This window comes from Melopsittacus undulatus, chromosome 8 (assembly GCF_012275295.1).
Source record: "Melopsittacus undulatus isolate bMelUnd1 chromosome 8, bMelUnd1.mat.Z, whole genome shotgun sequence".
Classification (NCBI taxonomy): domain Eukaryota; kingdom Metazoa; phylum Chordata; class Aves; order Psittaciformes; family Psittaculidae; genus Melopsittacus; species Melopsittacus undulatus.
In genome coordinates this window covers 25,418,686-25,562,864 of record NC_047534.1, presented here as the reverse complement: position 1 = coordinate 25,562,864, position 144,179 = coordinate 25,418,686, and the positions used below count along the sequence as shown (strand labels likewise).

The following is a 144,179-nucleotide window of genomic DNA, read 5'->3' as shown; positions in this document are numbered from 1 at the left end:
ACACTAATTCCAGCTTCACAGTCCAACAGCTGGGTTTGAACAAAGCATTTTCTTTCAGAAATAAACAGTCTTGATTTTTCTGTTTCCCAGTGATGAAAAAGTACAGAACTCGCTGTAAACTGCTCCCATTTTTAATTATCCTCACCATTTAGAATAACATTCTTAAAATTCTCTCTTGACTTTAAGCCTTTTGTCTTTCCTGGTGTTTTCTGCCTGACTAAAAAGGCTTTTCTTACCAACTTTGTGATTAACATTACTGTTCTTGAAGTCTTTAGAAATAGAGTCCTGTATCAATCTGATTCTTTTTCCAGAGATCATACTGTGAGATGACTGTCCTTTAACTTAAACCAAACTGTCCAGCTTGAGTCTACTCCTTGAAATGTCTGTGCTTTTCCAATATGTATAGAAAAATCAATATTAACAATCCAGAAAGCAATTTTGCCAGCTGTTCTAAATCTCATCTGAGAAATGTTGGCTTTTAAGTACTTTCATTTATATAGTTATTCTTGTAAGTGAAAGCACATCATTACTATTTATCAATATATGTATGACATTGTATATATATAAGATCTGTAACAGTATTCAGAATTTGTACTGTGGAGATCAATGAGACTTCTACAGCCAGCTAAGCTTAGTGTAGGTGACAGGTTTATTAACTAGAAACAAGGCTTTTGGGTGATTTTTTATTATTTTATTGTTTTTTGTAAAATACTTTATTCAGTAATTTTTAACACTTACCAGCACGTCCACAATACTGTGTGTTACCTGGAGCTGGACTCTGTCAGAGAAGTTTTAGATCACTTTAGTAGCTTTTAAGAGGCCCTGTCAATTACAGTTCTAGTCAAGTGATAAAACTAAATTTGAGATCAAAAGGACCATCAGATGTCTCCTGGTAATTATTTCCTCAAGCTCATGTTCAGCTTTCCTGAGTACCCTTTGGCAATCTGGAAAAGTTCTCTTTGCCTGCCTACTTGAAAACACAGCTCAATTAATTCAACTGAAGTGAAACTCTAATTTGATTCCATTGGGATTGTATAAACCGAGAATTTGAATCAGACTTATCCTCTAGATGTGTTCCACAAAGCAGCATACAGTTATGTTGATGTGTTGGCCTGAATACTGAGTTCTCAATGAGCTGCTGCATTGAAGAGAAATTGGCATTCAAAGCATACCTAAAATCCAGAACCCTGATTCTAAGCATTCTTGTGGACATTTTCAGATTATCTCCTTGTTAGAGGAGTGTAGAGACTGTACCATGCATTTTCAATTTCTCTATTTATGAAACATTACAGGGAAACTTGGTTTTCCTCCACATCTTGGACTGATATTTGAACAAAGTGGTCATTAATGAGATGACCAAACCACATGAAAGCAGGTAAAAGAGCCAGCAAAATAAGCAAAGAATTTGCCTTTAAAGAACCAAAAGTTAAGTCCCAGAGTTCATCCTTTCATATTCTGGGAGAGGATTTTTCTTCAAGGTACACATATGGAAAAAACCTGCTGAATCTAATCCTGATGAATTCAGTTGGATGATACACATTTTTAATAGTGTTCTATAGTCATTCCTCTAAAAAAAAAAACCAACAAAACAAACCAACCAAACAATCCATTTATATTTTACACATAACAATAAGTTTTTACACAAGCTTTATTCTTGCTATTTTAGGGTTTCCCATTGATAGTTCACTTCTGTTGGATGCTTAGATAGCAATGGGAAGCTGAGAGACCATTATCTAGCAAAAAAATTGAGAAAAAAAAGCAATAAAAAAATCTATTTTCTTTGCCACAACAGGATTAAAGACATTGTGTTAATTCTGCATAATATATGGAAGAGTTTTCAGCAGGTATTTTCTTCTTCAGGCACAGCAAAACGTGGTCCCTGAATTTTACTTCCCACACAGGCATTTTTTCTATCAAATAAACATTTTATTTTTCCTCAGTTCTAAAAGTAGTTTCTAAAAGTTTCTGACAGTCCTTAAAGCAGTTTCATCCTCTTCTTCCATGGACATATGCTATAATCTAGCTTCACCCCCTAGTACCTCAAATGCTGGAACCTCTTGCCTTTGCCACTTATTTTCCTTATTTTGTTAAAATTCAGCTCTTCCATCCCCATTGAATCATCCCTTCACCTTGACTTGTCTGAGTGTCTTCAATTTTTTCTGACACCTCCAGTATCAAACTCCTCATATGTATCTGAAAAGCTATATGTAGACCTAATGTCTTAAACATCTCCGCTATCATGTCTTACTGCCATCCTTCACCATATCTCCATAGTCCTTTTCCCCCCATCTGCCATTCTTGTTATGTGCTTCCCCACACTTGAACTATCAATCATTTTCCTAGAAAAGTACTTCCATCTTTGTTCTTCCAAGATCCTCATCAGGTACACCTTTTAAATTTCCTACCACAGAAATTCCCTCAATAGGTAGCAAGAAGTACTTATTTATTCCTGTGCCTCACCTCAAAAGGCATAAATCAAACTTCGTGATCTCTTTACTCTGGAAAGATTATCTTCTTTTGAGACTAGTGTTGTCCTCTCTACAATCTGTTCCCATGTTCTCTTCCCATTCTCGATGTAGTAAGTTTATAAACATGGGCCTAATATTCTTAAATATATGGTGTGGAAAACACTTTTTTATCTCAGTATATATACTGAGAAATATGTTTTTTATGAACAAAAGACTAGTTGTGTGTCAGGATTATTTGGCTCTTTAAAATTTCATGTTCCTATTATAATTCATTGCAGTATTAGAGTCCTTCAAAATAAGAAAAAAATTTTATAATAGGAAGTATGGAGAAACTATAGGTAATGTTTTCTCCCATTTCTTACCATAAAGTTTCTTCAGCTTCACTATTACCTATTTCAAAGAGGAAGACAACATGAAACACAAGCTGTTTTACAGAATTTCATACAATTGTAACACCACCAAGATAGATGCTTTGCTTACGTGGCACAAATGAAGCTTTCACTCTTTTAATTCCAAGGGAAGTTACAATTCTGTAGAAATCTGAAAAGAATTTATTTTGACAGTGCAAGAAGAAGAATGCTGACCACACATTTGAACTGCTTGATATAGCTGTTCGTTTATAATAAATATTACATAAAAATCACCTTGCGTCCAACCCATAGATACCTTGGCTGACTGTTGAGTTGTTATGAAAGCACTAAAGAAAAGAAGAAAAGCCCCCATAATCTTGAATTGCTTTCATTAGGAAAGCTTCCACTTCACATTCCTGGCGCATGAGTGTGCCAAAGTACCTTGCAGGTGCGGAGGGGTGGGCTGTAAATGCACAGATTATATATGGCTTCACCTGCCACAACAGATTTCTCTGACAACTCCAGTGACTGCAGTAGAGAGTCCCTGTGTCCAACAGTCTCCCATGTGACCAGTGGAATTTATTGAAAATACTACATTTTTTAGAAAGCTTATTCCTTCAGTGATTCAGCTGAACTGACCACAGCACCATGGTCTGCCACACTGAGCATTACAATTTGTAACAAATTACTTGGAGAAGTCAACACCTTTCAATTAGGTTACTAAAATGGACGAACTGAAACAAGACAATTTTCCTTACATGCAGATAGCTTTTTTCCTAGTCTAGAGTGCCTTAATCAATGTGCTCCTTCCAGTCTTTCACAATCACACTTATTAAAAATCAGTGTCACTCTGAAGGGCCAGTAAAACAGAAGGTATTTTTGTAAACCTGGCTCTGTAGCTGGTTGTTTTTCACCCTCTGCCATGTGCAGAAACACATTGCAAATCACTGTCTCTCTTTGCCACCTAGCGGGAAGCTTGATTTTACAATTGTCTCTGAGCTACTTCCTCTGAAGAAGATGAACATTGCATCCTACATCAGAAGAAAACTTGTTAAGGGTCTCTGGTGGGTGCTCTAGAAGTGTGGTCAAAGTATGAAATACACCTAGGGTCTAAATTACAGGGGAAGTTACACAAAGTAGGCTTTGAGGTATTGCATTGCTGCTCCAAGGGTAAACGCAGCTTTTGAAATAAATCAGTGTTTCTCAAAGTCTTACTTAGTGTGTAGTATCAAAGTGCAGTTCAGTTGTGAAAGAGCCAGCAAATCTGGCATGCTTATTTGTATTGTTAGTATAGGTTTGCTTGCACATTCCCCTGTTCTAACCTTCTTTATAAGTATTGTCAGGTCTGTCCTTCCTGAAATTCTATTGGCTTCAAAAATCGATATGGATAAAGATGAGCAAAATTGTTAAAACTTGTTTAGAATTTCTCAGAGTTGCTATGGAAATTATAATGCTTTCTGATCTATGGATTTAGGAAAATCAAAACCTAACTCAAGCCTTCCCATGTACCTGTTAATTAAAGTCTTCTGCTTTCCAACTGGGCCTACATTAGACATCAAATCCTGGTAAACAGTAAGACCTCTAGTGTTGAGCAGTTACATTGCCTGCTTGTGCTTTGCTGAGGTTCAAGTTAGCCAAGCCAATGATCAGGAATTAAACTGCTTACAAATGGCCCAACATCAAACCCACTTAAACCTATGCCATCAGTGTCCAAGACTTTTTTTCTCTTTTTTTTTCTTTTTCTTTTTTTTTTTTCCTTATCTTTTAACTTAATTCACACAGAATTTATCTTTAAGACACATCATTAAGTCATTGCCATCTAGAGGGACCTTGACACACTTGTGAGGTGGGCTGATGCCAACCTCATGAAGTTTAACCATGCCAAGTAAAAGGTCCTACACCTGGGTTGGAGCAATCCCAGGCACAGCTACAGGTTGGGCAAAAAGGAAATTCAGAGCAGCCCTGCGGAGAAGGACTTGGAGGTGTTGGTCCATGACAAACTTAACATGAGCCGGCTGCAGTGTGCGCTCGCAGCCCAGAAAGCCAACTGTATCCTGGGCTGCATCAAAAGGAGTGTGACCAGCAGGGCAAAGGAGGTGATCCTGCCCCTCTACTCTGCTCTTGTGAGACCTCACTTGGAGTATTGTGTGCAGTTCTGGTGTCTTCAGCATAAAAAGGACATGGAACTGTTGGAACAAGTTCAGAGGAGGGCCATGAGGATGATCAGGGGACTGGAGCACCTCCAATATGAAGACAGTCTGAGAAAGTTGGGGCTGTTCAGCCTGGAGAAGAGAAGGCTGCGTGGAGACCTCTTAGCAGTCTTCCAGTATCTGAAGGGGGACTACAGGGATGCTGGGGAGGGACTCTTCATTAGGGACTGTAGTGATAGGACAAGGGGTAATAGGTTCAAACTTAAGCAGCAGAGGTTTAGACTTGATATAAGGAAGAAATTCTTTACTGTGAGGGTGGTGAGACACTGGAATGGGTTGCCCAGGGAGGTTGTGAATGTTCCATCCCTGGCAGTGTTCAAGACCAGGTTGGATGAAGCCTTGGGTGATATGGTTTAGTGTGAGGTGTCCCTGCCCATGGCAGGGGGGTTAGAACTAGATGATCTTGAGGTCCTTTCCAACCCTAACTATTCTATGATTCTATGATTCTATGGTCATACTGAAAAGACTTCACTGAAGGGCACAAGGATGACAAAGAATCTGGAGCATGTCACATGAACAAAAGCTGAGAGATCTGGGACTGTTCAGACTGGAAAGGTGAAGGCTCAGGGCACTCTTACCAATGCATATAAATATGTGCAGGGAGGGTGCAAAGAGAACAGAGCCAGGGTCTTTTCAATGGAGCCCAGTGACAGGACCAGAGGCGAAGAGCACAGACTGAAACACAGAAGGGTTTCAGACTGAGCATCAGGAAGCACCTTTGTTGCAAGAGTGACCAAGTGCACAGCTTGCCCAGAGAAGTGGTGGAATCCCCATCCTTGGAGATATTCAAAGACCAAATGCTCCATCCCTGGCCATGTTCAAGGCCAGGTTGGATGCAGCCTTGGGTGATATGGTTTAGTGTGAGGTGTCCCTGTCCATGGCAGGGGGGTTGGGTCTAGATGATCTTAAGGTCCTTTCCAACCGTAACTATTCTATGATTCTATGATTGCAGAGCTGAAAACACAGACTGTTAACATCTGAGCATTCTCTGCTTCTGGATGGACTAAATGCACAGCATCAAGTAAGGTAAGGACACAGACTTGTGAAGCTTGACTGCAGAGGTTCACCTGGCAGCTCAGCTCCAGAGTTTGGCTTCAATATTACTTCAAGACATATCTGTGTGGACTTGCCCAGTACAGAAATGTGAATACGGTGAACATGAGAATGTTCTTCCTTGTAAGCTGTACATTCAGAATTATGAAGGATCAAAGGAGTCATAAGATCCTTTAGGGGTCAGAGTATATGACTACTAGAAGAGTCTGATTTGAGGGATAAAAAGATGCGTTATCAGGAATTTGTATTATTAGTTGCAACTAGTACCTCAATCTCCAGCAACCTTAAAGACTGACAGAAAATCTCAAGCATATGTAAGGATTAAAACTCTGGTTTGGGAAAAGTTCACAGACACAAGCCAAATAAAAGCAAGCACCTACTGCCAAGTGGTCAGTATTCACGAGAGTCTGAGTTAAATGCTTTATGTATCTTTACTCTCTACCAGTCAGAATGGATGTCAGAACCTCAGCTATCTGTTACCAGTCTTCTTAAATCAAGTCAATAGAGTCTGGCATGTTCTATAAGATATTCTCAAATCTGCTGTGTGCTACTATCACAGGCAAGCAAGACAACACAGCATGCTCATCTGCAGCTAACATGAAGCATAATGACATTTTTCAGGCTATTACACAGAAAGAAAATCATCCATGTCCTCATGTCCCCCTCCTACAGAACACATTTATTTCAATAGAAATATCTTCTCCAAAATTCCATCTTGACTTTATATCCTTCTGATGCTGTATTTCCTCTAAAAGAGAGAATCAAGCAACCAATTCTTCAGAATCTATTTAAGAGATGGAAATGGTGATTCATCACTTCGGTGATTTCATCACTTTGTCAGCTCTTTATCAGCTCTTTGGTTTGGTACTTTTCCAGTATTCCAGTGAAGTTAAAGACACAGGAAACCAAAGAAAGTCCCTAATCCTATTTCAGAATATCATAGTTATTCTCAGCTTGGCATTCAGTGAAATATTACTGGCATGAATTCATTGCCTGAAGATGCAACTTGCAAGTGGAAGTCAGTCAAGGAAGACCCACTCTTGATTTGCTGAAGGACTGCTTAGATAAAAAGGCAGAAAATGCATTCGATTCATCTTTCACTTCCCCCATGTCAATTCAAGTCCATTATACAAGGGGAAGTGATTAGGAAAAAAAGGCCTAACAGCTTTCAGTGTTTCTGCTGAGCTTAAGAAACATCTATGTTCTGCTGAACAGTACCAGCATTTAGAGATTTGCCATCCACTGAAGACTGTTTCGAAAGCACTTTGACATCTCTAATAATTCCTCCTTCCCAGGCTTGTTTCCATTCCTTAGGCAAATATCCATATTTAGATTACACAAATCATACAATATAATAATCCATGTGATTTTTAAAAATGCTAAGTAAATAGCTTCCTTGATCTCGGCAATATTGGCCCGTACCACTACTAAGAGTTGTGGCATCTTCCAGTTACACAGAATATGTTCTAAACAAAATAAGGTCATAAAGGAAGGACACAGTTACTGTGATTTATGGTGCACTCACCCAAATCACATCAACCCAAGTATGAGAGTTAAACACGACACATACTGTGAAAAGTGCTGGACTGGCATAACATCAGTAGGTAAGGCCAAACAGGCTAAGCCTATACGTGCACAATAAGGGCTTCTGTTGTTACCAGCAATTTAAATATGATTTGGTGGTATTATGAAACTCCAAGTCATCATCTTTTCCTTCTTCCACATTTTCCCAGACAAGCAAACTTAGTTTTTATGTGCATACCTCACTAAACAATTTCTCCTTATCAATCACAATTTCTATATAACTCTCTTAAACTTTTTTAAGGCAATTCTGACACCACACATGGCAACTTGACATGCAGCCCTCAGTGAAAAGGCTCCAAGATTCACTGGATGAAATGGCAGCTGCAGGCAGTTAGACTAAGACCTAACAAAATAACAGTAAATTGGTGAAGGAAGTCCTGAGGTGATCACATATTCCACAGTTCCTTATCAGTGGTGTTCAGCGGGTTGATCCTCAAAGCCTTCCTTGCTTAAACACAGTGTGTTACAAGTTCCCATAAGAAAACAAAATGTTATTCTCATAGCTGCATTTCTAATCTCTCTCAGCTTACTTTATATACTGGACGTCCCGGAGTTTACTACCAGCTGAATAATGCAGTTGGAGGAAATACCACAATTCCACAAGTTTACCATCTTTTACCTCACCATAAGAGATCCTAGTTTAAAGAACAGTTTTCAACTTAGTTTCCAAACTATTCAAAGGACTGGCACAAAACTCGTTGCAACCCACTGAAGCTAAAGCAATAAAAGAATGCTTCTTCCAAAATTGAAGCTTTACACATTTGAGTGTCCTACAGCCATCCAGAATATAACATGGAACTGACAAACTGCTAAACTCATCTTGAAATGCACAAATGTAAAAATATCGAGAAATATTAAGAATGTAAATAAAATAGATTGGATGAATAAATGTAGTTAATAAGATGAGCATTTCATCAGATGAAGATGTGCAATTCAATGGCACATACCTGACCTAGCCATAAAATTCAAACAGATTTTCAAGTATTGATAAATTGAATTCAATTGATAATCGCTGATAGACTTGTACACAGAACATTATTAAAAAATCAGCACCAGTGCAGAGCATACAACCAGAACACTGGAGAATTTTAGGATTAATGCTAATATTGTCAGAAAAGAACTGTTCTTACTGATGTCAGTACTGAGAAGATATGTAAGCATGGACAGCTAACCTAGAGCCTTAGAAAAGCTTTAACACTACAACTTCTTGAACGATTTCTTTTTTTTTTCCCCCAAATATTATTCTTATGGCTATTCCTGTATTTTGGAATTAAATTGCTCCTTTTCCCACATATTTCAACATCTCTCTCAGTTCAGTGCCCTGAAATTGTTACTAGCTATACAGCTAGCACCATATAGAAACAGAGCTCCTATAGTAAAACCATAAAGCACCATTTTCTCATGTTGGAGATTCTGGGGACCCCAAGAGCATAATACTGCAAGTACAATTTAGGACAGGTCAGACAAAAGCTTTAACTATGGTCATCGTGAGAGAAGGTTTGGACAGCATCTCCCCTGCTGCTCCCCTGTTCTCTCCCAAGTGACTGGAGTAACTCAAGGAGTATATACTGTTTCAGACAAAAAAAAGGAAGAGGTGAGGAAAAACAATCTGGTCAATGTTAATGAAGCCAGGTGTCCATCCCTGGGAGGGATGGACTCCTCAAGTAGCTTGCTAACTGCTAACAATATTGTTAACAATAAATAACACAACAAAATGGAGAGATGGCTCTTGATGGGTCTACACCAGTGGCACACCCAGAACTATCTTAGCTCAGAGCGGAGAGTTGGAAACAATCAGACTGTCAGCTTTTAGTCAGAAAGGAATGTTCTTTGAGTAAAGACAGCTTCTTAGCCAGAGCTCTGTCTGTAACATTAATCTTTTCATCAGTGTATTTATAGAGCCTGCACTTACATTTCCCTTTCTACCCATACAACCATTGGATAACCAAGAGATGATGTTGCAGACTTTGAAGCCTTATGTCCACAGTAAACACTAACCAGGGAAGCTGTAAACATGCATTCAAAATCACTGTAAGCATTAGCATACTAAACAGATAAGCAGACAGGAACTACAAAGAGGTTATATTTCATGCTAGTATGGTATAATTGAGAAATAATTATAATTATGGAAATATACTTACAAAGTATTAATGACAAATAACCACAGATGGCTAAATGGGAAGTTAGTCAGCACATTATTGATGAAGAACATAGGCAAATTGGCCAAGGAAGATACAAATAAAGGGTTGCAATCAACTGGCCACTACATTTGTACATAACATTATTAACTGAAACTGTTTACCTTTAGAAGGAAGGAGCAGACATGGAGGGCAACTGCATTTGATAATGAGACTCCTAAAGAAAGGAACAGTCAATATAAAGTAGAAGGACAATAAAATTTGGAATGGCTTACACTGACTTGAAGAATGGGCACACTGAGCATTTCAGCATTAGAACTGGAAGGTAATGAGCTTTTGGGGAAAAAATTGGATGGAAAATTTGTTCTTAAAGACCATCTGTTTAGCTAAAGTCTGATCAGGAGCAGAACATAGCATGGTGGTGGATAGAGCTACATACTCTTGGCACTGTGCTTTGAGACTGCTGAGAGGAAAATCAAAAGAGTGCAAGATCAAATTCAGAAGGTATTGAAACAAATTCAGTTGTGGTGCAAGAAGGTGAGAATCCCACAGAGTGGCTCTCTGGTAAAACATGACATGCTCTGGCTAAATACAGACCAGGAAGACTTAGGCAAAATTTCAGAACATGTGAGAGTCTGTAATGTTACAGAAATTTCTGGCATGTGTCTACATGAGGACTGCTGTTTTCTGCATTTAACTCACAATTCATCAACTTTTCATGAGAAGTCTTGGCTGGCCTAGGCTGTGTCATTTGTTACTTCACAGATCACATCACTTATTCAGGGACTCCCATTCTCTGAGCAGAACATCATGTTGGGAATCATTACCTTTTTTTTCACAAGAATGCTCTGAGCAAGCTTTTAATATGCTCCATGTAATTCCAAAACTGTTTCCATGATTGTTGATACCACTGGGCTTACTCACTAGAATATTTAATGAAAACAACTAAAAAAAGGATACTATCTCTATTAACTATCAGAGAGCCATCATAAAGAAAGGTAACATCAGAATTTCCCACAAGGATCACAGCATTCTATCAACTTCAGAATTTTATACCTTATCTTTGTGTTCATATTTCCTATCAGCAATATGAGCACATTGCCAACAGTAATTAGATTTTTATCTACCACTGGCTCCATAGAATGCTCCTATTTAATTTAACAGAGCCTGTGGTCATTAAAACCCCACAGAAGTCTCCTGGCCTTGTTCTGCATTTTCCTCAGTGTAATATGTTGTTAATATCTGAACAGAAAGACATTAAACTGAGAATGCAATTATAAAAAAAAAAATAAAAATCAGAGTTCTCGCAGATGATGGTTTCCAGGTCTTCTTGTTACTTAGGTTAATTTCTATCCTGCTTTAGGTAAAAAGATCTTGCACTTTACTATTTGTGAATATCCATATAAAGTAACATCAAAGAAACAGTTGAGATTTCCTTTTGATATAAGATTTCCTTCACTTTACGTAATAAAAATACTACACTTGGCACAATGCATCATACTTTGGAGCACTCCGAGTGTCTCACAGCAATAAAAGGTATTATATATTCTCTCATGAGGAATGGCATGCATGAAGTTGATAATGTAATAGCAGTTCCTGAACTCAGAAATAAATCCTAATATATAAGCTCTCAAGACAAAGTGGTATCTTTTTCATGTGTTCCTATACTGAATAATATAAAACGTGATACTATCATTTAAATAATAATTACTGTAGGCAAAAGGCAAACCCTTTTTTGAGACATCTTTTCTATTATTCAAATAGAGATTACAGATATCCAAAATTAAAAAATATGAGGCTGATCAATTCAGGATAAATGTCTATGCCCCTTTTGCTTCTCTGTATTAAGAATTTCACCATAAGGCAAACAATACATTTATTAAAAGTTTTTCACAGCAAACACAATATAACATTTTCTATTAAGAACTATAGACACTGGGAGCGTTCCACAGAAATACTGTGGATTGTAGACTTAGTTATTTTGATTTTTTCAGCAATTACTGAAATAGAAATAGATTCAAGTCCAAAACTTTCTGCTTAAGACAACCTGAAGGAAGCTCAGAGTACAGCAATTGTAACTTGGACTAGACCAACCTAGCTGAAAGATATTTAAAACCTTCTACTGGTATAGATAATGTTTAGCTGTTGATTAAAACCAACCAGCCATTCAAAGAGAACTAATGTTTAGAGGAAGCTTTTACCCTTGGGGAAATTAGCACTATAGGTTTTCAACTACAAAATTTTTCCCTATCCCATCTATATTTTTGTCACACAGTTAATTCAGACTGCTTTTTGCCCATGCGTAGTATTCACCTCAAGAAACCACAAAGCAGATGTAAAGAATTTCCTATTCAGCTTCTTTCAGCTTAACCCTGTAGGTATAAAATGAGCACAACAGACATTTAACACTAACACAAGAATATTCTCTAATTAACCCACCTATTTTACCAGATTGTTTTATTAATGAGAAGAGGAGGCTTTCCCCTGCTACCTCTCATTCTTACCCTAATTTAAAAGTACTGGAAGTGAGCAAGTCAGATTTCTCAGTAGCCTTCTGTTTCATTATTAAGACTATACATATATATATATATGTACACATATATATAATTTTTTAACTCATTATCAGACATGGATTCCTAAATTCTCTTTTATATCCACATGCAACTTCCTCCCCTCCTCCACTCCTCCATTTTCATTCCTTATGTAGTTTCTACTTAATATGCCCTTTTTTTCCCTCTACACCTATGGCAATTCAGAGACACAACTCAGTTTTACACATTTGCCATGACTGTGCTAATTGCAAATGTACAAGAAAACTGAGAAATTGAGACTTATGATCTCTTCGTATGATCTTAAATGGGATTACTTGCAAATACTAGTCTTGTGCTCTCTGCTTTTTCTTTTTTTCATTTTTTTTATACATATATACAGCATCATTGGTTGGTACAGTGTGCTTACATACCATAAATATCTATTAAAAATGACCTTGGAGTAAACATGATTATTTGCCAATTAAAAAGGTTGCAGGTTTACTTTGAGGTGAAGGATACATTACATGAGATTCATTGTTCATTTAAGTTATGGTGATTTGGTAAATGTGTGATGCAATCATTTGCTAGTAACAATAAAAGAATCAGAGAAAATTTGGAGCGACTCACAAGCTTTCTGCAGACAGAAAGGTGCTGCTCAGAACTACAGTGTTTTGCTCAACAAAAGTTGTTTTTGTAGGAAGCACTTCTGTCTCAAGATGTTTAGACCCATGTCTTCAAAATACTTCCGTCACATCTTGGATGCAATCTGAAGTGCTTCTGCACTACATTTTACACAATAACTGTCACCAACAGATCCACTTTAAGACAATGAAAGATACCAGTATATGGTACCTACCAAAACCTGGGTCCCTAGCACTGAATACTTAGAGCTCAAAATCTGACATGATCAAGGTCAAAAAATATGTTGGCTTTTCTGACTCTCCCGGTTAGTCTGATGAATATGGTTTTATACATTTTGTCATTCTCAATCACCTTATATTGCCTAAGGTAATGATCTTATAAGATGCCTTGAGCACCAAAATGAAAGCCTCTACCACTAAATCTGAAGAGGCAGTTGCTTTTTCTGTGCTAGCACTACACTGTACTGCACTAATACCTTTTTCATTGTCAAGAAACACGTAACAGGGTACCTCTGCATTGGCATTTTAATGTACATCAGGAGATGAGGTTTGATTTTAATCTGTTAAACATCCCATTTACTGCAGCATGGGCTTGGGCTGCATGTATCAGTCCTTCTGCAGGTGGAAATCAACCCAGAGATCCACTCCAGGAGGACACTGTTGTGGTTTAAATCCAGTCAACCATAAATCATGCAGCCTCCCTCTCACATCCCCCACCCCACACACACACACCTTCTTGTCCTCCCCATGCTCCCGGAGGGATGGCAGGAGAATCAAAAAAATGCAACTAACATGGTTTGAGATAAGAACAGTCCAGTAACTAAGGTGTAACACAAATCACTACTTCTACCACCAATAGTAATAACAATAAAGGAAAAAACAAGGGAAGAGAATACAACACCTCACCACCCGCTGACCCACCCCACCCGACCAAGCACCGACTGTTACCTAGTCCCACCCCGCAGTGAACTTCCCCTTCCAGGTAACTCTCGGTTACATTCTGGACATGACGTGCTGTGGTATGGAATACTTCTTTGGCTAATTTGGGTCAGATGTCCTGGCTCTGCTTCCTCCCAGCTCCCCCTCCTCCCTAGCAGAGCATGAGACTCACAAAGTCCTTGGCCAGACTAAGCATGTAAGCAGTAACTAAAAATATTGGTGTTATCAGCGTTGTTCCCAGGCCGAAAGTCAAAACCACAGCACTGCACCAGCTACTAAGGAGACAAAATGACTGTTACTGCTAAACCCAGGACAGACACCCAGCAACATCAAGCCACCTACATGCATTCCTTGCACAGGACCTGGAATTAGACTGTAGTGAAGTAACACTTCCTGGAATTTATACACATGGATATCAGCTCCTCCGTCCCACAGACCTACTGCCTGCAGCACTTGCTGACACAGCCATCGCAAATAATCAGCTATTCTTAATATCCCAAAAATCTGTTAATCCTGGAAGTCTTATCAGGTACTCAGCAACAGAAGACAATTTACAAATTTGCTTTAAATAGCTTGATGTAAATATCTTCAGAGAAGTTGAACTAGATCTGTACAAGCATCATTCCCAGAACAGAACTCTATTGGGCAACATCTCACTTTTCACTTGAAGATAGTTGTCCTGGGTTCAGCAGTAGCAGTCATTTTTTCTCCTTCTTGGTAGCTGGTGTAGTGCTGTGTTTTGACTTTCAGCCTGGGAACGGTGCTGATAACACTGATGTTTTGAGTTACTGCCCAAATGTTTGGTTGTCCAAGGACTCTGTGAGTCTTATGCTCTGCCAGGGAAGGAGGGGAGGCCGGGAGGAAGCAGAGACAGGACACCCGATCCAAGCTGGCCAAGGAGGTATTCCATACCACAGCACGTCATGCCCAGAAGGTAACTGGGAGTTGGCAGGAAGGGCAGGAGCTAGCTCTCTTCCGGGTCGGGCTCATTTCAGCGGGTGGTATCATATTCTCTCTCCTTGTTTATTTCCTTTATTATTGTTTTTATTAGTAGTAGCAGTAGTGATTTGTGTTATACCTTAGTTATTAAACTGTTCTTATCTCAACCCCTAGTAGCTACATTCCATGGATTCTCCTCCCCAACTCTGGAGTTGGGGGAGCGGGGGGGGGAGTGAATGAACGAGCTGTGCTGCTTAAACCACAACAATAGTAAAAATTAATTGCCAATGCCAGTTTTGAGAACAATGCCTCTATTCTTTGACAGCTTTATCAATCAACTGAAAAATATCACTGCTATAAATGAAGGAGCAGTCAAAACAAGTTCTGTTTCTCAAAATAAGGCAACAAGGGTAGGTCAATAATGAGAGAGGCTACAAAGTCCATGTCTCAGCCTTTACTCCAAGAACTGCTTGTGAATTACTGTTATAGAATATACTCCAGGTAAAAACCACAATTCAAGATAACTAAAACCTGCTCAGTTTCTTCCCTTAAATTAATTCTAATCAAGTTAAAACATCAGTCGGGAGAAGAATTGCATAAATATAAATAATCATTAAATTTGTAAACACTTTATTAAGCAGGAAGCATTCAATCCATTGATTAGTGTATTGGCAAGGGCAATTGGAAAGCACGGGTCTTGATCTAAATAGAGTAATCGTCAAATAGAAAAACACTGGACTGACATTTGCGCAGACATTTTGATTCTGACTTACGGCATCGTTTCCTAAATACAATAATGTATGGGAAGGAATTAGTATTTGAAATGAAAATTACCATATTTCATGGTGATGTGCTACAGATAGCCTATTTGACAGAGACATGATTGGTAATAGCCTCAAGCCAATATCTGGCTAATATCTTATTTTATAAGGCTGCACTTTAAGACCAGGAACAATAGCTGGGAATGTATTATATCATTCAGTTCAGTTATTTTGGTTCTTTTTCCAGTGTTGGATTTGTGCAATGGATGCTCAGTGTTTACTGAAACATTCACAGGGCACATGCAACAATTTAAATACTATTAAAGCTTTGCATTGGGACTTCAGTGGGCCATCAGACATGGGTGACTTTCACCATAATAATGACCCTTTTGGAGCAAGGTTTTCAACTCTACTTAGAAAAAACACTTTTACTCTCCAAGTGGAAAGCTTCCTGGTGTCTCAGGAAAGAGGCACAAAGGAAATGCTAGTCCTTTCCCACAACTGCAGTGGTGCTGAAACACATATGCCTGCCCTCAGCCACAAGGTATAGATGGATTGGGCTGTGATCCATAGCAAAACTTAAGGTACTCACCCAAAGAAAAGCATGTAGTTTATGATTTGCAGAGGCAATACTCTTTTAATTTATTTATTTTTCTTTTTACCAGGCAGGATTCATGGTAAACTATGGACATTTTTATGAGGCTGGCTGGTTTCTCAGCATCTGTTTGCTGTGATTCATCCATTATCTCCATATTTACTTTTCCAACTGATCTCTATATTATGCTCATTCCTTCCCACTTTATATTACTGGCAAGAGTAAGGGGATATTTTAAGAAATGTTAAGCTTTACACAACTCCCTGAGTCAAATCAGACTTTCACTTACACAGTCTAAATGAGTACTGGATAAGCCTCTCCTACAAAAGCTACAATATCTCTTTCCAGCCACCCTATCCTCTCTCTGTACCAGCAACTTGCCAAGTGCTGTAAATGTAGAGAAGCAGCTCATTATACTGGAAATTATAACTAACAATGCATTCAGAAATTCAGTCCAAGAAAGGATAGAAGTATATAACCCATATACAGCAGCTGAATTAGGAAGATATTACAAGTCCTGTCAAAAGGGACACAGCCATTTCCTGCCTTTATGACTCAAATTCAGACTGCAGAACAGTAAATTAACAAAAGTAGGAACAATTTTAACAGGAATAATTAGGAGCTCGGTTGAGGAATAGGCAGTTGTGTAAAAATACAAAGAACAATAATGGCATTATCTAGTACACCTATAATTGAAAGGAAGGATAAATTCTTACTAGAAATCTTCCACTTTGAATTATTACTCAATTTCTTTAGCATTGGGAAAGTCAGATATATACTCTGACAAAAGTTAATTGTGGGGACATTTTTAGAGAGCTGGAATAGCAATTAAACCACTGCTTATTTTCCATGGGGAATTTTATTCCCACAGACCTTTGAAATTACTGGTATTATTGCCAGATAGTAAGCTCATACCAGCTTGTTTGGAGCTGGAATTTGGGCTCTTGCTACAAGTAAAAACCCCTTATTTCTAGATAAACTATTAAATAAGCAGAATATTTTATATGACAGGAACACCACACACTATAAAGTTGTTCTCTTTGTACTTGACCCTTGACTTCCATCAACCTCAGGGTAAGATTAGCCTTTCTCTCTCCTCTGTTTTTGTTCTGTATAGTTTAATATATTAATTATCTTAAGGGAAAATACAAAAAAGCAAGATCCATGTATATGAGGCCAAAGAAATTCAATGCTTTTGTTTCTGAACACCTTTCATTTAAGTCTATCTTTTAAATAGGCTTTAAAAACTGTCCAGGTTTACGTGATGGACATGAAAAAAACTGAGATGTTCACTGAGAAAGAGGGTAGGGAGTGGGGTGAGCAGAATCAGCCTCAAGAATCTGCTGTTCTTAGTGAAAGGGAAAAAAAAGAGACACAAAATTACTCTATTACAATGAAAAACTACAAGATTTCACTCTATAAAATAAGGACAGATTGTTGCCATGGTACCAGCAAAATTTCTCCTTCACTTGTACCCACATACATGAAACCTTTCTTGACAGAATAAAATTATAAGTGTGCAAGGTAAAATACTTGCTATTAGACTTCTTCATTGTATCTTAAATAGATATTTGTATTATATTTAGATAAAATCATACAGGTCACTATCTCTTGCAGTTCTCTTCCAAAGAAAAGCAACTAACATTGTATTGACACTGAAACACAGGTCTTCAGAAGGCACTATGTAACTCAAGGCAAGTAGAAGGGTGTACATCGACTTCTAAGCTGTTCTCCAGCAAAGATGCAGTACAACATCATATTCAATAAACACATATCTATCTGGCTTGAAGTTTTAATCTGGGATGATTGAATGACTTGGAGTCATGTTCCTGGGGCTCTGTTCCTCGTGTTCCTACTGTTATTACTACTCTGTCAAAGAGATCACCAATTCACCGAAGAGTACAAATCAGTAGAAAAATCACCAATCTTTCAGTAAGGCCTCACAATAGATTTAATGAGCTTACAATAGCTCAAGAAACAGTGAGTTTATTAATGAGTATATAAACTCTTTTACAAACATAACCATAATTTCTACATGAGTTTTGCCTGACAACAGCTTCCAGCCATTAGATTATGCTGCACTTGCCACCAGCTGAAGTCTTTCCCCACTTAAAACACAGATGTGATAAAGCCACCTTTTCAAGTTCTCTGTGATAGTCTGCACTGGTTTAGGTTTCACTGAAGCAAAATTTGCATCCTCCTGAACAACAGAACTGGACTTAACAGCCCAAATGTCGTTTCACTAATGCCATACACACAGGTAATAAAATTTCCCAATTCCCAAAGGAAAGTTCCTTCCTCATAAACCCTCTCAACACACGTGTTCACATAGCCAGGGCCATACACACAGGTAATATAATTTCCCAATTTCCCAATTCCGAAAGGAAAGTTCCTTCCTCATAAACCCTCTCACAAGCTGTTCATGGCTGGATGATTACTCAGCATGACCTTAAAGTCTTTTCCAGAGCACAGCAATCACGAACACAAAGCTTCAGAGGGAAAAACAGATAAATAATCCTGAAACTTTCTAATGCCATTTCTTTATCAAAGGGTTAGACAGAACTGGAAGCTCACCAGTTACAGTATCAGCACAGAGAAGCCCACGTCACGGTGACAGAACAGCAGCCTAAAACTCCAATGAACAAGGTCAAGGCAAGGATTTTTGACACAATAAAATTTAAAACTTTTGTTCCATTTCATCATTCTTCTAGAAACTGCTTGTGTTTTCCTGCAGAAATTGTCTTTATGTTTTCCTGGTCTCATGTAAGAGAAATAAGGTAAAGTAGATCTGGAAGACTATGTTGTCACAGCTTTGTGAATCGTTGAGATTAGCAACTGTTCTGACATATCTTGGTTTTCACCCAAGAAAAGTGTTCCTTGTGCAAATCTTTATCTGAGAACATATAAGGAGCCTGAAAAGTCACAAAATACATATTCTTTTGTATGCCTTTTTGGGGGGAGCCTAGTTTATGATTTTATCTGAAAGAAGTGGAATACACAGCACTGCTGCCAGGATACTGTTTCACTGAGGAAAGGTTTGTACAACAGCTTCGCAGTCTTGGTAAACGCCCAAATCTGTTTCAAAAGTAAACAGAGCCTCACAGACTGTCACTGAAACCAGCAATTAATAGATGTCAGTGCCATCAATAGGGTCATCTGAGTATTTCACCTTGCGTGTTCCTTATCATTGGTAAGCTTTAGAAAGGGAGCTAGAATGTCTCTTTTTCCTTTCAGTCCTCTCTTCCTGTGCCTGATTTTCAGGCTTGCACTCTTCTGCTGAAAAACTAACTGGTTTAAGGTGAAGGCAAGTATATTTCTCCTTGTTGTACACAAGGAAAACTGGAGGAGAAACTAGACCTTTCCAGACTCTTATCCACTGCTTGCTGTGCAAGGAGACAATGAGACTCAGTAGCATAGTTGTCCCTTTAGGCCTGTGCTCTTATGCCTCTCAACAGTTAACCGTTGAGTGTTACGTGCTAGTAAAGTTTTCCAGCAATACAACAGCTCTGTGCACTGAACATTTGATATGATTTTTGCCATAGTACATTTTGTTCTCTTCCCTTCTTTTTCCTGTTAAGTTTGTGAGTCTTGTTCTCTAAAACACACAGAAGGATACAGAGTTCACACATGCCTATTTTATCTAACCTCATGGGCTAAATTCTGGTTGAGTTTTTATGGGAACATAAGCCTGAACGTTTATCATAATATTTACCCAGCCCTTTGTTCTCTGAACAGTAAAAAAGTCTGTATTGTGCATTGACATTTGGATGAGATTTCCCCCTGCTGACTTATCTAAATAAGAAAACAAACAACATGAACAAAACCCTCCTGATCTGAGCCCCCATTAAGCATCAGGTTTTCAAAAGCTCTCCCTTTAGTCAAGGAGTGCTTGACTAAAGAAGTCAAAAATGTCACAGCCTTTTCTATTAGGTTGAAATTATGGAATGAAAATATCTCCTCTAAGCTCCAGGAGGGCCCTCAACCAGCTCTTCATTCCAAAGATGGCTAATAATTCCTGCATGTACCATGTGGACGCATGACAGTGCTTCAGGATGAAAATTGCTAAATAGATGTAAGTTTCTATTAATTATGGCACTTGAAGGAACATTCAGATAACTTAGTTTTTCAAACTGAACCTACATTAATTTTGCTCTATGATCTAAATTTGACTTTCTCCACACCTTTTAGTTTACCACTGTGTTGAGAAAGAAATAGAAATTCATTATTCCAACACACCTCAAAACCTGGATATACTCTCCCTGCTGATTCACCTGCAACAACTGACTAATATACATTATTCCTACAGCTCAGCCAAGGCTGATGTGAGGCAATGAGTCAGAAAGGAAGATTATAAAAATTAGTTTGTTTTACATGTACATATAAGCACATATATTTTACAACATGGAAGCAAGAATACTGAGCAGGGAGGTCAAGAGTGAACCTGCTGCACACAGTTTCTCCTTAGATTTCCAAGAGATTGTGTTAAAATGAAACAATTAAAAGGGAAGCAGAAAATTATAAAGGTTATAATCGAATTTGTTCTTCTGGAACATCTTCATTAAAGAATAAAATCTTCTACAGCATAACATAAATTTACTAAGGGATTAAAAGATATTTTCACCATCACCAGGATTACTACCTCTTGTTTAACAAGCAGTTAAACATAGTAAATAAACACTATTGACAACTGCACAGTAAGGAAAATGGAGAATTCAATATTCAGAAAAGATAAAGGCAAGAATTCATTAATAGGAATGAGTTGGCCAAGACACCCCTGTGCTGCAGTAAGTGCCCTGGTACTTTTATCCAAAAGTAGGATTAGGCTTTTTGAATGCAGGAGGCTACACAGCTGTCTGGTCTCTGTGATTTTCTGTTAGTTTCTAGTGAATTTGACTTCCAGATATTTTTTGATAACCATAACATAGCAGTTAACTCATCATTTGATGGTCTTCATCTCTCTACAGCATTACAAGTTCTCTGCATTCAACCCTTATCACTCTTATCAAGATTAGCTTGCTGGAATCCATTCAGTATGGGACATGTCCTTTAAACACTTGATAGGTAAATCTGAAGAACTCCGTTTGTTAACCTGAGCATCTGGCTAGAATCATGCTATAAACTTTTATGTGACCTAGAGTCAGATTGAGATGTATGTCTTCCGTGCCAAATTTCATTTGCTAGGAAACCTACTCAGTCTGGACTTTTCATACCACAAACTGCGGGCTGCTGGCAGAATGCTTTCTACAAGGTCTTGTTCCATTTTCAGTCTGGCCCAAGTGGAAATTTTATCAGGTTATGTGGCTTTCAAACTGAATAGATATTTTTTCCCATGCTGAGACAAGAGGCAATATATGGTTGAATGATTGATTACACTAATGCTTTAAAGATTTAAACTGCATTTTCACCATGCATCACAGCAGGCTGAGGTGGCTGGCTTTTACCTATAGACAGGATCCACTTGCCCCTAAGAAACTGTTTCTCCCAATGTTTATCTCAGAGAGGTAAGAAAGAAGGAGAGCATCACCTATTGAATTAACTGTTGGTATTCAGCCCCTGGTAGTTCCTGCTGGCATCGCTCTGAATAAGGCAGCAATTTGATTTGCTCATGTAGAAAGATATGAAAGGCTCCCAGAAGAAGGCACTATGGTTGAAGTCTCCATAGGAAGTAGCAGTAACTCTTCCACATCAAATTTTGGTGAAGATGCCCTCAGTATTCAAAACCCCCTCAATTTGTATGTCTTTGTTACAGAGCAGATAGACACCCCTAAGAGTGTAGCAGAATGAGTGAATGAGCAACCACAGGCTACCTGTAAAATGATCTATGGAGACTGGAAGTGTCAAAACACAGCACCCTGCATGATCTCTGCTTGCAGGTGGGATTCTCCACCTCTGATCCTAATATAGCAGTCTGGGGCTGTCCTTTCATGAAGTGGGTATGACAGGGAGTGTATAATGCTCTGACAACAGAAAAGCTTACAGAGATACTCTGAAGAAATGCTGAAGAGCACTGGGGACTGCAGAGGGTAGGGAGTGGCTACACTGATTCCCTCTTGCCTATACTGCCTTCAGGAAGGAAGATCCTAAAATGAACCACACTGAAAACATCCCACTTCCATCCCAGAGGGTTTGTTTTCAGGGAACAAGAGGCAGTTTGGACTAGGAGTGAACCAGGACCCACACTACTGAAACCAGAAATACTCCAATTCTGTAAGTGGGCAGGATCAGCAAGGACTCTGGGCCCCCAGCACAGAGGAAAGGACTAGACATGGATAGGACAGACCTCCATGGAGCACCTCCAGACTTCTCTTTGAAGAGTAGCTGCTTCTTTAAAATGGAAGGAATCACCTTTCCTCTTTTATACTTCTCTTTGGGAAGGCAGCTCATGTGACTGCAAAGTTTCCTTCAAAGTTATCTTATTTTGAATTATTATAAGATGCAGAGACAAGATTATTGACTCATAATTATTTCTTAATGAGATGAAAAACCTGTATTTCTCAAAGTATAAGCCAAGATTCAGAAAATGCCTTCCCTGAACACTTCTGTTCAGAATAAATTATTTCTCTTCAGGCTTGTATGTGCCAAAGTCAGAATTTATTACTATTGTAAATTGTCACTCATCCAGAACTACTTACAAGGACAATTCATTTTGCAGCCTGAACCAGCAGAACTTTTAATTCACTGGGTAGCAGTCTACACTTTCACAGCTAGAGGACATATTGAATTGTTTTCTTTTTTGGCCAGTATTGTTAGAGTGCAAAAATCACCTTGTTACCTGTGTTAACCTGCTCTCATAAAAAAATACAATGTAGACATCTGCAATATCCTCTAAATAAAATGCTTCTGTAATTCAGGATGTTGTCTGTCCCACTGAAAAGTCAGAGAACCTGGTGATCTCATCCAGTCTAAATACCACAGATGATTCAGACTCAGCTCAGATGAGAGCTGTGGATTGGAAGCTGCAGATGAAGACTGAGATGGTGTTTTGCTATGGCAATAGTTTGGTGGGCACAGATGTATTAAGCTTGGCAACAGTATAACTGAGTGAAGAGCACCTGCAGTTCATAACAACTCCCATTAAAAATGCTTTTTTACTACAATTGTTAAGCAGGTTTCACCTAAAATGGAACTACTCCACCCAAACACCCAAAGCAGTGAGTTTTTGTTGTTGTTCCAGGAACTACTGCATTAAGGATATAAATATCAGCATCCTAGCATTCCCTGTTTGAATTTGTACTGGATTAGCTGTTTCTTCTGTAACTCTCTAAGATTTTATGGGGCTTTAATTAGTAACTAAAAGGGATGCAGACTTGTTAAGCCTCTAACAGATGTTCTTGAATAATATCATTATTCTTGGTCTTTTCAGGCAGTAGACAATTGGGATTATATTTTGGGGTCTGGTATGCAATTTTTATTAGAATTCAACTGTTTCATTAGCTTGTTCTGTGAAGATGCTGTGCTAATGGCTTCTAGTTCAACTTCATTGCTGCTGCTTATATTTTTATTTTTTACAAGTATAACCAATTGATACTTCAACTATCTTCACCTCTTCTTCCTTTACACTGTTACATACTGCTATCTGCTCACAAACAGGAATAATTTCCTTTTCTGATAGCATGAGCATCACATTCGTATCTCACAAAAAATAGCTCTGTAAGTTTGAGAAGGAAGCATGACAGACACATGGAATCAGAGAAACACCATAAAGCCAAGTTTACAAAAGTGGCAAAGATGAAAAGACATAGCTCAATATCCTACTCTAATATTTTTAACAGAATCCTAAATTTCTTTGTCCAAGAAACAAAATCCCAGTGTGTTTGAGACTGCTTTAACAAAACAAAGCCAGTGTAAATATATGTGGTTCCTCCTTCCTGGCAGAGCAACCAAATAGCCAGGGCTCACTTACAGTATCTCGTGTAAATCACACAGGCCTCCAAATGGGACAGAAAACTGATCCTTGAGCTTGAGCAAAAAGGCACGCTTCAGTTATTAGCACCAGCTCTCTATGTGTTGACTTTATCAGGGCCTACAACTAAGAGCATCATAGAATATCTCCACACAACCTATCTATAGCCTGTAGAGTAAGTACACCTACTAGAAACATGTTCTATAATGCCATTCCCTTAAGCATTCCAAGTCACTTACCTGTCTCCCAGATTGTGCAGCAGTTGCCCAGTACAGCTGCTTTTCCAGAAGTGTTCTTGCACTCATAGCACAAACCTCCCACACATTTCCTGCTCCATAGCCCCACTGCTTTTATTCATTCCTTCTGAACTGGAAAAAAAATAAAATCTCTGATGACATTTAAAAGGGGTATTTTTTAAACATTATTCTGCCTCTATTTATTTCCTTTAATAATGTCAGAAAAGCCATAAATCCATAATCACTTATAAACATGGCTCATGCATCACACTTTTGTCCTACTAGTACAGCAGAGTGCATATTTGGGTATGCTGGTGTCACTTTAGTTATTGACTTACATAAGCTAAGGGCTAATTCCCTATCCCCCATTTGCAACAACTGCAGCTGACTCCAGCTACGCCTTATGAGGCTCACCAGGAGGATACTTCCTATCTCAGAATCCAAGCAGGATTTCTCATAAATCAGAGTCCTTGAGAGTGGAATGTTTTCCCTAATCACAGCTGTGAACTGCATTAGCAAACCTGTTTGACCAGCTTTAACCATCTCTCCTTTTGAAGTGGAATGAAAACATTCTATTTAACCATATATTTCTTATAGGATTTATAACCCATTTAATGCAAAAAGGGAATAGCTTCCCTATTTCTCTTTCCTTTTCTCTCCTCCTTATTGTGTGAGGTAGTCACAGAGCCATGTCTTTACCTCTCTTGCTCAGCAGCATTTTTTGTTCCACTTAAGTGCTAACAAGTTCTTATTTCCATATTTTGCTGCTATGTTTCATTTTCTTTCCTTCCTCCTCCCCAGGTCTTTTCAGTAGAGAGAGGAGGCCAAAGCTCAATATAAGGCTATGTCTGCATTTACAAGTTGTACAACACAACAGGAATAGAGCTGTGGATCAGAACAATTCTTGCTGGAGATCTGACATCAAACTATACAAGTTTCAAGGGTTTCATTTCAGAGGAGCTCTAACCTGAACACCCACGAATGACTAGAGCACATTAGGTGCAATTCTTGAACACGCCTACCACTTCAATTTCATTGGAATCAGTCTGTGTGTTCAGAGATTACCCCATGATATTAAACACAGCATGGTAAAAAGAGAGATTATTGACATATTTGCTTTAAAAACAAACTCCTGAGTTGTTCATGTAGACAGACCCTCAGTCACAGAATCCAAAGTATTTCAAATCATAATATTACAATTTTCATACAGTCAGCTTCACCAAAAAAAAACACACTTAAAGGATGCTGGACCTCAGTTTATGAATAATAACATAAACCACTTATCCAGGAGACAAGAAACCTAAGTACACTTAGCACTTCAACAGAAGGGACTTCAATTAATATCATACTGCCACATGGAGTACAAAATCACTAAGAAGGAAAAAAGTATACTTGATCCCTTCTGTAGAAGACAAAGTACTGTGAGGCCATAAATTACAGCTCCAGAGGACCGAAAGAGCTGTAGACTGCAAGACAGGTCAGTCAGCAAGGAAGAAAATCCTTGCAAGGCTTGCTTTTTGTTCCCCCAGCTGTTTGTGTATTTTAAACTGCCCAGTCACCAGCGACAGTTAAAGAAAACAGAAACCACACTGCGAGCAAGCATCAAACTCTGGTAAAGCACAGCTCCCTGTCTGATGCAAAGCAGTAAATTGTGTATCCGTCTTGGAGCAAGCCTGTATCTGAAGAACACTTCAGCCCGCCTTGTACCTGAAGGACACTTCTGCTTGACACTCAAGAGGTGTAGGCAAAGCTGAGGAACCTCTGCACCTTGCTTTTGGGCTACAGCAGTGCAAGGCAGCATTCCAGGCATCCACCTCACTCTTTGGCTTCTGCAAATGTGTTAATGCTGATGTTTAAAAACCTTGAGAATGATACACTGCAGAAAGCAGGTATTTCTAGCATCCTGGAGAGTGCTTCCTAGCTCTGAGCGTCTAAATTCCACCTGTGTCCTACAGAGAGAACAAGAGTTATTGTTGGCTTCTCCCCTGTGCCATTCTGGGGTGATCTGCACTTGCTTAATTCAAGAACTTGCTCAGCTCAGAGGGAAGTAGGGACCAAGTGATGAGAATCGCCACTGCTGAAACACCATCCTTTGCATTCCCCCCCCTCCTCTCTGTTTCTCTTGCTGACACAGAGAAGCTATCAGTTTCTCACATTCTATGCTTTCAGCTTTCCTTAGAGCTAAAAGGCTCTGTGACTCAAGAGAAGGCTCATTATGTCTGTCTCATTCAGAGTCCTAATGGAAAAAATAAATTCCAGAGAAGCCAGAAAACAAGAGAGGTCTTGATATTATCTTTAATTTTAAAAGAACTAACTCTTCTACTAATGGATCTTATTCATTAGCAAGGGAGCCTTAAAAACATGAGGAAGTAAAAGTTTTATGAATACTCTTTTTAATGGCAAATATTTTTCTCCAGGGTAAAATGCTGGACTGCAGCATTTCATTACTGTATTAAATCAGAATTTCACACAATAGAACAAACACAAATATAAACTTAGGAGGAATTCATTGCTGGGTGTATTTGAAAAGGATTGCAGGCACCCTGGGAATGTTTCTGTTTGTTGGTTTAAGAGGCCTTTTAATTTATATCCAGTTTCCTCCTAAATCTTACAGCATTTCAGCACAGTCTTTACACAAAGTGGAGTGTGAGATACCTTGCCCATAATCCCACCCTGGCTCAGGCTCTGAATTGGCTGAGAGTGGTAATGGAATAAGGAGCTGTCATGTTCTGCTATTTCAAAATCAAACAAGGAGATGAGAGACTGAAATCAGTCACTCTTTTGACTCTGTTCTGTGTCACTGGAGTCTGAGTTTCTCCTTTACTATTGGAGAAACACCCGTGAAGTATCAGTATCTTCCCTGTCTGCTACTCTCCCCTGGACACCCACTGCTGGCTACTGTCAGAGATAAGATGCACTGGATGGATCTCACAAGGGCTGCTGTTACGGTTTTTATGTTCTTCTGAAATTTTAGTAGATCATAACAACCTCATATTGCCACATTCAGCATCAAGTTACACCTGTGGTTTCACAGTAGAAAGGCCAAAGCCTGGTATTCTCACCTTGAGCAATGCAATTGGTCTTGTTGCCTTCAACGAAAGTTACATTGGGTTTTAACCTAAAAAAAAAAAGAAGTAGATTGCAGAACCTGCAGTGTTTTCTCCTTCTGCAAGGTTATATTTTGGATCAGATTCAGGTTTTTCAGAGTACAATAATCTCCTTCTGTTTTCAACTACCCAGGTCATATGACATGTAAGTGCTAGTCCTATGAGCAATAACTCTCATGTACCAACATCATTCCCGAAAGGCTGGCAAAGAAGTCAGCACATGGCTTCTGTGTCAGCTGTATTATTATGGGCAGCCAAAAAACCCTGCAGGAATATGTATCTTCTGTAAGAAAACATCATTAACCAAATCTTATCCCTCAGTGTACATATAGAAATCATACTGCTGTCAGTGAGACTTACATGTATTGATCCAGGGGCAGAATAAAGCTGCTGGATTACATTTTACTGTAAAGCTGTAATTATTCACATTGCTTTTCTCATGCAATTTTAGATTAAAGTATTATAAAACTGTGCAGGGAGTAGGGTAAATTCTACTTTGCAGCTGAAACAATCCAGACTAAGATGCTTACTGATGAATACATAACCTGTTTCTACAGTCAATGAAACTATGACATGACACTGAAATATCAATCCAGAGCCTTTTGGAGAGCATGAAGAAGAAACACGATGGGTTATTTACTTGGTGTTCAATATTCTTTTGTTATGGAGCTTATTCTGTATTTCTTTGCAGTTAGAGGGAAAGGTGCACACAAAGGCCAATCTGTGTTTAAATGACCTTATCTACATGTTCACAGGCTTTTTTTTGCCACTGATGATGTTAGCTGCAGGTGTCAAAGATTCAAGGCTCTGGCTCTCATCATGACTTAGCACAAAGAGACTAGTTTCTGAACTCAGCCCTACAGTACAAATCCACAGACACACTATTACCTGTCTCAAACCCAAAACTTTCCCATCATAAGGCATCAACAGCCTTTTGTTCACCAGACTTTGCCAAAATCTCTTAATCTGGCACTCAAAATGCTCAGCTGGTGGAAAATAGAACTCCAGAGGCTTACACAAACTATCAGCTGCAGCTTAGAGCAAATCTTCACTCTAATGAAGGTAATAGCAGGATTCCCACTGATCGCAATGAGACCTGACAGAGAATGTGACAGCTGCATATGAACCAGAGCAGACTGGCAACAGCCTTTCAGCTCATTGTACTTCCTTGGAAACACACAGAGGCTTTCACAAGTCCTTTTGTCCACTCCAGCAACCCAGAGGAGATTTAAAATTACCTCCAGGCTAATGCTGAGCAATACAGACACAACTTAGCTTTAGTTCTCTGCAGTATAAGAAAACACAGATGAAAAGCTGTTTCAAGACTCTCTCAGAGGAACATTTCATGAACTTTCTAGACAACTAAAATCCAAAAGTCACTAGCCAGGCCCAAATCTGCTCAGGTTAATATGCTTCACAATGTAGTTTAAAAATAATGAGAAACATTCTGACCATTCAGTTAAACAGATTTTAAATCTACACAAATATTTTTTATAACAGCTTCTCATTTTTGACATGAGCTAACTGCAACAATGCTTATAAAAGTTGTTGAAACTCCATTTCCCCCAGAGTAGTTTTGGTCAAGGGAATCCTAGCTCCTTTTGTGTAGGTTCAGCCTTTGGATAGCATGAGGCTGGAAGAACGGGTCAAAAGCTCCTTCTGAACTCCTTCCCAAAACAAGTGCTTGTGGCAATCTAACATCTCAGGATAAAAGAGAAATGGGTTTAGCTTAACCCCAAGTGGCAGAATTGCTCCTCCTGTCATGCAGCTCCTGTACCCTAAACGGAGAAGTTCAGTCCCACCATGCTGTAGGGTTATCTAATTATGCCTATGAAAAATTAATTTTACCTTCATTTCCTACTGTATCTTTGCCATTGCAGCACATAGCACTGGTGTTTATTCAGTGGGGAGAATAAGGTTGGGGTCTTCTCTTTTTCTTTGAAGAGGGCAACACAAAGTTATCCTGTTTTGTCTTGCTTAGGTACCAGTTCTATGAGGAAAGCTCTCACACAGGTTCTGTTGCTGTTATTTTGCTTCAGTTGCTACTTGGGGCCATTGTACTGTCTGTTTTGGATTTTCCTCCAGGCAGTTTTGACCTGCTGAGATCTTTTTTTGACACCCTGAGAACTGATGAGTTTTGATAACCCTGCAGCAGCACAACCTGTCTCCTTGGCAGCTACAACTGCTACTGCACTGGTTGGGCTTCTCTCCACTGTGGTTCATGTGCTCTTTTCCTGGCACAAAATTTTCAGCAGGTGGAACCATGCTATAAGAGGCCCATGGTAGCAGCCTGTAATACAGTAATTGCTTAAAGGAGCTGCTCTTTTAGAAGAAATGGCGCTTGCATTGTCATGCAGACTGCTGATCATTGCCTGGCACTTCTGTCCACAAGGCAGGAGTCCAACCAACTTGTGAGAAGGCACTTTGCCATCTCAGCAGATGGACATGAGTGTAAGCAGCTTAGGGACTATGTCTGCACATCAAACACAGGCACTGAGGGCATGAATCCTAGCCAGGAATGCTTCAACTGCTGTTTATCTTGTGCTTACCAACCAAGAGTTGTTGGTCTTCTGCTTAACAACCGAGAGTTCAGGGAATATGTCACTGCTAATTCAGACCTGGGCCAGACCCAGTTTCAAAAGCATAAAATATGACTGTTGCAAAACAAGTGTCTGGCTTGAATCGAGCAGCAAGTCCTAAGAGGGACCAAGGGAGTTATCGGCATGAAATCTGCACTGGGGCTGACCAAACTGTAGGAAACAATACCTCAAAATGTCTCCATTTCATCAGATTCAGAAAAAGAGTATGGGAAGGGTGACCAGTGAAATCACTGTTGGTATATAAGTGAATTTACATGTACTCAGAAGAAAACTTGGCAGAATAAAGGTACAGAGTTGAAATGGGAAAAAGTTTAGGCCAAATATGAGAAAATATCCCAATTGTAAATTGCATGAATTTTCAGAATAATCACAGAAAAGAAGGCTGCTCACAGTCTAGCTTCATTGCTACTTTCCCTCACCAGGCAAGCAGAGATCTGCCAGTGGTGCTGGTGCTGCCAGTGGACAGCCGGAAGAGGAGCAGGAGAGACTGACCATCCTCGTCCAGCTGCTGCCACTAAGATAGGGCACCCTGGAACCTTGGGTCCTCCTAATGCCGTCTTCCTTCAGAATGGTCAGTCCACAGTGCTGATCTAGTGTGCACCTTTCACATGGGTACAAGGAGAAAGAGAGGACAAAGGGAAAGGCAGAGACCATGATCTCTCCTTGGGCTTCCTCACACTCCTGAGAAATGTGTTTCAAGGATTTATTCTGTGCCATGGGGGAAGGCAGGGGAAGAGGGGCTTTGTGAAAGCAGCTGCTTTAGGAAACATTAAGCACAAGGATGCATTTGAAATGTGACCCTGACCTACTCTTTCCTTCACATTTTGCAGGAAAGTGCTTTTATCTACTGCAGACCCCCAGCTTTTAGTCCTTCCCTGAAAGAAGAGGTCTGTAACCTGTCTTTGAAATAGCTAAGCAGGGACTAATCTTTTCCGTTCAAAACACAGTTGAAAGAAATTACGAAATAGCATTGAATAAAATATGAATCCTTGGAGCAGAACTTGAGCTGTCTATCATGTAGTGCCCTACCCATGAAACTGTGTTTGTACTCCTATTATCTTACTGGCCCAGCAAATCATAGAATCATAGAATAGTTAGGGTTGGAAAGGACCTTAAGATCACCTAGTTCCAACTCCCCTGCCGTGAGCAAGGACACCTCACACTAAACCATGCCACCCAAGGCTCTGTCCAACCCAGCCTCAAACAGCTCCAGGGATGGAGCATTCACAACTTCCTGGGGCAACCCATTCCACTGCTTCACCCTTACAGTAAAGAATTTCTTCCTTATATCCAGTCTAAATTTCCCCTCTTTAAGTTTTAACCATTACCCCTTGTCCTGTCACTACAGTCCCTAATCAAGAGTCCCTCCCCAACATCCTTATAGGCCCCTTTCAGATACTGGAAGGCTGCTATGAGGTCTCCACACAGTCTTCTCTTCTCCAGGCTGAACAGCCACAACTTTCTCAGCCTGTCTCCATATGGGAGGTGCTCCAGTCCCCTGATCATCCTCATGGCCCTCCTCTGGACTTGTTGCATGTCCTTGCATGTCCTTTTTATGTTGAGGACACCAGAACTGCACACAATACTCCAAGTGAGGTCTCACAAGAGCAGAGTAGAGGGACAGGATCACCTCCTTTGACCTGCTGGTCACGCTTCTTTTGATGCAGCCCAGGATACAGTTGGCTTTCTGGGCTGTGAGCACACACTGCTGGCTTGTATTAAGTTTCTCATTGACCAACACCCTCAAGTCCTTCTCCACAGGGCTGCTCTGAATCTCTTCTCTGCCTAACCTGTAGCTGTGCCTGGGATTGCTCCAACAGGATGGCTGAAGGGCAGTGCCTACGTATATGCCTCATTTACCACACACACCTAAACTAAGCAAGAAAATGGGCACGTGGGTCTCAACTCCCCAAAAGAATGGAAAGAAAGATGAACAGAATTCTTTTGCCATTACAGGCTACTACATATAAAGGAAACATCAGGACGAGACTATCTTCTATTCCTTCTAAAGGAAAATGACATCTTCTACTGCATTTTGTCCAGTCTTTACAGTTCATAAGGCACCTAATTAGGTGGAATCCTTTTCGAGACTTAATCACAGGATTATTTAATTACTGCATCTTGAATGTGAAGCCCGTCAAACCCAAGTTATGAAGTCATTGTTTCTTTAGCTTGGTATCTGGACAAGGCTGTGTAAATCTGAACTTTGGCAGAAGTGAGAAAAGAAGCCTACTGAAGTAGAATCAGTTGCAGCCCACTCTCTGAAAACCAACTGCAGTCAAAGAGGCGGTGTCCAGATCCTGACACACAGAAGGAAAAGAATGAGTTCATGCCATATTTAAGCTCACGAAGGAAAGAGAATTGAAAAGGGGGGATAAAATGTCATGAGCAGTACAATGTTTTAGGTTTCTTATTAAGGGTGGTCCATCAAAGCAAGGACTATCTGAAGTGCAGGTTCACTGGTTAATATGTTAAGTAAACTCTTGATTCAAAATTCCACTGAGAACAATAGTCATTAGGAACTGTCACCTGCAGTTGATGGTTATGAAGGATCATAATAGAGGAAGAAGCTGTTAAACATTTCATCTTAATAACACCTACCTACTCTCTCATGGTCTCCAAAAAGAGAAATGAAGATTTTCCATGATAAATTTATCTCATAGGAAAGGAAGAACTGCTCCTTGCTACAGAGTTTTGGCTGATTTTTTTTCCACTTGTTTTTTTTTTTGCCATTTCACTCAACACTCTTTGGACACATTTGCTGTTGGAGAGGGAAAATCTATTATTTCCTGACACAAACCAACAGTTCAGGTAGTTTTATGTCCTGTCCTTGGTGGTGGTCAGTATAGGAGTTACCTGACACAGAATGGGATGGAAGAGAAATTCTAACTAAAAATTCTGAACTCAAATAGGAAAGTTTTTGCTTAAGCTGAGGATGAATATGCCCTGAAACACAGTAATTTAAATATTGTATCCCATTAATATTTGTCAGTTCTTTACGGTTTTAGTTCTAGCAACTTAGTAATATTGAGACAGTTTCAACTCATGTATTCCTAAACAGTATCTGACTCCTGTACTACACTCTCATTTCAGCAGCACATGAGTTAAACCAACTGAGAAACAGGCTGCTTTCCATCTGTTACCACCAAATCTGAAGCAATACATTAATTATATTAAAAACTACCTCTGAAGAATTTCCTAATAAAGCACTAGAAAATTATTACCACCATTTTTTCCAGTTTAACTTATTTTGTCTCACTGTCTGGTCTGATATTCCAAGCCAGCCTAACTACAGTCTGCATTTGAAGAGCAAGCCATTAGCTTTCTGTTTGACAGCTGCCTGCCTGCTTCAACTTAGATTCCTAAAGTCAGGTGTAAATCCCTCATGTTGCTTCTTGACTGCTCTGCTCAGACGAATTTCCCCCTGACCTCCACCTCCGTTACATTTTCTAAAACAGAAATGCAGCATGGATTTGTAACATAAGCTGTGACTCTTCATCCTGGTTAGCCCAATACAGGCAGTTACACAGATGTTTTTGCAGCCTGTTCAACATTAGTGTGTGGGAAAACTGACTTTTCCCCACACTTGCTTCCATTCTTCTGGAATTCTGAAAAATCAGAGGCCTTGATTAGGTATTTTGTCAGAGGTTTTGATGAGAGGCATAGCTGGAAGGATATTTGACTAGCTCTGCATCTGCACTCTCCATCAGAAACAACTCACCAGCTGAGCTCATCTATGTCAGCAGAAAGAGCAGGATGAAATGCCATGAGGCTGTACTGGATTTTATGTGAGGCTTCCTGACCTAATTCACTGTTATTTTTTCTTCTTTTTTCCCTGCCTAGTGCAGTGCTTCAGTAAACTTAATATCCAACTTTCATAACTATTCTGAAAATTATAAATACCTCTTCTATGAAGCTCTATGAAAAGCCATTTCACCACAAGCCTTACAAAGAGATTCCAAAAATATATTTCATTAAAAGTGCATTAGGTGCTAAATGAATCCACAAAACCATATTGAGATGACCCATATATAGCCCATACAGGGAATAAGATATATAAAGTTTATGACTGGCAATGTGTTATTTAAATAGAACATTAATGTAATAGAAAGTATCTGCTTGTATCAGCAAGACCGTCACCATAAACTTTGCAGAATAATCTCTTGTTGTTAATAGCATTCCACAGGAATCACCACAGACAGCACAGAACACATATCCACCATAGCAATCTACAGCACTACCTAATGGATGGTCATTTCCCTTCAGTTCATACAATGCAGAATTGGAGAGGGCATTGTTTAAAGAGGTCAGTGCTTGAATTTGACTCCTGGATCCCCAAAATGCAAGGGTCAGGTGCCAATCTGATCCATAGTTCCAGTTTAGCTGCAAAAAAATGACAAATCACTGACACTAAAAAATGGAACTAAGTATATAAGGAAAGAAGAAATGTTCTCAGATGTGGAATGTGGTTTCCATCCCTTATGTTAATGAGATGGAATTTAAGTTATACTTACTAGATTAAGATCATAGAATTATAAAATCATAGAATAATTAGTGTTGGAAAGGACCTTAAGATCTTCTAGTTCCAACCCCCCTGTCATGGGCAGGGACAACTCACACTAGACCATGTCACCCAAGGCTTCATCCAACCTGGCCTTGAACACTGCCAGGAATGGAGCATTTATCACTTCTTTGGACAACCTGATGAGTAAATTCAATTGAAGCTTCTGAGCCAGATCCTTAACAGGTATAGCTCAGATACAGTTCAGACTTAAATAACACCAAACTAACAGTATGAACTTCCAGAGAGTAAAACCAATCAAAGAAAGAAGGAGCAAATTACTTTACTATGTCATTTCACTGACTAAGCAGAATGCCAGGTTTCAGTAATTTTAACAGGAGCAAACTTCAAGCAGCAGTTAGCAAGATGCTTCTGAAAAAATACCCCAAACATTTTCTATTTTCATGGTGTCTGAAGCAATTGAGGATTTTTGTCCTGATGTTTTGTTTCATCTTCTATCACTGCAGTTCCCAACCAGAAAAATATGCCTATTGGGCTGCATTTAGACTTCATCAGTGAATGATCACCCTGAGGTTGGGATTCCCTTATGTTTTTCCATCTCCATATTCCAGCACAAGCCTGTGGACACTTCACACTTAAACCCCCCTATGATTCATAATACAGACATTCCCCGTCCTTTCTCACCAACAGGACCTGATCAATATGTTCTGACATGTTCAACCCAATGCAAGAGCGGAGAGGAAGTCTCCATAAAGTCATTAGAATATTTATTCAAGTACCAGACAATCCAGATCAAAAAGCTTCAACACATTATAAAACTTGGACCTATCAACCCTACCAACAGGACAGTATGCCACTGGAAACCATAAGACAAGTGATTCTCAGTCTTTCCTTATGAAGCTCTTCTTCTTTGCATAGAGAAATTAAAAATATTTGTCATTAATTTGAGACATTTTTGGAATTCGTATGGGATAAAAGCAAAATTACTTAAAGTCCCTGAGGAAATTAGTATTTGTTTCTTAAAAGCAGAGAGAAGCTGGGGAGGGCCCTGAGGGGCAGGGCACTCTGAAAGGCACTGACATCTGGGCATCTCCTCTGCCGGCCTTTCCCCATCACCTAGCTCTCTTGCCATTTCTACTTGCTGAGTTATATAAATTCATTCCCAGGTAAATATGAGATCCAAGGACTGGATGACTGACAGACTTTATAAACTTATCTCTGGATTGTGAACTTGTCTGGCTGTGAAAAGTTAGAAATTATATCAGTTAATACCGCAGTATAGAAATCCCCTTGAGAATCTATGCTTAGTGTCTCAGTTCTGTGTTGTCCAAAGAAAGGCATAGGTCACGTTATTCTACAGAAAAAAAACATAATAAAGACAATGATGTTTTTGCCATGTAAATCACCAGCTCCTGAGTCAAGAAGCAAATTTTAATCTCTAATTGTGGGTTGTCAGAACCAAGTTTTCCCCAATCTAATATAATGCAAACAGCAGCGACAAAGTGATCCCACATCTAAAGCTGTGACCTCCTGTCTCCTTTTTCTGACTTTGAAATGCCTGGAAAGACTTTGTCTTACACTTTTTTAAAAGCACAAAGCACATATTTGTTCAGAATATTTCTAGATTAGATTTCAGGACAGCCATAAATCTGCATTAGAAAACACATGCATTAGAAAAAACCTGCAGCTGAGGTTTGACTGTACACAATGCTCCAACGTTATACTTAGCAGATTATGCTGCAATACTTTTAAAAGGCAAAAATCAAACATAATCTAATCAAAACCAATTCAGCTGAACTTTCTGGAGGAAAGGATAGGCAGGGGATTCACTAGGATGAAACTTCCCTTTATTGTAGGATTTTCAGAACTATAGATGCAACATGGAGATGCTGTCAATCCAAAGCCACTGGGTGCTTGGAAAAGCCGTTTTTAGTACCATTTAATAAGTACATTGATAATTTAGGAACCTAAATTCCCTTTTTGAAAGTGAAGTAGGCACTGACAAGCTTAACTCTTCTAAAAATATAAATGACTCAACACCATAATTCCCCAGTTCTCATGCACATAACTAATGTGAATTAAGCATTTTATATTTTAAAGAGCAAAATTATTGCTATAGGCAAATACTTTTCTCCTGATATTCAAGCAAATAAAGAGACCACAAATCCTTCCTACAGACTCTGTTTTTACATCCAAATCTGAAGTTATTTCATCATGGAGCTGGATGAGGGTAGGTTTTTTTCCCATCTTGCAATGTGAGCAAGATCACTCCCATAGCTGTGGGCAGTTTGTAGCAGGCTTCTCAAACATCATCAAAACTAAACCAGAAAATGAAAATTCTTTTTATGAAAATGTTTCTATTTAGAACAGGGCAAGTATTTTGAATACTTACTTCCACAGGAAGGGAATGCCAGAAAAGGAGGAAGGTGGCAATACCTGCCACCTCTTTTGCACCTCTTGCTAGCGAAGAAAATGCAAGGCAGTTTTTTAGCTGTCCCACTCGCTGCTTCCTCAGCCTCAACATGGAGTTGCTGCTGGGGACTTGCCTTTCAATTTTGCTTTTTCCTTGCAGCCAGAAATATCTTAAGTGCCTAAATTTCTCATAAGGATTTTCTATCAGATAAATATTAAAAAAAAAAAACAAAATCCCCAGACATTTTCTAACATTCAGCAACCTGCTAAGTTTTGGAGCAGATGATTATGCATTTGAGCACAGACTTTCATTTTTGTACAGCGCTTTGCACCTCTAAATTCTGTAATTTGAAAGGATAATTTCAGAGACTTTGGAATTTCCATTGGTGCCAAGCCTCTAACAACCTGTTATTCTGGAAAAGAAAAAAAAACCAAAGGACGACAACCTTTAAGGATCCAACAGATCACTAAGGATCTACTTGAAACAATAACATAAATATCTTGACTCTCAGAAACCAATCTGATTCTATGAATTCACATTTTGTTTTCAGACAGTGCTAGGTACCTTGTCTAACAACAACTCATCTAACTTGTTGATGGTCCCACATACATTGTGGTAAACTAATATCAGCATTCAGACCTGAGTGTGGAAGTTAGAAACTTAGGACTCAGTGTTTGTAAACTCAACACTCGAAGCACTAAGGTACTCCGGCATAAAAATACACAGCCATGGATAGCAAAAAAAAAAAAAAAAATGTTACTAGCAAAAAATCCTGGAAGCAAGTGTGGAAAAAAAAAAAAAGAAAATAAAAAAGGTTGTCAGTGGTATATTTAATCAATGAGCTGCTGTTGCATTGAAATTTAGTGATACTTGGGCTCTTTCTGACATTAAGTGCTTGCCATGCTTGCTCTGTGTGATCAGAGCCCGTAATCTTTGCTGTTGCCATATTTCCAGCTGCTGCTGAAACAGCCTGAGGAACATCAGAAATATTTCTGAAATGCACAGCAGGATTTCTCAAAAGTGAACCAACAAAGCTTTGAAAGAATTATACTGCAGAACCAAAAGCAAGAGGAAACGGGTGTAAAGATAGTTTGACAACTGGGAAATACTCAGATAGGATTAAAATGGAGGGCAGATAATTGTCTAAAAAAACAATCAAGTATGGACATGATTCCATACACTGATGTAGGAAATGCAAATAGAATAAATAAAATCAATAAAAGCAAATATTTGTCCTTTATTGCCTGATCCTTTGCCATGGTCTATATTAGGAGATAGAGGGGTCACTTACAGTTATTTCAGTTGCAGAAAATCACTTGTTGAAAGTACACAGCAAATTCTTTCTGTCTAGGAAGAAAGGCTGGAAGTTGAGGGAACAGAAATTGATAATGATTTCAAACTGACCGTTTCATGGTAAGGAGACAAATAGGAAGTCTTCTGTAGCAGCATGCTACCAGAAAATTGGGACATTCTTTCTCACAGGGTTTTGCTGATATTTTATCATTGGTGACATTTCTGTGAACACTCTGCGTGCAAAAGATGGAGCACTGCACTACAAAGCCTCTCATGAAAAGCAATCCCAACCAATGCTGATTTAATTTAAAGGTAACAACGACACATGGAGAAACTGAGCAGAAACCCAGCAGCTCCTTTGCTACACTTGGAACTTTCTTGCCAAGAACAGTGCTCTAGAATTCTTTTTTCCCTCTTTCTGCTTTTGCTGCCCCTGCAGAAGAAGATGACTGCCAGCATGCAGCAATAAGTACTATTTTCTAAAAACCAAAGAAGATAAAACAAACCTGCTTGCAACAGCAGATATCTGGAAGCAATGATGTAGGGAGTTTCCTCCAGTGCCGCATTCCTATAGACGGTCATAAAGTATTTGAAAAGGAAGCCTTAATGTGTTTTGCTTATTTTTATATTTACTCCAACAGAACAAGTTGAAAACTTCAAGCCTTGTGACTCCTTCTCATGAAAACCTCAATAGAACAGGGGAAGAACTTGTCCATCCTGAAAGATAAGATCATTGGTAGGTAAATGACAAGGAAGCACCTCAGAGGGATACTGTGCAAAGGCAGAACACTGCCAGTGCCACCTAAACACAAAATGGATGACAAAGCACCCAGGCCACACCTGCAGCACCTTCTTTGGAGCAGCTGGTCCTCACCCAGAGTTATGCAGGTGGGCTTCTGCAGCAGAAACCATCTTGCTCTTGTGTGTGTTGTTATCATGCGGTGCTGAGCAGCAGCAGCCTCACTTCATACCCAGGCTCTGGGGTTCTGTGTTACAAACACAAATGAACAGCCACCAAACAGCACCAAATGGTTCTGCCATTTGTCATGGCTGTTTCTGGAAACAGAACACTCTCTGTCCATGTTGCTCAGTGTTCACCCTCCAGTACCATTTCTCAGCCTGAGGAATGTGTGAGGTGAGAGGATTTCTGTTGGGATCAGAATCATTGACTACCCCAGCCCTGCAAAGCATCCTAAAGGCAGTGTTTAGTTTTACACTGCAAAGTGAGAGCTCTGCAGTGACAATTAATCCTAAAATCCTAAAAAGTGACTCTCAGCCTGACACCTGCCCCGTTATGAGCAATGTCACGCATCAGCCCCAACCTCAACTTGCCTGAAGGACATAGTGCCTCTATGTGTGGAAGACAACTTCCTTCTGCAAGTAATAGAGGAGCTGACAAGGAGAGGTGCCCTGGTTGACCTCGTGCTCACCAACAGGGAGGGGCTGGTTGGAAACATGACACTCCAGGGCAGCCTTGGTTGCAGCGATCATGAGATGGTTGAATTAGAGATCCTCAGGACAGTGAGAAGAGTGTGCAGTAAGCTCACTGCCCTGGACTTCAAGAGAGCAGACTTTGGCCTCTTCAGGAACCTGCTTAGTAAGGTTCCATGGGATATAGCCCTAGAGGGCAGGGGCGCCCAAGACTCTTGGTTAATATTCAAGGATCACCTACTACAAGCTCAGGCAAATGGTTGTGGTCAATGGCTCAATGACCGGCTGGAGACCAGTAACGAGTGGTGTCCTTCAGAGATCAGTGTTGGGACCAGTCCTGTTTAATATCTTTGTCACTGACATGGACAATGGGATTGAGTGTACCCTCAGCAAGTTTGCCGATGACACCAAGCTGTGTGGTTGGGTTGATACACTGGAGGGAAGGAATGCCATTCAGAGGGACCTTGACGCACTTGTGAGGTGGGCTGATGCCAACCTCATGAAGTTTAACCATGACAAGTGCAAGGTCCTACACCTGGGTTGGAGCAATCCCAGGCACAGCTACAGGTTGGGCAAAAAGGAAATTCATGGTAGTCCTGCGGAGAAGGACTTGGGGATGTTGGTCAAGGAGAAACTGAACATGAGCCAGCTTCAGTGTGCGCTTAAAGCCCAGAAAGCCAACTGTATCCTGGGCTGCATCGAAAGGAGTGTGAGCAGCAGGTCAAAGGAGGTGATCCTGCCCCTCTACTCTGCTCTCGTGAGACCTCACTTGGAGTATTGTGTGCAGTTCTGGTGTCCTCAACATAAAAAAGTCATGGAACTGTTGGAACAAGTCCAGAGGAGGCCACGAGGATGATCAGGGGACTGGAGCACCTCCCACATGAAGACAGTCTGAGAAAGTTGGAGCTGTTCAGCCTGGAGAAGAGAAGGCTGCATGGAGACCTCATAGCAGCCTTCCAGTATTTGAAGGGGGCCTACAGGGATGCTGGGGAGGGACTCTTCATTAAGGACTGTAGTGATAGGACAAGGGGTAACGGGTTGAAACTTAAACAGCAGAGGTTTAGACTGGATATAAGGAAGAAATTCTTTACTGTGAGGGTGGTGAGGCACTGGAACGGATTGCCCAAGGAAGCTGTGAGTGTTCCATCCCTGGCAGTGTTCAAGGTCAGGTTGTACGAAGCCTTGGGTGACATGGTTTAGTGTGAGGTGTCCCTGCCCATGGGAGGGGGGTTGGAACTAAGGTCCTTTCCAACCCTAACTATTCTATGATTCTATGACATGGTGCATGTTCTGCAGGCCACAGGCTGCACCTCAGCGGCGTGGCCCCACACCACCCCTGCCAGCCTGTATATGAAATGCACCTATTTTCACTGATACCTGCATGGCTCTGTCTTTCTTTGGGTGCTCTAGCATTCCCAAAGGGCCACTCACCCATATGCCTGGCGTGGCACCAGTGCGTGCCCTGTTGACCACGCCAGCCAATGAGAAAGAGTGGCACTCACCTCACCAGGGAGGGACATGTCAGATCCCAGCTCTGCCTGTGCACATGGATGCTGCTTTCTGCCTCCTGTTTCTTGCCCAGGAGGAGAGGATTTAAACAATGCCTGCTTTACCCGCACAGCCACAAATGGGGTGCATTGCAGGCACCTGCTAAGTTTTTCTGGTAACTTCTACGTCCTCCTGATTCAACTTTCTTCACAACTGTCAGGTCTCCCTTCTTTTCTGCATACAGTCATAGAATCCCAGACTAGTTTGGGCTGGAAGAGACCTTAAAGCTCATCCAGTTCCAACCCCCTGCCACAGGCAGGGACACCTTCCACTAGACCAGGTTGCTCCAAGCCCTATCCAACCTGGCCTTGAACACTGCCAGGGATGGGGCAGCCACAGCTTCTCTGGGCAACCTGTGCCAGTGTCTCAGCACCCTCACAGGGAAGAGCTTCTGCCTAAGATCTCATCTCAATCTCCCCTCTGTCAGTTTAAAGCCATTAGTAAAGGAGAAAAGCCATTTCTAAAGGGAAGGGAAAAAGAGTGCATTGACCTGGGCATGGCAGGGGCATTGGGCTCCCATTCAACACTGAGGGCAGGTCTGTCTCATGGCAAGTGCAGGGCTGGCTCTTGATTAAAGCCGATGGATAAAGACTATCTGGACTCCCTGTCTGCCTCGCATGCCAATTGCATATTTTCCTATAACGACCACGAAGAGCTTAAGCAAACCCTGAAGTGGATCAAGCAGATAAGAAAAGGAAACTTCTTAAATTTCACAGGATGGAACAAATTAAATAGCTTTTAAAAATATAGATAAGAATCTTAAAGTGACCACATAGGTCCCTAACTGTACCATCTCCAGGTTACTCTTGTGCCTGACCTGAGTCCATTAACATCTAGTAATCAGAAACTTTTAGCACTTTTTCTCTCATGTCATAAATTTTAGTAAAGCTGACATTTTGTTTCCAATGCAGATATATATATATTTAAATATGGAAAAATAGAAATATGATTATATGGAGTAAGTATCTAATTGGGACTTCAGAACTAGCCTGTTCATTAGTTTCCTTAGGATGATATCAATAACCTAAGAAATAACACAATAAAATAGAAAAACAAGTCACTGGAAGATTTGAGTTCTGGCATGCCTGTTTCCACTTATGAAAAAAAACAGAACAAATTTCCCCGAATGTTTAATGTCAGTACTTACAGTTCTCCTTTCACAACAGCAGGAGAAAAGAATTGTCTGATGACCAAAAATGACATCTGTGAAACAAATCTGTACTAAAAAGGATGAAAAGAACATCTACTATAATTTATTCACAGAAATGCCCTTAATAGGCTGAATTTACACCATAAAAGCCCTTTTTTACCCAGTTTGTATAATAAAGAAAAATATGTTATTGATACTGGTATTAAACCGGCTTTGTGTGGTATGTAAATCAGACTCATGCTATGTGTAGCAGATGGACACATTTCTGCTATGTGCTAGGGATTGTACCAGCCATCTGACAAAGTCTTATCAGCACATTCATCCCTGCCATCTAACTTTCATTTCAGGGCATCACTAAGATCAGTAGCTGAGATTTAAAAGGTTGAGAAAGCACCAGAACACTGTTTTGTTACACAGCCTATCTCAGATGACCTTGGTGCTGCAGGCAGAGAGCGACAGAGTGGATTCAGCAGTAGTAGCCATCTTCCCAGCACAGCATTAGGAATTTCACTGGAGGAGGCATGCAGTAGACTCACCCAAATTAACATTTTCACCATTATTGACACTACAAGATTTATTACTCCCTGTTCAATTTATAACGATTCCCTGGGGAAATTGTTAAGGGTGCTTGTTTTATTAGTTGTTATTGAGTTGGAACATTTGACAGCTTGTGGCGAATGTCTGAATAACAAAATCCTTGCTAGAAAGAGATCAAGAGACCCCTGGTGACTGATACGAATGACACTGATTTGATTTTACCATGATGCATTTAGTTTCCATTGTTAGAAGAATACAGCAGATTAATTTATAGAATGAATAGCAACTATATGAGCTGGATACACAAAAGAGTCTGACTAAGACTGTGACAGAACCTGGAGCCCCACAGTGCACACAGCTCTTGCTCCCCCAGTAAGCAAAGGTTACTATACAGAGCTGGACTGCTGTGGGGAAGAAGCACCAGGGCTGACCCCTGTGACTTCTATGTCTGATATTCACAGAACCACTTCATTAATCTGTTAGAGGGGCTGTGAGGTGGGCAACGAAGGAAAGATGGGGGAAGAACATTTCTACAATTTAAAGCTCTTGAACAGCTGTCTTCCAGCATAAAGAATCTGTGAAACATTCTTGTATAAGCAGGATGTTGAAACAATAGAAGCGTTCCAGCAAACACAAATGAGGGTGAATTAGTCACGCAGTCATGCAGGCAAAGAGGTATTCTTGGTTTTAAAATACAAACCAAAAGGGTGGCTAACAAATAACAAAACAAGGTTAAGCACTATTTAGACTGGAACTATTTCTTCTGAGGGATGAGGGGAAAAACAGGGTTAAGGAAAGTGGAGACAGGAAATACTGTTTAATGAATTCACCCAGACAATGGAACATTTATAGAACTATGCACAAAGACACTGGCTTCCTCTACTATGCCAATAAGCAGAACTTTCAGAAAAGCAGGAGTATATCAAGTTTACATTATTACATCACCAGCAGCATTTGCCAATTGCTATAACCTCCAAGTACCTCATTTTAGATTCAGGCCACAGTCAAGTCATTTTGCTGTTGTCAAAATAGCTTTCACTTTCCAAAGAAAGGGTTGGTGAATATTCCTATTACACCAAGAAACAGGATGTCCTAGAGGGACATAATGTACTCAGAGATGGTTGAAGTCAACTTACCTGAAGCTTAAACTAAAAGCTGAACATTTTTTAAAAGGTCTTAAAATATGTCCTTAAAAAAAGGCTTCCAAAAGCCTGGGGTGTTTCAGATGAAGCCTCTGCTGGATGGGCAGAAGCTAAACATATTCTTAGACTGAGAACTTCACTAAGACACCTTTCTGCTGTGGCTCCAGAAATTCCCTAGCCTCGTGTAGTTATTTTCCACCTCCTATCCCCCAGCAAAGTATAGTTGCAGCAAACCTACAATTCCAACTTGCAACCACTAAGAACCTGAAAAATTACCACATGAAGGAAGCAAAGTGGTTTTGTTCAGTCTGCAAGCATTTAGGGGCATATCAGATCTGAACTGCTGAATTCTAGAGTTCATTCCAGGCTTAATATGAATTGATCATTAACCCCACATCTGTGCTACATCCTGGGTTTTGGCAAAAGACTCTGCCAGGCAAATATTCAGATTATACAGACTAAGGGAAGTCTGGAATCTGTTTCTCCCAGCACACCAAGGTTACTCAGCAGGAAGAGCACTTGTCCCACTGATTTTCTACCCATTTACACTTTGCTGCTGCTGTAATTATACTTAACCCTCTTTGTGTTACATATGCTATCTCTTCATTACATATGCTACTGTAATTTTCTGTACTGAGTTTAAGTCATTCATAATTCACTTCTGCCTAACAGAAAGCTTTATGTCTGTGGGGCTGGAACACACAGTTGGTTTTCCAATACGCCAGATGAATGCCCAAACAGGAAGATTACAGTCAGTTTCCTTAAGCTTGACTATGTTGACAACAAGTCTATAAAACAAAACAGTTTTCATGGCAAGAGATTTCATGGGGCAGGAGATATTCACAAGCAATAGCTCTAACCAACTATTTCTGGTTATCTTAGGTGATCTTAAATATTAGGAAGAAATTCTTCCCTGTGAGGGTGCTGAGGCGCTGGCACAGGTTGCTGAGAAAAGCTGTGGCTGCCCCATCCCTGGCAGTGTTCAAGACTAGGTTGGACAGGGTTTGGAGCAACCTGGTCTACTGGAAGGTGTCCCTGCCTGTGGCAGGGGGTTAGAACTGAATGAGCTTTAAGGTTCCTTACAACCCAAACCAGTCTGGAATTCTACAGGGGGGGTTGGAACTAGATGACCTTAAGGTCCTTTCCAACCCTAACTATTCTATGATTCTATGATGTGCCATTTCTCCATTGCCAGGTTATCATTCTCATTGACCTATATAAATAGCTTGTGCTAATTTTCTCTTGCTTTGGCTAGAATGAGAAAAATCATTTTTATACAACAAAAAAGAGTCTCAAGAACTGAAAGCTTCCTACTAAAACTGTTACCTTCAAATTATTAACATTTGCTTTTCAAAATCAACACTGGACTCTCAGTTTGAAATGAATGTCTGTTGTTCCAGGCGTGAGACCAGAAGAGTTAGCAAATGTGAATTTCTAAAGAGTGGCTTAAATAGGCAGAAAAATTGTTGCCTGGTGTTCCCCATATCAAGCTTTGCTCATTTTTCTAACTAGTCTGCTTATAGAAGGAGCAATTCAAGGGAGCTCCGTGAGGGTGTGCAGTGTGATTTCACTCCTTACACAATGCAGTATGCTGTGAAAGCCAGAGACAAGGCAGGAATACTTCCTGAAAAGCATTTAAAAATGAAGGAAGAGAAGAGCACACTTCTTCACATTAAACCAAATCAAAATACTATGTTCAAGAAACCAGCTACAGATGACTAAACCTAGCAAACTAGATGATCATACTGTGGTAAACTACAGCCATGAGTATCATAGCACAACAAGAATCCTGCAATCGAGGAGCAGCACGTAGGATCAGCCTCACTGAAAGAATGATTGATTGCAAGCAAAGAAGAAACAAATTACACAGGATAGCTTTTTCTGGGGACAATATTCTTTTTTTCTGCTCTTTAAACCCCAGACAAAGCCTCTGGGAATGTAAGATGCCAATTTAAAAGAAGTGAAAATTATTTCTAACTTGTCATATCAAACCCTTATATAAAAACATTTCTCTTCACTGTGTAATGCCCAAAGATCTTCTCAGTTATATTTGTTTTCCAGTTGATTCTCCTAATCTTAGAAACACACAATGCTTTGGAAAAATGAATGCTTCTGAAAAGCTTTTTCTCTTTTTCAATGACATTATAACAATAACAAAAAATCTTGAGCCATTCACTTTAGTGCAAATTTTGTCTGAAAATGGGCAAACTGAACATTTCAGGATTAGGTCCATAGAATGACACCATAATTAGATTCAGAGAGATAAATATTTATTCACCATGAATGATATCATAACACTTCCAAAGGGACCACGCTGGGAACAAAGGATTACACAGGATCAGCAACAGCCCATGGTAGTCTGGTGATGAAACACTTTATATATGCAAATATTAAATGTCAAATACTTGCAGACAAAGAGGCAGAGACACATTCACAGGTGACAAAAAATACCTGCAGTGCCCCAAGGGTAACTGCTGGACACCAGGAGACGGCTGTGACAGCACCTATCCCCTGAACCAGCAGCCTCTGTTGCAGACAGCAGGAATCTAGTTTTCCTAGGGAAAAAAAGGGAGGAGAAGTGGCTGTGCAGGAAAATGAGGCAGCCAGCCATGGAAGCAGGAAATCTCCTGTACTATTTCCATAGCCACATTTCCTTCTTTAGGGAAAAGCATTGAAACTCTGAGAAGAGGAAAAGATATTCTGAGCCAGCTGGAAAAAGAATGATAAGTGAACCTGAGGGTAGGAGGGAATGGAAGAAAGGGGGATATCAGAATTTATATCAGGTGGAAAGGAAAGGCTCTGAGGTGGATCAGAATAGCCAGGTAGCACCAGCAGGACAAGAAGTGAGAACAGAAGTGGAGAAAGCAAAGGCCCTGGGAAGCTCAGTTACACACCAGAAGAATCCTTGGTAACAGAAAAGTTTGTGAATCACTGATACAAAACACTGTCCATGACATGGCAGTAAAGCTACATGAATTATTATTCAGATTGCACATAATTTTCACTCTGTGTAGAAGCGTGAGACTGTAACAGAGAAAGAACTAAATAAGAGCTGTGAAGTGTGAAAGAAAGCAGAGAGGGGACAATGTGGATTTTTTGGGTTATGTGTTTTTCCTTCATAGTGAGAAAAACAATTAAAAAATAGAAAGTCTCCATTGAAAAAGAGTACCTTCTGAATTAATATCTTGTTTTTCTTACCTATTCCTTCTCCCAACTATATTTTCAACACCTAAATCTGTATTTTAGATTGTGTATGCCAAATGATCCCTAGCTATTGAGTACACCTTTCATGTACAAGAATCAACACCCTGCCAACTCTGATGTCTAAAACTCACTCAATCTCTGTACTTGGAGATCTCTACATGTGCCTCTTGCCATTAAAAGAAAGGCCTTACTTCTAGCCATGAAATCCATTTGCGGGTCCTGAAGGAGCTGGCGAATGAAGTTGCTAAGCCACTGGCCATCATATTTGAAAAATCATGACAGACAGGTGCAGTTCCTGATGACTGGAAAAAAAAGGGAAATATAACCCCCATTTTCAAAAAGGAGAAAATTGATGACCCAGGGAATTACAGAGCAGTCAGTGTCACCTCTGTGCCTGGCAAAATCTGGGAGCAGATTCTCTTGGAAGGCATGCTAGGGCACATGAAAAACAGCAAGGTGCTTGGTGACAGCCAGCATGACTTCACTAAGGGGAAATCCTGCCTGACCAATTTGGTGGCCTTCTATGATGGGGCTACAAAAGTGATGGACAGGGGTGGAGCAGTTGACGTCATCTACCTGGACTTGTGCAAAGCGTTCGACACTGTCCCACATGACATCCTTGTCTCTAAATTGGAGAGACATCAATTTGATAGGTGGACCACTCGGTGGATAAAGAACTGGCTGGATGGTCGCACTCAAAGAGTTGTGGTCAACGGTTCAATGTCTGGCTGGAGATCAGTAACGAGTGGTGTCCCCCAGGGATCGGTGTTGGGACCGGTCTTGTTTAATATCTTTGTCACTGACATGGACAATGGGATTGAGTGTGCCCTCAGCAAGTTTGCCGATGACACCAAGCTGTGTGGTTCGGTTGATACGCTAGAGGGAAGGAATGCCATTCAGAGGGACCTTGACACGCTTGTGAGGTGGGCTGATACCAACCTCATGAAGTTTAACCATGACAAGTGCAAGGTCCTACACCTGGGTTGGAGCAATCCCAGGCACAGCTACAGGTTGGGCAAAAAGGAAATTCATGGTAGTCCTGCGGAGAAGGACTTGGGGATGTTGGTCAAGGAGAAACTGAACATGAGCCAGCAGTGTGCGCTTAAAGCCCAGAAAGCCAACTGTATCCTGGGCTGCATCGAAAGGAGTGTGAGCAGCAGGTCAAAGGAGGTGATCCTGCCCCTCTACTCTGCTCTCGTGAGACCTCACTTGGAGTATTGTGTGCAGTTCTGGTGTCCTCAGCATAAAAAGGACATGGAACTGTTGGAACAAGTCCAGAGGAGGGCCATGAGGATGATCAGGGGACTGGAACACCTCCCGTAGGAAGACAGTCTGAGAAAGTTGGAGCTGTTCAGCCTGGAGAAGAGAAGGCTGTGTGGAGACCTCATAGCAGCCTTCCAGTATTTGAAGGGGGCCTACAGGGATGCTGGGAAGGGACTCTTCATTAAGGACTGTAGTGATAGGACAAGGGGTAACGGGTTGAAACTTAAACAGCAGAGGTTTAGACTGGATATAAGGAAGAAATTCTTTACTGTGAGGGTGGTGAGGCACTGGAATGGGTTGCCCAGGGAGGCTGTGAATGCTCCATCCCTGGCAGTGTTCAAGGCCAGGTTGGATGAAGCCTTGGGTGATATGGTTTAGAGTGAGGTGTCCCTGCCCATGGCAGGGGTGTTGGAACTAGATGATCTTAAGGTCCTTTCCAACCCTAACTATTCTATGATTCTATGTCCAGAACATAGCATGCCAACTGGAAGGTGGTCTGCAAGTGAAGCTCCTAAAGGTCAAGACTGACTAAACCACATCAAGACAGTGCCTTTTGAATTAGCAAGAGTGAACAATTAAAAAAGAATTAGCAGGAGAATAGGTTAGGTGTTTGTACCTGGGAGCCATGAAATTGTACATGAGGTAGATCAGGTTTTAGAATAATCTAGATTGGTACGAGGTGGGAGAGATCAAAGTACAAACTTAGGTAGAAGAGAAAAACTAAGCTAAGGGCAGGCTACTTTGGCAGGAGTTAAATAGAACACTATTACGGACAGTGACACTTTAGGGGATTGTGAATTCCGTACCTCATTGTGATTCCTGCTGGTTACTTGGTATTTTGAAACAGCAGAACAGGTCTCCAGTCAAGCCATTTGTTTGGATTTGGCTCAGATATGTCTACACCCTGCTGAACCAACCAATTTCAATGGAAAACTGATAGTAGCTTGAAACTTACCACTGGAAATTAGTTGTTGCACAAAGCTAAGCTCACTTGCCCAAGTTCACCACAGGTGTAACAAAGCCAAGGGAAGTATCTGGCATAGTTTTCATACAGCTCACCCAGGACTCTGTTTCCTGACACAGCCCTTCTCTGCCAGCTAAGCAACTTCTGAGATGTACAGTGTGAAACATGGAGCAACATTCCTGTGGTTAGTAATTTTAGCATTGAAAACTGAGATGATATATTATCATTGGAGTGTTTTGATCAAAAATAATGATGAATAGTGACAAGGGAACTGTTCTGGAAGAGCAACTGATGGTAATGTTTATCCCATCACTGTCTGGGCCTGTGTTTTATCTGAATTAAAATCAGTGGTGAAAGGGTCAGTGTTAGGAATCCACAGAGGGAAAGTTTCCTATCTAGTTTTCACACAGCATGAAGTCACAGCGGTTGCACTCTCTTCACCACAGAATCAAGATGGGGAACATAACTGTGTTTCAGATTTTCTTGTGAGAGAAAAGCTATAAAAAGGATCACATCGTACCATGTCCCAGCTCTAAAAACAATGACTTACAGCAACCAGAGGGAGACATGAGAAATAGGTTTCTTGAAATGTAAAAGAAGGGCTCATGAGGCAGCATGGGACACTGTTTCAGGAAAGGATTGTATGAAAGCTGCTGGTCTTTGGAGGAGGAAGCTCTCTTGGATGATTTAGCTAGATCTACCATAGTAGAAGAATACTAATAATCAATTCACCACTGTCTGATAATACTGCTAAAAAGATTAGGATTTAGTTGATTAAAAAAAGTGCTGCAACTGCTCTTGACTCTGACAACATATGTAATTGTGCAGAATCAGAGACTATGATCCCTCATCTAGCAGAATAGCATGATCTTCAGAACAAAGTTTATCAGATGTGTGGTTGAGAAGTATTGTAACAAAAGAAGAGATTAAAGATGAGGTTTGGGCATGCAGATAGAAAAACAGTGATAGACATCAGCACTTCTTAAGGGCCATAGTATGGAGATACTAAATGATAGGGGGACAGTCAGAAATGCCATTTAGCAATAGCGTGGATGCTCACAAGTGCAAGGTAAAGAGAAATGCTCTGCCTGTTTCAGCTTTCAATTCATCGTGAGTGGAAATGTGTGGGGAGGACATCAATTTCACAAACAGAGACGGAGGGATGAAGCTTAATAACTTCCTTACTTTGTGAAAGTACAAAGGAAATGAAAAAAACACTGCTGGAAGGCATGGCAAAGTCACCTGGTCCAGATGCAGCCTCGCTGGCTAATGATTGATAAGAACAACAATTACTGACAGCTTTAAAAATTTTCATTCTATTTTAATTCTCTGTATGTCAGACCCAGGAAAATTAAATCACATCAGAAGCCACAGACCTATTACTGAAAGGCCAATTTTTATGCAACTTTTCCTCAAAGATTTTAATGGATATATTAACTAAAGCCTACTCCATTAAATTGAGTCAGACAAGTTTTAGGAGAATATCAGGAAGAAACAGACTGAGAACTGTTGTACTCACAGATACTGCACAAGGCTTCGCTTCTGTTTCCAAAGATTGCTTGTAAATCAATGATCCTGATATTCATAGCAGTGATTTCATTCAAGACTTCTATCAAAATGTGCAGATGTGCTTTGAACTGAAAAAAATTAAGCACCATCACTTGTGTTAATTAATATAGGGACAGATCAAAACAGCCAGTGTCACCCCTCCTGTGGACAGTAACTGTCACTCCTCTGCTGTACCCATTAGAACTAATGTTGCAGGGCACCACTCTGCCTGCACATCCTGATGCTGCAACTTCTCAACCACCTACAGAAGGGCACAAAGGCAAGTATTATGTTTATGTACCAGACCACATAGATACCTCTTTCTCTCCTTTACGTACAAAGGGCTACCAATGAATGTCTGTGTGTTCATCTTTAATGTTGGCTGATAGGCACAAGACCAGCAATTTCAAGCATTTGAAAGGCATACTCCCTGGCATACTACCAGGTATCTTAGCAAACTGACTTACCTGGAGATTAAACTGAAAGGGAAGCATCCAGTGCTATACATTGTATGTTCATTAACAGGAAAAGCAATAAATGCAACAACCTGGAAAAATCTTCACAATTAATACAATAAGACTTGAGGATTTCAGAAATTATCCAGCCAGTAACTGCTGGATAAGTAACTCCCATGGTATCTTTTTGCTTTCCATTTGAAATGAAATGTGAAACAGCACAACTTTTACAATGAGGGCAAAAAGAAATGACAAATGAAACTCTTCCTCATACATAATGTACTTGAATGGATGTCCAAGAGGGCATAGTTAGAAGGCACAAAGAGTTTATCTTCTGATAAGCAAGACAATTTACATTTTGTAAAAAGAACTAGATGACAGGCAAAAGCAACGACCTCAAGAAAAGAGATTTGACTTTGATTAGAGATGGCAGAGCTCCTTTTACGAGTTCAGTGGTTTGACAGGAAGGAGAATTAACATTCTGAGAGGGAGCTACTAAAAAGTGTTCAAACAGTAGATTTGCTTTACAAAAAATACACAGTTATGCACTGGACTATTTGTGTTACAGTTAGCTTTCCCACCTGAAGACAGAGGTGAACACAAAAAAAGGAATTCTGTTGTTGGTACTGGTGGGTCTCTGTGAAACCAGATGAAATGAAGTGGCACCTTGCATTCTGAGGGCTTTTATCTGTTTCCCTGCAGTTGTAAATATATTTTCCAGCCTATGAAGGTTTTCATTTGATTTTTTTTTCTTATTTATTGCTTCTATTCATTTTCACTCTGTTCCTCATAGGCTCTGCTTTTTCCCGTTTAGAATGTGTACATAAATTATTAGGTTATATAGAATTCACTCTCCTATTCATACACCTCATCTTACTTTTAAAGCACTGATTTTCAGATACATCTTTTCTGCTTAAATTTTTCCCTTTGCTTTTTGCCTGATCCTTCTGATTGTGTTGGCTGAGGCTGAGGGTCCCCATGCATTTCCCAGCTCATGCTGCTCCAGGGTGCTCTTCATGCCCACAAAACTCACACAACTGATCTTTTGTCCAGATCAGCTTTTCTTGGGATGGACAGGCAGCGGGGCAGCTCTGACAACTCTGCACAAGGGTTCCCTGCAGAGGGAGAAAAGCACAGCATTATTCAGACAGGATCTGGAATAGGATAAACCAGGACTAGAGACTGGAGAAAGGCTGGAAACCACACAGTCACTGCATGTCACGCAGCTGCATGGAAAAGCTGTGAAAATGAGAAGGAACTGATGTGCTGCAACAGCCAAGAGCTACCAGTGCACTTATGAGTCTTATTAGAACTAAACCCAAGACTCTGCAAAGCAGAACTGGGTCAAGACTGATGCCATCCACCATTTAATTTACCTTTAAGAAAAAAGGCTCCCTTCCAGAATATTTTTGAAAGGGAATTTTTACAATGGCTTGTAGAGACAGGACAAGGAGAATGGCTTTAAACTGGTAGAGGGGAGACTGAGATGAGATTTTAGGAAGAAGTTCTTCCCTGTGAGAGTGATGAAACCCTGGCACAGGTTGCCCAGAGAAGCTGTGGCTGCCCCATCCCTGGCAGTGTTCAAGGCCAGGTTGAAGCAACCTGGTCTAGTGGAAGTTGTCCCTGCCCATGGCAGGGGGTTGGAACTGGATGAGCTTTAAGGTCCCTTTCAGCTCAAACCAGTCTGGGATTCTAGGATTAATACTCATATTGGAGGCCTTAGATTTTTCTAGAATTTTTGAGAAAGCTACTAATGTCTTGATAATAACACTAGTACTGCTGCTACTAATAATAATCACTTTGTAATAAAATATCTAACCAAGGACATTAAAAATGTGCACATATGAGAGATGCACAAGTAATTAAAAGTTGTGTACAAAAACTGTGGTTAACACAAATTCATTTGGGATGACACAAAGTACTATTTGTGAGTACCTGATATGTAACTGCAGATTTTTGTTCTCTTGTACATTTGTGGTCTCTGTCACTCAGTTCCGCTTTATGTCTAAGCTGACCAATGCACACTGAACCGAACTGATTCTGTTAAATGCTTTTGCTAGAGCTCCTGAGCAACCCACATCACTCCAGTGCTGTGGCTTTCACACACCCTCCTCATTTACTTCCTTGTGACAATCTTCTCTGCTTAAAGAAAACAGCATCATTGGATTTTCTTTATATTTATTTATCGCTCCGGGATAACCAGCAGATAGAAATGAAAAGCCTAAATGAGTGTCAGAGCCAGGTATCGCAGCAAAAACCACTATTGCCACCAGAGGGCAATAAACCCCGAGAAACTAAATTGTCTATAAAAGGACAAGATGAAGAGAAGAGAAAACGGATGATTTCACGAAGAAGCACACGGAAATTCACCAAGATGATGCAACTTCTTATCTTAACGTTGTCATTTAAGTGTCAGAACTGATGAACTGGCCTAACTCCAACCCTACCACATTCAATACTCTTATGTAAGTGTACCTGACTGCACAACCAATCAGAATTAAAAACAGATCTTCACTCAGGCTGTTTAGGAGTGGTTTGGTAATATTAGTGGAACTATATCCACAGAGACACAAGGAGAGTGAATAAACAGGCCCCAAACATTTTAGTGAATAGATTTTGCACATACTCAAGTATCCTTAAGAATGTCTCTACTATCCGGAAAGAGATTGATTCCTTCTACTTCCCAAACAGCATCAAAGTAGTTTTCCCTTGTCATCTTTTTCTGTGGTTTGAAAGGCTTTGATGGCAGCTGTAAACCAGGCAATCCAGTTATGGGAGGGTAACTGCAAGATTACAGAATTAAAATGACTGTTTCTGCTTAAAATGGGACACAGGCTTCTGTTAAGATCACCTTAACTCTAGCAGCTATCTCCAAACTGCTGTTGCTCACACAGGGGGCACAAAGACAGTGTGCCTGATTCGGGTTTTCCTCCTTCAGCGGCACCGCTGGGACCGCACCCAGGCAGCTTCTTTGCCCTGGGGAGAGAGAAAATCGGGTAGTTGGGTTTAGTTCTGTGCTGCAAACATGTAGTAACTCTGGCCAAGAAAACGGTCTATTATAGTCTGTAAAGTTATTTGTTTGTTTAGACAACATAGGCGTTTTCCTTACATGCACCACTGTCTGCAAGCAGCTGACTAACTGAAAAGTAGGAAACATACAGTGAGTAACAATGAACTCTTGCACACTACGAAACTTCTGACTTCCTTTGAGAATTGTTTGCATTCCGCCGCCCTACACTGCAGCTCTTTACAACCCCCTCTTTTCATTTCATGGCAGCTTTAGGGTTGTGCAGCAGCACACAGGAAGAACCAGCCGTCTGGATATACAAATCCACATGCCCATCCCATCAGTGAGTGTTACTGTATTAGTGGCTGCCGGGTATTCGGGCAGCTTGGGTTTAGCCTTAGGCACTGTGTGCAGCAGGAAGGCAAAGTCAGATGGCAAACAACCTCTGAGTAAAATGCAGAAAGAACTTAGAGAGCCCAGACTGAACCTCCAGACAGTTGTGATCTCCCTCCGGCTTTCCCTTTAGTTAGTGGCTACCACATTTCTTTCCTCACAGTGGCAGACTTCCCAGGAGTGCACACAGTACCCAGTACATCCCACCATTCCTGTCTCCTGCCAGTCTCTCGCTTCTTCCTAACAGCCAGCCCAGCCTGCAGGCTGCTAGGGCAGCCTTATAGCAGGAGAGGATGCACCCCCTTCACTCATGGGAATTTGCCTGTGATATCCCAGACCCTAGACATCTGCTTAAACTTTAACTGATGTTATTACCTGGGGTACAGAAACTGTGCTCCCTTTCTGGTGCACTTCAAAAACCTAAAAAACCTGTGATAACCAAATGGCAATTTGGGGTATAATGCTGGATTTGGGCACCTATACTTCCATCCAAGTCCCTCTTTACCTTTCTAAGCTTTTTCAGGACCTGGTACTCTAAAATATTTCTTTCCAAATGACACTGTTACTGATACTTTCAAGGTGTAATTCAAAGACAGGGAAAGAAATACAGTGACAAGGCAAGGGTGAATGGCTTTAAACTGACAGAGGGGAGATTTAGAATAGAAAGTAGGAAGAAATTCTTCCCTGTGAGGGTGGTGAGGCACTTGCACAGTTTGCCCAGAGAAGCTGTGGCTGCCCCATGCCTGGCAGTGTTCAAGGCCAGGTTGGGGGGGGGATAGGGCTTGAAGAAACCTGGTCTAGTGGAAGGTGTCCCTGCCCATGGCAGGGGGTTGTAACTGGTTGAGCTTTCAGAGCCCTGCCAACCCATTCTAGGATTCTATTCTAGATAGGTTAGCTCTCAATAGCCTTTAATCAGTTGACAAACGCACACTCCTGGAGATGTAGGAAGCAGCAATATGTGTTTCTGGGACTCAGCCCACGTGTGCTGAAGTCTCACAGCAAAGTGACCATCCATGGGGTTGTGCAGACATCAGAAGAGAAAGAGCAGGCTGAAGAGGCTGGGCAGGGGATACACCACTTCTCTTTTGCTCCTGCAACTGTTTCAGACCTGTGTTTTGCTACTTCTTTGTACTCACAGTCTGACTCCAAAACTTACTGAAATTCTGTACATATATATATATATATATATATAACTTTTATAGCATAACAGCATAGGGAATCCAGAAAGCATACTTATAGGTAGGTCCCCAAGTAGTAAATGCAAAAGCTGTATATATTAGATTCCTTCCCAGGAAGGGAATTTTTCAGAGCACCTAACTGATAGACACAAAAGCTCCATTTTCCACATGATTTAGGACTCAGGGTCATATTTTCAAAGATGCTTCAGTGCCAAAAGGTTTAGGCAGTGCTCTCTACCAGGACTTTCAAAATCTGGGAGATCAGGTTGTAAGTTGTGAGCTATTTTGAACAGTTCTTGGAGTCCGTGCCTGAGGCAGTGATGGACACAGAGTTATCTTTGAAATCTGACCCTCCAATCCCACCAATTTTCTGCATTTAAATCATTATTTTCTGAAGGCTTGTAAAGTAGTTCCATGCTTTTGAAAAAGCCCATCAATGGAAAACAAGACTTTATAAGGGCTACAAACTACCTGCTCTCCTTTAGCACAAAAGATTACACTTCGCTACTGAACATTCTAAGTGCAGTTAATCACTGCTAGTCATTTTTGGTGATGCTTGCAACCTATATCCACAGCCCTTTGGGTATTTTTAGTTTTCAGTTTATGTATACACTGTATTAGAAACAGTGTGTGAACTCCAGACCACTAAAAGCAGAACTACTATGGCATACCTGGTTATGGTCTTGTATTTCAGGAATAAAATGGTCCTGTCATGGTGTGTTTCCCCATTTCCTCCTTTGTTTTGGCAGGACCTGTTTCTTGCAGTGATCCATGGATCTGAAAGCACAGAAGAAAGAAAAGATCAGTCAGCTTAACAGACTGATCTGAGTCATTGTAACACCTTATGATCCATCAGCAGTGAAAATGCACGGTGGGAGGGAGAAATAACTGTGCCTTTCAAAGGAAGCGTGGTCCTGGAGGGCTTAGACATACTGTGAAACCACCGAGTGACACAATAGCTGCTTAAACTCTTGGATGCACAAGAAACTTCAATGCTGGGTACTGTGTGGCTCTGCTGTGCCCCTGCCACAGGCACCAGGCCTTCCATAGATAGCTCCCTCTGGGAGAGCGAACTTCTGTCCCCTCCCTAACACAGGCCACCATGTCATTTACACAACTGCAGTGCCTCAGCAAACCATGAGCCTGTCCAATTACAGATACACCAAATCATCCCTGGCATGCTGGACGTGGTGCTTACACAGCTTTAGGTATGCTTGGCTTTACCATTGCACATTCTGGGTGGAGCTGGGCAGAGTGAGCATGTAATTAGCAGGCAAAACCCATGTATGGCGACTGCAATTCTTGCTGTTTCTAACTCCGGTTGAATACTGGCTTTAATTGCATCTTCTATGGGCATAAAAGCATTTATCCGAGATATATAATGCTGTGAGGAAATTAAAGGCTAAGAAAATACAACTTTTAAAGTGAACCTTGTGACCTGGTGTGTTGTATGCAATCACAAGCTGTTTAAATGCGTTCTTTGGAGTGCTGAGCCTGTCCTCTTTGTTCTCACCATCCTGCACTGTAAGACGAAAAACCCAACTAAACATTTCAGACTTTGGAAAGCAACCAGACACATTTTTAGGTTTTGCTTCTGACTAAAAATACACTTCTCAAAGCAGTAATGCCACATAGTACAAATAAAGGCCTAATACTGTACGTAGACTTGAACATGAGCCCAGCACTGTAACTGACTCACTTTGCTTGATTAACTTTGTGATTAAGAAATCCTGTCATGAAACCAACTTACATTACAGTTGCCTACATAATAACTCCCCCCCCCCCATCAGTCTGGTGCATAAAACACTCAGGCTGTAAAAGCTGAATTATGAAAAAAGTTAGGCCGAAAGAAGGCCTGAGATAATATTAATGAAAAAGAAAAAATGTGTGAAATACACATACTGAACAGTCCATAGGAAACTACTGCAAATTGCTGAAGGAAGTGATGAGGAGATGAGGCTGTCTGGGACAGTGAAACGGCACCAGCTCTGGGAAAAGGGACAGGGCCAGGGACAGGAGCCTCGCACCCTGTCAGCACTGTCAGGCTCTGGTCCTGAGAGATGCTCCCTGCTTCAGAGCTCCTGAGCAAGCCTAGATTAGATAAAGCCAGTCTGAGGGAGCAAGACATTGTTTCTTTCCTCTCTCAATTCAATATCTGGAATGAAAGAGTTATGTTTCTTCTGCCACCTTTCCATTCATCATTTTTGCCTTTGTCAGGCTTATTTCTCATTTCTGTTTCTCTCCTCACTACTACTTAAAAAGAGCCCAGTATCATTAGCCAAAACTGGTTTTGCTCACTCTGAATCTATAATCAAGACAGCATTATCCTTTATTGTCTGACACCAGCTTCAATTTGGCCTGAAGGCAGAACTGTTAGCTGTCCTTACCATCCCTGCAGGATCTAAAGTAAGAAAGCTGATTGAATATCTTAATTCCGTACCTGCAGTGTTCATACTGCAGTAATTCAGCAAAGCTTCTGAATGTATTTCTGTGTTCAGAATACATCCACATGTAAATCTGGATCACTTGTTTCACCCCACATCAAGGCAGAACTTGCGCACTCTCTTGCACACTGCAGACCTGCATTCAGCCTCTCTCTTTAGGCCCTGTTCTTGTCACTGGTTTCTGCTTGAGATGTAAGTGGTGCTTAAGAAATGAAGAGAAATTGTCTTTGGTCGTGTTAGCACAGTTGTAATCTGTAATCTGTTCAATAGACCTTACAGATCAAAGGTTGTGGGATTTACTACTAATCTTTAAATTTTCACTGGTAAGGTAGTCTGTAACAGGTTGGGCCATCCAGAATAAATTAAGAATAGACCAAGATTTCCTGTTGCTGTTGCTTGTGTTAAAAGGATTAATTCTAGGCTGCTGTTTCAAATCTGACTTTTTTTCCCATTGCACATGGATCACTCACTGCCGCTTAACAGTATAACATAAGCGCCCCAACCTGACATAGAAGGTGTCCCTGCCCATGGCACAGGGTTGGCACTGGCTGAGCTTCAGGGTCCCTTCCAACACAAACTGTTCTATGCCTCTGTGATTCTCCCCTCTGTCCCATTACGCTGGAAGTGATCTCCATGACTTAGTTACTGATCAGTCTTAACCAACAATTCTACCCCCTCCCCACCTTTCCCAGAGGGAATAGTCATTCATGCCATATCCCCTTGTCTCTCAGGTAAGATCAACTATGAGAATCCCTTTGCAGCAGGGCACTGGAACTGAGTATATTAGAACACAGGCAGCTTGGGCAGGGAAAATCTCCCGCCCTAGGGAAACGAGCGGGGATCCCTCGGGTGCGGTTCCTCCCTCGGGGGACCGACAGGCGGAAACCGCACCCGACAGCGTCAACGCCCCAGTCTCTCCTCTCGGCCCCGGTGCCCCGCTCCGCCCCTGCGGGAGCTGCGCATGTGCGGGGCGGCCGCGGGCCCTGACTCACACTGGGCTGTGTCCCACCCGTTCCAGTTTGCTCCGTGCGGAGTGTGAAGTGCGGTATTATGGAGCGGCTGGGGAAGAACCGGTCTGAGACCCTCATCGAGATGGCTCTGACTGCCGACGGTAGGAGCTGATGGGTCTCGGTGTAAGGAGGCCGCTGCTTTGTTTCGCCTCCCCCCTTGAGGTGTCTGCTTCGGTGGGGACCAGATGCCGTGGGAGCGGCGCGGGTGGGAGGCGGCGGGTGCCATCGTGGTGCTGGCGATAGGACTGGATTTGGGGGTACCGTTTCATGCTGGGGCTCTGCAGGCAGCTGAGGTGGGGTTGTTTCCGGCTGGATCTTCCCGACTGTGTCTAATCCTCCGGTTTTCCCTGAAAAGAGAAATAACAAAGCTGCGTTTGCATGAGCCTGAGCACAGCTAGGTTAGGCCTTTATAAACCAGATTTGTATTATATTAATAATTAAACCATAAAAAACCCGCGGTGCTTGCACCAGCACCTGTTAAGAAATAAAAACCAGAGGTAGCCTTTGATTGTGATTCTAAACCTGCTTCAGATGCAGAGGGCCCTTTACCTTCCGGCAAACTTGTAGCCTTTCACAAAGGCCCGGCTGGGTTTAGGCTGAGAGGAGCTGTAGGGTCTCTGAAGCTGAAGTTCCCATTGCCAGGAGTTTTGGAGCACTCTGCTTTGGAAGGTGGAAGCAGCCTCGTTCACACTTTGCTCCATCTGGGATGCTCCATGGGTATCCATGAGGTCTCTGTACCAGTTGCAGTGCAGCCGGTGGGTTTGTGTTGGGGCCTTGCTCTTCTGCAGCAGCCAGGTTACAGTTTCCAGTTTGTGTCAGAGTATAACGGCATTACTTGTAGTAATTGTGATAACATTAAGGTTTCAGAAAATGACATGCTGCAGGTGCCCTTGTGTGTTTATCAACATCTCTCTGGGCAGCCCTGAATCAACAGACACATGTAAGCTACTATGTTGATACTGTCATAAAATCCCCAACTGGTTTGGGTTGGAAGGGACATTAAAGCTCATCCAGTCCCAACCGTCTGGCACGGGCAGGGACATCTTCCACTGGACCAAGTTGCTCCAAGCGCTGTCCATCCTGGCCTTGACCACTGCCAGGGATGGGGCAACCACAGCTTCTCTGGGCAGCCTGTGCTAGTGCCTCAGCACCCTCACAGGTAAGAGCTTCTGCCTAAGATCTCATTTCAATCTCCCCTCTGTCAGGAAAGCCATTCCCCCTTGTCCTGTCCCTACAGCCCCTCTCCAGGTTTCCTGTAGTCCTTCAGGCACTGGAAGCTGCTCTGAGGTGTCCCCAGAGCCTTCTCTTCTCCAGGCTTTTTTGAGAAGCATTCTATAGATTTTTTAAAACAAAAGAAAATGCTGATCTAGGAAAAAGTTCTTTTTGAAATTCATTCTTTGCCACCAGTCGTGAAAATGCAGACCTTGAAGCAGGAAAGAGCCACTAAGCTCTTGGGTTGGTTGCTCAGGTTGTATGTTTTTCCCTCAAAGCTTGACTACACGGTCTCTTTCAAAAAAACAAATAATGACATTTTAAACACCTTGAGCACTAGTGCAAAACCATGATCTTCGAAATATCTGTCAGTCTTGTTTCAGAGATGTGTGAGAACAGATAACAACTATGGAATGCCCCAAAAGGAGTTGACAATGCTAGAGAGGAGAGGGGTCTGACTGTGGTGAGACACCAAGTGCCAGGCGGGCACTTAGCTTCTCTGGGAAAGCCTTCTGGAGCTAGAGTGTGCTCCAGAGTGGAGAACAGATGGGTGTTACAGCCTCTTGACAGCAGCATTTTTCCAGCCTTGTGGGAATTCCTGAGTCATTGCCCGTCCCACTGCCTGCGAGCAGGGAAGAGTTCTTAGGAGCTGCTCTGGCTGTGGTTGTGCTTCTGAAGCAGCTTGAGGCTAAAAGATATTTACAAAATACTCAAAAAGCATTTAGAGAATGAGGTTAGAAGTCAGGTTTGTAAACGTAATTCCACAGTTGTCAGTTTTCCCGTCAGTGTCTGGTGGGGGTTTTATATTCATCAGCATTGAATATGAGGAGATTTGTGGGGTTTCTGTGCACAAGGGTGATTCACAGGGTTTGCCATTCAGGAGCACAGAACTGTCCGCACAAAATCTTCACCAGTTCAGTTTTTAATTTAATTAGACACTTTTCTAAAACAGAAACAACCTGAATATGGGGTGATGTAAGTAGGCTTTTTAAAGTTTATGCTAATTTGTCATCCGAAAATCTCTCAGTGTTAAGCACCATAAAATCTTCCTTAACTATGGTTTGAAAACAGTTAACACAATGCATATATTGCCACTGGGACATCTCTTCAATCCAAAATCTGCTCTGTGCTTTTAAGGAAAAGCTATTTTGTAAGGAGCCTCTTAAGGAGGTTTCAACCTATAGATGCATGATGTGCATGAGCAGGGTCTGTATGAGCCAATAGGAACAAGAAGAAAAAACATCTGCTTGTTTTCCTTAAGGATATGTTTGTATTTGGATACTATGTGTGTATTTCATGCTAGTTTCCTGCCGTGTTTCAGTGAACTTGAACGCTGAGGAGCAGGTTGTGAGGATACTTAACCGGCAGCACTAAGTGTAACTCTCAGGGACTGTGTGCCAGAACTCCTACCTGGAAGGAAGCTTTCTGGCATTCTGGAGGATTACATTCATGTGAGGTAGTAACTTCCATTTTCATGCACATGATTTTGCTTTCTGTTGGGATGTGTATACCATTTACCTTAAATTGTAAACCCAGAGAAAATTGAACTTGCAAAACTGAGTTGTAACTGTCAAGAGGAAGACCACCACACTATGGTCTTAGGAGTGTTTCTTTGTCTACGCTGTGTTTTGCCAGCATGAAACATTAATGCTGCAGTAACTGTGTTGTGGAATATATCCCAAGACTATGGATCTTCTGGAAACTCTTCATTGGCTTTCTGATATAATTTGAAATATGCTGCCATTACACATGTGGTTCCTCTTCCAAAACTTCCAGGAGTCTGGTTTGGACTCAAAATGCTTGTAAGACTGATCTGAATTTAAATGCTTCCTCAGGTTGGCTGTCATCTTGCTTGTGTTCCTCTAAGAAAGGTAGCAAAGCATAGAGAAAAACTGCTGGTGTGACTGGAAAATGGCATTAGTGACACTGTTTTGGCTTCTCATAATGCCTCAGCATCCAGGACCAAATACTGCTGTTGTTTTATAGAATGATACTTCACTTATTTAATCAGAATTATTAGGATTCATACTGGCAACACAAAATATAGGCCTCTGTGCAAAACTACATCTGTCTCTAATTACTGGAGTGCTGTATGTAGTAATTTCTGGTCTATTTGTGGAAACGCTGAATGGGATATCGTGTTTCCACCAGACTAAACCAGAGTGTTTGTTAACGTGCAAGTTGTTAGAGAGATTATTCCCAGGTAATGAAATAAAAGCTTCGAGAAATTTAGACATAGTTCAGAATGTAAAAGGCAGTGGAGAAAATACTCCCTTACACTAACCAATGTGTAGTTCCTGTGTGGAATTTGTTTGCTGGCTGCAATGTGTCACTGCGGGGGCACAGTGTAAATACAGGTTGGTTATTGGAAGGTAAACCTCTTTTTAGTGGAAAACTTCAACTTGTAGGGAAACCTGCTTTCGGGAACTCGTTCCAAAAGTGTCACATTATAGCTGTGGTGCTTTTAATGGGAAAATGGAAATATTAAGCCCACTCCACTGCAGCTGTTAAATACGTATTTTTACACAGAGATCGTGTCAGTTTAAGAAAAAAATGAAAAGAAACCACCCTTGGACTGGTGACTGCACCTGGATCTGAGTAAAATTAAAACCCCTGGAAGCATAACTATGGCTGGAAATTTTCCAGTATTTGCTGCTGGTGAATGAATTGTAGAATCCCAGACTGGTTTGGATTGGAAGGGTCCTTAAAGCTCATCCAGTTCCAGCCCCCTGCCATGGACAGGGACACCTTCCACTAGAGCAGGTTGTTCCAAGCCCTGTCCAACCTGGCCTTGAACACTGCCAGGGATGGGGCAGCCACACTGAAGTTGTGCCAAGAGTCTGGTGTTGCTCCTTGGAAGATTTTTGTATCTAATTCTTTTCAACTTGCAAACAAAATTTAAAGTTGTTTAGCTTTTCAGTCTTTTATTAACTGGTGCGTTAGGAACACATGTTGAGAACCGCAGGCTGTGTTGAAACACACTGGGAAAGTCTCCACAGAAAAGATAACTGTATCATAAAATGGAAGAGCATTTAACATCTATGTACAAACGAGAAATAATTACTTTCAGGCAAGGAAAAAGTAGGGTCAGATATAAGTGCACTACTGAAAATGTGCTTTTTAAAATTATGCTGAGAACTGTTGGCAGATATTTTGTAAAAATACCCAAAGAAACCTACAAAAAAAACCAAACAAAACTAGAAAATCAAACACAATTGTCTTAATATTTAGTATTTGTAAACTAATGAGATGTGTATATATATATATAAATATATATATATACACAAAAGTACAATCACCTAATACAAATGTGATTGGACAAGGGGTAATGGGTTCAAACTTAAACAGGGGAGATTTAAGTTAGACATTAGGAGGAAGCTTTCCTCTGTGAGGGTGGTGAGGTGCTGGCACAGGTTGCCCAGAGAAGCTGTGGCTGCCCCATCCATCCCTGGCAGCGTTCAAGGCCAGGGCTTGGAGCAACCTGGTGTAGTGGAAGGTGTCCCTGGCCGTGGCAGGGAACTGGAACTTGATGAGCTTTAACATCCCTTCCAACCCAAAACAGTCTGGGATTCTGTGGCGATTCTGATTCAGAAAGTGTAGGTAGTGCAAAAAAAGGATTAGAGTTGCTGTGTCAGATGTAAGTGGCAAGGTAATAATGCAGTGAACTGTTCCACTAGTTATTGTTATCTGGGAGTTGAACTGAGGAGCAGCGTGTTTGCCAAGTTGTGCCTTCTGATCCCACAATAATTTTACTTGGTCCTGGCTTTTCACATGCCCATGTGTACAAATGCATGAAGGGAAAGGAAGATCCTTGTGTCGTATTGCTAGGGGTAGTTCTTACAGTTACAATTATGGAAGGATTTTGAGATGTTGGCTTGCTGCAGAAAGTTGAATAATATGTCAGGACTTACTTACAGATTACATCTTACGTGTGGGAGTTGATTCTGGTTTGGGACATGATTGCTTGGATTATACTATAGAGATGCATGTTTCTCTTTGGAGGGCCTACTGTGAGAACCTACAGCTCTATAAAGCTCTGGTGCTCATTATTCTAGTTTGCAGCATGCCAAGAAAAGGTATGTTAGCAGAAGAGTTGGTGCTGCTGATAAAATGTGCAGAATAAGATGGGACACCTGAACCAGTGCTGGAAACTTGTCTTGTGCAACGGTGCTGACATGCGTTGTAAGCACCAATTGCCTCTCTTAATGCAACATAATGAAATTCTGAACTTGCCTATCTGGGTAGGCTTTAAAGGGATGCAGCCAAGAAAACCAACTGAGTACTGGGCTGCTCCAAAAATAGTGTGTCCAGCAGGTCCCCCTCCACTCTGCTCTTGAGAAGCCCCTGCAGTCAGTCCTGCATCGAGCTGTGGGGCAACAGCACAAGAGGGATGTTGAGCTGTTGGAACAAGTCCAGAGGGGCTATGGAGATGCTGCAAGGGATGGAGCAGCTCTGCTCTGGAGCCAGGCTGAGAGAGCTGGGCTTGTTCAACCTGGAGAAGGCTCCGGGGAGACCTTAGGTCAGCTTCCAGTGCTTAAAGGGAGGCTACAAGAAACCTGGAGAGGGGCTTTGGCCAAGGGCCTCTAGGGACAGAATGAGGGGGAATGTCTTTAACCTGACAGAGGGGAGATTGAGATGAGCTCTTAACCTAGAAGTTGTTCCCTGTGAGGGTGCTGAGGCACTGGCACAGGTTGCCCAGAGAAGCTGTGGCTGCCCCATCCCTGACAGTGTTCAAGGCCAGGATGGACTTGCAGCAACCTGGTGTAGTGGAAGGTGTCCCTGCCTGTGGCAGGGGGTTGGAACTGGATGATGCTAACGTCCCTTCCAATCTGAACAACTCTCTGGGTCTTAAGTGTAACCTTATTTCTCCAGAGCAGCTGATTGAATACCTTAATTCCATACCTGCAGTGTTCATATTACAGTAATTCAGCAAAGGCTTCTGAATGTATTTCTGTGTTCAGAATACATCCACATGTAAATCTGGATCACTTGTTTCACCCCACATCAAGGCAGAACTTGTGCACTCTCTTGCACACTGCAGACCTGCATTCAGCCTCTCTCTTTAGGCCCTGTTCTTGTCACTGGTTTCTGCTTGAGATGAAAGTGGTGCTTAAGAAATGAAGAGAAATTGTCTTTGGTCGTGTTAGCACAGTTGTAATCTGTAATCTGTTCAATAGACCCTACAGATCAAAGGTTGTGGGATTTACTACTAATCTTTAAATTTTCACTGGTAAGGTAGTCTGTAACAGGTTGGGCCATCCAGAATAAATTAAGAATAGACCAAGATTTCCTGTTGCTGTTGCTTGTGTTAAAAGACTTAATTCTAGGCTGCTGTTCAAATCTGACTTTTTTCCCAGTGTGCTCATTGCCATATAACAGTACAAGCACCTCGTTATTTCATCTTGTTGGTTTGTCTGGATTTTTTGGTACAGTTGGAACCCTATTCCTCTGGCTCTCAGTGAGGACCAGTAGAGGTAGTAAAGTTGCACATGGTGTTTTTTTGGGAAATTAGTATATCTTTGGGTGAAGTGCAGCCTTATAACTGGAAATCCCAAATGTTCCCCTTCCTTAGCAGGCTCCCAATGGTAAATGTGAAATCTGAGGCCTTTGGCAAGAGAGCAGTGTCCCAGCAAGCCATGTGGGTACATCGTAATGCAGATGGCTGGTTTTTAATTTTCTGCACGAGCCCTAAATTAGAAAGGGCTCCATGGTTTGTCATTCAGAAGGGTTTTCTGTAACTATCAGGTAGGAGATCAGAGAGCTATGTCTGCACAATTTATAGTGGGCTAGAAATAGACTATGCTGAAGAGTAAGGACAAGCAGATGTGGCTTTGAGACCGTTGCAAGTTGGGTGCCCTTGTGTACTTCAGTCCTGTTGATGGACTGGTGCTTACAGAAAAAATTATGGGTGATGGAAGTTGTGGTCTGTGGCCTTGCTTGTTTTCTTGGTTGATAAAAGCTGTTTCTCTCTGAGGTCAGTATATGAATCCCAGTGTTCTTCTATCATCTTAAAGCACTTTGGACAGAAAATGTTAATTCTTGCCAAGTCCAATTCAGAAGAAAAAATATTTTAAATGGGATTAATTTGTAAAAAGCCTTTTTATACTCATATTTTTGTTGTTTAATAAGAGAAAATAAAATAATTGATGAATACACTAGCAAAATTCCAAGTGATATATTTCATTGGAAGCTTGACCCAAATAGAGTTGAACTAGGCAGAATATGAGGACCAGAAGGAAGAAAAAATTGCATCTGACATTGTCTGTCAGAAATTAAATGTCCAAGTAGCATGAAGCAGAGGAACACTGCCACAGGACAGTACGTTTAAGGTGTGGGGGGTTTTTTGTATGTCGCTTTTCACTTTCTTCATAAAAGTGCAATTATATGTGTTCCTAATTTATACTAAACCTCTTCCCACAGGCTTTTCACTATCTCCTGATCATTAGCTCCTGTTCATGTTTTTGTTTTCTCCTACAGTGGCTATAGCAGATCTCTCATAGGAGAATGGACATGTAATGTGTCCACAGAATGGGCCCTCCACTGCTTTGAGAAAACTTTTATATTGCAAATACTGAAAGAAATCAGAGATTGTGTTCCTTTGGGGTTGCACCAGTGATGTCAGTGAAAGTTAGGAAAATGCATTATGAATGATGCCTTAAGATTTCAAGTGTATCTCTGGCAACACTGGGAAACCAAATCTGTACCTAATGCTTCTTGAAGTGCTCGGAATTCCTTTGGGTTATGATCGGAAGCAATACCATGGTTCCCCTGTGTCCAGCTTTTCTTGAAGGAGATGTGAGAGCACCTGTCAAGGCAATTGCCTGAACTGGGCATCTGCCTCTGCAGTCAGATGGTGCTAATGAATCCTGTCCCTGCACATATAAATAGTTCGAGTGCAAACAAGCCTAGCTGTTTGCTTCATGACTTCGGCAGTCTGGTATTCAACCACCCTGTGCTGACGAAGTTTATTTGCCATCCTGTTCCCCCCTATTTATGTGCATCTGAATGCTACACAGTTTAAAAATACCTGACTTTATCCTGCTCTCACTGGTCTGGGCTTTCTTTTTGATTGCATCTGAACCTATTTATCAGTTTACATATGTCATTCTGCAAAATTGTGATAGCTGGAAGGTGTATTAACTTGAGTGCTCACAGCATGCTTGGTTTTGTCTGTACTGATGCATACAATATGGTAGTGGTTACTGTCTTAACCACATTATAACGCCATTGAGGTTATTTTTTACAACACTGTGCTTGTGGATTTCTGCTAAAACCATTTACATGACTTCTTTTTCTTTTGTTTTTCTTTTTTTTATCCCAGAGCCTTTTAATCAGGAGGGGAGGTTTTTCAGTTCTTTAGAAGGGAAGGCAGCTAAGTGTGAACCTCAAGTTCTGATTTAATTACTAGAGATGAGAACTGAGAACGTCATGTCTTTTCCAAATGCTAAGTGACATTTTCTTATGGTTAGGAACAGGTTTCTCCTCCATTGATTTATGCCTATATTAAGCAATATTTTTTTTCATTTGACTTCTTATGTGTTGATAACTGTTAATTGGAATCACTTGTTTAACAGTGAAGCACATGCTGAAAATTAGTATGTCCATGAAGCAGCCTATAGTTGAATGCAATCTGTTTTCTTTAAAGGGAATCATAAAGTTCTTTTAAAATGTTCCCAATGAGTTTTGTTTGATTTACTCAGAATTTAATGTTTTCATTGTTAAGAAATAGTTTTAAATTTTTAGGAACAGTTCTGACCATGCATAAATCACCACTTCAGATGCAATCCTGAGATTGAATCTTTGTCTCAGCAGTGCAGTTATTACCCTTTAGAGTAATAGGTGAAGTAATAACACTGATTTCACTTGCTCAGGAGCCAGCATACTAGGTGGGTCCTTAGTTCCCTATGACGACTCCATCATCCAGCTCTGGGAGGGCATGGTCAATATACACGTAAGTTTAGTTAATAAGTCATTTTAAAGCTCTGTTTTTCCTAGATATGGAAGCACTTAACAATAGTCATTCTGAAGCTGACTTGGAATGAGTGACCTTCCTCCAGAAAGGTCTTTGTTCAGTGGGCATTTTTGTTAGTGACTCAGTGCTGAATCAGACCTGTTAGCAAAGATGGAAATGAGGCAGAGTAGATCCTGCTGCAGCAATAATCCCATGGTGGTATCTTGGGGACCAAAGGTTTTACACAGCAGATTTAGTGATGCATAGACATGTTTTATGTTGATTTCTCTTTTCTGTCAGCCAGCCAGTGTATTGAATAATGGCTTCAAGGCATCTAGGACTAAAGTTTTCTTGCTTTTTCTGGTAAGAATGATTAGGAATTTTCTTTGTAGCACCAAGTAGCTACCTCCCAACAACCACAGTGCAAGTTTCAATGGGATGGTTTTGGTTTGGTTTGGGTTTTGTTTGTTTGTTTTTTCTTTGTTGGTTTTGGCTTTGTTTCTTTTTCTGTTCATTGTGATTTTTACCTGGGCCATCAACATTTTGCTCTGTGTATGTGTATAAACTGATATGCCGGAGTTATCAGGCATATGAGAACAGTACAACAAGCAGGAAAGCTCTTTTTACCTGCTTGGTTTTGTTGAGTTTTGGTGTTACTGTGTCTAAGAAAATTGTGGAAACAAATAGAAGTAGTATTGTGGCAACAATTCTGAAAGCAGTAGCAGGACCAGTGGTAATATTGCCTTACTTCTGCTAAACAATAAACAGTTTATCAACACCCACCTGAGAATCCTGGCTCTGACTTTGCCTTTGGAATAGCGCTGCCATAGGTTTTAAGTGTGCAAGTGCAGATGGTTTTCTAGTTTTAGTAGCAAAATGAAAAATTTGAGCCCTAAAAATACTGTCCAGTTGCCACTTGGCTTTGTAAGCACCTAATATGGTAACATTTTTACTGGTAGAAACACATCTACCAAGGTGCACTCGGTGCAGACAAAGCAGGGTGATAGAAGTTGAAAGGAAGGAAAACTGAAATGCCTTCTCATGCGCTAGACGAGCCCTTCTTCCCACCTAGCTGGAGACCCCAACTTACTGATGATGCTGAAGTGGCAAAGATCAGTCTCTGCCAGGAAAGTTACTGGTTAGCTGCAATTAAAGATGCACCTCATGTATCGACCTCACTGAGTGTCAGCCCCAGTATTAGAGTCCCCATCTCTCCCTGCTGGAGATGGCAGGGATGTGGTGACTTTCTGTGGTGCTGAGGGCATCTGCTCTGTAAAGGCAGGACCAGGATCCTCGCCTGGCTTCAGTATGTTGTTGATTACATCTCACGTCTTCAAGGCCAGGCTGGACAGGGCTTGGAAGGGAAGTGGAAGGGACATAGTAGAAGATGTCTGTGTTTACGGCAGGGTGTCTCTTCCAACACTAAGCGCTCCATGATTCTATGCCTGAGCATTCCTGGCTGTGCCTGTGCTGGTAGTTAAAAAGCTGAGTAGTTTTTTTATGGGTCTTCAAGGGCAAGTAGCACAGTTCATATGGTTGGAATCCTTTCTGCCCAAGCAGGACAGACCTCTCTGTGCTGTTTAGAAGACCAGAACCTGGCCTATGGTGTCCTCCAGAGTGCACTTTCCTTCCACAAAGTGTACTCAAAATTAAGTCAAGTGAGCAGTCCTGTGGCTGGCCCCGTGTCCTGGCCCTTCTGTTGGCCTAGTTGAGGCACAACTATTGTGACCAGGACATGGCCTATGATGGGTTGGTCTTCCCAGAGAACGTTCAGCTCAGTTTTAGTGCAGAGGGGTACATCACTAGTCCTGGGTACATCACTTGTTCTGTGGCATCATCAACCCGTGCCACTTACCTTGCCTCAGCAATCAGTTAAATAGGGAGGCCTTGATTTACGAGGTCATCGTTCCTTTTTTTGCGACACCACTGTGTCTATCACTGGTATTTGTTGAGATTTTAGAAATTAAATTGTCAAAATGATCAGGATTTATTTTGTGCTGCGTGTCTTCTTGCAGGTGTCTTGAGTTGGAAAGTCTGGGTAGCCATTGTAGTCATTGAAGAGAAGTGTTAAGAAAGTCTCACATGTGCTCTCAAATCAATTTCTCTGTATTTGTTCTGTAAGTTGCAGATACAGCAGTTGAAAAATGGAGTATGTCAGCATCTAGACCACTAAAGATTTTGTCTTTTATCATGGAATGAATAAGAAAGTTTTGAAGGACAACTTTTTGATTCCTGAAATATTAATCATAGTAAAGCACTTCTTTTAACTGGTGGCTCCAGATGGGGAATTCAATTCCTTTTATCTTTTCCCAAATTGTCAGTTTGGCCATGTAGAAATGAAGTGATTCAGGCATGGTGAAGTTAAACTAACGTAGAATGGCTAATCATTTCCTTACACAAGAGGCCATTTTTCATGCTCTTATACAAATCATAAGATTGCGCTAACAAAAGGACCTTTTTTGTGGGGTAAAGTATTTATATTTGAAGAGGCAAAATTGGTCCTGATTATATTCTCCAGTCTTCAGTTCTGGATGTTGGTTTCTGTGAGCTGTTTTGGATTACTGGTGATGTGATCATTTGGGTCTGTAATCGAAATGCTCTGTAATTCTTAGGGGTGGCATGCTGAAAGTTTATGAGTAGGCTGCCCTGCGGTAGGGTGTAGTCTGGGACACTGTATGTTAATACTGCAAATTATAGGCTGTGTGAAGCTTCCGTATTTCCAATAAAGTGCAAATTCCCAAGACACATGTTTAAGGATTTACAAATAGCTGTGTGCACAGCTGTAAGGCTGTTGAGTTGACAGTTACATTGGGAAAGAGGCATTTCTGTCAGCTAGAATAACTATTTAAAGGAACAATTTTAATGAGTTTTGATAGTCATAATGTTGCTCTGTAGTTAATTTTGAACAAAAAAGTTGCCAGGACTGACTGCAATTTGTACAGATTCTGTATTGAAGGGCCTCTTATGTTTAGTACATGTCCTTATTTGTTCTTGGTGTGCAGATGTTTCTGTCTCTTCACATACAGTAAAGTGTGTAGTGTTGAAGAACAACATATGGTGGATTTGTCAGAATATTATTGATTTATTCCCATCTTCAGATGCAAAGTTGTCATTTCTTGAAAAATTTGAAAGGGGCTTTGCTTGCTAGCAGAAACTGTTATGGTCCTCCCTGCTGCTGATGTGCCCAAGTGGCATCCGTGTTTGTGTTGCCAAAAAAGGTGCCTGGACAAAAAAAGGTGAATTTTGGTGTTTAAAGAGGAACCTGCTCCATGCTGTCTGTGTAGGTCACAGTCTGTGGTTTCCAGAGCTTACTCTTTTGTTGGATGTAGTGACTGTATTGTGAAGGAGAGAATTACTAAATAGGTTCATGTTAAAAGTGGATTTTACTTCTGGTTCTTACAGAAGTGTTTTTTCCTTTTAAAGATGAGCTTGTGATTCTCACCAAGTTCAAGCCATCACCGTCAGAAGGTATTGTACTAACCAACATTAAGCCTTTCCCTTTTGTGTGTGTCCACTGCCCTTTTTTTTTTTTTTTTTTCTGCTGAGAGACTCTTGGTAGTCAGACTTAAGTTTATATGGGTCATTGATGTCACATACAAGCCAGGCTTTTTGCAGTGTGATTTGCAAGGTAATTCTTGGCTATCTGTGGACAGAACCAGTTGGGTATCTCTGTTCTGGGTGCTTGTTGCAGTTTTGGGTTGCAGCTCTTTCACACTCTCCTACATGACTTGGACATGCGTTTCTTTAACTTCTCCTATTCAGGAACTTGTGAATGTACTAAGTATGTTGTACTTAGTTAATATGCTTTGCATTCTCTTTCTGCCTTCTTGTGTACTGCTCTAGGGTTATTCAGTTTTATTTCCTGGATTAGAGATCTGGAAAGGATTTCAATCAGCTGTGTTACTGGGAGAGCATTTAAAAACCATTGAGTCACAGATCTGTTTGGGTTGGAAGGGACCTTAAAGCTCATCCAGTTCCACCCCTCTGCCACAGGCAGGGATACCTTCCACAAGACCAGGTTGCTCCAAGCCACATCCAACCTGGCCTTGAGCACTTCCAGGGATGGCGCAGCCACAAGAAAATGTAGAATTCTGGGTTGTGCTTGTTTCTGAGGTTAAACTTTGACAACTAAAGAAAGGACAATCCAGGTTTGTTGTCGCAGGCCATGGAATCAGTTCAAGTGCTCTCAGCAGCACAGGCAAACTGAAAGTTGCTTCTCCAGGGCCAAGGCACCAGCCTGTGTCTGCTGCAGAGAGTCAAGCCGCAAAACATTTGGGCTTTCTGCTCCTGGGCCCTGCGCTCACTCCGTGTGGTGAAAGCATCAGCAGTCACCTGGTTCCCAGTGCTGTAGGTGAGCAGGCAGCAGAATGGGATGGAGATGATCCCTGGCTTTGGTCCAGCAGGGGTCTGCTGTCCGGATTGGCTGAAGGGCTTGCATAAGCTTAGAGCCATCTCTGTAGGAAGGTGTGGAGCCTCTCCTTGGGAACATTATTGCAGAAACAGTTTCTCACAAAAGTTAATCTGAATATTTTGATAGTTGTTTTTTGGGTCAAGACTTCTGTGTCCTTACTGCAATGTTCTGTTATGTGCCATTTGTGCCTCTTGCCTGCTGAATGTTTGTGCTGTGTTGGGAAGTGAACTGAATTCAATTCTGTCCCTGTAAACCTTTATTGTGCTTGGTGTTCTGTTTTACAGCATAGTCCCTGTAGCATTTATGATATATTTAGGTAGGAAGAATCATCCCAAGTTACTTATCTTCACACTAACTTTTTAGAGGTGACTTAATCTGGTCCTCACACATGTATCAGCATGTGGGAACACCTTTCTGCAAGTGCATAAGTAAACCTGAAGTGTTCAAATTTTATCTACTAATACAGATTCTGGAGGCATAGTTTGCTTTAGCAGATGTGTGACAACCTCAAATGTCTTTAACATTCAGAAACTTATTCATTATATGTTATATACTATTATATACTATTAACCTGTTTCTGATCACATTATATGGACCGTTATAAATTACCGAGACCATTTTCTGTAAGTGAACTTGAGCAAAAATTATAGGAAATAAAATGTTCTCAAACTGTACTTAAGTAACTTGCTATGGATTTTCAAAGAACCAGTTTATATTCTGCCTGGATGCAGTTTTGATAGCAAATATTTACAGGTTATAAAAGTAAAAGAAGTAGGTTTGGTTTATTGATAGGACTAATATAACCATAGTTGACAATGGTCGAGTCTAAGATGTGCCAGTCAGTGTGTTCAATCTAATCTGTACCCAGCAATACTTCCTTGATGGAGAAAAGATTGTGATGAATCCTGTTTTTGGAAGGAAGAGGCACCATCCTTAGGTGTTCTAGAATGTGCTGTTTTCCAAACTGCTTATCCTTTTCCATTGGGGTTGGAGTTGTTTAGATGCCTGATTTAGGAGGCTGGTCTGTCTAATCAGCACAGAGATTGTTCTTTACAAAAACTTCTTGCAGCAGGAGCCTAGCTTATGGGCTCTGAATTGCTATCCAAAGGAAATTGGTGATAGAGTAGGTCCAGAGCCCCAAACCCAGCCAACGTCTCAGTATTATTTTAGGGATCTGAAGGTACTCAATGTAGTTTTTCCCTACAGTGTTAATATTTAAATAGCAGTGTCCTTGCCCAACTGACTATACTTGTTATTTTAAAGTTCAATGCTGTTCTTAAAATTAAGGTAGGAGGGTTTGGGAGTTTTTTTTGTTGGGGATTTTTTTAAACTACAAGAAGCCAAGTAATAAAAGTTGTTATTACTTTTCTTGATCCTGTTGTTGTATCTCTTTTATGTGGGCATCTGTAATCCTAGCTTATGCATCGTTAATCCCTTAGCAACAATAAAGCTGTTCAGTTTCTAGCAAGCAACTCCAGAGATAACTGAACCTTCATAACTGAGGCAGTAAAGCTCCGGGGGCAAGACCATCATAGGCAGCAACCCAACAGACACTGGAGACAAGGAAGACAGGGTTTTTTTTGTCACAGTTAAAAATATGTTTATATGACTGCAAGGTTATAACCAGGTAGTAAAGACGGAGTACACTGAAGGGGAAAAATGCTGTGAGACACAAAGAACCATTCTTTCTGTATTTTCTATCTTCTGGTTTTATGTAGCTGAGTATTATTTTCCAGCTTTTGCTTGTTTGTAGTTCCATGTCCGCAAGGTTTCTGTCATTTTCAGATACAAAAATACCTTAATATAAGTAATGTATTTATGTGAATCTTACATTTTGTTCAATGTTCCATAGGGGAAGAATGCAACGGACCTTTATGTGAAACTATTTCAACTGCAGGATCAGAAGTCCCTAGCAGCTCTGAGGTAAAGTAGAATACTGATGTTGTTAACATACTACTGATAGGGAGAGGAACAGTTGCTGTGAAAGAGAGAATTAGTTCTAAAAATTACATTTCTTATAGATTGTCTTACACTTCCCCTTTATCCATGTAAACTTTTTTCTTTCTCTAAGTTTTTTTTTTAAGGAGAAAAACCACAAATGTCACAATGATGCTCACTGAATGTTTTAAGAGACTTCTCAGTGCTAATGCTACAACACAGCAGTGGTAGAAAACAGTATGAGCTTAACAGTGTTTCCAGTATAAGTCTTGAACCAAGAATCATTTGATGTTCTGGCAGGTGGAAAAACATAATGCTTCTTCACAAACCTACCACTTTGTTTTATGCTGTGTGTTACGTAGCTGGATTGACAGGGAAATAGAGGCACCCTTGTGTTCTTCTGCTCTAGGAACTGCTTGACAGTGCAGCAAGACTTAATAAAATTAAGATTTGAGTTACAAGAATACCTCTTCCCTGGAACTTGTGCAATACGAAAAACATCACCAGCTATTTGTTGTTTCACAATACCTCACTGCTTAATATCTACAGTCTACAATATCTTAAATAGGTAGCAGTGTGTAGTTACTATTTAGGGAAGAAACAGATTTAGAAACAATATTGAAAATGTGTTCTTGAAATGTGTATTTTATTTTAATTTCTATTGTCAGATTTCTTTATTATGGTTATTGTGCTTAGAGGAAGACAAGGAAGAGTTTTAGGTAGGAAAAGGAATAGTTGCTCTGTTGGATTAGAGCCTGATACAGGCCAAGAGCACTCGACAGAAATTGTCTGTTGAATTGAATGTTGGAAAACACTAGCTCTTCTGCTGAACTTGTCCTCACCTATCTGCAAGAGGCAAACTTGGAGATGGTCACATGAACACAGAAGTGCTTCCTAGATTACAGATTTTTACTTTGCTAGCACATGCAATTATATCATTTAGATGTTTTCGTAAATCTGCCAGTTCCATCTTGAAAATTGCTAGTAAGTTCATCCTGCTGCTTTCTCAGTCTATTGTAGGAGTTGTAGTAATCTTGCTCTCCAGGAAAATGTTCAGTGAACATCCATATCAAATACTTCACTGAACCCTGGGCATATGTAATCCCCAATTATAGCATATGAATCATCAGAGTCTGAAACTGATTCTGAGTTCTTTTTGAGTGTCTCAGTAGATGGAGATGACCTATTTTCCCAAAGCTTGAAGGAATTTGCTTCATGACTTAGAATGTAAGAAAAGGAAGAAAACGTGGGAGAAAGGGTGAAACATGTTATTTATGTAGAAGCATGGGATTTTAACCTTGTTTTGTTTGAAGGATGAAGGACTCGTGATGAGGAGGGGAAGGAGGCTTTGATCTTGAGCACTTTCTTGTTTGGGAAGTGGTCTCCTCATGAGAAATGTATGGTTACCTTCTCAAAAATTTCTCTTTGATAACTTCATGCTGCCTAATCTCTTGTTTTCTGCTTATGCGTGTTCCTTACATAATTGTTCCTCTTCATAATTTGTTCTTAAATATCACAAGGTATTGTCTTTTGGCAATATTAGTCTGCAGTTGATGTGGTGACTTGGTGGGGGGTTGTTAATTCCCTCTCTAAGAAGAGACAGCTTATTTAGCTTTAGGTAGTTTGTTTCTCCAGATCAGCTGGTTATCTGACTTTTGTTTATGTTTCAGTTAGTACTTTTCTGTGCTTGGTGTTATCCTACACTATGTCCCCTAATACAGTCTCATTTATCTCATTTTTGCTTTCTATGCAGTAGCCAGACATAAAGTTACAGTTACTTGCTCAGTTTTGCCCTCTGTCACAAGAGGCTTGATAATTAGTGTCCTAGATAGGGTAAATCTGTTGTTAAAGTTTTTCTGTTAATTTATGCCAACAGTAAGACAGCCCTGAGACATATATAATTTTTTTCATTTAATGCTAATTTTTTATCGTAATATGTTGTCACAAAAGGAAGAATGTCTTTTCTCTCAGTTCTAGGCTGTCTTTTATCATCCTTGATGCATTCCCATAGGAATTGAACAGGGTCATCTCTCCCAGCATGACAGTCAAGGCATGTCCTCTTTTCAGCAAGATCCTTCCAAGCTCAGGTCAACATGTTTTGTACTTGTTTTGTCAGATAGCACATTTCTCTGTTCCGTGATTTCAGTCTGGGGACAGGTTGATCATGTCCTTAATTTTGCTCATGCAGTTGGAAAATAGGAACACTTGTAAGTCTTGGAACAAGTTAAATGAAGTATTCTTAAAACAGAAATGGAATTAATAAAAAGACCATTGAGAAAGAGTTAAATGAATTTACATTCAGGTCACGACTTCATTATGCTCTAGTTATATTTTGTTTTAGAATAGAAGAAATGTGACATAGAATCACTGTATACTTCTGCTCATCACCGAGGAGGAAAAGCCAAGGCCTTATTGTTGATTTAGCAACAGAGGAAGGCAAAAGAAGTCTAGATAAAAATATAGTGAGCAAAGCAGGTTACCTATCCATAATTCAGTGGTATTTTTCTTTATTTGTCATCTGTAAAGGAATATGTCCTTTGGACATAAGAACAATGCAAGTAGAACAAAAAAGAAGGTGAAAAACATTCTGTAGCAAGGCATGTCAGCATTTATATGGAAGCCCAGGGCTCAGAAAGCAGCTGAATCTCCAGTCAAAGCTGCATTTCATCCATCTTCATGATTTTGCCTTTGTGCTCTAATTCACTGCTTCTTGCCTATTTTACCTGGAGTTTTCCTGTGGTTTTTTTTTTTTTTTGTTTGGTCTGTTGTTTTTTGTGGGGGTTTTTTTGTTTGTTTTTGCTTGTTTTGTTTTGATCTGCTTTTTGTAGAGTCTTTTTATTTTTCGTCTCTTTTTTTAATCTCCCACAAGGACAAAATAACCAAGATCACTTGGAGTACAACAGCTTTTCATATTACAAGCTTTATAGTGTGTATCATTTCTAGATGCTTTGTCATGCAGGGAGGCAAGATTTTTAGCAAACAGCAGACCAGAGAGGAAAACTAAGGATGTGATAGGGGTATTATGAAATAGGTGCTGCAGTGGAAACCGCTTCAAATAATGGCATCGTTAAAGCAGTAATTCACAGACAGACAGCGGTAGGCAGCTGTCCTAATTGAGTCTCTGTGTAGAATCTGCTTCAATCAGTCTTTATGGAGTACCTGTTTCAAGAAATACGTAAATGCCTCTCAGAGTCCTTTCAAGCAAATTGGAAAATGAATGAAATGAAATAAAACTTGAGATTCTGGTTTTCCTTTGTGCTTTCTATTTATGCAAAGAGCGCACTAGATTATATAATGGTACAATTCTGTGTTGCATCTCTGTGCAGTGGTTTTAATTAGTTGTTCAAGTTACAGAGTAAATGAGGATGAGGCCCACTGACAAAACAGAGTTCCTATTCTTGAGAGAAGCCTACTTAGAGAATTCAAGATTGGCAGAAAGGTTAAAAAATTGAATTTGTATTAAATTCCGTAAGAGTTAAATTTTAGGCCATTCAGTTGTAAAATTAGTACAGATTTTGTGGAAGACTGTATCACTCATTTGTAGTTTATCTATGAGATGTATGCAGAGGACTATTTGTTATTCCAAATAAGAAGTACAAAATAGCTTAAAATGTTTGCTTTTTGTGTATGTGGACTCTTTTTCTCACCCTCCAAAAAGGCAGATGGCTGCACTACTCTCTGAGTAAAGCTGCAGCTTTACTCTCCTTACCCTCTTTACCCTCTTCCAGCTGTGAGAAGGTAGGAATGAAGTTTGTACAGTTATATAAGTCATTTTCATCTTTGGTAATTTCACACTAGCTCTTTAAAAACTCCTGTTGATCAGGATTTTTCCATACTGTAACTTGATAATGAGTATTTAAATCATGTTAACAGAAGTAAGTTGTAAGAGCTCCAGCAGGTGTATTAAAGCAATGCATTTTGCCAAAATGAGGGGTATGACTCATAGGGTTTTTGGGTGTCCTTTTTGAAAGCAGAGCAAGAAACACCATCATAATGTGCATTACTTTTCATTCTTGTTCATTTTTCCCATTCAGACCCGTGAGCGTCAAATAGAAACATAAAATGTCATTGTTAATATTGGCAAGGCAGTCCAAATCAGTTTTAAAATCTAGAAGGACACACTAAAAGAATTCTTCCAAGTGTAATTACAAAGCACAATCTGCATTGAAGACTTCTGAGTGGATTCCAGAGCACAAAGGACCAGCCCAGCGCTGCTGCCAACACTGCCAACCTCTGTATTGTTGGTTTTCATTGCAACAAATGAGTGTTTTTAAAAACACTGTTGGTTCTTGTTTTGGGACTCATGTGTAAGCAAGATTGGAGAACCTTAAGAAGTGGTGTCTCTTTACAGGAGTTCTTACACTTTAAATGTGCAGGAGAAGGTTTGATCACCGATTTTACATAGTTAACCCCCATGACTTGAGCTAATTAATTGCAGATAGTTGCAGGTTAAGTTCCCTAGGAAGGCATTTCACAAACTGTAGAGAGGACTGTGCCAGCTGTGTGTCTTGATCTCACAATTTAGTGCTCCACTAAAATTTCATCTTGGAGTGAAGCAGCGTGAGCTGCTAAAACCATCTTTAAATCTAATTGTGGTGGAGGTGAGGAGCTGTGTGTTGGATGAGAACAGGGTGGAGAGATGTAAGAGCAGCAGCTTGGATGAAGGAGCAGGTGACTGATGGAGAAGTTAGGAGCTGCAGGGCAGCAATGAAAAGCAAGGCTGCACCTCCCCTGATGTCAGGTTGGTACAGCACTTGACATGACAGATATTTTCAGTGTATAGCTGGAGAAAAACTTTCCACTTCAGTGTCTCCACCCTTAGTTCCCTACAAATAGTGCAGGTTTGTCCAGCAGCATCAGTGACGTGAGGATTAGACTTATAAACCCAGTTCAGACTATCTTAGGGTAAGGAGCACAATGCAGTTCTTTTATATTTGCACTGCGTCTCAGGTTGATACCCTGCCAAAAAATGGATCAATCTCTGTGGCTGAATTCTGAAAAGAACATTTTTTTCTTATTTAGGTAAGCAAATACTCAGAGATGGCATCACTAAGAAGGAATATCAAGATGTGTGTGTATTACTTGCAGTGTAAACAGGAACAAAGATAGCATGGTTTGGGTTTTTATTCTACAAAATAATGGAAATGGACTTCCGTGCTTTCTCTCCAGGAAAAGTACAGTGAAAGTGTAAAATACTCATTTCTAATTTAAAAGATCATAGAACTTGATGAAAATTGTCTTTTGAGAAATACTTTCTGAAATGTTACAACTGTAAATGGGTGACAGATGATACAGGAGTGGAATGCAGTTAGCATTCTGCTGAAAGTTGATTTAATCCCATAGAGAACTGTCATATTTCCATAATGTGCTCACACTATTTGGTTGCTGTGTTAAAACCTGTCAGTCATTTCTTTCCAGAAGCAAAACAAGAGTGTGAGATGTTACTGAGTAGCAAAATGAGATATTGCAGAACAGTTTAGGTATTGCAAGACATTATTCATTCCAGTGAATCTCAAAATCCCTTGCTCATGCCATTGTACAGTCATGTCCAGGACTCCAGACAGCTTATGGATGTGTGCCTGTAGGGTAGCTGTGCTCTGCAGAGTCCTCTGCTGCTGGTTTTCCTGCTAACAGGATGATACTGGCCAGAGGACACTGTAGCACCCTGCAGGCCCACGCACAGGAAAATAATGAGCGCCCAGATCTTGCAGAATTAAAATCAGGGCAGGGCCTCAGCAGGAACTGATCAGAACTGGAAGCTGGGAAGCGTTTGCTAGTCTCCTTAGGCATAACAGCCTCAATTACTGATACTGATTTGCCTTGTCTGTGCTGTAAGATGAATGATTTGTCTCCTTGCATTTGTTTTTGTTCAGTGCACATGGTATAATTTTATTCTATATTGAAGAAATACCTAAGGGGTGTTGCATTTAATCTGAATGCAGGTGCAGCCAACTGTGCTATGTACGTCTCCACTCTTTGATATTTAAATAAGTACTGTTAAAAAGTTCATCTTCATCAGCTTCTAGATGGTATTCTGTGTTTAGACTTTATTTTTTATAATGGAAATGCTGAGAAATACTGGGTAGCTCTTACTAAAAGTTGTTGCTGTTAATACTTTAACATGGGCCATGTAGAAGTCAGTTGCATAGGCTGGAGACCCAGCTCATCTTAGGAAGCAGAGCTTTGTGTCAAGTTTTACAATCTAGACTGAAAATCCAACTGTCCCTCCCAATAGCTTTTACAACAATTTAAAGCAGCAGCCTCACTGTTTCTTTTCAAATAGCCTTTTATTTTAAAGCCTCCTTTGCATCATTGCTAACAACATTATGTTTTTCCCATGATGCCACTGGCAGGGCCTAAACAGCACTGAGACTACTTTACTCATCCCCGAACATCAAGTGGTAAGCAGTAAGCAATATTCATGCTTTCTTGCATGAATCTGTGTGGTGTCTTCTATTAAAGTCCCTCACCAAAAAATTTTCCAGTTTCAAGGATGCCATCCTTACAAAAAAGAAATGTTTTTTTCCTAGTTTATAAATATTAATGTCGTTTTGGCATTTATTCCTAGTGATGGCTTAAATGATCAATTCCAGCAAATCAAAAGGATAATAGACAAAATTGGAAAGTTAAGATTGGTGGAGAAAACTGGAAAGTTTGCTTTGTTTATCGTTGCTTTGGTTTGATGGGATGTAGGATATATTCTGACTCTGGTGTTATTAACAAATGTGGGATTCCTTTTTATTGGGATAACCTCGAGGGCTCTGTGAGTCAGCATGGTACTTTCAAGTGTTTGAAAGAGCAAGAAGCGAATACTGCCAGCAGTTGAAACGTGTGGCCTCTTTTTTTCTTATTGCAGGCTCTAATATGGAAAGGCTCAAAATTGCCACTTCCTAAAATTTGCAGACAAGAGAATTGTGTTAATTGTCAAATATATCAGAAAACTTGAAATAATCCTTTCTTTTTTTTTTTCCCATGGAGAAAAAAGTCACAAATTCATTTAAGCTAACTGAAGAAGTACATGCTGAGGTGTATTAAAACTGTCTGCTTGCTTACATTGGGCTCTGGTGTCTTTCCATTAACTCATGTGCTCTCTTAGCATCCTTTTTATTTCCCTTTGTTGTATTCTTGTTTAATGTGTCCTTTTATCCAGAGAGGCTTTTTTCCTGCACGTTTAAATTTGAGTGCAAATAGTGCAATAGTGTCTTAAACTGCTTTGAAATGCATGTTTTCAAGCTTTCAGATTTTCATGTGGTTCAAAACTGTGGTAAAGGTGTAAAAAGAAGCTTCCAAGTTTTAGCTACCAGAAATACGTGGGCTTTTGTGTTTCTTGGAGTGGGAAAGGTTTGTGTGCAGCTTTGTAGCCTGCATGAAGCATACATAACTGAAAATGGGGATGTGTGGTGTTGAGTGTTGTTAATACACTTCTTTCAAAGTGGATAAGCACTTGTGGATTCCTCTAAGGAAGAATATTGAAGAGAACTTGATACAGAGGGGATCTCTGGTGTAATGGGATCTGAGTTTATTGTGCACAAACCAGGAATGTGCCTTTTTCGGTTTCAGTGGAGTGCCTGTATATCTGTATATCTTGTGTAAACGCATTTCCAGGAGCTTGCTGCTTTGGGAAATAAATTGTATCAAAGCAGTTATATATTAAGCATAGTGGCACTTAAATCAGCATGTGTTTCCTATAGCTCTGAGCACTTTTAGTTCAGGGAAAAGGGGGATTACATACATATTCTGTGCAAACTTGACACACTTGTGAGGTGGGCTGATGCCAACCTCATGAAGTTTAACCATGACAAGTGCAAGGTCCTACAGCTGGGTCAGAGCAATCCCAGGCACAGCTACAGGTTGGGCAAAAAGGAAATTCATGGTAGTCCTGCGGAGAAGGACTTGGGGGTGTTAGTCAATGAGAAAATGAACATGAGCCAGCAGTGTGCACTCACAGCCCAGAAAGCCAACTGTATCCTGGGCTGCATCAAGAGGAGCGTGACCAGCAGGTCGAAGGAGGTGATCCTGCCCCTCTACTCTACTCTCGTGAGACCTCACTTGGAGTATTGTGTGCAGTTCTGGTGTCCTCAACATAAAAAGGACATGGACTTGTTGGAACAAGTCCAGAGGAGGGCCACGAGGATGATCAGGGGACTGGAGCACCTCCCATATGAAGACAGGCTGAGAAAGTTGGGGCTGTTCAGCCTGGAGAAGAGAAGGCTGCGTGGAGACCTCATAGCAGCCTTCCAGTATCTGAAGGGGGCCTACAGGGATGCTGGGGAGGGACTCTTCATTAGGGACTGTAGTTATAGGATAAGGGCTAATGGGTTGAAACTTAAACAGCAGGGGTTTATATTGGATCTAAGGAAGAAATTCTTTCCTGTGAGGGTGGTGAGGTACTGGAATGGGTTGCCCAGGGAGGTAGTGAATGCTCCATCCCTGGCGGTGTTCAAGACCAGGTTGTACGATGCCTTGGGTGAGATGGTTTAGTGTGAGGTGTCCCTGCCCATGGCAGGGGTGTTGGAACTAGGTGATCTTGAGGTCTTTTCCAACCCTAACTATTTTATGGTTCTATGACTCTATGAAACTGAGGATCTACTTGAAGGTGATAATGTTTTTTTAAGACACTGAATGTTTCCCACCCTTTCAATTAGGTGTAATAGCTTATATTTTGATTCAGCTTTCAAGTCTTTATATTTTCATCTATTTCTGTAATCTAAAAATTTTCCTGCAGTGGATTGTTAATTCATAAATCAGCTAACGGCATTGCTAATGTACTTATTTTGGTTTATGACATGCGCTGTGATTAAAAACTAGTTTGCCTGTATGATTATCGAAGGTATGCAGTAAATAAATATTTGGTTTGTGGACTGTATCTTGTAAGCAAGCAGAAGGTTGCAGATCAATTTTTTAATTTCAGGCAACTCTCTTGCCTAGTAATGTAGGACTATGATAATGTAACTCCTAGATGTGCTGATGGGTATAATGTTAGTAACATCTCAGCATACCCATTGGTCATAGATAGAGGTTTTACCCTGCTGTAATGCCAGTGAAGCTAATGGATTGGGTTTCTCCATCTCAGATTAGTGTTGGGTATTACTTTGCTACCGAGATTGCTGCTCCAAACCACCCTCCCACTCTGAGATACAAAAAGCAGAAGGGGAAGGCTGCTGAGGTCTGAACCTGCAGACCCAGCTCTGTGAGGGTGGATGCTTGAGAAACCTTTAAGTCTGCAGAATTAGGTTTGGGAGTGGTGTTTCTGCATGCATGCCCCTGAGAAATTTGCATTTTTCTGACTATTAATATTAAAAATGCTGGTTTAAGCCAAGTTCTCTGTCTTTAAGTATAGACATGGAGAGGGGTAGGATGTTTAGTAGTAAGGTGTACTTGGAGGACAATCAGTTGTCTACAGGGAGAAAGCTGTGCTAAGCAGCCTGAAGGGGCATACATTTCCTGTTAGGTGGACTACAAAAAAGAGAAATCCTGAGTCCTGTGAAAATATTCAGGATTCAATCATTCAGGTATAATCTGCAAAATGTATTTGCTTTCAGGTGCTGTGGTACCTTTAAAGGTCAGCTGGCCGTGTGCCTTGGTGGCTGAGCAAGGCTGTGGACATGTCTGCTGCAGTCTCTGTCCCTCAGCTTCAATATAAAGTTGTTTCTCTGAAGCACTTTCTGTTAGTGTTTAGTGGTTGATGCCACATCCAGCAGCTCTCTTTGCCCTCTCCAGTTCGTGGTGACTAGCTTGTTTGCTTTGGCCCTGCAGATGCATATCAGAGCCATCTGTGGGAGCAAAGTGACCAGGGTCTGGGCATTGGGTAAAAACTCTAGCAGGGCAGGAGAGCTCTGATGTGTTTGGAAGTAGTGTGTGACCACCAGCCAGAATTAGTGCACTTCACCCAAACCAGTTTGGTTAGGACTGAACATGGGGTTTTACAACCTTGCTTTGTCTTGAGCTGTGCAGTTTATTTCCATAAGGACAACTCGGTCTTTCCTGTAACCTGTTTAAGTTGGGATTACCTACTGCATGGCCTCAGTTTTTGTCTAACGTGAGGATTGGAAGTCTAGGTACTTGGGAGGTTGTTTGTTGAACATGGTTCATTCAACATTTGGACCTCCAGTGGATGTCTAGACAGAAGCTGATGAGGGTGTAACTAGAAATATTAATATGCTCTATATGTTATAATAAGTGTTCAAGGCCAGGCTGGACAGGGCTTGGAGCAACCTGGTTTAGTGGAAGGTGTCCCTGCCTGTGGCAGGGGGGTGGAACTGGATGAGCTTTAAGGTCCTTTCTAACCCAGACCATTCTGTGATTCTATGAATTCAATTCTATAAGTACACAGTAAGTTCACACTTCTGTAGCCATGTGAAAACTAAATTTAGCTCTTCATGGTGGACCATTACAGTGTTTAGTTAGCACATCTGTCCACATATGAAGCCACTTAGTGCTTTTAGAGATAATGAGAGTATTAAAACCGGGAGGTTAGTACAGGAGGAGGGCAGTATTTGTTTTTGAACAAGTAGGTTTTGTGAACTTGCTTTGAAGATGATGGACTTATTCAACTTTCTGGAAGTGCTCGTAAATGCTGAACCCTTGCAGTAACACCATTTTACAGATCATACAGTGACCTGGATTGGAAGGAACCTCTGGAGGTCTCCTTGGCCGATCTCATACTCAGGGCAAGGCTGACTTCAAACTTAGATCAGGTTGTTCAGTCAGGGCGTTGCTTGATCAAGCTGTGAGATCTCTGGGATAGAGATTACATGGTCTTTCTGGGCAACCTGTTGTACGTGTTCCCATTCAACCACACCCTCCCATCCAGTAGGAATTTCCCTTGTTGCAACTTGTGGCTCTTGCCTCTTGTGTTTTCACCATATGCCTTGGGGCTCCATCTCTTCTCTAATCCTCATTGGGTATTACTCAGTTTTTCAGAATCTTCCAATTGCTGTCTTTGCTGCGCTGGGATGTTTTAATTTGGGTACTTGTGTTCCAGAAGCTACAGACCGCAGAATATCTGTTCTGATGTTTGTTTCATAACTTCAGGCTGTCTAAGATCAATTAATTTAAATACAGTTCTGGAAAGAGCTGTTAAGAAACAAGATCACAGAATCAACCAGTTTGGAAAAGACCTTTGAGATCATCAAGTCCAACCATTCCCCAGCACTGCCAAGGCCACCACTAAGCCGTGTCACTGATGGCCTCATCTACACAGTTTGTGAACACTTCTAGGGACACCGACTCCACCAGTGCCCTGGGCAGCCTGTTCCAATGCCTGAACATCCTCTCTGTGAAGAAATTGTTCCCAATATCCAGTCTAAACCTCCCCTGAGATGTACTAATCTATAATCCTTTATGGTTCACTCATGCAACCAATGCAGATTGCTAAAATTTGATATATTTTAAATCTCCAAGTGCACATGTATGCACAGGAGTGCCTGAGTATGCAAGACTGATCTTGTTCTGTTTGTGAAATCCAAATGCAGCAAAATGGAAAGGACTAATTTATGGATTTAGTAAGTAGGCTTGTCTCTATCCATGATGAATATCTGATGTACAGGAGAGAAGTGATGAGTATTCCCCTTCTGAAAGCAGATCCAGCGATGACTACAGCATTTTCTTAAACTGATAGTCAGACTTTTAATGACTGAGTGGGATTCTGATACATCTTAGAAAATGAGCAAACTTTGATGGCACTAAAGGTAAATTATTACTGCAGTTGGATGGGGTAATCTTAATTACAGCTGTGCTACCCAAAGAAATTGGGACACTCCTTTGACAGGAGCTTTTCTGAAGTAGATATTATTTACTGATTTATTTTTTTCTTTGTGTATATGACTTTTATTACTTCACTGGGACAGTGTCTGTGATCACACAATCTCTGTCTTTTTAAGTTAGTGGTTGGGCTGCTCTGGTTTTAGGCCAATTCCCAACATTGTAAATTGCTAGAAGGCACTTCAGGGATGACCTGCTGTAAGGCTGGATAATTACAGTACTGTCAAAGCTATGTTAATTTGATTAGATTAACACCTAAATAGTTGCAGTTTGCTTGTAGGCACAACTATGTTTGAAAACCCCACAAACTGTAAGGACAAAATAGAATAGAAAAATGCTGTTCCTTTTCTTTGACTGATTTTGTGATTTTATGAGCCTTTTAGTCTTGCATGATTCTCTACTGCTTATAGAAGCAAAAGCATTTTCTGAGCTAGCTGTCTGGTGTCAGTCTTAAAAAACAGTTTGATCTGCTGTAAATATATCTCAAGAAGGAAAATGACCAAAAAAACCCCAACAGAATTGCCAAGGAGAGAAGGCAAAGAGAGGATTTTGGCATATTCAGGAAATAATCTTTTAGCATTTTTATGTTACTTTGATTTGCAACACAGTGTTTTGAGCTGCCCAAAGGCTAGAATAGCTTCAGAAATAGAAGTATTTTCCATAGTGCATGGATGGACCGAGTAGGCTACAACTGGTTTCAGCAGTTACCAGGGTGTCTCATGAAGATGCTTAAAGTTGTACAAGAATATGGAACAATAGAGATGATTATTATTATTATTGATGTTATTGTTATTGTCTATTATTATTGCTGTTGTTATTAAATTTTATCATATTTGAAAATAAATGCATGTCCCGCTGCATGTAGATATCATTGCTTGTAATTTTGGCAGTTCTGGAATTAAATAACTGCCATTCATCTGTTTCTGTCATAGTGCTTCAAACCTAATACAAGCGTTACAGAAACATGCATGCAGTATGCATTAGTTAGTTCTTGTTTTGCTACCTTTGCATTACATTCAGAGAAACTTTGTTGGGTTTGGTTTGTTGTTGGGTTTTCTTTAATTTATTTAAGTATCCCAATGATGGCAGCATTACAGGAGTCACTATTTTAAAACAGCCAAGTTTATTCCCAAAAAGGATGCCAGCACAGCTTAGCCCTTACTAAAAAAGATATTAATAGTCATAATATTTGTGAGTGCTTGTGTTTTTCTACTGGTTGGAGGCTTCTCCTGGCTTTTATAAGGACTTGGATTTCTTGCTAACTTTATGGGAGTGTATGTTTTACAAGCAGCTGGGTTGGTTCTTGGAGAGGAACAGTAGCCTTGCTAACTACTTGTTGGTTATTCTGACAGAGTGGAAGAAGATATAATCTGTTCCTGAAGCGACGTCTCAGGGTAAACCAGTGAGGAATGATACTGAAAGTGGCTTGGGTGGCTGCAGTAATGACATGCTTCACTGTGTGATGCCTTTTGTTAACTCTGAGCAAAGTTCACCATTATAAATACTCTGTGCTTTCTCACAGGGCTTTTTCACATGCATCCTTTCATGTTTTAAGAGAGAAAAGACAGAGATACAACCCTTTGAATTATTCTTGTCTTTGACAAATGCACTTTTGCTTATGGGTGTGGTTAAAAAACCCAACACCAGTCTTCCTTAGCATGGAGTTAAATTTAGACCACAGCATTAGCTTCTATGGAGAGCACTTCGTATGAACTTTTAGTCTTGTAAACAATTTGCTAGAGCTGAATACTGATCTGATAATAAATAATACTACCTAATATGTTAACTAGGAGAGAGAGATACTAGTCTTTTACTAGCTTAACATTAATTGCTGTAGTCTAATCGGCAAAAAAGATGAATGTCATTATGACATTCTGGCATGGTGATAAATGCAAACATGGTCTTCAATAGATCAATTAAAATACTAATTGCGCTGTTACATCGACAGCTTTTATTAGGTTCATTTCTTTTTTTCCCCAATAAAGTAAATACTCAGCTTTGAAATGTTACTCCTTTATTTTGTGTGCTGTTTTCATATGTGGTCATTGCTGGGACATATTTCTCTGTGGTGGTGGTTTGGTGGATCTCGTGATGCAGAAGAACATGCATGGAACCGACTTCTTGCTACCTGCTTTGATAAACTCTACCTTAGCTGGCTTTTGTGTAGAATGGTGTTCTGACTAACTGCAGGAAAAAACAATCATGCTGTAAAATAACACTTGTCTTGATTATTTATGGAAAGAAAATAAATGTTCACAAGTATGGCTACACTAATGTATGTTCATTCTTCATATACTAGTAACTTACATGTAGTGTTTTTGATATAAGCAGTCCGTGGTGAAATAATTACAACCAGATAAGCCCTTGTTAAAACTTGCCCAAGTGTGCATCTTCGGCTGTGAAGGAACTGAAGACTTAAGGCAATTTTGGGAAATTTCTTTGTCTTCTGTTATATTTTAGAACAACAGAAATGCTTGTTTTTTGGTAATCAGATGCCTGTATCTTCTACAGATTGATAAAAGACATCAAAGCAAAGATTCTATTTTCTTCAGGGACGGTGTAAGGAGAATTGATTTTGTTCTCTCCTATGTGGATGATCTTAATAAGGAATGGGAAAAAAAGTTGGTAAGTATCTTTTTTTGACGTCCTTTTAATTCTTATCTGTTATAACCTGAATATCCATTGCTAAGCCTTTCAAATGACTAGACTCAGCTGGAATAGGATTTAGCTAAAAATTTTATAGTTGTGTGAAAAGCTATTTCACGTACTGAAATTCCTGTGTAATTTACTGTTGTGTGTCAGGACCCAATTTTATCCATTTCTGGGGCTTCATTTACAGGACTGATCACTCTCCATTATTAGGCTGAGCAATATATTATACAATCAGTGCAAAGTAATACGAACTGTTTTGCTTTCTCCATTTAACAGTCTTAAGAGTTAGCTATGGCTTTGGTGAAATACCTGTGGACACTGTTAAACCTGGTTTCTTCTAAATAAGCAAAACATTATCCAAACGAGATTCAACAATAACTTTTTTCCACCCATCCTTTGACTTCACTTAGAGCAGAAACAGATTCCTAGATCCAAGAATTAAAGCAGTTTTCCTTTTAAGATTTGTTTTTATTTCTTAATATATATTCTGAATAGAACAAACACAGTGCTTCATCTTGGAGCTTTTCTCTGTGCTCGACTTGCTCTCTACCTATGTGTATTCATTCACCTAGAGGAGTCTATAAAGTGGCTTTGATAAGAGACCTCCTATGTAACAGAGCACAAAGTACGAGCCTTCTCTAACCTGCCAGTTAGTGATTATCCCTGGGCTTTTCAACAAGACCCAGTAGGTCCAGCAGACTCAGTAAATGACATAGATTTGTTCCTTGTTCACGCCAACTTTAGAGGTCTAACTTGACTAATATGTAAATACAGCCTATTTAAAACATCCAGTGCTTTTTGATGCAGTCAGGACAAGGTTACATTTACAAACTGGTCTCTCCAAGAGATTTCTCTAAAGTTTTATCATAAAAAAAAGAAAAAAATAAAGGTGGGGGGGGTGGGACAAAAAAACCCTTAGGTCTCATGTAATCTTACTATTCTGAAAGATAAAGATATCTGAATATAACTATTAATACCAAGGCATATGACAAAATCATTATCAAAACTACAGGTCTGTGAAGTAAGAAATATTTCTTATCTATATCTTGTCATAGTAAAATGTTTCATATTAAAAAAACCTGTCATTTCCTTTGAACAAAAAATGTAAGATTAGGCTTTCATTTATTTATTATTCAAAGCAGTTTATTGCTTTCATTCCTTTATGAAGGAAATAAGGCTTTCATTAAGGACTGATGCTGTCTGTATTTGCATCCAAATATGATAGAATCATAGAATCCCAGAATAGTTTGGGTTGGAAGGGACTTTAAAGCTTATCCAGTTCCAACCCCCTGCCATGGGCAGGGACACTTTCCACTAGACCAGGTCACTCCAAGCCCTGTCCAGCTTGGCCTTGAACACTGCCAGGGGTGGGGCAGTCAGTGAACCAGTGCAGAACACCCCTGCATCTTACTTTTTTACCTTAAAAAAGCCAGCAGTCTGTCATCCTCTGTGGTGCTTTTCCCAGTTTAAGCATCCCACCGTTTTGCTTAGCCATCAATGTGCAGGGGACTTGTCTGGGAGAGCAGGGAGAACATTCTAGCTATGGCACAATAGGTTTATATAAAGACATATTTTTCCAAACACACACTAACTCTGTTCAGGTGTAATCCTAGGTAAATTGTTTTTTCTCCCATAAAGCAAAATGCATTTAAAAAAGAAGGGGGATGAGACGATTCAAGTGTAGAGAGAAGAAAGATATCCACAGAAAATATGTGAAAGCAACTCTTAAAATAAACTTTTCCATTAGTCATTCTCAAATAGCAGGAGGGGAGAAATTGAGACTATTTAGGTAATGTTTGAAGTGGGAAGGAAAAAGAGCCAGATGCTCAGTCCAGTCACTTGCTCATATAGTGTGCAGCAATTTCCTCTCATTGCTTCAAGGGTCATTAGGGGGTAGCAGAAATTTTTGCCAGACCAGAGGCCATGTAAATGGGTGTCATTATTGACTGAAGGATTCACACAGGAAAAAACCCAAGAGTTAGTAGCCAGTATTGGAGTTCCTTTTAGAGGTAAAAATGCACTTAGGTAGGAAGAAATATCTGTCTTGTAAAAGGCTAGAATATCTGCATTGAGTGTTGCGAGATTTAATTCTGTATGTCTGTTGCTCACTGAAGAGTTTGTGGCCCCGTGGGAAGAAGGTGTTTGGTGTGTGGCCCTGTAAGCTAGCTCTGTGGGCACAGAAACAACAGACATGAAGATAGCAGTGTTACAGCACACCACTTACACAGTTCCTGGGGAATCTGCTAAGAAAATGAAATCCATATTTCGGTCCAGCACAGACCTTTGCACAATGAATATGCTCATAACTTAGCTCAGACTTAGCATGGAGTACAGTGCTGTTGTCTTTGTGGGAATATAATTTAAATATTAATGCTCTGCAACCTTTGGAATTTGTCTGACAATACTCTACTTGCTATTGCACAGTCATTGCAGGGAAGAAAGTGGCTTCTTTTACTGTAGTACAATGATACAGCAAAATGGAACAGCTAAGAATAGAAATGTTATTTCTCTTTCTGTGAACATTTGTGACAAGGGGTTTTGTTTCCTTGTCTCAAGGAAACAGCTTTATTTTGCCTTTCTAAGGAAAAGATGAATAAATTCTTTGTGTGTTTCAACATAGCCCTGATGCAGATGTAAGAGGCAGCATGTTCATCTTCTCCCTTAGCTTCATGCACAACAGATGTGTTAACTTAATTGATATTCCCCAGAAACTTTCCAGTTTAAACATTTTTGAGCCTGCCTTCTGTAAGCTATATGACTGAATCCTAACCACAGAATTTCTGTAAGAAAAAATTAGGATAACGTTGTGAGGCAATACTTGATATATTTCCTCAGAGCCTCCAGCAGGTAAGTGGGAATATTTTACCCGCATATGATGAAAAAATAAATACAACTTTAAAAAATATCTAACCAATTATATGTGTATTACTAGGACATAATCTTTTCTTGTCCATAAATGTATTTCTTCACAAGAAAATCCGTAGCATTAGGTGGAAGGTATTTCTATCCATGTCAGGGAGTTTGGAACTATTCTATGATTCTCTCATTAGGACTCCGGGAAATCTGTGCAAAGTGACTTATTCTTACGTTAACTGGAAGCTAAGTCTCCCTATCCCAGTGGGGCTTGGAGATACAGAAAGACATTTTATCTATTCTACTCCGAGTTGTCATCACCTTAGATAGAAACTTCTGCTTTCTTAAAGCCACCAGATAGCCCAAATTTAGGGAGCCAGGGGCAGTAAAAAGGCTGTGTCCCCAGGTCTGCAGGAGCAGCTGAAAACTGGGCGTGGTCCAAAGCAGGTACCCGTCCGTGCTGCTTTAATGATCATGTTTGACATCTCTCAAGCTTTAGAGGGCATGCAGAGCACCCTTGCAAGCCATGAGACAAGGGGATTTTCCTAACAGGCTCCATCCCTCTCAAAATGTTCTTGCCTGGTGGCTGGTGGGCAGCCTGAACTAAACCTGAGCCCCGCTGTGCTAGTCTTGTGAAGTGGGTTTTCTCAGGGCATAGCCAGGGGCAGAGTTCTCATGCACTTTACAGCAGCCTGGGATTGTTCCTGAAAGCTGTGTTTGTTTCCCAGTATCATACATATGACTGTGGTTAGAATCAGCCCCAGCATCCTGAGACTTATGTAAGCTTGGTGCTCCCTGCCTAGGGAGGAAAAGGACTTTGATTGACGAATAGTATGTTGTAATCTTTAAAATTATTTTATTCTTCTGTTTATTGATTGTTGTTACTAGCAGTAACAGTGTTGTTATCAAGAAGCAGGTTTATAACGGTTGTCTATCTTCCTTAGGTACCTAATCATGCAGAGTTGCATCTGCATGGGTCATAAGAGTGCTGCTGGACTTTGGATCTGGCTTTCTTAATCTTGTCAGGATGGCTCATTACAGCAAAGCATGCATTAGATGGTAAAGTTACTCAGTATGAGTATGTGGGATATCCACAGTGGTGTTGGGAGAGGTGAATGATCTACCAGCCTCTCTTCAGTATAGGTCATGGAAGACTCAGGAGATGTGGTTTCAGTTTTTTACAGATGCTTTGGAGAGGTTTAAGAAATGTACTTAAACAAGGCGTGAGTTATTAACCCACTGTTACTGGGCTAATAACGGGGTTTACTTATGTTGTTTCCCTGTTTCCTCTGTGGCTGCACAGTGGTGTCTATAGTGGTGTGACAAATAGGTGCACCGGATCTGCCTTTTTGTGTTTGGGACAGTAAGCTTAAAATTCTCCTACATGCATATTAAACCAGCACAGGTCCAAGTGGATGTTTTGTCCATTTTGAGCGTCTGATGGTGATAGGAGGAAATAAAGTATTTGGCAGGAAAAAGGGGAGCAACAGGGTTTTTTGCAGCAGACTGATTTCCTTTTAAAGATGGCTCTGGGAAGAACTGGATAGTTCTGGATGGAACTGGAAAGACCAGTACATTTGTAGGGGTTTCAGAGAAGGTGGCTTATTGTAAGAGAGCCAGGTGGTAAACGAGCATCATTTATATTGAGAGCTGTGATTTATCACATTAAGTGTCCAATAAGGCAAGGTAAGATGGGGCCTGGCCCTTGGGTTCTGCCTGTGGTTCAGCTGCATTGCTGAAGGAGGAGCTGGCTAGGGTCTCCAGGGGCAGAGAACCCCCTGAGATGGCTCTCTTGGCTCTCCTCCAGTATTTGCTATGGAAAGAACCCATGACAGCATGTTTTGGTTGGAGAAAATGTAATCCAGAATAGCATAGAGTTTTGAGTACCAGGCTTGAATGTCAGCCCTTGTATATTTCCTTTCAAATGGAATCATAAATCACATGATTTTGGCTATATTGTTCTCTATTAGATCAGCATGTCAGCAAATGTGTTCTCTGGTGTGGTTATACATAGGTGCAGGCAGGCTTTTGGGGGTATATTAATTAAAAAATAGTGAATGGAATTGCATTTGCTCCCAGCATGTGCTAGAACTCAGGTATTATATTTGCAAGTTTATCTAGGCCAGTGTTTAATAATATTTGGCAAAATTACCTGTGACAGGTAAAAATGCGAGACCGCTGACACAGGAAAACACATCAATGCATCTTAAGATAGATTTGAGGTCCCTTAAAGCTGTTCTTCGGTCCATATTAATTTATCTGAGTAGTTCATGCAAACTGTAATGGAAATAGGGCAGCTTGCTCCTCACGGACACATGGGAAATTGGCTGAAATGCATGGTAGTTTGTGGGTTTTGAAGTGTGTTTGGAAAATGTCATTGCAAGTTTTAGCTAGAAATAAATTGGGAGTTAGCTAGTGCATTCTAGAGGGGCTGGGGCTCAATATTTAGCATAACTTGTCGTTATTCTGGGAGCTCTTCAGCAAATTTTATAGAATTAAAAGGAAATTAATTCAGTCTCCCAGGAAGAGCAACAGTTCTATAGGGAAGGGGGAGAAGCAAATGTTCTTAGGTAAAAAGAACACCTTGGAATTACTGGGCAATATACAGAGTTTAAGAAGAGTCTCAAAATGGCAGAGGCCCCACAGCTATCGTGCTCTGCCATGGGCAGGTTTATTTATCTCTCCCTGAACTCCATGATGCCTTTATGCAAGCTAAGCATATGTAAGCTTACACGTGATACTTTGTTAGTCTTATCTAGTTCTGCAGTTATGTTGTTTGTGGAGCACTCTGAATTGTCTGTAATCAGTATCTGAACATCTTTTATCAGCCATGACTGGTTATTAAACTGGTAAACAGATGGCCCTGTAAAGGATCAGACTTCCATGTGCTTCTAGAGTTTTTTTCATCTAGTTTTAACATTGTCTTAGAAGTAGAGCTAAAGCAATAACACAACACTCATCACCCTCCCAAAGAGTTAGAAATGCTCAAGACCATGACTTCATTTACTTCTCTGGTTAATAAGATTGCAGAGTTTATGAGCCTATTCCTAACAAACTCGTTTCTGTTACTAGTCAGTGCAATTCCTGATACGGTGCAATCGCTAGTCTGGCCTTGGCTCGGAAGTGGCCCTGTATGCATCAGATGGATTTTGTCTGTTGGTGGGCTTTCCTTTACAAAGGTCACATAGTATCAAGGGGTTGTCAGTTAGGAGTGAAACTGGGTGGGGTTACCAGTAAGTGATCAGTTAGTTGGTAACTTCATCACTTAATAATGTGTGTTTATTCCTCTTCAGGAAAGAAGAAAAGAATTTGAGAGCAATCTGCAAAAGGCTGGTCTGGAATTAGAAACAGAAGACAAGAAGGTAAAGAAAAAAGATAGTGTACATGTGGAGGTGTGAAATTAGGACCAAAGAAATAGACCTGCAAAGACGTAATGAACATAAACCACTTTCTTTCTTTGAGAAAAATGATCAAGAATCCTTAATGCTAATGCTGCCTATATTTGCATCCAAATATCATAGAATCCCATACTGGTTTGGGTTGAAAGGGACCTTAAAGCTCATCAAGTTCCAGCCCCCTGCCACAGGCAGGGACACCTTCCACTAGACCAGGTTGCTCCAAGCCATGTTCAATCTGGCCTTGAACACTGCCAGGGATGGGGCAGCCGCAGCTTCTCTGTGCAGCCTGTGCCAGGGCTTAACCACCCTCACAGGGAAGAACGTCTGCCTAAAATCTCATCTCAGTCTCCCCTCTGTCAGGTTAAAGCCATTCCCCCTTGTTCTGTCCCTACAGGCCCTTGTCAAAAGCCCCTCTCCAGATTTCTTGTCAGCCCTTTACTTGTTATAAATACTTACTGTAAAGTATTCTAATGGATTTCAGTTGAATGTGACTAATTCAGGTGAAAAAAACTTCATGTGTTTGTTTGAACTGTTCATAACAATTCATGAGGAAGTGATGACTTTTGATTTCATAACAAAAAGAAAGCAGTTCCAAACTAGCTGTGACTTCATTTAAACCTATGTAAATAGGAAGTGTGCTCACAGCTAGATTTAATCCCACCTAACAACATGTTTGGAAGTCAGAGAAGGAATTACTGTGTGCCTACTGGATGTTGTAATTATGAGGAAGGACCCCGGTGTAACAACTTGAGGGCATTTTGTTTAATGTTACTGGTTTGTCCAATAACTGGAGAACCCAGGATGCTGATATCAAGCAGCACACCTTTTAGTCTGCCTGACTGCGTGGTGCAAATATCTCTTGATGAAGATTGGACTCCAACATCTATAGATTGGGATTTATTGAGCAACATTGCAGAATACCTTCTGATCGCCATTTTCTCCTGTGTACACAGCAGAACACTAATAGTACTAATAATACACTGTTGGGTGAGGCCTGTGGTGAAATTCTTCCTTATCATAGTGTGAGGCTGTAATAGATCTTAGCTCTGGTTGGTAACCCCTTTTGGCAAATGGTTTTGTGTGCTCTGCTCCAGTGTATGGCAACTGCCCCTCCAGGAGAGAGGACCTCTCTCACTGCTGGATGCATGGGATGCCCTGCACAGCAAATCTCTGCATTTCCAGTGTGCTCCAAGTGGGATCAGAGTTTGCAGGCCTCAGTGTACAAGATTAGTGTAGTTTGAAAAGTCTTTGTGTGCTTTTAGTAATGCAAGGATTATCTTTATGAACGAATAGTCACTCGGATATACTTTTCAGTTAAATATTTATCAAAACAGTCCCAATTTTCCCCTTCCCCCTCGTCTCCGTTTTTTAGAGCTCTCAGTAATATGTAAAAGGCAATAAATTTTGTATAACAATTGTTCTCCTAAATCTTGCAACAAAACCCCAGTTTAATCAGATGTCTGATTTAACTTCCCTGGGATAGGAATCTGAAGATGGCAAGATTTATTTTGTGAAGATTCATGCCCCATGGGAGGTTCTGATCACATATGCAGAAGTGCTGAACATCAAAGTTCCCATCAAGGAAAATGACATTCCCTCAATGGTGGAGAACCCTCTGGACTGTATGCTTGCACCACTCAGGCTTCCCGAGAAGGTGATGCACCCTGAACCGGATTACTTCACAGCACCGTTCAGCAAGGATAAGCAGGAGCTGTACCTCATTAACGACGAGAACACTTTCTTTTCTCCATCCGTGAGAAACAGAATAGTATGTATGGGATTTGCTTATTTCTGTTTGCATTTAGATTTACGTGGTCCTGTTGCAATATTCATAGTATCCCAGATCTGTTTGGGTTGGAAAGGACCTTAAGCCTCATCCAGTTCCAACCTGCTGCCATGGGAAGGGACACCTTCCACTAGACCAGGTTGCTCCAACCCTTGTCCAACCTGGCCTTGAACACTGCCAGGGATGGGGCAACCGAGGAAGAAATATATGAACTGGATATCTGTGGATAAATATGAGGAAGCCTTGGTGCCTGTGCATCTTAGAAATTTGGAATATTATTTGTTGGAATGGATCTTGCAGATATATGCAAGGCAAGTGTGCCCTCAGTGGTCTTGTTATGGGGTAGGGCCTTCTGAAGAAACACTTCTTGTGATTTGTATGTTGTTCCTGCAGGTTATAGAGAGTGCACAACCATCACAGGTTTCTGTTATATGGCCTTAAAGCAGGAAATGTCTGAAATGCTTGTGTTTGAATCTCAGGTGAATTACATACTAACACGTTGCCCATATGGAACAGAAGAAGGCAAGAAGAAATTTGGAATTAAGAGACTACTAAATAATGGCACCTACTCAGCTGCATATCCTCTTCATGATGTAAGTATTATAGCTTGCTGCTTCCTTGAGCATTTCCCAGTGTTTTTACTTTCACCTCCAGTGACATTTGCTTTTTCCAGCAAAAATGAAAATGTACCTTCCATTTGTCCCAGTAATTAATTCTGTTTCATAACACACAAGTCCTGTCTGCCAGCTCTACTATTAGCCTTTCGTGTGCTTGCAATGTTTCTTCCTATGGATGAGTTTCTAGGATATACTCATGTGTCAGTCACATAATTTGAGACACTTATTCTGTACTATATTCCTGTGACATCTAGGCTACAGGTGATTAAATAGTACATTAGAAGAATTACCACAAGGAATGACTATCTATTGTAGATACAAGCACACACTGGAGTTGCACACTAGTTCAGGTTGGTGTTTAGTTTTGCTGTAGGGACATCTGAATTTAGCCCTGAAATCACTTGGAAAAGTCATGACAGATGGGCTACTGTACTCTGTTAGGTGTCTTTTCTATTTCTTTTTCTTCTTTCAAAATGTTGTGTTGATTAAATCTTAAATTCTCCTTGTTTTTAAGTTAGTTCAGATTTGTCAAAATGCTTTAGGGAACTTAAATTTCTTATTTATATCTCTAAATTCTGCCACAAGATATTTTTAAATACTTTATGCGGATTTATGCTTTTAAATATTTCTAAATATTTCTTCCTCCCTTAGAATATGAAAAGAAATGGGTGAATGGATGGAATATTTTAGGTTTTCTGGTGGAAAGTTTAGCTGATGAGTCTATACCGTAGAAGAATAGTTTAGGTGGGGAAGTACTTTATACTATTGCACTCCTAAAGCCACAGATTATAAAAAGCAGTTGTACAAGAACCCCTTTACAAGTACAGCCAACCTTCAATGCTAAGAAATTATATGAGAAAAAATCCCCTAAGACAACTAGATAGCTATTTAACTTTTAAAATATCTTTTAAATGTGAACTTTAGGATGTTTAAACTTCTTGATTTCTATTTAGAAACCAATTTTCATGCTTCTCTTTGTGATTTAGAGACACGCAGAAAAAGACGAAAGCCAAGATCACAAATCAAGTATCTGACGTAGCCAAATATTTCTGAAGGCAGAGTTGTATAGCACAATATAAAATTGCAAGAGCTGTCAGAAAGTGGTTATTTTGTGCTATTTAATTTCTAGAAAACTGATGAAGCTCTACATCTCATTTAGTATTTTACACATGGATGGATGATAGTGATGAACACCACTGCAGTTAGTGTCAGAATTGCAGTTTTCATGTCCTTGCTTTAGAGCTATAGCACGGAGGACATGATACTACTATGTGTGGAGGCAGCATTTTAATTTGTATCCCCTAGTTTCCGTCTCCCAGTGAAATGTTTTTGGCTGTGCTATTTAAAGTGAGACTAAAGTACAGAGAACAGGATGTAAATTTGCACTATTTTCACTCAACTTGAGTAAAACAGTGATTTTCTACTTTAGGGGTGCTAGAACTTTGACACACATGTATGCTACACCAGTGTAAAAAAACAAATGATTAACTGCAGTAACCTACCAGTGCAAGTGAGTGTGTTGTACCAAGATAACATGGGTGTAGTGTAACATGAGGTGGTTACAGTCCGGGCTGATGTGAGCATAGCATGGTTTGGGTTGGACAGGACCTTTAAAGCTCATCCAGTTCCAACCACCTTCCACTAGACCAGGTTGCTCCAAGCCCCGTCCAACCTGGCCTTGAACACTGCCAGGCATGGGGCAGCCACAGCCTCTCTGAGAACCCTGTGCTAGTGCCTCACCACCCTCACAGGGAAGAACTTCTGCCTAAGAGCTCATCTCAATCTCTCCTCTGAGTTTAAAGCCATTCCTCCTTGTCCTGTCCCTACAGGCCCTTATCAAAAGTCCATCTCCAGATTTCTTGTAGGCCCCCTTTAAGGTACTGAAAAGCTGCTCTAAGGTTTCCCCAGAGACTTTTCTTCTCCAGATGAATGTACTAAGACTGATAGATGTTCTTTGTAAATATGTATTATCTTAAAACATATATAAAAATGATTCTACTGCAAGTGAAGCAGAGTGCTAAGTTTGAATTTCAAATGAGTTTTACATTCATAGCCTTAAGAGGGCTGCATCATCATTGACACTTGTTTCTTTCAATGTAGTCTTTGAGTCTGTCAGTGAGGTATTTTGCCTTTACTCTTGATTTTCTCGCAGTGCCAGTACTGGAAAAAGGCAAATGATCCAAACTGTGACAATGAGAGGTACACACTGTACATGGAGTGGGCCCGTTTCTTGCGGTTCTACAAAGAACAGCCTTTGGACCTCATCAGGTAAAATACTGCCTATGTTTTATTATATTGACTTGGTTTTCACTGTAATATGAACATGTATTTATTTGTACCTGGATCCTGCTGAGACCCCTTTACTGCTTTTTAAGATCCAGTGAGAACTGGATACTTAAATGGGCACTAGGTCCTTGGAGGATACAACACAGGTTTTTACTAATGACTGGAAAAATGCTTTATCTCAAATGAAGTCTCTTTGAATCTAGCCAATGCTCCTGGGTCAGGTATATTACAGGTACTTCAGCTGTGTAGAGGAACACATATCATAGAATGCTAATATGATTTGGGTTGGAAGGGACCATAAAGCTCATCCAGTTCCAAGCCCCTGCCATGGGCAGGGACACCTTTCACTAGACCGGGTTGCTTCAAGTCCTGTCTAACCTGGCCTTGAACATTTCCAGAGATGCCACAGCTTCTCTTGGCAACCTGTGCTTCAGCACCCTCACAGGGAAGAACTTCCCAAGATCTCATCTCTATCTCCCCTCTGTCAGGTTAAAGCTATTCCCCCTTGTCCTGTCTCTATAGGCCCTTGTCAAAAGCACCTCTCCAGCTTTCTTGTAGGTCCCCTTTAGGTACTAGATATATGTAGAATACCTTGCAGTTTATAATCTATATCTGCCACAGTTTTTAAGGATTGATTAGAAATTTTAACAGAGACTTGAAAAAAGCACTGATAAAATAGTATCTGAAGCTTGACTCTGAATTGAGCACTAAACCCAGATTGAAACTAATCCAAGATCACTTTGATTCAGCTCATATAAACAGGTTACACTTTCCCCATTCATAACACAACTAGTTGTATTTCTGTGAATTAGTCATTCATTTTAACCATATGATCAGAGCTGTTGTGCTCACTTTCATTGGCATAACTCCTTAGAAAATCAAAATATCTTCATTTACATTATCCTGTGGGAAGGAGAAAGGGAAAAAACGAGAGGTCATGTATTTTGTTCATTCACCTTGTATAACTTCTGCTAGCTTCAAATCTCATTTTCCCAGTGTACATGAAAGCATTAATTTTTCTGTTCAATGATAATTTTGTTTCATTTTGACTCTGGCCAATTTTCTCTATAGCATTTTTAAACTTTGCTTCATATTTCTGTTAATTGCGGGATTTTTTTTTTTTTTGTATTCAGGAAGTATTACGGTGAGAAGATTGGAATCTACTTTGCCTGGCTAGGATTTTACACAGAGATGTTATTCCTTGCAGCAGTTGTTGGCTTGATCTGTTTTCTTTATGGCTTGTTTACGATGGATGAAAATATGAGCAGGTGAGTGTAATGTTGAAAATCTCCTGGGCTTATGATGGGCAAAGCAGTATGAAAGAGTTGCTCTTGCAAAATAACAGGCAGTAATTTTAAAGCTTGTCAGAGCAAACAGGATTGTTCTTCAGCTCTCTTATTGATTGAAATGGTGGTGGACAGCTAAAGCAGAACTTGTGGCTTTTATTTAGTAAAATTCAGATTTCCACTTGTAGGTGAAAAGCAGTATTTTTATTGCCATTTGGCTATAGTTTTTTTATATCAGAGTACCTGCAGTAAAGTCCTAAAAGTAGCACTGACATCTCTCAGAATTGTATCAAGTGTTTATTGCTGCCTTAAGCTTTTCTATTTTAATCTGTTTTCAGAGTAGTTGTTGTGGTTTAAGCCCAGTCAGCCACGCAGCTGCTCACTCACTCCCCCTCTTTCTCCCTCCGCTCCCAGATGGATGGGGGGGGGGGAGAATCAAAAGAATGTAACTCCCTCAGGATGAGATAAGAATAGTCCAGTAACTATGGTATAACACAAACCACTACTGCTACTGCCAATAATAATAATGAGAAGGGAAATAACAAGGGAAGAGAATACAACCACTCACCAACTGATACCCAGCCTTACCCAAGCAATGATCTAACCCTTCCGGCTAACTGCCCCCAAGTTTATATACTGGGCATGATGTGCTGTGGTATGGAATACCTCTTTGGCTAGCTTGCATCAGGTGTCCTGTCCCTGCTTCCTCCCAGCTTCCCCTCCTCCCTGGCAAAGCATGAAACTCACAAAGTCCTTGGTCAGACTAAACATTACTGAGCAGCAGCTAAAAACATCGGTGTTATCAGCGCTGTTGCGAGGCTGAAAGTCAAAAACACAGTACTGCGCCAGCTACTAAGAAGGAGAAAAATGACTGCTACTGCCGAACCCAGGACAGTAGTCTGTTGACCTTCTTGTGTAGGTCATCATTTGTACAAACTCCCAAAAGCATGAGTACAGAACAGATCAGCAGTGTTCTCCCCTCATCAAAGGATCCCGTATCTTGGTAGTCAGAGATTGCTGCTTATTTAAATAAGCATTGTATTTGTTTATTCAGGGGTCCCAAGATTTATTGCTTTCAGGGATTTGGGGGGTGGATGGGTGGGGAGAGGAAAAGAAGATTGACATTTTATTGCTTATTGTTTTTTTATAAGAAAGCATCAAGAAATTTTTGAGTTCTCATCATAAAAGATGAGTAGCATATTCAAATTCTCATCCATTCTATTGCATTATGGCATTTTCACACTTACATTATAGCTAGGTTAAGAATTCTTCTGGGAATGCTGCTATGCGTGTTCAGATTTCTCTAGATACTTAAGGATTACCATGGGATTGGAAACTTTGCCTACTGGAGTAGTTAAGTTGAAGTAGCAAATGTTACTGTAGATAGCAAAGCTGAATTAACACCTCTGCTTATAGAAAAGGTGTTTTGAATGGTTTGCTAACCTGATGAGAAATTACATGATTGGTAACTTACCTGCAAGCAGTGTGTGTGCAGTAGAGCTCCTTTCACAAGTGTGACCTATGGCTGATGGAACCAGAAAGCTCATGCCAAGTGAATTGCTAATTTTCCTCTTTGTAGCAGCTGCTACACTGCTTGGCCTGCTCTGATCAACCACACTAGTGAATGTGACAGGACTGGCATTCTTCTCTAGGAAGCTGCAAATGCTGACCTTTGAACAAAGGAAGCTCTTAAGTTATTTTCAGTTTCCTATAACAGCTCTTCAAATGCTATCAAAACAGATACAATGTAATGCTTTTCTCCTCAGCAAAGAAATCTGTGACCCTGCAATTGGAGGAGAGATCATCATGTGCCCTCTTTGTGACCGAGACTGTGAGTACTGGAGACTGAACACCACCTGTGAGTCCTCAGAGGTCTGTATCTGGTTCTACAATCACTTGCCATTTTTGTTCACACTGAAAACTGGTTCGGTCCTGACCTGTTCCTGTGTATTCTGTTGCAGTATTCCCATTTGTTTGACAACGTGGCTACTCTGTTTTTTGCCATTTTCATGGGCATATGGGGTGAGTACATTTGATTAAGTTTTATGTCAAGCAATAAAGAGATCTTGGCCAAACTGCTGAGGGGCACAGGAAGTGGGAAGAAGGGGAATAACAGCTTCAGTATCCTGCTTCAGATGCAGAAGTGATAAGAGTAAAAATAATTTAAGGTGACACAGGATTTAGACTTAAAACCCCTCAAACAGAACCTGTCAGATATCTAGGATATATATTCCATACTCCTTTGTTTCCTTCGTAACCTAGGACAGAGTGGTCCAGCTTTATTCAGTCCTTGTAAGCGTTCCCTCCACTCGGACCTGCATGTTAGAAATGCCCTTTTGAGGGAGCAGAGAGCTTCTATGTCCTTCCACTGGATGGTGGTCCAGCACTACTACTTCATTAGCAGCACTCATACACTGAGAATTGTCTGGCTTCTACTCCAGTTCATACATTACAGTATGTTTTGATGATGCAAACATAGGTGGATTTCCTGCCTCTCTATAAGCAGCTTCACACCAAGTGATAACTTGTTTAGACTTGAAGATGGTATTTTCTTGAATTCAAGGCCAGGCTTTCTGTGCAACCTCATCTAGTTGAAGATGTCGCTTGGACATGACCTTTGAAGGCCCTTTCCAACCAAAACTATTTTATGATTCTGTGTTCTTAAACTCTGTGAAGGTTTATAAATGCAGGATAGTGTAGTTAATGTTAGTAATTTCCTTAAATACCTTGTCTCCCATTTCATACTGCCTGTATGAAATATCATAATTATATCTTCAGTTTGAATATAGGTACTTCATTAACACACAAAGATCTCTATGTGTCAGTAGAAAAAAAAATCTATTTGTTTATTTGTTATCCAAAGGTCCAGCCACATTTTGCATAGAGAATTCTCAAAAAGCAGCCCCCCAGAAAAAAAAATAGAACAGAAACAACCAAACAAACAACAGAATAAGCTGTTGTGTGGTTATTTTACCAAATTTTGCTTGGTTTTAACCACAAGCATTTGAGTGATGTGGATTAGTCCAGAAAGTACCAGCGAAAGAGTTGAGAACTGCAGAAGATAAGCTTTCCTGTGTTTGTGTAAACCATAAAGCCTCTCCAGGTCAAATAAAAACAATCAGATTACAATAGGTTTACATTTTAAAGTAGTTTATAGAGGGCTTTTAAAATGTTATACAGTATTATAACTTTTATAGTTGTTTATATATGAAATCAGTTCCCTCTAGTGTCTTAAAAATTTCTTAAGCCAGCCTCACCCTTGGAGCATATGAAAAGCATCAGACATTCACAGTCTTTAAAATGACCATGATATCAAATAATAAGAAAAAGCAACAGAAATCTTTGAACATGAGACTTGAAAACATTCTTCTTATTTGTAATACTTATTCCTATGTTGCAGACTTATGCACAAGCAATTAGTTGAATTATCACATCCCTTTGATAATTCCATGTTGCTATTTGCATATGTAATGTAGTTAAACTGTAGCTGAACATGGTCATCATAAACATGGAAGTACCTGTGTTCTATCTTGCCATTATTCTTGTCATCCGCTCCTGTAATTCAATTAGCTAATGAATTGCTTAATCCATGTTACGGTCTTAGCTGTGAACTTTAATAGGTAGTCAGTAAAAATAGATGGGTCGCATTGTGGAACCACTGAATAGAAGCTTGTGCAGAAATTACTTAGTTCATGAACTTGTTCTCTTCTCCCTTAACTGTATTTTAACATTTGCAAACTGCAGTTACACTTTTCTTGGAGTTTTGGAAGAGACGGCAAGCTAGACTGAAATATGAATGGGATTTAGTTGATTTTGAAGAGGAACAGCAACAGCTCCAGCTGAGGCCTGAGTATGAGGCAAAATGTACCCAGAAGAAGAAGAATCCTGTTACTCAGGTAGGGAGTGTGTTGGGTTGACATGCACACGGATTCAGTTGTATAGTGACAGTTTGCTTATGTGTGAGTTGTGTCCCAGGAGCAAGTCAGTATCTTACAGCTGGGTGAAGATTTGTGAGACACATATGCAGTGCGCATTCATCTTGGAGCAGGGCAGGCCATCAGCTGCAGCATCCCCAGAAAGCAGTGCTTGTGACAGCAGGGGGATTGGCTGAAGTATGGAGAATGTGGTGCCAGCCTCACCTTTCCTGAATACAGTGGACTGCATCAAAGCAGAATTTGCCTCTGGAGTGCATGCATAACTTTCATTAATTTTCCTCTCTTGATTTTCATTTCTACTGAAAACAAATTTTAAGAAGACATTCTTCACTATTGAGGGTGGTGAGTTGCTGACAGAGGTTGTGGCTTCCCCATCCCTGGCATTGTTCAAGGCCAGGTTGGACAGGGCTTGGAGCAACCTGGTTTACTGGAAGGTGTCCCTGCCCATGGCAGGGAGTTGGAAACTGGATGAGCTTTAAGGTGCCTTCCAACCTGAACCATTCGGGTTCTATGATATATTAAGTCAGCAATACAGAGGCAAAGGTTATAATTTTAACTTGGCTAACACTACAGTGTCCTTCATGTTTCCAGGTAGCAGTCTCTGAAATCTTAATTCCTTTAAAAGGATTCTTTCTCATCCCTACACCACATAGGAAGAAGCAGCCATCTTGATCTAAAGATACGTAGGTGGCACTAGCTGTGGTTTTGCTTCTCATATAAACCACTTTGTCTGGGGAACACTAGAGAAAGAGAGGTTGCTGAAGCTCCTTGAAATCTAATTGAGATACGATTAACCACACTCTTTAACTCTGTTAAATGCTCTATATAAATGATTGTCTTCATTTATATTTAATTTAGGTGGTAGTAGTTACTGGACAAATTCAGGGATCAGATGGTCGCATTCCAGTACGACATCTACCACCTCAATTTGACCTATTTTTACATCAGCATTCCTCTTCCTAGAACTGCATATGAATAACTTCTTTTCACTAGTGTCGTGGTTTAAACCCAAAGCCACACAGCCTGTGCACTCACCCCCCTCCCTTGCTCCCCCAACTCCTGGAGAGTTAGGAAGGAGAATCCAAAGAATGTAGCTACCACGGGTTGAGATAAGCACAGTTTAATAGCTAAGGTATAACACAAATCACTACTGCTACTACTACTATAAATAGTAATGATAAAGCCAATAACAAGTGAAGAGAATACAACACCTCACCAGCCACCAACCCATAACACCCTGCCCAACCGCACACTGACCGATACCTCCTCCAACCCCCAGAGTCCCAGTGCTTCCAGGTAACTCCCGGTTACATCCTGGGTATGATGTGCTATGTTATGGAATACCTCTTTGGCTAGCCTGGGTCAGGTGTCCTGTCTCTCCTTCCTCCCGGCCTCCCCTCCTTCCCTGGCAGAGCATGAGGCTCAGTCCTTGGACAAACCAAACATTTGAGCAGTAACTCAAAACATCAGCGTTATCAGCACCGTTCCCAGGCTGAAAGTCAAAACACAGCACTGCACCAGCTACCAAGAAGGAGAAAAAATGACTGCTACTGCTGAACCCAGGACAGTCATAGGTGTACTTAGAGAACAAGTCTTCAGATGAGAAATAGAAGCTTAGAGCATGTGAAGTACCATTGCTATATAAACAGTATCCCTGTCTTTCAGGGCTTGTCTCCTTAGCTATTAGGAAGTGTATACACTAATCTCACTGCTCATGAGAGACAGTTTTTCTGTCTCTGCTTCCCCTTCTGCACATGCACTATTAATGCTGCTGTTCTTCAGTGTACAAGTAACAGGTCTGAGTTACACAGAGATTTTGAAGAACCACAGACTGATTTTTAGTGTAGCTCTGCTGAGTTACTGATTTCTGCATGCTCAGGAAAAGAGTTGTGGGTAAAACAGTTTTTCATTAGCTGGTTCTGCTAACTGAAAACCCATGTCTGCCTATGGGATGCTAGCTGCTAGCTTGAATTCCTGTGTATGCTCAGGCTCAAAACTGACTGGCAGGTGGTGGTTATGTCAGCACAGAGCAAACCCATAGTCTGAGGAGGTGAATGAACTGCAGCAGATCGCAGCCAAAGATGGCATGGATTAGGTGTGTGTGTATAACTGTCATGAAGGAGGAGATTTTGTTTTCCCTACATTCATGCAGATCTTTTAGGTAGAATTGTTTATTTGGACTTTATTTGGAAAATAGAAATTGGACCATAATACATTATTCTTGTCTCAGGGTGAGATGCTGTGCTGCTCTGTGCTTTCTAAGTATGCATTAACAATTACCATAAAAATTAATGAGTGTCCAATCCTTTGTTTTATGATGCATCAATTTATTACCTTGATGGATTTTCAGGAGCTTTTGTGCATTAGGGTTTAGCAGTGATCATTATCAACACCAGTTCTAGCAAACCACACTGGTTAGCTAGGCTGCAGTGTCATTTCCTTTTGTTTCATAATATGCAATACTAAACACGTGAAAGGACCGTGATTTCAATAAGTTAATTCTGCAGACTGATAAGGCAGTAGGGGTCCAGGTTCACTTGAGTAACCTACATCACAAGGCTAGCTTTGCCTCACTCAGGAAACTTTCCTCTTTATTCTTGGCCACAATTCAAAATTCTAGGTGCTCTGAAACAGAAATTGCCCATCCTGGGGCTTCAATAAAGACCTCAATTTGCTTGTGGTATTAATTGAGCTAGATCATAGCCAAAATACGGGTTTGCTGATTATGATAGAATCTTAATTTACGTAAATAATGAAGCATTCCATTCAAACTTAGGCTCTGTCATTGCACACAGTTGCTTACACTTCATTCTGAAGTAAAAAAACTTGTTGAATAGCCTAGAATAAGCAGAATATTTGTTCTTAGTACAGAATATATGTATTGTTTACTGATACAAAATAGGTATAAGAAGTCATGAGCTATCCTGATGGAGCCAACATAAATGCTGTGGTGATGTGGATAGAGGGGAATATTTGTTTCTTGGCACCTACTGCGTGTTTAACTTAACAGATGCAGATGTGGCTGCCCCATCCCTGGCATTGTTCAAGGACAGGCTGGGTGAGGCTTGGGAGCAACCTGGTCTAGTGGAACGTGTCCCTGCCTGTGGCAGGAACTAGATGAGCTTTAAGTCCCATCAAACCCAAACCATTCTGTGAGTCTATGTAGAATCAACTGATATCTGTGCTCATGTCTTCAGCTTTGCTTTACAGTTCTGTTAATAGAGCCTTTAACGGTTACATCACCATGTAACTTGACTACAGTATTGATAACTGCGTTTAGCAAGTATACACAGGCAGATGCAGGCAGTAAACCTCTCCTGAGGGAACAGCACATGATACTTCAGACAAAAGCACAGTGGTGTGAATATGCTGACTGAGTAAAGAATATGGCCATCAAGAAATAATGCGTGTAAAACTACTACTCCTGCTTGGTTATGTCAGGGAGAAATGTGCAGCTCAGCTGCAGCCACTGTATTGTACATAATTACACTACATTATGCTAGAGTGTTTGGCACATTCTGGGCTTTTGTACAACAGAAAATAAACCCCCTTCAACAATATTTTTCAGATTCAGTATCTTCTGTTGTCAAATAAAGCATTTTCTGGTTCAGTATACTTAATTTTGTGCTCGCCTATAGTAATTGGTGACCTTTTGTCCAAGAGGAGCATAAGCATCCTACAATGCCTTTATTAAATCCAGGTTGTTTTTTTATTAACTCTTTTTCCATAGGTGTTAGTTCTAAATGATCCTTTCTTAACACTTGTAATCTGGTATTTTAGGAGTTAGAATTGGTTGCAAAAAAGAGAACGTTACATGAGCATAGGAAGTTGTTCATGTGCTGTGTGGGGATACTCACCTGGGTAAGACCTTGCTGCCTGGTGCTGTGGGAGAGGTTGGCAACTAATGAATGTGACCATTTCTTCAATTAAAATGAAAAAGAAATTGAAGGAGTGGAGGATAATGTTCTCTGGCTGTGTGGAAAAAGCATGGCACATCCAAGTAAATGCCTGTTTTAAGAAACCTAAACATGAAGAATTCCTTAAAGTGCAGTCTGGTTGTGGGCTCTGAGCTGTCTGACAGCTGACCCAGCATTACAGTAATCGTTCTGGCCTGCTCATCTAATGAAAAAGTTGGTCTTTTTCCTTCAGCTACTGATTGCTTTTTGCAAAGGTTTAACCATTCTTTACAGGTACCATCTTTCAGCATTTTTATGGCCACTTCTCCCCTGATCTGTATTCCCTCCACCCCAGCACACTCAAAATCATATCCTGTCTGCCCTTCTAAAGAGAAGTTTTCCTCAGATGTGGGCACTTCCATCCAGCTGAAGAGAGTTCTGTGTGCTGCTCGATATTACAATAAGATTATGGATCTGTGAACTGTGCTGTGCTTGCTTGACTGTTTCAGGAGATGGAGCCTTATTTGCCTATAACTAGCCAGGCTGTGCGGTTCTGCATCTCAGGAACTACAGTGTTGTTCTGGGTGAGCATCTTTTTGAATCATTACTTTAGCACGTATCACAATTGCTGATTATCACTAATCACAACCTTGACACAAACTGGTTTTAATCGTGATATTAACACATGCTTTTATTATTGTCCTGCACGTTTCATGCTGACATGTAAAATGCGCTTCAAGTAAAAAAAAAACAAACAAAAACTATTATTAATTAGGAATTTCATTGGGCATTTTAACATCAGGGTAAGTTTTTCTCTGGCTTATGAGCTGTTAACAGACCATAGTGAGAAAAAAACTGTAGCAAAGGAAAAAAAAAAAACAAAACAAAAAAAATATTATTCACTACAATGAAGTACCTGCATAATCCTCTGTAGAAGTACCTACAGAGTGTATTTCAGGGTGGATGATATAATCTGGCTTGTCTCTTCCATCTCCATGTCTGACTTTGTATTCTTCTGCACTTTTTAATATTGGTATTGTCTGCTTTTCTTGTATTAATTAAATAATTCTGTTTAGTTTAATGTCTCAACTATGGCATAGTATTTTGCCTGTATTCTTTGCATTTCAATGTTACTGAACTCCCAGCCATAAAGAATAAAATATGAAGATTTACATCTAATTTTGTCAGCTCTTTAGCTATACTGAGCTGTGTGTTTCATGTCTCTTTTCCTTAGGTGTCTCTGATTATAGCTAGCATGATAGCAGTGATCGTTTATCGCCTCGCAGTGTATGCTGCCTTTGCCAGCCTCATGGAGAACACACAGACTCTGCAACCCATCAGTGGGTTACTGACCCCTCAGCTGGCAACTTCAGTCACAGCCTCATGCCTGAATTTTGTCATCATCATGATCCTGAATTTCTTCTATGAGAGAATAGCCATCTGGATTACTGATATGGGTAAGCAGCGCATTTGAAGACAAGCTACTCAAGGAATTGCTGAAGATAGAACTTACCTAGAGGTGCTCTGCACAGTTACTCTCCACTTGGGCATAGTGGGAGCACCAGGATGGTAGCCTGTAGCGTGCATCAGTGACTTGGTTATATCCATGGGCATGTGTGGAACATTTTCCCTGCATTTGAATAGTTATTATAAACTAGTTTCTCTTAGTATAATATTTGCATATATTAAAACTAGTCTGTGGGCACAATCGTACTTGTGAACACATTAAAAATTACCATGTGTTATATTAGTCACCAAAGTAAGATCAAACTGATTGAGAAGTATTTCAATTAAAAACATACCTCGAGGACTTCTAAAACCAGATCATAGCTTGCTCAGCCTTCTTAACAAGATAGAAGTCTCTTCCTTTAGAGGAAAAGACTGGGAGATGGGAGAGTACAGTATTTGCATTGTTCTGAGAGCTTTTTCCCATAGCAGTAGATTTACAAATTTGGAATGTCACAGATTGAAGGCAGAGATTGGGCAGGTTGCAAAGCTGGGCCTACGATGTGTCACTGTGGCTGTAGCCATTGGTAGCCTTGCTCTAGAGCTGGAGGAGCCGTTAGGCAGGTCCAGAAAGATCTATGACTTTTGTAGCAGATTTGATGCTTGACTGTTGCTTGCTTGCTGGAAATATCCTCCCCTAGAGCCCTTCTTACATATTTTATTTTGTTTGCCCTTAATGATTTAGAGGTACAAGTCCCTGCAGGTGCTTTGTAGAAAAAAACAATTGCAGAATATTCAGCTGGGGGGAGGCAGACCTGAAAGTATGAGGTGTTTGGGGTTTGTACAGCTGTCATAAAAACAGTTGGGTAATCTTTTTATGAGGTCTTACAAGTGAAATAAAAAACTGAAAAGTGTTTCTTGCAGAAAGTTAATGGGATGGTGAATTGAGTTTATTTTGATTTATCATAGACTGTCTCTTCTCTCAGAGATCTGTATTACTTATCTCGCTTGGCCAAATTAGACCGAAGAAAGAACAAGTAAAAATGCCCCTAGCAATTTCACAAAACAAACATAAAATCATCATTTTTAATCTTTATTTTTTGACGGGCATGAAATATAAGCATGAAGGCTCAGCAGTGTTATTTTGCTGCTTGCAAGTGTGGAGGATTAATTTTCAAAGTCAGCACTGCCTGTGGTTATCAGTTACAGAGGAAAAATCAGTTTGCTTTTTGGGGAGCTGCTGCCCTCTTCTGGCAGCTGCGCTAAGCCCGGGCTTAGAGGCACCCTTGTTTCCAGGGGCGGAAATGCTGCTGTCAGGAGTTCACACCCTCTGCACTCCTGAATTCCTTTAAAAGGTTAAGCCAGGTTTTGCTTTCCGGTATGGAATATAACCTGCCTCTTGGCCCTGAACGTTGTTTGTCTGACATGAACATTTGAAAATCTCACTGACAATACAAATGTTTTAATGTGCTGCAAGCAGGCAGACTGCCTCACCTGAGTGCTGCCTCCTTTGTAGTACGCCCTGCTGTAAAGTTCAAGTAAATACTCCATGTTCTTCTGCCATGCCAACTTACACCAAGCTTGGAAATGTTAGTTTACTCAGATCTGTAAAATCACTTTACCATAGGGCAGGTCAACTCAGCACATTTGCCAGGTCCTAACCAATTCGGAGGCACTTAAGTGCTTGTGGTGTACTTTGTTCTTCTTTCTCTCAGCTTGAATTGGTTGTATGTTACCATTTAACAGACATTTTACCAATGTCCTTAGGGCTTCTTGCTACCTTTAAAAATGGAAACATTATTATTATGTGATATGAAGGCAGCAAAACTTCAGCAAAGGCTTGGTGATGCTCAGCACTACCAAGATGCCTGTATCCTTCCCTGTTCTCCTGTTGAGAGCCTCATCTCTCAGAGGCAGAAGGCCCACACAGTTTCTGCTGGTTTCAGTGTTACACACATAGAGCATATTGGGAGAAACAAACTATAAGATACTTTTCTACCACAAAGAAAAAAAGATATCATGTACATAGCCAAAAGTGAAATTGTCATACCCTAGGAGTCCCTGCTAGTCACTGTGTGAGATTCATCTTGGATCTCCTAAAATAGCCCAAGATTTGGGGATGGGCAAGTGCTAGTGGATGGTACAAGGAAAGCAAAATGGAAGCCTATACAAGTTTTAAGAATTAATTTCATTTGCCTGCCTACTCAGAATGTTGACTTGTAAATTAAGGGTAGAGTGTTTGAGAATAGGAATTCCATCTGCTGAAATGTTTGTAGGTGGTTTTCTTTCTTTTTCCCCTTGGGGATGTAAGGGAATGTGCATGATGAGTGTTTATGAATCTGTATCCTTTTAAAGGGAATAAAGGGAAATAAAATTACTCTTTTCCATTTTATAGAGATACCAAGAACTCATATGGAATACGAGAACAGGCTTACTATGAAAATGTTTTTGTTCCAGTTTGTCAACTACTATTCATCCTGCTTCTATGTGGCCTTCTTCAAAGGGAAATTTGTTGGTTATCCAGGTGCCTACACATATATGTTTAATCGCTGGCGAAATGAGGAGGTAGGACTTTCTTGTTTAAAGTGGTTTGAATAATAATAAACTCTTTATCCCCTCCAGTTATAAAATACCAGTTTCTTGTTTGACTTGGAGTAATCTGGACCTCCCTTGGCCATCTTGATGCTGTTGGAGAGGCATCCCTGGCAGTGTTCAAGGCCAGGCTGGACAGGGCTTGGAGCAACCTTGTCTACTGGAAGATGTCCATGCCAGTGGTAAGGGGTTGGGATGAGATGATCTTTAAGGTCCCTTCCAACCCAAACCATTCAGGCATTCCAAGGACTCTTCCTGCTGTTGCTTATCAGGGAAACGCCAGCAGTGAAATTTGTGGTTGTCAGACATAAGGGTGAAAAATCAAAATGTTTTCCATGGCCCAAGTTCTGAAATTGTAGTGTGTCTTGCCATAGGTCTTAGGTTAAAGGAATTTACTATAATTGGATATAGATTATAGATTTCTACCTCTTAAGGGATCATTACAAGGTGGCAGTCCTGACCTGGCTTAATTTAAAGACTTTAAAGTAAATTCCTTTCAGGCATCCCTGTTTTGCACTGCTCCTTATTCACTGACCTTCACTGGGAAGTATGACAAGGCATGCTGCAGACCACCAGGCAAAGCTCCCATTAGCTTCCATTGCTATCACATTGTATCCAGGCTAAAACAACCCCTGATTGTTGTGGATGAAGTGCTCATCAGCCCAAGCCTTATCCTTCATCCCAAGTTTCAAAAAAGCATCAAGTCCTTAAAAAGTTCCAATCTCAGTGGGAGCCAAATGAGTTTTATCATCCCTAAGACAGCATCATCCTAAGACATGTGCTATCCCTGGAAGGGGGGATTACTCTTCTTTAAATGCTCATTATAGAATCTGGGAAGCATGGAATAGTTTGGGTTGGAAAGGACTTGAATGCTCACCCAGTTCCAGCCCCCTGCCACAGGCAGGGACACCTTCCGCTAGACCAGGTTGTTCCAAGCCCCATCCAACCTGGCCCTGAACACTGCCAGGGATGGGGCAGCCACAGCTTCTCTGGGCAACCTGTGCCAGTGCCTCAGCACCCTCACAGGGAAGAATTTCTTACTTATACCTAAGCTAAATCTCCCCTGTTTAAGTTCAAGCCCATTGCCTCTTCTCCTGTCACTACAGTCCCTCATGAAGAGTCTCTCTCTGGCATACTCGTAGGCCCCCATCAGATAGTAGTATATTTTCAGATATGTTCTTGTTTTATCAAGCACATTGAGCACTGAAAGCCTTCTGTAACAGTCTTCCTGGAAGGGTATCCTTGCTTGCAGCCTAGGTGAAAATGAAGTGTTGTCCTAACAAGTTTTAAGAACTCTTGTACTTGTCTGTCTTTAATTTCTACCTTAGCAGGTTAGGGTTTATCTGGGTTATGTCTGTTATTCATGTCCATTAACCCTCAATTTATCTCTGCCAGTGCGATCCTGCAGGCTGCTTGATAGAATTGACAACACAGCTCACCATAGTCATGGCTGGCAAACAGATCTGGGGAAATATTCAAGAGGCCATTGTACCGTAAGTTCCCTCTTACACTGAGATGCTCTTGTTGTAGACAGGAAATTCTTGGAAGGAATGATAACAAGTATTGCCATATGAAGAAGCTAAGATAAATTCTTTCAAGACAAGTAGACTTATTTCATAGAGGCTTTTGAGCTCTTTTTTTGTGAAAGCCGTGCTTGTAAAAGCATGTTGCAACAAGGAGCTCGCTTAGAGAAAGGGATACTTAATCTGCTTCTCTCATTATTAACCTCTTATCTGCATTTGCAGCTGGATTTGTAACTGGTGGGGGCGCCGGAAAGCTAGAAATAATCCAGAAAATTTATACAGTCGCTGGGAGCAAGACCATGATTTGCAGACATTTGGAGCCTTAGGCCTGTTCTATGAATATCTAGAAATGGGTAAGTTTAAAAATACACATTTAGAATTGAGGACAAGACACTTTGTACTGACACTGTAAAAAACAAAAGCTTCTCAAGTCATTGTTCTGTGTTGATGCCACCACTTTCATCTGGTAAACAGCAGATGATTAACTGCTGGGAATCGTTAAATAGGTCAGCCCAATGAAAAAAAAAAAACTAAACAAACAAGCTGCCTTTGCATCTTAGACTGGAGGGGATTTCACAGAAGTGCTACAAAAACTATGTTACCCTCATTTGGATGGGGAACGTCATTCTCAGTGCAGCCAGCTGTCTCGCTGTATGTTCTTGTTCCCTAGCATATTCTCAGCTGATGTCAGTGCAAGTTGTAAATATGGGCTGAGTGCCAAATATTCTGTAGGGATGGGCACCACAAACAGGAGGTCTGCAAACTGGACCAGAGAGACTCCATTTAGTTTTTGTGCTGATCAGTGCTTCCATACAGTGAGCAGCCCAGCAGAGGGAGCTTGGGTAGCACAATAGACTTTTCCAAAGGTAATGTGAGCAGGTCAATGTATGAAATTAGTCTACAAAACCTGAGAAACTAAAACAAGTACTGAAGGCAAACTAAATGTGAAGTACACTAGAAATATATATATAGAGAGAATATTTATTATAAGGACAAAATTTGTTAAAAAGCAGATCTTTATACTGTTTTGCTTCTACAGAAACAGTCAAGTGTTCTAGATTGTCTAGAGATGTGTAGCTTTATTGTCATTTCCTACACTTTGTGATATATCATACAGGGCCCTGATCTTGTGAAACTAATATACTCAGAATAATCACTGCTGTCAGCCATGCCTGTAATAGATGTCCTTGCTCTTCCTTAGGCAAAGCTGAACCACTAAGCTCCAGCATTGCCCTGGAGCTGCTAAGTGAGTAGGGATTTCGTTTCTTGTCCAAGATGAAGAACTCGTCACTGAAAGCATGGAGGAGCTGATGGCTGGTGCATGGGAATTTATTTTTATCCACTGCCTAAACCAGACAAGATGTTCTGTTTCCTGTCTTTAAGACATTGTGGCAGTATTGGCTCTGCACTGAGGATTGTCACATTCTGTACCAAGAGACATTTCATTTTGGTATTGACTGAAGGGATTGTTTGTGTATTTTATTTGCAATTCTTAAACTAACATTAAAACTCCATAGTGGAACTGTTACATTCAGATTTAGTATCATTTAGACTAAACCAGTAGCTGTAAGTGGAGGTAAGGTTGTGATTTTTCCTCTTTTCATGTAAGAGTGTAGCTGACAAGTAAAAGGATAATAGGCTTGCTCTGTACGAACTGCAGGAAAGGAAAATCAGCTTGGTTTTGTTCCTTTCATAATTCAGAAATGTGATGGAAGAGTATGTTCCAATTCCCCTACAGCTACATTCCATTCAGGAGATAATTTTGGCACCATGAAAGAACTGCTGGCAGTACTATTTGAGAGGACCCAGACGCCCCATTCCCTTGGGTGCTGCTGATTGGCAGCCCTGAGGGAGAGACTAGACAAGTCTCAGGGCTGGGGCAGGTTGTCACTTGGCTTCAGGCAGGGCTGGAGATGACTTCTTGCTTGTCTGCAAGTGGCAACTTGCATGTTTCATTGTCACCCAGAAGGTACTTCTGTAGGGGCAGATTTTGGCACTTTTCTTTTCTACCTTGCAGTCATTCAGTTTGGATTCATTACCCTCTTCGTGGCGTCTTTTCCCCTGGCTCCCCTCCTTGCTCTGATGAATAATATCCTGGAAATTCGAGTAGACTCCTGGAAATTAACCACCCAGTATAGGAGACCTGTGGCTGCAAAAGCACATAGCATAGGAGTTTGGCAAGAAATCCTGAATGGAATGGCCATTTTGTCTGTCGTCACTAATGTAAGTACATTAACTGTGCTGCATCAACTTTTATTCTTCCATGTACTCACAATTTGCAGATTTAAAAATCAGCTGATGCTTTTTTCTCCTTCATCATCAGTATTGACCTCATCACATATTGCCTCATTTGGGTGGTTTGGCTTTCCTGTTGATTACACAATCCACACTTCATTGGACTGTAATCTTTCACTCACTTGGCTGTATTTTCCAGCATTTTGGAATGGCATAAGCCAGTCTGAAGCCTAGTCTGGTGAATCACACTGATTGCCCCGAGGGGACAGGAGAGGTGGATTAATTTTGTCAGCCTGATGATATTGTCTTGTCATACCCGTTTGTGGGAATTCTGCTCATTCAGCTGCTTCCTGATGCCTCTGTGGGGCCAGTGGCTCAGAGTACTTATTACAAACTGGAAACTAAATGCTGTGCTAATATTTCATCTTAAATATAATGGAAGGCAGACTACCGAGCACAAGAGTTGCCATTTTCTAGTGTGAAATATTAAGTAGTATCAGATCTGCAAGTGTCTTGGGCAACAAATCCACTTGTAGGTATTGCCTGAGTAGTAAGGTACCTAAGCATCTGAAGTATCTCCAGTTCCCAGGCAAAATGTGCTGGGAGCCATTGTTTAGTTTTCAGATACAGCTGGAGAAAGTGGCTCCCTCCTTTTCCCTCCAGTGATCGCACACTGAATTCAAGTTCATCATTTCTCACAAGAATTGAAAACCGTATCTGTTATCACAGGTAGAAGACAGTTTGGTTTGAGGGGATATTTGAGATTTGGTGAGTCTTGTAAGGACTGTTCCCGTATTTTTTGTTCACTGAATGTTGGTCCTTGCAGGGGAGGCTGCAGTCAGTATCTTTACCAAGCTATGCTGCTTACCCTTGCTTTAAGAGATTCTGTGTTACACCAAGTCACAGTGCCAAAACCTTCACAAGGTTTGTGGGCCACTTCCTTAATTCCTTTTCCAAATTTCTTTTTCAGGCTTTTATTGTTGCATTCACATCAGATATGATTCCTCGTTTAGTTTACTACTATGCCTATTCTGAAAACGAAGACTCGCCAATGTCTGGATACATAAATAATAGCTTGTCAGTTTTTCAAATCTCAGATTTTCCTGACAGAAATAAGCCTAAAGTGAATCGAGAAGACTTTGTCATATGCAGGTTGGTATAATAACAGATGCTTTCTTAGTATGTGTATAATACAGTATGTGTATATTATATATATAATTCTTAGTATGTGTAGAATACAGCATAAAAAGTCAATGCGGGTCTAAGCAGTCCACTAGAAATTAAATGATGGCATTCTCATAATTCGAAGGTGTGAGAAGTAATGTTTAAACTATTAACAGAGCAGTGCCTGAGATGGTATGAGATCAAAAAATCACCTTTTTGCTGTTTCGACAGTCTCACTGCTAATCTTTTTGCTTGTTTTGGGGTGTTTTTACTTAATTAAACTATTGATTTTTGAATGATAGAGGAGTTTGATGTCCTTAAGGCTGCAAACGTCAGCCTGTGTTTTCAAAGGTTTTTAGGCTGCAATGCCTAGCTGGACGAGGAAGTATCATTAAGGGAATGTTTGGATTCTAAAGCTGAAAATGAGACATAGTATTTGAAGTCAGTCATTACTGTACTAGGTACCACCAAGGATCTGGGTCATTCTGCTTTCAAATAAAATAACCTTTCTTGCTGGAAGAAGCATTGGAAGCTCCATGGTAAAAGAAAAATATTGATTTGATGAAAATGAAAAAGCCCCAAATAAGTGAACATACAAAAAAACCCAGCACTTTAAGGAGAAACTACATTTGTATAATGTTTTAGCTTTACCACCTCAGGAGTGTTAACACCTTCATACATGTGAGTGCAGAACACCTACTCAAGATTGTCCTTCCATTAAACTCTGCATCTGCCCAGCCTATAATCTGACAACGTCTGTGACATTTACTCAAAACCTGTCTGTCACTCTGTGATCCATTCCATCCCTCTATCCTGTATTAGCTGATGACTGCCTGAAAAAAGTGACCTATGTACGAAACTTCACTTCTCACACATTCTCATCTCTGCTCCGCTGCAGTGTACATGAGGGTGTTTAAACAAACATCACATAGAAACAAATCAAGGCGCAACCTTTTTCTGCCAAAGGAAACAGAGCATTTAAAACAAGGTGAAAAGGTTCCATAAGCGACAGCTGTTATTTGCCTGTCAGTGTCGCTGAGCTTGTAGTCTGTCTCAGACTGACTGTGACATTTCAACTCTGCATGTCTTTTTATTCAACAGGTACAGAGACTATCGATACCCTCCAGATCATGAGAGGAAATATTTACACACTATGCAGTTCTGGCACATTCTTGCTGCAAAACTGGCCTTTATAATTATTATGGAGGTATGTTCCCTAGAAAATTTTCCTGCTGAAATTGGTACTGTAGCTAGTTATTAATAACACCAAAAATAGAACTGCTGAGTATCAAATAGTTTCTTTCCTAAGTAATACCAGACTAAAAAAGGTCTTTATGCAGATGGAAAAGACAGGAACCACCTGTACTAGCATTTTTTTTCCTCCTGGTTTCACTGAAGAGCTGGACGGGAGATGGCCATACCCAAAATCCGGAAAGCATTTTGCTGTGATATATATTGGCTAAAAATAGTTAAATCCATAATTTGCTTAATTGTCACTTCAGTATTAGGCCACTGTCTTGCAAGTTTGCAGGGGAAAGGGAGTTGTTAAAGTCTCTTCTTCAGCACACCTCAGATATACATTATGAAATGTATTCTGTTTGTGAGCAAAAAAAAAAAGCTCTCTTTAGTGTTAGATGAAACACTAGGTCATTTGGTAATGAGTTGCTACATTTCTCTTGGTTTCTTTCTCTTTTTTTTCCAGCATGTTGTATTCATCGTCAAATTCTTTGTAGCATGGATGATTCCTGATGTCCCTGCGGACGTGAAAGCCAAAATAAAACGTGAAAAATATTTAACACAGAAAATCCTGCATGAGTATGAACTTGAAAAACTGAAGGAGAGACTGTGTCAGGGTGATAAACGAGCCACAGAAAAAGAGTTCATTGCCACAGAAGGGAGAATGGAGTTATCCAGAGCCATGTAGTTGAAAAAACAGCTTTTTGGGATTTAGCTCGTTTCAGCTTTTTTTTTCATCTGTGATTTGCTCAGTACACATCATGTTGATGTGTTTCAACGAAGGTTTCAGCCCTTTGCTTTCAGTCCAAAGATTTTAGACTTTGCTCTAAAAGTCTCACTGAGCATTCTATGTTTAGGAAATCTACTTAACTGTATGATTTCAGCACTGTTTTTTATTTAGCCATCACTTTGAATAAGAAGTGTAATTTTGTCATCCTCGACTTTGGATTATCCAATATAGAGAATATTACCCTCGGGCTCATAGGGCAGGGTAATGTCATGACCACCAAGCCTCCCCCCTTGTTGCTCAGTGCAAAATTCCAGGATGATACAGAAGTATTCCAGCTGAACAAAAACGCTTATCATAGAGGACTCCTGCTGTGGAAAATGCTGACAAGTAGTATTTTTATGGCATGAGCTCCTAAACAGGAGAACACTCCAGATGAAAGGGGTAGGGTTGGGGGCTTTTTTTTTAATCCACTATGTCATAGAAAATGTATGTTTGAAACTTTGAACTTCTATTCGCTTTTTAGAAGGAATTGATATTTTAAAATATATTGGCTTAATTCTACTTGGAATTACTTAAAGGCACAAAATTCAGTCAATTAGTACTAATGAAGGAAAAAAAAAAGTCATTTATTTTCATAAAGATACCACCTGCCAAAGAGTTTGCTCTTTAGTGCAGATATTGACAAATCATCTAATTACAGTATTTTTTGAGAATATGCATACAATTCAGACAAGTGTAACTAATTTATTTCTCCATCTCAAAAACTGCCATTGAAAGATGATGTTTGACATGAATTTTTGCCAAGACTGCTCCTTTGTTTGTGTTATTGTGCTCAAGCTGTGTGTCTGTACTCAATGCATACTGCAGAGTGTGATAGTGCAGTCAGTGATGAGGAGCTGGACTGCCACACTCATGGATCTAAGCTGGATGGTTTATCCATGGATCTGTAGTCAAAAGTTTTTTGAGCATGCCAAATAATCTCTGTTTGGGTTTTATTGTTCTTATGCATAGGAGCCTGGGGTTTGGACATTTGTTTTATTTCTGTTTAATCTTTAAGAAGGATTTTGTTTTTCTATTTTGTCATAAAGCTTTTCTCCAGAGTTGTCAAGTTTATAAATATATAATAACTACTTGTGCAGAGTAGCTACCAGCTGCTTCTGAATGTGCCCTCATGTTCTCATTCGAAGCAGTTAGGCATTTTTATGAGTTTGCTGGGTATTTGAAACATATCAGTGCTTCCATGTTTAGTGCCTTGTTTGTTTGCATTTGGCAGAAGATGTGAAAATGCTCACTATGGGGAAATGCCTGTTTCCAATGTGCGTGCTTGCAGGCATCGTGATACTGTGAACCTGCACCCAGAGCTGTGCAGTGTTAGCCAAACCATGCTTACTTTGGCACGCTTCTGCATTAGTGCTGTTGGAGCTGCTCACAGAGAGCAATTGATACCATGACTGTTTCAGTGAAGTAGCACCAGATTTGAGTTCTCTCATGCCGAAGTGCTCTAACTAGAGAGATGAGAAATTTCACCATGTTTGCACTTAGGAAGTTCCTTGCAGATATACACAAAAATAATCCAGATTGGTATTCCATATCAGCCAAATGATGCACTGTGTAGTAGATCCACAACTTAAGGTTTATGTATTCTGTTTTAGCAAGACCTAGCCTACATCATGGGATGCTTGGCTAATAACCTTAATGTTGTAACATAGTTTTAAATCCATGTCTCTATGGAACTGCCATTATTAGCTAAATTTTTTTAAGTGCCTACCTCAAACATAGAATCATAGAATTATATAATTATAGAATAGTTTGGGCTGGAAAGAACCTTAAAGCTCATCCAGTTCCAACCCTCTGCCATGGGCAGGGACACCTTCCACTAGACCAGGTTTCTCCAAGCCCTGTCCAACCTGGCCTTGAACACTGCCAGGGATGGGGCAGCCACAGCTTCTCTGGGCAACCTGTGCCAGGGCCTCACCACCCTCACAGGGAAGAACTTCTCTTTAGATATAGAAAATAGTTAGATATTTTCTTTAGATATAAGTCTAACCCAAATCTCCCCTGTTTAAGTTTAAACTCATTACTCCTTGCCCTATCACTACAGACCCTGAAGAATAGCCCCTCTCTGGTATCACTGTAAGTCCCCTTCAGATACTGGAAGGCTGCTCTGAGATTTCTACACAGTTTCTCTTCTCCAGGATGAACAGCCCAAATTTTCTTAGCCTGGTTTGGCTGCCAGTCAGGGAGTTGAGGAAGATGTACATTTCTTATTTACTGTAAGTTCATCAACTTTGTTCTATAAGTTTGCTTGAAAAACCAGAGCGTTGGCCATTTGTGTTCATGCTGAACTGACTGTGCTCAAGAGTATTCAGATGTATTTGAAATAATGGATGTATTGGAGGAATGCATGTATAAATAAATTAGCTCTGCTGCTTAATGTGTAAGCCAAAGAAGAGTATCAGTCGCCATAATTATGGACACCACACCACAATTAACACAATGGAGGCACTTTGCTGCTCTTTGCACATATACTGTTAACTGCTTAATTTAGAGTTCACAGTTCTGTTACTGGTGGCAATGCCAACAGTTGATTCAGATGGTAAGGTGAGGAGATGCAAAATGATATTTCTATGCAAAATGTACAGTCTGATTGAAGCTAAAAACAGATTTGAAAATTCAGTATGAGATGCACTATTCCTGCTTAGGAAAAATTAGTTTTCAGGTGCCATAATCAAGTATCCGATATACCACACTTGAGAAGACGGTAGCAAACTAGATGTATTGTGAATGAATAATGCTGATTAAAAACAAGATGGAAAACAAAAACAAAAAAAAAAGGAAAACAAATAAATGCCTTAGTTCAGGATACAGCATTGATATGCAGAAGCCCCGTGTGCAGACCTGAGTTGAACTGATGTTTTGACCCTCACTTTGTGCTTTTCCCAGCTTAGTTTTTGAGATCGCTTCCTGTTGAATGCTATACAAACAGATGTTTTGTCTATCTTGTATCCATACAATGGAAAGTGGAAAAAATCTGGAATCAGTTTATTCAAATGAGAAAGATGCCTATCTTATCAATGTATCCTTACACTTCATAGTATTACTTTTTCATATATAGGAACTGTTCAGAAAAGAATCTGTTGTCATCTTAAGACCTGAGGTCACATAACGAATTAAGTCTTAGTACCTCTTGACATAATTGTTTGCCTTTACTTGTCATTGAGCAGTATTTTGACAAAAGGTTATTAATATGATTAGGATTATAATGGTTCAGAGACATTTCCTGAAGTGCTCTTGGAAAGTCAGAAAAATAGGGAAAATGGACTGGTCAGATGAGGGACATGTTGGGGTAGGGGTTCCTACTGTTGAACAGTAGGGGTTCCTACTGTTGGAACAACTGATTTAGTTGTGTTTAATACAAGTATCTAAAAGTGTCCTTTAACCAAAGTGAAGATAGTTCTGTTTTGGAACTACTGTCATTTAAGCAACAGTAGGTTGCTTCATTAGAATTAGTTTGCACTCGAAAGGCCGATTTGCTATGCAATCAGGGATTGTATAGTTTTTTTCCACTTAAAATTTAGTATTTTTACCTTGAAAAAGCTTAGTGTGGTATGTTCTAAGCAAATGACTGCAAAATAGTGCTACTATAAGACACTAGACTGTTGGCTTTTTTTTCTAGAAGATTTTGTTATTATGCTTTTACTTTTTTATATAATATTATGGGCTTGAGACAACAGAACTGAGTGAAAATAGATGGACTTCCCTACTGTTCTATGTGTAATGCTTGTTTTGACTTGTACTGTAGTGTAATCTGAGTGGTATTTTTGTCTGCTGAATATATTGCTGATATGTATGATGTACTAATGTTGGAATAAATTTTTTAAACATTGCATTCAGCTAACTTCTGTAAATTTGTTATCTAAACCTCGCAAATAAAGCAGTGCTTATTCTTAATGTGCTGTCAGACTGGTTTTGAATATTCCAAGGTTGCAGAGTCCTATACAGTATGTTAAAAGTTAAATACCCAGTGACCATCATGGGGAAAAGTATATTCATACAGATTTCTGCAACTCATTGCAGGGTATCTGGATGCTGAATATCGATTTCCTGCAATTTTAACTTCACAGCTTTCTTACTCAGATTACTGAAGAAAGCCTCCATCTGACTGCCACCTTCCACTTGATAATCCCATTGTGTAGCAGTCTTTTCTGTCTTCCTCCATTTTCCTAAGGATGAATTACCAGGGAAAACCTGTACTAAATTCTGCATATATCATAGTCAATGCCCATAGACTGAGAGGGCTTGGGTCTGTGGTAGCCTATGAGTGAATTGAGCTTTCCAAATACCTTATATGAGAAGACAGTTCAGGGGTTCAGACTTGGCTCTTTAATCATCCTCTAGATGCAGTACAAGCAGTCCATGAAGACACATTCATTTTCAGCCAAGCTGCCTTTCCCTTCCTTCTCTGGGTACTCTTTTTACTCTTGCAATGCCAGGACCTGAGGTGACTTCTCAAGTTCTCAGTCACACATGCAGTTTTCACACACAGAGCAAGTCCTTTATCTACATGCACTTAAACAGCTTTGAGCTCATACACTGGAAAATCTGGCAGAGCTGAACCTTTCCCAAGGGACTGGTAGAATCTTACTGTTCAGAGATACCTTTGCACCTTTCTTAAAACTCATTTCTGGCACCAGTATAGGGCTTTGGATTAAATCACAGAGAATCTGGATTTGAATTTGTGACTTGATCTAAATAGGCAGCAGCAGCAGGTTACCTCTCCTGTTAATCACCTTATCAGATCTTCTCTGGGAATGGGATCACCTACCAGACTTGATAAGGCATTTCCTTTGTAACTTTGAAATGATAAATTAAGAGAGATGCAATAGCAGTGATTAACAGAAAGAAATTTGTGAGATGAATAACAATCTTGTCTATTTAAAAAAAAAAGATGACCAAAACAAGCAAGGTACGAGTATGTACTATACTGCTATCACTGTGCTGCTTACTGAAGTGGGATGGGTTACTTAGGTATCAAAAGGAAAAACAGAGTATTAAAGACAGAAGAGAGACAAAGGCAGGGGCTGTTGCTATGTGGGGTATATGTCATCAAAGTCCTAAAAGTCTTCAGGTCCATTCAGGCTTTGCTCTTAGAGGTTAAACTTTGCCTCCATTGTGGCTTGAGGCAAATGGGTGGTGAAGTTCAATTGGGAATACAATTTAATCCAAAGATAATTATATTTTATAATAAAGAGTAGCATGGCAATGAGTGAGAACATACCTGGCTTTCCCCATGATCAGAAATCTTAATCATAGATTCATTAAATGGTTTGGGTTGGAGTGGGATTTCAGTTCCAACTCCATTGCCACAGGCAGGTACACCTTCCACTAGGCCAAGTTACTCAAAGCCCCATCCAAACTGGCCTTGAACACTTCCAGATGGGGCAGTCACAATCCTCTCATTTATCTGGTGCAGTATTTGAAGAGGTGCACCAAATTTTTTGGTGGCTGAACTTTTTGCATCAGAAAAATGGGTGCAGCATCTGATTTGCTTGGTGTCTTCATCTATCCAGATTAAAGGGTCTTTCTAAAAATGAGTCTGTGTTTATTCTATGCAAAATGTGGTAGGGAGCCCTGAATAGAAGAAATATATTGAACATGTGCATCTCAATCAAACTGCTGTAAAATACAGAAGTAGAAAAAATATGTAACCTACTCATGAGTGGATCAGTGGAAAAGAAGGGTGAGATGTGGAAGAAATTATATTCCAGCATCTGAAGCTTGCATGTTTCATATCTGCTTCAGATGTGTGGGCTCTGCAACAAATAAAATCTCATCTAACGTTCCTCAAAATGTTCAATATTAAAACTAATGTTTCTGAAAGTAGTGTCTTAAACACAGCACTGAAAATATCCTGAGGTCAGCACTAATGTACCAATGGCAGCTCCTGCAGTCTGAGAGCCCAGTCTGTAGGAGATTTAGACTGATGAGTGGCTGAAAAGCAAAGGGGATGGGGTTGGATTTCCCAACGTCTGGTGCAGTAAAGAGATTGTACCAAGAGGAGGCAAAGATAGCCCTCACAAAGGACTCATTTAGACATTAAAATCATTCCTTCCCTAAACAGATGGGAAGATGTAAAGGGGAAAAAAATCATGATCATTACACTATGGATGACATCAAAATTATTTCCAGTATATTTTAATCACTTTGTAACCTCTTTAAGGCACAGCTACTATCTCTCATCTGTCTTCCCGCATGCTCTGGGTGGTCACAACAGCTCTGCGGCATAGTCTGGTCGTACTAAAAAAAGAATAGCTAAATTAAATCTGCTTTTAAACCATCAGTTGTCTCTACCCAACACTTACATCATTCAGATGCAGCTCAGGAAGGGTTTTTTTAATGTAAATATGCATAGCGAGAAATCTGCTGGGAGATGAGTAGGATGTGAAGTTCAGCAGCCATATCAATTTTTGGAAGGCACATATGCACATTCCCCTGCAATAATTAGTGACTATGCTTTCTCAGTCAGAAATGAGTCAGTCTGCAACATTTAGTAAGGGTATGGTTCTTTTTAATTCTTTTTTCAGCTCCTCAACAAACCAGAGCTGTTAGCTAGTCAGAAATACATTTGTATTTAAATTAGACTGGCCTACCTTTGTCCTTCGGTGTTCTAAACATCCAGTGCTATTCAACATTTCAGTTTTGGTACTGAAAAGTGTAAGGGGCATCATAACTTCTTCTGGAGTCAAGAAGCATTAACTAAACGAGTCTTTTGGTGATGTTGTCTCTTCTTTACCACAGTAGGTTTGAAATGCTTGATGCTGCTGGTATATCTGAACCATACCATCCTTGGCAATGAAAAGCCATGGTAGAAAAGTTCTGTGTCCCATGCCCCCTAGTTTCACACATCTCTGCTGATGGCTTTCAATAATCTGGGCTAGTGCTTGGTACAATGTAGTAGGAAGCCAATGTTCAAGAACCATGTGCTGCATTTTTGCTGGCTCTTCTAATAGGTTTTCAAAAAGGAATAAAAGTACTCCAGACAGAAGGTTTGTCAAGGAAAAACTGATAGGAGGGATGGATTCCCTGCCATCTTACAACCTCATCACAACAGCTTTGCTATCAGATTCTCTTGAATAAACATTTCTGTTGGCATTGCCCATTACTAGAGTGTCAGCAAACAGTATTGCTACAGTTAAACCTATTTTCTGGTTGTGGCATCTATCTTCAGATAAAATAGCTGGCTCCAGCTATACTGATGGAAACTACTATTATTTTCAGATGTGGCCAAGGTTTCAATGTTTGTGGAACAAAGATCCAGGTCAAAGACCAACAAACCAGCTGAAACAGGTGTGCCTAGAGATTTCTGTAGAGCTCACCATGCAATGGCAAGCTATTAATTTGAAGATGTCTAGACTCCACATTGCTCTAACTAGCTGCTGGGGCATCGCAGTCAGGATGGATTCCCTGCTCTTTTCACATAGGATCATCTCTGTGTCATGACAGCTTTTTTGGCTCCTCAGAAGCAATACAGGAGAGAATGTGGCAGTAGTACCAAACACTGAATCCTAGCAGCCAGGTCACACTTCCACTCATCTGCTAAGAGCAGCTCCCTTGCCTAGGTTTCAGTTTCTCAGCAAGAAGTGAGACACAAGTGCCTGCTGAGCATCTTCCCAAGATGCTGCAGAGTTTGAAGGGGCACATGTCAGGCAATATAGAATTGTGCTGGGAAGAACGGAAATATTAGTGTTGGTGCCACACTGTGTGGACATTTCAAGACATATTCCTTGTATCTCAGCCAAGAACTCAAGGCACTCCACGGCAATGACAGTTTCTGCCACATCAATTCCACTGATGCTAGTGTGTGGAGGTTCAGGCCAGAGAAAAAATGAGATGATGTTGTGGGCATGTTAGGGGCATTTTCTTGGGAAAGACAAATATTCCAGCCCTTTGCTTTGGGTTTCTGGGTTGTTGGTTGGGGTTTTTTTCTGAATAGAAGTCTGATATATCACCAATGGGATATTTTTATGAGATTTCTGAGTAGACAAGTCTCATGCTTTGAGGGAGGGAACAAGATCCTGCGTGGTTTATGGTAAACAGTAAGAAGTTCAGTGCTTTTTTGGTATATTTTTGTTGCTGTGCACTCATGTGAAAATAACAAATGGTTTTGTGGCTACAACCAGATTGTCACAGTGACTCGTGTTTTAACTGGAAGATGCCACAACATGCCAAGGTACCTCATACCACTGAACAACATTCAGCTTTTACAGCAAATGAAAGTATTCTCCCTGGGATAGGTAAAAAGATGATGATCAAGTTAATAGTGTCACTACTGTGATTAGAGTGGAAGGAGGAGACATGGGTAGAGGAGCTATAAAGTAGTTACTAATGGCCTTACCTTCAAGAGAGGGGGAAGATAGATAAATTGAAATGCAAGGGCTCGTTAACTGGAGAAGATAGAAAAACTGAGGCACAGGAGGGGCTTGAAACCAGATCATGTAGAAAAACTGCTATGGAGACTTGTTAATATTCAGGTATGCAAAAGAAGGCTCTAAAGGTAAATGCCAGTATGTCAGTAAGTCTCCCCTGCCTAGGAGAGAGAGGCACATTTTAGCAGCATTTAACACAGGAACTGAAATGGGACACAAAAGAGGTTGATTCTGCAGGGAGGGGAAAAGCAGGCTCACCTCTGCTTTTGCACCTGGAAGAAATTAGATGCAAATAAATCATTTGGAGCATTTGCTTCACTTTCAGTGCTAGGATAAACTCTGTTTGGAGTGTCTATCCAGGATAGACACTTGTTCAATTAGAACAAGTCCAGAGGAGGGCCATGAGAATGATCAGGGGACTGGAGCACCTCCCATATGAAGACAGTCTGAGAAAGTTGGGGCTGTTCAGCCTGGAGAAGAGAAGGCTGCGTGGAGACCTCATAGCAGCCTTCCAGTATCTGAAGGGGGCCTACAGGGATGCTGGGGAGGGACTATTCATTAGGGACTGTAGTGACAGGACAAGGGGTAACGGGTTGAAACTTAAACAGCAGAGGTTTAGACTGGATCTAAGGAAGAAATTCTTTCCTGTGAGGGTGGTGAGGTACTGGAATGGGTTGCCCAGGGAGGTTGTGAATGTTCCATCCCTGGAAGTGTTCAAGACCAGGTTGGATGAAGCCTTGGGTGATATAGTTTAGTGTGAGGTGTCCCTGCCCATGGCAGGGGGGTTGGAACTGGATGATCTTAAGGTCCTTTCCAACCCTAACTATTCTATGATAACCAGACACCTCCCTGTGCACAGAGTAACCTTCTGCGCACACATTGCTCATCAGTGATTCATTTACTCATTTGAAGGGACCTAACTCATTCCTGGGCACAAAGACTATCATAGGAGCAAGTGCTTTTCCAAATTACTTAGGGTGCCTTATGAAGATGGGGCAAATGATGAGCAAGATAATAACTTCAGTTTCTTTTGTGAAGAGAACAAATAGAATCTCCTGTAAGCCTACTATCTTGTCAGGTTTCTTCATTCTGCAATAATTCTGGGACCCCAGCACAAAAGTAGCACTACACATGCTTGAGCGAAACCAGAGGCCACGAAGATGCTTGCAAGGGGAAGGTCTGGAGACAGGCTGGGAGAGATGGGCTTGTTCAGCCTGGAGAAAAGAAAGCTCCAGTGAGACCTTAGAGCAGATTTGAGTGCCTAAAGGGGTAACAAAAATCTGGAGAGGGGCTTTGACAATGGCCTGTAGGGACAGAACAAGGGGGAATGGCTTTAATCTGCCAGAGGGGAGACTGAGATGAGATCTTAGGCAGAAGTTCTTCCATGTGAGGGTGCTGAGGCACTGGCACAGGTTGCCCAGAGAAGCTGTGGCTGTCCCATCCCTGGCAGTGTTCAAGGCCAGGCTGGACAGGGCTTGGAGCAACCTGGTCTAGTGAAAGGTGTCTCTGCCCATGGCAGATCTTTGGAACTGAATGAGATTTAAGGCCCCTTCCAACTCAAACCATTGTAGGATTCTACATGACAATTACTTGGAGTATATTTGGCACACAAATGCACAGAATTCTCAGTCATTCTGAAACTTTATCATTAGACCTTTATCCTGCAAAAGGATTTTTATTATTTAGCATAAGAAATGCAAGTAATATAGGACCATTGTCTTTGAAGAACATGTTTCTTGTTACTTTTTAAAGCATGCTGGAACAGCAGCTGGGCCTGGAGGTGTTCTGATTGGGCTGATCCAAAGCAGTAGGTAGGAATTTCTCTGTTGATTTTAATGCCTTTGATCAGGCCATAATGATTTTTCAGTAAAATGTCAAACACCTGAAAAAATATAACAGTTCCACAATAAATCTCTTCTCAGAACTGGCAATTACGATACTGGCAATCGCAAGATGTTCATGTTAACTGTAACGCAGAGAGGAGACGTCTGTCACATAAAGTGGAAACATCGTGCTTTATGTTCCTACATTTGGATAGAAAAAACCAGATTTCTGTGGAAGCATAGAGGCACTGCTCACAGGATGCTTCTACCATCTGTAGGGCTGACTGAACATCTCTGTCACCTAGATTTTCGTCTTCCAGAGGAAATGCTGGACTCAGAGAACATGATTTTCCTTTGCAGCCTGGTCCTAGCTGAAACCATGTGGCGTGTAACCTTTCCCTTTCTGATTTCCATTGCAGCCAGTTGCACTGTATATTGAGAAGTATTTTTTTGCAGGATAACCAGGACAATTCACCATGTCTGCTATTACAATAACAGCCCTTTTGTCACATGTCAGAGCATGGATTGCTATTTGGCCCTGATGCTTCCACTGAAATCCTTGACGGTGTTAAACAGTGGTGGATTCTGATTTGCCTCCCCACAGGGACAATGACTACCCAGAGCAGTGTGCCTGTCATCTCTGCTGTCAGTGCTCAGGCATGTCAAACAAATAGTGGTTACATCTATATATAGTTTCCAATTTCACCTCTCCAGCACTCCCCCTTTTCTTGGACTATGCAGCCCCTGGTCGCTTGCTGCCCTTCTCTGGGATTTGCTACTGTTACCTGCTGCAGCAGCAGCCTGCTAACAAATGGAGCCTTTGTTTCCTTTTCTTAACAAGAGTAAATTCTCCAAACTTAGGTATTCCACTCTGATCATTTTGCCTTTGTTTGTCATAACCCTTGTGAAGAAAAATTTTCATCTTTTTGAGAGTGTGGTGGCCCATTGCCAGGAAACTCACTGTGTGCCTGGATACTTTCTGAAGACGGCAGCATGCAGCCTAAATACTTACATCAATTCCTTCTTCTGATCCTTAGCTGGTGGGGTTTTTTGAGAACAGGTTGCTGTAATAGAATCACATGGATCATAGCATGGCATGTTTTGGGTTGAAAAAGACCTTAAAGCCCATCCAGTTCCAACCCCCTGCCACAGGCACAGGCACCTTTCACTAGACCAGGTTTGCTCCAAGCCCTGTCCAACCTGGCCTTGAACACTGTCAGGGATGGGGCAGCCACAGCTTCTCTGGGCAACCTGTGTCAGAGCCTCAGCACCCTCACAGGGAAGAACTTCTGCCTAAGAGCTCATCTCAGTCTACAGTAGCCTCTTCATTTTGTATCAGCACAATTCAGAGAAGTCAGCAGTGGAAGGCAGCAATATAACCAGTATAATTCCCACCTCTCCAAATACTAGTTGAAAAAATTAGTACTTTTCCACCATTGAAATCAATAGCAAAGCCTCATTGACTTACCAGGATGGGATAACACCATACATGCAGAAAACATACTGACACTAATGCTTACATTCTAAAGAAAGATTACTAATTTGGGCAGCTTCAGGGATCATGTAAAATGGCTTCAGGCACTGCACTTGTCAGTCTTCAACCCTGAATATTCTGTGGTTTTTGAATGAAGCAAAGTAGGCAATGAACAGAGCAGGCAGAAAAACCAAAAACCTGACAGAAGTTGTGCTTTTCACATTTTTTTCTAAAGATTCGCAACTGATCTCTTTATCAAGATTTGTTCATTTATTTCTTTTATTGCTTTATTATATCTCATGTTCTTGTAAAAAATGCCAGTGAAAGGAGTTGGCACATTTGGACTCACCAATTCTGGCAAATCAAATGGTTCCCTTAGTATTATGAATGAAGATTTTCATGAAAAACACTTCTTTGTGGACAGTTTTTAAACTGACAAAGCTCTAAAACATATAGGCTTTTTACACGGTCATTAGGTATGTTTGGGGGAATATTTCAAAACACTAGGAATTGAAGGTGTATTTTCATTTTTTATCATCAAAGGCAATAAGTTTTCTACTTTTTTCCTGTAATTCTCCACCTTCTATCTTGTTCTGCAAGACTGAGTTACCAATTCCAACATTCAAGTTGCATTTCATCTGCTTGCATGTGTGGGTTGTCCTGTGGCTATAATGCCAGATTATATATGATTAGTAGTCTATTCATATTAGCTGGAGATCTAATCTCAGGCCAGTTTGTGAATAAAAATCCTGAAAAGCATTAGGTATTTGAATGTAATCAAGAAGCAAACAGTTCTTGCACATGTTCAGTTTACTCACCCTTTCCCTCTGATGTAAAAAGAACTGAGCTTGGCATCTCTTGGAGCAGCTTTTAGCAGAAAAAACGATGAAGTTTTGCTTTGGTCGGGTATTTGTTAAGCGTATCAGAATTGGGCCCAAACATTTAGCAGCAAGATCAATTGCTTATAATTATTTTAATTTTGAAGGTGATTTTTCCAGTGTATGTCCCTGTCATGGTTTCAGCCCAGCTGGCAACCCAGAGCCATGGAGCCACTAGCTCACTCCCCCCACCCCCGGCTCCCGAAGAGATGGGGAGCACAATGGAAAGAATGTAACTCCCATGGGTTGAGATAAGCACAGTCCAGTCACTAAGGTGTAACACAAACCACTGCTGCTATCACCAGTAATAATAATGATAAGGGAAATAACAAGGGAAGAGAATACAACCACTCACAACTCACCAACCGATGCCCAGCTCAACCCAAGCAGTGATCTAGCCCTTCCAGGTAACTGCCCCAGTTTATATACTGGGCATGATGTGCTGTGGTATGGAATACTTTAGGGTTACTTTGGCTAGCTGGGTCAGGTGTCCTGTCTCTGCTTCCTCGCAGCTTTCCCTCCTCCCTGGCAGACTCACAAAGTCCTTGGTCAGAGTAAACATTACTGAGGAGCAACTAAAACCATCGGTGTTATCAGCGTTGTTCCCAGGCCGAAAGTAAAAAAGACAGCACTTTCACCAGCTACTAAGAAGGAGAAAAATGACTGCTACTGCTGAACCCAGGACAGTCCCCCCAACCTTCTGTGAAATAACAAGGATTAAAGAAAAAGTGTGGAAAAGGAAGTGACTCAGATGTCCTCTACATTTGCCATCCCACTTCTGCTGATAAAGAGACATTCAGTCAAAGGCTGGGAATCAATGGATCTCTAAGCTGCTTATTACGCTGCTACAGGGAACTGGGGCAGATGAGGCATGGGATGATGAGACATAGAGTATTTTGGAAAAAAGAAAGGTGTATGTGAAACAAAACCCACCTCCCCAGAAGGCCTAGTTATGGCCTGCTTTCAGGCTGGTAACCTGCCTGAGGTATGGGAAAGCAATTTCAGAATGTGAACTGTTGTGAGATTTCCTGCAAAAACGCTAACACTCGTGAAAAAGTCCTATTGTGTTCCTTGAGATTGAGTTAGAGTAGAAAAACTTGGGCTGGTTTTTACACTATTGGACCTCCCTTATGCCCCACATGGACTTAAGAGAGAATTCTGCTCTCCCTTTCCTTCACTGACTGTATTTTCCCATCTCCCTCAGAATGCATGATTTGTATCCTTTTAGTGAAGTAGGATTGATGAGGATCATTTTGAAGTCTATTAGAAGTGCTGGAGAGTATAGGGCAGCTTTTGAAAGACAAGGTATCAATTTATGAAACCTTTTGGAGTACACTAGTCAAGGTACAAGACATGGGCAAAGGAAAGATACCATGTAGACCAGAAAAGTATCCACTGCGTGAAGCCTTCAGGTGTAATGGTAACCAGGTGCGAAAGTACTTCTCAGTGACTTATGATGTCCACTGAAGATGGAGCACGCACCACTCAGTGACTAATATTCTTGTCACAAACGGAAGGATATTGGTGTCCTGCCAAGGAAATTTGACTGTGAAGGCAAAAGACCAATTCAGTTCACCAAGAGCAACTCAGTAATATGAGACTGATTGAACTCAGTGGGGAATTTTATTAAAGATAAGCTACCTCCAGGCAACAGTGTTTCCATAAACCTTGTAGTAAAGGAGTATTTGGATGTGAAGAAAATGTGACTGGCAACGGATTTTGTAGGCACTACTTGCTTTCTGGCCATTCAGTTTGGGGATCTGTAGCTATATCAGAGCTTTGATTATTATATTGTTATTCCTAACCGGAAGTCAATAGGCCATGAGCCTTCTTGTTCTGAAGGCCACAACAGCTTCTGATGTGTTCAGCCCTTCAGAAAGCAGAAGGAGATTTATAACATGGTGGGTGTGAATGAATTCACAGCCTCAGACCAATTATTGGACAGAGGCATCCCTCCAAAACAAAATGAAACAAAACAAAAATAGGTACAACTAGTGCCTTCCTTACTGAGTTAAAGTCAATCATGATAAAGGGAAAATAGTTATCTGCACAGAAAACACATGGCATGATTCAGATCACTGTAAGAAAATTTGAGTCCTTTGTTCTGGAAATAACCCCAGTGATTTTATTGGAATTATAGATAAAGTTAGACCTACAGTTTGGAACTGTAAGAAAATATTAAGTGAGAGAGAACAAGAAAACAAACAACTAAATTTAACAAGTTATGTGTTGCAGAAATGAATTAGCTAGCTACAGCCCCTTGGGTGTGATCTCAGGACATCTGGCAAACAGCAACAGAACTGTGCTTGTAGCTTACTTTTGCTTACATATTTATACACATCTCAGTCTTGATCTCTGTTTGGCTGTAGTTTAATGGATGTTTTTTGTGAGTAAAGCAAACTTAATATCTAAAAATGCCTATTCCTCAAGAGGGTTTTAGAATAACCAACTTAACAATCTTTGAGCAACTGGTATCACTTCTGAAAGGAGAGCATAGCATGAAATTGTGATTGAATAAGTTGTAAAATGCAACATGCTCAGTAGAGTTAGTTCCATAGAGAAAGCCAAATTCTGAATTCCTTTCTTCATATTCTGCAGGGATATGCTTCTTGATGAGTCAGGTAGGAATACAACCCAAGCAGGGACTGACATTTGTCTTTTTCCTCCTTTGAGTTGTTATTTTTCTAATGGATTGAGAAGTTTCTGTAGCACTGAACCACAGAATAAGCAGTATTGCCTTATAAGAGCTTTATATCTACACTTTAATATTTGGCTTTGGCAAACAGAAGGGGATTCATAGATCATACATCACAGCATACAGAGATAGCACCAATGGTGACAAGTGATCACTTCTCCAGCTATGAAAACAACCCAGCTAGTTAAGAGCTGCCCATAAAACCATGCCCTTTGGGTAGAAAAGGGAAAATCTTTGTCACAAGGGGAGCCAGAAAGCACCTTGACTACAGAATGAGTTGTCATAATCAGACAACACGGTAAAAGCCCATGGTGAAGGCCCAGTACACATCAGCTGCCATGCTGAAGGCTGTTAGGCTGAAAACCAAATGACAGAAAAGCTTGACCTGGTTTTCACAATGGCAATGCCAACCTAAGAATAGACAAGGAAATCCTGAGCCTGGTAAGGGCTGAAGGTTCAGCACAAGTCTTTTGAACTGTTTGAACTTCAAAACCACAAACAGACCATTAAATAGGCAATTAAAATTCACCACCTTGTAGGAGGAGCCCTGGTGACACAGAGACATCAGAATTAGTGACACAGCGACTGAATCACATAAGAATCACTGGGCTCAGTTTGACTCGGATGGAACAGAATAAGGATTCCTTGAAATGTTTGAAGTTATGGGTGACTACATTGAGAGGAACCTGGGAAGAAAGGGAAAAGAGACTTAGAAGTGAATCAGAACCATGCTCTTAAGTATGTGGATGTACCTATTCTTAATCCGGTATATGTATTGTCGTGGTTTAAACCAAGTCCGCACAGCTCGTTACTCACTCCCCCCCTTGCTACCCCAACTCCCAGAGAGTTAGGAAGGAGAATCCAAAGAATGTAGCTACCACGGGTTGAGATAAGCACAGTTTAATAGCTAAGGTATAACACAAAATCACTACTGCTGCTACTACTACAAATAATAATGATAAAGCCAATAACAAGTGAAGAGAATACAACACCTCACCAGCCACCGACCCATAACTCACCCCACCCTGCCTGACCGAGCACCGACCGATACCTCCTCCAACCCCAGAGTCCCAGGCTTTCCGGGTCTCTCCCAGTTACATCCTGGGTATGACGTGCTATGGTATGGAATACCTCTTTGGCTAGCCTGGGTCAGGTGTCATGTCTCTCCTTCCTCCCGGCCTCCCCTCCTCCCTGGCAGAGCATGAGCTCAGAAAAGTCCTTGGACAAACCAAACATTTGAGCAGTAACTCAAAACATACTTGCTATCAGCAACCTTTCTCAGCCCGAAAGTCAAAACACAGCACTGCACCAGCTACCAAGAAGGAGAAAAATGACTGCTACTGCTGAACCCAGGACATGTATATATAAAATTAAAGTGCTAAATATGGGTCCAGAAGCACTCCACCCATTTCAATTTGTGCTGTAGAGCCTAATCATACAACAGTAGTACCACTTTGGTGTAGCTGTCAAAACAAATGCCTCCCATGCCACTACACAACACATTTAAAGCCACAGCTTTTTCTAGAAGAATCAAGTAGTTAATCAATCAGATCTGTATTTATTTATTTATAACAACGAGTGAAAAAAGAATCATAGAACCATGGACTATTTTGGGTTGGAAAGGACCTTAGAGATTGTCTTGTTCAAGCCCCCAGCCACAGGCAGGGACATCTTCCACTAGACCATGATGCTCTAAGCCCCATCCAAAATGTCCTTGAACACTGCCTGTAGTTTTAAAATATTTACACACAATCATAGAATAGTTAGGATTGGAAAGAACCTTAAGGTCATCTAGTTGCAACCCCCCTGTCATGGGCAGGGACACCTCACACTAAACCATATCACCCAAGGCTGCATCCAACCTGGTCTTGAACACTCCCAGGGATGGAGCATTCACAACTTCCCTGGGGAACCCATTCCAGTACCTCACCACCCTCACAGTAAAGAATTTTTTCCTTAGATCCAATCTAAACCTCTGCTGTTTAAGTTTCAACCTGTTACCCCTTGTATCACTACAGTCCCTCATGAATAGTCCCTCCCCAGCCTCCCTGTAGGCCCCCTTCAAATACTGGAAGGCTGCTAAGAGGTCTCCATGCACCCTTCTCTTCTCATGAATCCTAAGCTTGAGGGTGTTCTCTGTGACATTTAGAAAAGGGATCTGAACTGACAACTTGGTATTTTTAGTTACATTTAGAGATCACAGAGATTTTGAAATGGATGATTTGAGTGCTCTGGTCAAAAGCCTGATACCCTGATCTTCCTCCTAGCCCTATGGAACACAATGTAATCACCATCCAACTCATTAGCAGTGCCTTAAAATGCAGCAGGGATTTTCCTCCTGTATAGAATTATGTGCTGCTCTAATGTTTCTGGGGAAGAAGTAGCATCTTATGTACTCAATAAACCAACAGGAATAGTGGTTCTGTGCTCAGATTACCTCAACACATTTTACACTCTTTGCTCTCCCTTTGTATCTTGTGGTAAAGAAAAGAACATTTGGACCCTTCTGCTATCAAACCCTGGGCATTTATCATATAAAAGAGGTGAGACCTTTACAGTTTATAGAAAGCAGAGGAATTGTTTCTCATAAGATAGAGAATATAAAAAATAACTTTCACTGTTAATGAAATGTGGAATCAACAATACCAGCAACACCTGATTGTTTCAGACCATTTTTTAGTGAAATTAGTCTTAGACGTGTTTTTGTGTATCCATTACCCTTCATAATCACTTTTGAACCATTTTCCCAAATTTGCCAGAAATATGAAAGTGCCAAAGTTCTTTACAATTTTAGGAGAAATAGTTTACTCAAAACAGTTTTGTAAAGAAAAATAAGGGACACGATGAGGGAGAGGGAAACAGGCCACTGGTGACATGATCGGAAGTAAAGATGCTGACAAGATATCAGTAAGGAACAGGCAGGAGTGGACAAGAGCTCTCACAGATCCAGGGCCTGGTGTGAGGAGGAGGTAATAGCAAACTGGGGTTCCTGAAGACAAGAAGAAGGAGCCAGGTGCATTTATTCTGATGCTCACAAAACAAGCAATATTTGATTTTACAAAGTAAATAAAATGATCGGCATACTTTGTTTAGAATACCAGTCATTTGAGTATATGCTGGCACTGCTAGCTTGGATTACTGTTATCTGATGGAGATGCAAACATAAAACATAATAATCCCCCCCAGATTCCATATTTTCCTGTTTTGGATCCAGGTTGGACACATTTCTATTAGGCTGATTCCAATGAAATATAAGAGATGAAATGTGATTACATTCAGTCTTAAATTCATAAATTTATGAAATAAAGCTAAACAAGGAAATATGGAATGGATGGAACACTCCTTCAGTGAAAAACATGGTTCTTTCTTGGGAAGGCATAGAATCACTTTCTACAGACTCCACTAACTCCAAGCATCAGCTAAAGACACATGCCTCCTCCTTATTTATCTTTTGCTACAGTTAAACACCGTGTCTCAATATCCTTCCACAGAGAAAAGCTATGGTATAGCAGTTGAAAATATACAAGTATCCTTAGGTCACTGGAACCTGTTCTGGCATGTTCTAGTGGTGAAGGCAAGATACAGTGGCTGTACCACTGGCGAATTATACTCTGTGGTTATAGATTACTAATTATGGTTTTACATATGTGTTTCTCCTTAGAAAAACCTCTTTACATGCAATAGAATAACCAGACATTATTCCTACACAGCTTTTTATGTATTTTGGTTTAATTTAGCCTATTGAAAAATCAGTATTTGTCCTAAAGAAGGATTATTCTATCTCTTTCACAAGCAAAAAAACCCCAAAGCATGGTAAAACTGAGTGTCAAATTGAGGCTGTAATGTCAATCCCAGACCAAACAGTCCAAGAGTCTGCCCACAAACTCGAGTGTCAGTTCTCTGTTGTACTAAGCACAACTACTTTCTAAATATATATTATGAACTGTGTTGGTTTGGTTTCCCCACCAGGAATAGTTTCCTGATCAAATTATGTATCTGAAGTTACCTTTAGTATCTCTTTAATGGTTCACTTAGCAAATGGATGTCTGTAATAGATTTAAGCTCTGTTCAAATCAGTGCAACCTGTCATCTGAACCAACAGAAATTCCACACACACTCTCAAACTTCCCTTAATACAATTTAATGTTAAGAGACAAGTCAACAGAAAAGAAAGGACTACTGCAACCTTAGAAAACCTGGTTCTGATTTTCTAATTCTACCAATAAAATAGCACTATAATCCAGTCTTCAATTCGTATATCTTTCTCCAGGTTTTTCATGCAGTCACTAAGTTTTTCATGCTATCACTAAGACCAAACTGTCTCTTACACAAAAGCGTTACCTAAGCTCTTAAACAGTGTAATGATAAACATAATGGTACAATAAAATAATAATAGATTAATGATAGAAAAGGTCATTTACCTTCATATTAATAAAAGATAGGATAATAAACTGCAATCCTCGGCTAAATTTCATTGTGGTTAATTGCATCCCACTCACCAAGTGTTGCATAGCTTGTGTACCAAGAGAATTGATGCTCCAGCTCCCCCCCCCAGATGTAGGAGCATTTCTGTCTGTGGAACGTGACAGATGGCTGGAAGTCCTTTGGGATCCTTCCCAGTTAACTCATGGAACAGTACAAGAATTCAAGGGAGCAGATGTTCCTGTAATAACTGGAAAAAGAGAAGCACCCCCATTTACTTTTAAGATATATTCAATAATGTCAAATTTCTCCACTGATTTACCAAAAAAAAATAGAAAATTTTTAACATTAACATCATTGTTTTCAGGTTTAAAAGACGTTTGTCATTGGGTGGATTTTTGTTTAATTTTTTTTTTTTAATCTATTTGCTAATATTTAAAAACAAACCAGATTTTAGACAGGAACAGGACGATGGAAGAAATAAATAAATCCTTCAGTGATTTTCTGGATAGCAGGAAAATTTCCAGCCACAGTATACTCAAATATGGTAACTGCAAACCACCTAGTGGGATTTTGGGTTTTTTTTTCCACAGTGAAATCCACTACACAGCAGCACACCAAAATCGGCTGCACTTATAGTGCCTTAATGGCTTTTACCACTAGATGGCTGCAGGCAACACCTTCAACAGGATAATGACCCTGCCCTGCTACCAGAGCCAGACACACGCTGGGTTACATCTTGGAATTAGGCGTTGCCGTTAGAGTTAACACCGTGAATTTAAAAGCAAGATATTACTTAATTAAAAATAAAGTGCAGCTTTCAGATACTTTTGTGCCTTTTTTCTTTTTTTTTTTTAATGACACCTTCTCAGAAAACAATGGCAACTTTCCAAATACTAGGGTTTGTAGCAAGTCATTAGAGTATTTCATCATCTATGCTAGTGCAGAGATTTTTGGCAAATTACCTCCAGTTTGGCTTAAAACTTAAAATCACACTGAAAAAAATGAGTGTGCAACTTCCATCCTCTATTATTTATTATTTCTTGTACTTATCAGGCTACTAGCAACTGCATGGAAGCATCTGCAAAAGAGCAGCACAATGAACAAGTGCAGGGCTGTTGCATATCACACTTAATTGAAGAAGTGGAAAAGCTCCATAATTTTGTTTGACAAAATCCACCGTTGTAATTTATTTTTCCTCTGTGGCAAGCTTCCTTTTCAGTTTTTCTATTTGTTCTTGCGATCTTGGCTCAAAACTTCAGATTTCTATTTCCAAGAAGCCTGAGCTGTTTGAGAAAGACCTTCCTTCCATGTGAATGTGCATGTTCTGCCCAGGCACACACATTCTTCAGCATGTTTCAGCTCAAGCCTGTTCTCTTTGCGACACAAAATGAGGAAGATCAACAGTCTTCACACTGTTTTTATAGACACAGAGAACCAAGATGTGCTCCAACAGTTCAACTTGTGCCATGTCTGGTTTATACCATTTAAATTAACAATGCAGCCCGCAATTCACGAAATTAAAATATCGTTCAAGACAGGTCAATAAGAAACAGAAGGAAATTCACTTCTAGCATTATGACACATTAAAGTTTCTCCTTTCGACCCTGTGTATAGTACACATCTCAACAGAACATAGTAACCACATTGTGAGCACAACCTAGGTCTGGAGTTACATGCTCAAAAAAGAATAAGTCCATTTCATAAAATATATGTTTAGCCACTGCTGCACATATCTGCAAAAGGCAAAATAATCTATAAAGTACAGTGAACCCAGCTTCAAGTAGTCTCAGCTGGGATTCAGGAATCTTACAGGTGGGAATGCAGGATTCAGCATAGACACATCTGTAATGTATCAACACATGGACACTACATTTAAATCCTCAAATTGCTCTGAGTTTTTCAAGGGACTTACCCAGTTGTTGCTGTGAATCATCATGACACTGGAGGGTAAAACAAAAGGGAGTGATCCTCACAGACTTTCAGGGAGAATGAGGAAGCTCACAGTTTTAAACAATCTCTTTTCCCCCTTTTTCTACCTCTTCATCAAGAGCTTGCAAAAGATTTTATTTCAGTATTTGTTTTGAATATTTCTTTTCAAGAAAGAGTTTACTGAAAAATAGTTTGCAAAGCTGTTGCTGCTTCCAGACAGCCTTCTTCCTGGTGCCTGATAAGCAAGATCATTCTTTTGGCCTTGCTTTGGGATTTTGCAGTTCCATTCTCCAAAAGAAGGTAAAAATTTGCTTTGTGCTTAAGGTTACATCAAATTCTACTACAGTAGGTTCAGTAGATGGATGCCACAGAAGTAAGAATCAGATCATCATTTTAAAGGCATATTTATGTTATCCTCTGTCCCAGATGACTCCGTATTACACACATGCATTTAATGGCATAACTAAGATTTTAAGCACATAATTTATTTCTGAAGATGGTACTGTATCCTTAAGAGCAGTATTTGGTCACCTCTGTATAGATGGGAAAATGAAATCTTTCAGGTTTAATCTGTATGATCATATGAATACAAAGTAACATATACCAGGATTATTTTTCAAAATGAATAATAAAATATATATTTATTTACAAGCTCTGCATTGACACTTGGGAAGGACCAAATCCATCTGGCAGTGTACCAGCAATGAAGACAAGGTCAAAAGTGGAATTGAAATAAGTTGCACTTTTAAATCACTGATGAAAATTTTAGGGTGATGAAAATTTTAGTCTTGTTTGGACAGACTAAAACTTAGAGGAATGTATATCATCGTGTTGCCTTTGTAGTACTCTAAAAGGATTATATGCTAATTAGACACTATACTAAAGGTTAATGAGGAAATTTTTGGGATTAGCTCTACAGCAATAAGAAAACTTAAGCTAAGAACCATGTCTGTAATTCTTCATCTCTTTCCAATTAACTTGTTGCAATAGCTCAGTCAGGAACTTGTAAAAATTAACTATTTACAGAAACAAAAGGGCAGGTAAGGACTCAGTCCTTTAGCCTCCATGAAAGCAAAAACAAACCAACCAAAAGGAAACTCTTCTCAGGCAAAGAGTGTTTAAATATGAGATCTGGGGATTAAACAATAACCTTTCTGCTCTATGTGAAAAACTGCAGGCACCTGCAGCATCCTGCATCCTACACTGTCATCCCAGTCCCACAGGAATTGTTAAGAGTTTTTCAGAACTGCATTTTTTACTGGGTGATTTTTGACTGCATCTCTATTCTTCTGGTCAATATGTGAACATTTAGCTGTGATATCTGGATGGGAATTTGCTGCATCACATCCTATTTCACTTGCCACTGACACCAGTGGAAAGACCTTAGAGGAATTTCACTGCAGTGCGAATTGGGCCTTTTGTGAAAGAGTTCTGTCTGTGATGGGTATTTGTTATAGAAATAATTATTGATAACAATTCTGATAGCATATATTGTTTTTTCTTCCAGAAGTGCCATAATCTACTAGGGTTAAATAACTTGTGTCAATAACATATAATAAATAATAAAATATATAATGTTTAAAAAGCTGACAAGTCTGTACATATAACACTGATGACATTATCTCTATTAGTCCTCATGTGAACCCAAAGCAGCTGAGCTTGATGAGGATGTGAGTCAGTAATAGCTGAATATAACATGCGATAGACATAGAATTTCTGCTTCAGATGGCTACAGCTGCAGCCCAGTCACTGTAGCATTTCACTATACTACTGCTGTTTTGCATATTTTACCCAATTAAGGACTAATTAATTCTCCTCTAGTATGATTCTACACCCAGGAATATCTCATCCTTCCTGTAAATCCATTTTTGTGTGAGATAATAAATTATCTTTCCCAAATCAGTCACCATTTACTTATAAAATGGTATGATTTTTCTAATAATTACTGCTGCTACTTAGTAGCCACAGCATCAAAACCACGCCAGTGCTGAGCTTTCTAAAGAAAAGGGACAGAGCTCATCGTAAGTAGTTTGCAAATGAACAAAGCACCTTTGCCCTGCAG

The 144,179-nt window shown here is 40.4% G+C and overlaps 1 protein-coding gene across 2 annotated transcripts; it reads left to right on the top strand.

Annotated features, from left to right (window-relative positions):
- The first annotated feature begins 59,540 nt into the window (after window positions 1-59,540).
- Window positions 59,541-124,418, top strand: ANO5 (anoctamin 5). 2 transcript variants are annotated; one of them, XM_031050324.2, is made up of 21 exons: window positions 59,541-59,658; window positions 74,984-75,054; window positions 81,423-81,470; window positions 89,344-89,457; window positions 95,631-95,699; window positions 97,219-97,503; window positions 98,001-98,114; window positions 100,291-100,406; window positions 101,558-101,692; window positions 103,477-103,582; window positions 103,672-103,732; window positions 105,455-105,606; window positions 110,051-110,125; window positions 110,776-110,998; window positions 113,383-113,552; window positions 114,975-115,072; window positions 115,325-115,455; window positions 117,120-117,325; window positions 118,308-118,489; window positions 119,603-119,708; window positions 120,204-124,418. In XM_031050324.2, exons 1-21 carry the CDS (start codon window positions 59,598-59,600, stop codon window positions 120,423-120,425), a joined length of 2,745 nt encoding a protein of 914 aa, XP_030906184.2. In that variant the 5' UTR covers window positions 59,541-59,597; the 3' UTR covers window positions 120,426-124,418. The 2 variants fall into 2 exon arrangements, with proteins under 2 accessions (XP_030906184.2, XP_030906185.2); XM_031050325.2 differs by lacking the exon at window positions 81,423-81,470 and having other exon boundaries at window positions 120,204-120,758.
- The last annotated feature ends 19,761 nt before the right edge of the window (window positions 124,419-144,179 follow it).

Excerpts from the sequence above, each read along its gene's own strand:
- ANO5 (XM_031050324.2), top strand. The coding sequence starts at position 59,598 with ATGGAGCGGCTGGGGAAGAACCGGTCTGAGACCCTCATCGAGATGGCT. Across the intron at positions 59,659-74,983 it reads GATGGCTCTGACTGCCGACG|GGGAAGAATGCAACGGACCT; the intron begins GTAGGAGCTGAT and ends AATGTTCCATAG. Across the intron at positions 103,583-103,671 it reads CCACCTGTGAGTCCTCAGAG|TATTCCCATTTGTTTGACAA; the intron begins GTCTGTATCTGG and ends ATTCTGTTGCAG.